Source organism: Puma concolor, chromosome B2 (genome assembly GCF_028749965.1).
Source record: "Puma concolor isolate L17-30 chromosome B2, mPumCon1.1.hap2, whole genome shotgun sequence".
Lineage (NCBI taxonomy): Eukaryota > Metazoa > Chordata > Mammalia > Carnivora > Felidae > Puma > Puma concolor.
The window spans coordinates 123,734,847-123,879,025 of NC_141671.1; the positions used below are offsets into that span (position 1 = coordinate 123,734,847).

Here is a 144,179-nt window from a genome sequence, read left to right on the forward strand (position 1 = left end):
AAAAAAAAAAAATAAAATGTGGTGCTCCACAAAAGACTGGGGTTAATTTTTCGTTTCTTTGAAGATGACATTTTGGGGGGAGATTTGCTTTATTCCCAAGATTTGTTTTAATCTTAGAAAAGTCAACGTTTTGACAGAAAAATGTGGTTGTGATCCCTTTGTGATGTTTTGCACAAAAATGGTGTGCTCTCATCACGTGCAATCTTGGGGTCTCCCTGGCCACCATTTTCAACTATCTGTGTTCTAGGAGTGGCTCCGAAGGAAAACTTACAGGTCATCAAATTTGCAAATTTACAGCTCTGGTCCCACTGTTAAGATGCTCATCAGTGTGGCTCTTCTTACTGGAGGTAGGTGGGTTCTAAAGAATGGTTTTCACTGTTGGTGGGATTTAAAAATGTTGCTAGTTTGGAGGCCAAAAGCTGCCCTCTTGGGTGATTTTGCCAAAGCAAAACCTGCCTCCCTCTCTCCCCACGCCCCCCCCCCCCCCGCTAATTTTTAATTTTGCAGGAGGGAGACTGTGATTTCCAAGTTGAATTACTTAGATTCAACAGAATCATAATGGCTCCCCTCCTCACCTAGTCCCTCTGCATTGTCCTTAAGGTACGTTCTTGCTAGATGCTTCCATATTAATTCTTCAGAGAACCCCCTGGGCTGGGCTGTCAGCCCTAAGAAGACCTGTGCTCCAGGGCTCTCTCCTGTGCCTAGAATATGGCAGGCTCATGTTGAGGAAGGAAGGAAGGAATGTTTTTCCATTCATGTATTTCTATGGGTATTTTAGAGGAAAACTGGAAAGTGATGACCCAGTAATTTTTATTGGGTCTTCTTATCTGGAAGGTTTGTATGTATGTGTTTTCGCCATGTAATCCTGATGAATTCCTACAAATCAGGAATGTGCTGGGGACATTCAAATGACTGTATTTTTACATCTTTTCTTTTCTTTTTTTTTTTTTAAGAGAGAGAAGCAAGAGTAGGGGAGAGGGGCAGAAGGAGAGACAGAGAGGATCCCAAGCAAGCTCCACACTCAGCACAGAGCCTGATGGGAGCTCGATCCCACAACCCCGGGATCACGACCTGAGTTGAAATCAAGAGTTGGAAGGTCAAGCAACTCAGCTACCCAGGTGCCCCTTTACATCATTTATTAAAAGCTACTAATACTTCTATTGAAAAATCTTGATTGCACTATAAAATAAAAAGATCTTGAGTAATGATCAAAACTACATTAAAAAATAGGGGTGCACACACATGCACTCTCTCTAAAAATAAATTTAAAAAAATATGTGCTAGAGGCAGAAAAGAAATGTATCAAAATATTGGCAGCAGCAGTATTTAGGCAATGGAACTATGGGTGAATTTTATTCTTCCCTCCACTTTTCTGTATTTTACAAATTTTATAAAGTGAAAGATTACATTTTAACAACGGTTAAAGTAATTTTTCATCTGCATATCCACAGGAGAAAAAAAAGTCTATGTCTAGAAATTGTTTTCTAAAATACCTCTCAAAATAGAAGGGCTCAAATACTGTCGTAAATAATGAACCTATGGAAAAAACACTAACAAGTCAAAATATGGATCTATCATGTTTTTAAGGCCGGTTATTCTACAGGCAATTGAGCGGTGGAGATTCACAAAGAGCTGAGATCAGAGAACAAAGAAGCCACTTGTGTGCAGAAACAGAGAAACCATAAATAGGAAGAAGAAAAACAGCACGGGAAGCAAAAGTGCCCCCAAATGGATGCACTGTTAGTAGTATGGATGGAAGTTTCAGGGGGAAGATTTCCACCAAAGCCAAGCTTGTGTATGCTTGCTGTTCGTCACTTAACCCCAACCTCCTACTGCCACCACACCTCTCCCACGCTGGGTGGGTCCCCTTAATGTCTCCACCCCCTTAAACAACAATCAATTGTACACATAATGCAAATAAGAAGACTGCACTTTATCACAATTTAAGAAGGGAGAAATAAACACTCATTTCTACTACTGCTGCTACTATTTTTTGATGCTAAACTTTTTTTTTTTTAATGTTTATTTATTTCTGAGACAGAGAGAGACAGAGCATGAGTGGGGGAGGGGCAGAGAGAGAGGGAGACACAGAATCGGAAGCAGGCTCCAGGCTCTGAGCTGTCAGCACAGAGCCCGACGCGGGGCTCGAACTCCCAAGCTGTGACATCATGACCAGAGCCGAAGCCGGACGCTTAACCGACTGCACCACCCAGGCGCCCCGATGCTAAATTCTTAACAGTTAATTCTATCAAGGCCTTATACAACACTGAGTGGACGTCTCTTGTTCTGGCCGCACCCCTGCCCAGTCCCAATCCATTTCTCCTGCCTAAAATCACCCTGAGTTTCCATCCAACCCTCCCAATGATTCTCAGCCACGTGCTGTGCATGATATCCACTTCACACCCAACTACAAGGGTGCCCCAAGCAAAGAAGTTAAACTCAATTATAGTCAGTGATGAGCTGTTTCTAGAACTTCTGGAAAACAAATGCTCTTTAAACCTGACCTTGACCTTGATGAAGGCTCTGCGGATCCAGGTATGGAATTGCTGGGGGTTCTGAACAGAGTCAGAGGGAAAAGCCAACACTGGAGAAGGCGAGTATAGATGAATGAGTCTTTGCTGACATTGAGCTGCTCCATCTAGATGGAGTCAATGTCTGGCTACCGCTAGTCTTTCTTTTTGGTTTACATCACTTTAAGTTAGGTTTTTGCCAGATCTATCTGTTAAATTCCTGATTACTATAATGCATAAATAAAACACTTTCTTAGCTTAGCAAGTTTACACTGGAGTGACAACTACTCAAACACTCTTCAGTAAAGAAATGTACTATATGGGTGTATTCGTGCTGATCATTCACCCAGCAGCACATCTACACTCTGTACATTTTAGCACATGGATGTTATTCTTCCACAGAATAAAAGAAATGTCGTACAAGGTAAGCCACCAATATACAAATCACACTATTTCCCAATAAAAAGGTTTATCATACAGTCCATCAGATCAGAGTCCCAGGCCCAGCTGAGGATGAATTCTACCCTAAAGCGACTTATACTCAGGAAGCAGCACAACAAATACCCATTAACTAAATTTACCTCGGAGTTTACTGTTGCAACTTTAAAGAAAAACATGACTTTACTCACAGGGGGCTTACAGTCTATAAAGTATGCAAGATAAAGTCATCATGTATGTAATTCTAAAATAGAAAACAGGAGAAATAAATTTATGGTTAGAAATGGAGGAGTTGAAATTTAATCTGTTAGGGAAAAAAAAAAAAAAAGGAATTCATGTGAGTCGGGAAACTTAGGTGAAAAAGATCCCATAAAATCCCCAAGTCATTTTTAGCAAGAGTGGTAGAGAACCTCATAAACAGACTCTAAGAAACAAAACACGATCTGCTGTTATGCTCAAACTAACGCAATTTATTAGCTGGCTTTACACCTTAAATAATCTCTTGGTTACCTACAGGTACAGTTCCACTAATTCCAAACCAAGCTTTCAAAAGTTCATTGTTGGAGGAAGAACATTCTTATGCTCAACACAAAATACCTCTTTTATAACTTTCAGCAAATCTTTTCTTAGAGTTAACTAAAAAAAAAATTGCTCAGGTCAAATATTAACTACCTTAACAACCAATTTAGTTTATTTTCCATCAAAATGTGCGCAGGAGAGTTGAAAATCAAAAGAGAACACTGTAAACATTTTGTGGTTTGGCTGGAAGTAGAGTTCATTTCATGATGACTGAACGTCTTCTAATACATATTTCTGATAGTTTCCATAAACCTCAGCAAAGTAAATCCATACACTAACATTTCAAAGGGAAAGTTGTTTTCTTAAATGAAAGTGCAATATTAGCCTTTCTTTGCCATTTGGCAACTTGAAATTTTCGCAGGAGTGCTGATTAATACTTCTTTGTAGTTGATTATATCATTTTAAGTTTCTCTCTCATTTAAAAAAATATCAATTGCACATTGTTCCTTTAACTGAACTGGATTCTTTAAAACAGACGTTAGCTATTTCACTGCATTTGGAAACATGGTAGAAATTCTGACCCATCATTCTTTTATCTGTAAAAGAAAAAAACAAAAAAAGGCGCTATAATTTATTCATTCACATATTAAGAACAATAACAAAAGGAAAATGACAGTGAAATAATCATTATATCAAGATGAAACTTTTCTTTTTTCCTGCAACTTTTCCCCTTCCCCAGTCATGCTATTTCTGAGATTTACTACAATCTCTCCATTATGTTCCACAAGACACTGTGTCTTATTTCTAGAATGCTCTTTTAGAAAGAATGCTTTGATGGATTACGTGTCACGTTGCTGACAGTGCATTAGATAACATTTACTGAATGCCAATTACGGTGCCAAGTGTTTTGTGTAGACCTTCACTTCACGACGCTGGGAGGTAGGTTCCTGTACCCCATTTTTACAGGTGAATAAACTGAAGGAGAAATGTGCTTGTGCTGCTAGGAGTCAGTGGGGTAGTAACAAACTTGGGCAGCTGGACTCCAAAGCCTTTTGCGGGATGCAAGTATAACTGGATTTGGATGCAACATAAAGCCCCATGTTCAAAGCAGACACTCCGTTCGATGAAGTGAATAACTTTCATGCGGAAAACGATCAAATGAAATAATGAAGTTCCCTTTAAAAAAATAATATTCCTAAGATTTACATCAATCATGATTGTGTGGAAGAACATTTAAATTACTGAAGTTCTCTGGTCCACTTCTGGCTATTTTCTCCAAAACTCAACTGCACCTTACATTATACAATAGGTCCCTTTCATTAACATTAATTGAACTTTCTGAATGGATCATTTCAAAGAACACTGAGAACCAGTTATTTAAAGAAAAAACAATAATGATGGCTCTTCTATTAAATGAAATCACTTCCCCCAAATTCACTGGACTCTTAAAGTCTGTATTCTCATAATTTGGATTGCATAGTTTCAAATCTATTTTTCAACAAATTTAATTAAAAAAAATTTTTTTAACATTTATTTTTTTGAGAGACAGTGAAGGAGTAGGAGGGGGGCAGAGATGGGGGGAGACAAAGAATCTGAAGCAGGCTCCAGGCTCTGAGGTGTTAGCAAAGACCCAACGCGGGGCTCAAACTCACAAACAGTGAGATCGTGACCTCAGCCAAAGTCAGATGTTTAATCCACTGAGCCACCCAGGTGCCCCGAATTTACTTTAATTTTTAATAAATGTTTATTTATTTTTGAGACAGAGAGACAGAGAGAGAGCATGTGTAAGCAAGGGAAGGGCAGAGACAGAGGGAGAGAGAGAATCCCAAGCAGGCTCCGTGATGCCGGTGCAGAGCCCCATGTGGGGACTCGATCTTATGAACCCTGGGATCATGACGTGAGCCAAAATCAAGAATTGGACACTGAACCGACTGAGCCAACCCCAGGCGTCCCAAAAGTTACCTTAATTTTGAGGAATATCACTCATGGGGAAGACAGTTTGGAAGTCTCACTGTGAAAAGTTCTAAAACCACACGTTTTCTTGCCATCATGTAAAAAGACTTTAACATAAATTTTAAAATCTTGTTCTAGTACCATAACTGTGTTCCCCTTAAGCCATAAAGTCTCAGTGAGCATTCTCACAAAGCAGGTAAAGAAGAGACGCCACGACAGGTAACCAGCCTCACGGTACCTCGGTGACCACGCCCGCGGCAATGGTGGAGCCGCCGTAGCGCAGCATGAACCTCCCCAGCTCCTTAAAGTCTTTGTACAGCTCCAGCGCCACCGGCCGTTGCGTCTGCAGCTCCACCAAGGCGTTCTGGCCTTTGGTCAACAATCTGTCAGAAAAGGGGGAGCGGGGACGACACGGATATCCCGCAGAGGTGAATAATGCAGTAACAAACCAAAAAATGTATATTTCACATTTGATCAACTTTCAAAAACTTAAAAAGAAAAAGTTTTTAAAATGAAAATATATACCTTTGAATTTTTCTGGGTCAGTTGAAAGAAATGAGAGGAATAATTCTAGATTTAAGAAATATTAGCTACATTTTATATACGTGTGTGTGTGTGTGTGTGTGTGTGTGTGTGTATTTTTTACCAATCTTCCAAATACAGCTCTTGAAGGACCCTATAACCTAAAATGCTCAAGGACCCTCCACCAAAGCCTTCCCTTCATTCCCTCATGCAACTGAGAGGTTCAATATCTAATAAAGAAAGTAAAGAATTTTCATTTTAAAAGAGGAACATAATATAAAATTCTAATTGGGGGGACGAAGTGTTAGGAAGTTATGTATAAAGACGACAAAATCTCCTAGTGCCAATAGACTATTCTAAACCTCTCTCTTTCCTTCCCTCCTCTCTCTTTTCTCACACAGGAATAGTAATTCTTTAACAAGCGTTCAAAATAAAATCACATAAGATTTTTCCATCGTATGATGTCTGTAGGAAACGAACGGGGTGGGGCAGGAGCCTTCATATAAGCAGTTCCATACAAATATAAACAAAAATCCTCATGCAATGGGCCCTCCCAAACTTACAGCAAGAGTAGATCCCAAAAGGGGGCATTTTGAAAACGTTCTCTAATTTAATTTTGATAACATTCTCTAATTTAATTTTGATGTGTTCTAGAAAAAAAACAGCAATTATAAACTCTCCTTCTGGAAGATTAGTTCAGAGACAGAATAAGCCAAAAAAGTTTTTAAAAAAGTATTCCAAAATTCCCAAAAATTGGCTTGGACAATTTCAGTCCAAAGTCCAATTCCTTAGAAAGGAGAGTATCTAATATATTCATAATTTGTACTTAATGTTGTTTCTAGAAAGCTTGATTCCATCCATATGAAGCAATCAAGTCTGTAATTTGCCAGCGGTGGAAAGGAAGGAAAGACCAAATGGCGCTGGTATAAAGTAAGAGAAAGGCTACAAATTAGGTGCCAGGGAAATTAATATGAGAATATACTAGAACCCAGAATCACTGAGCAGGGAGCAGAAGCAGGGAGGGGAAAATTCAGAATTAGATGTGATGAGTCAATTTTAGATTGAGAATTCTCCCAATCACTTGTGTGGGTCAAACAACATGGATCCTGCCAAAAATACTATAATTTATGTGAACCAGCTGACTAGGTTAAATTCCTGGCTCTGCCCCCTTGCTAGCTCTGTGAACTTGAACATGTTATATAACTTCTCTAAACCTCAGCTTCCTTATCTGAAAAATGGGGGAAATCGTACGTGCTTCGTAAGGTTGCTGAGAATATAAACCATGTGAAAGCAGTCCCGAGAGAGCCTAGGAAATAGCGGTCCTTCAGAAATGTTCGCCATTATTTACACTTCTCAGGACATTATGGCATCACGGACTTTAAAGACCCAGGTTAAACCTGAAGAAGTATCAGTGACTACACATACTGTGGTGAGCACTGAATAATGCACAGAACTGTCAAATCACTATGCTGTACACCTGAAACTAACATAACATTGCATGTCAACCATATTTCAATACATTTTTAAAATCCATCTTAAAAAAAAATAAAAAGAACTATTAAGGAACTATCTTCGAAAGAGAGATTAAGTAACTCTTTCTTCCTAACTAATGGAGAAACGGGCATGGGTATAGAGCAGAGTGAAGACTCACTTCCACTTGCACCCTACCTATTAGCCCACTAGCCACCTCTGGGCCTCTTACCCAGGTACGAATGAGGAGGAACACCCAAAGACTGAAAAAAAGGGGATTTTGGGTGGGATTCCCCATAGGGTTGAAACGAGGAAAACCCCAAAGCTAAAGCAGCCAAGCCAAACTGTGGTTAGTTAGCCTTTAGTTGAATTAGGGTAAAAAACTTAAGGTTCTCAGGAAGCACTTCCTTTGAAAAATCCCAACCTTGTCCCGGCCAAAGGGAATTGTCCCCACTGAGGCCTGGATATTAATGATAATCAAGAGGGAAACAACATGGTGGTGATCACCTCAGCTTAAAGCTCCACGTGGATTCTGAACAGAAAGAAAAATTCTGGGTGGGAAAAAAAACTAGAAGCTACAGGGTATGCAATATACTTTTTGCCTGGAGTATTCTGAAAGTATGGAATGCTTCTCATTAAGGAGGTGACAAGAAAGTTAAGAGCAACACTCAGGTGTAATCTGGAACTGGCGGCTAGGCATAATTGAAATTCATTCTTTAAAATGTAGAACTGACTTTTTTAAGTGCCTTTATTTTTACATCATCAGTACCCAGGGCTTGACACATATATGCAAACTTACATTAACATCTTTATTCACAATCCACACCCCACTGCCACCATCCATAACAGAAATTATATCTAGTGGCACTCATACCTAGACGGAAGCTTAAATATATGGTCTGTGTTTATTTTAATCTAGTCTGTGCAAAGAAAGATTTCTGGAACAAGTAAAATTAGATTTAGGTTTCATTTATCACAAAGAGAAATACTATCACAATGAATTAATCAGTAAAAAATTTGCTAAATTTTAATTTTTTTTAAATGTTTATTTATTTTTGAGAGAGACAGAGACAGAGCTTGAGCAGGGGAGGGGCAGAGACAGAGGGAGACACAGAATCCGAAGGAGGCTCCAGGCTCTGAGCTGTCAGCATAGAGCTCAAGGCAGGGCTTGAACCCACGGACAGTGAGATCATGACCTGAGCCAAAGCCGGATGCCCAACCGCCCGAGCCACCCAGGCACCCCTTTGCTAAATTTTAAAATACTCACTTTGGCTTCTTCTTTGTGACTTCACCCGTGCTTTTGTTTAAGACGCTAATCAATCGTTTAATAACGGCAGGCTCACTGACAGTCTGGTAGTGTAACAGCACCTGAAACAAAAAATGGTCCTGTCAAAACACTCTTTACCGTGCACCCGCGGCTGTTTATCCTGGTGTCACATTCCATCATATGAATGCACTCGGCACTCCTGCCGGAAGCTTTCGGGGTCTCCAGCTGCTTCCTAAGTCCTACCATTCCGATCAGGGTGTTCCTTCACTTACTAAGGGAAAAAGGTCACAGGAGCCAGTTTGAGTCTCTCCTCCACTAACTTAACGAACCTTAGTAGATCAGACAACCTTCCTTACAGGGTCGTGATGAGAACTGAACAAGATCAGAGACAGTGCCTGGTATAGATGTTCATCAAATGCAAACTGTTCCATCACAAAAATGAGGGAAGGGGGATCATGTGATATTCAGCAGTAGTTAATGTATTCATTGTTGGATAATGAGAATAAAATATTATATAGGACTTTATTAGACAGTCTTTGAACTCAGGCCTGACTCTACACTTTTCCAAGTGTGTGATATGGGGCAAGTCCTTTTAAAGCCCTTTATCCCCAACACCTCCAGCCTCAGGTTCCTTATCAATGAGAAAAATCAGATAATGTTATTTTGAAGTGGTGAATATTCAGTTAATTGATGATCTTAAATTTTAGCTATTGTTCGTGTTTTATATGTAAGGAAGTTTAATATCAAAAAGGTTAAGCAACTTAATGTAGCCATGGTGATATGTTTCAGAGGTGAATTTTAATTTTTTTTTTAATGTATGTTTATTTTTGAGAGAGACACAGACAGAATGAAAGTGGGTTAGGGGCAGAGACAGAGGGAGACACAGAATCCAAAGCAGGCTCCAGGCTCCGAGCTGTCAGCACAGAGCCCGACACGGGGCTCGAACTCACGAGCTGTGAGATCATGACCTGAGCCGAAGCTGGACGCTCAACCGAATGGGCCACCCAGGCGCCCCTCAGAGGTGAATTTTATATGCTGGGATCAACTAGAGTAAAAGTTACACTGGCTATCCTCATTCAAATAACAAGCACTAAATGCGCAATATGTCTATAGTTGGGTATACTGGGAAGACCAAATACTCAGCAAGTGGCAAAGCTGGCAAGGTTTAAGTGGTCTGACCATTTTATGCTGTTTGCTTGAAAAAACACTGACACTTCTACTATGGAACTTCTTGGCTGGACAGCACATTCAGAAAAGAGAAATACAAGGGGGACTCATGGATGCACAATCCTGGACTCTGTAACTTTCTAAAAACCCAAGTCTTTCAACCAGCACTTTGTTCATTCTGTCTACTTCTCTCCCCAGGACAATGCTGCCCTCAGTCCAGGACAATCCTCTCTCATCTGAATTAAAGTGCAGGCTCCTTCCTGTCTCTCTGCCACCACTCTTGTCCCTCCCTTAGCCAGTCTTCTTAAATCTACCAGACTGATCTTCCAAAAGATAAACTTAACGATACACCCTTGCTTTTTAAAACCATGGAAACTTTAACTCCACTACTAGGCACAAGGCCCTTCTCAACGTGACCCTCACTTCTCCAGCCTCATCTCTCTCCATCGCCTCTTCCATTCTCCTTTCCAGGCATACAGAGCTTCTACTCCCTACATGTACCACGCCCTTTGTAAGCTTTAGGCTTTTGCACACGTGATGCCTCTGGCTAGAACACAGCTTCCACCTGTGCAGCCTCACTGGGCTAACTCCTACTCATGCTACTCCAACCCTCTTAGCGTGATGCATCCCCTCCTGCAAGAAGCCTGACCTCTAGTCTGAGCTAGACACCTTCCTCTGGGTCCCCTAATCTCACGACATAACCTCTCACTTTTATTGTAGCTGCTGTTTTAAGTGTCTGTCATCCCATGTAAATATAAACTCTGTGAGACAAGGAACTATGTATACCAGTACCAGACATTTAACCAGCACTAAGTATTTATGAAATAAATGTAAGAATGAAGGAATAAGAACACCTACAACACATGGAAGAAGAAATCAGTCATGTGGTTTTGTTTCTTTGTTTTTTTTAAAGGCACAACCGAACCTCCATTATTCTACAAAGGCAAATTAGTTTTTGTTTTGTTTTGTTTTTTTATCAATGGCATGTGACCATTATAAACTGGAAACATTCCAGAAAAATTTAATGACCAACTCTTACCAGGGGAAAAAACCTTCCACAACACATGGTAAAGTTACATTTGTGTATCCAACACGGTCAGGGGTCAAAAGGCACCAACGTGTAACGTAAATGTAGTTCTACAAATCTAAGAAACATTTCTTTTGCAACAAACAGGTAAATAAGCAGAAAGCCCATTACTTGGCTCAGGTGTGACTAAGAAATCAATACCAGTCTCCATCCAAGGCTCGCCAAATTTGAAAGAACAGAAGCACACGAACCTACTTAAGTTTCTTCTAACTTCTGTGAGCTGTGTATGGGTTCCACCCAATGAGGTAGATGAATGGATCGTAGCAGTTTGGGGTACAGTGTGTGTGTGTGTGTGTGTGTGTGTGTGTGTGTGTGTGTGTGTGTGTTGTGTGTTTTATGTCCATAGTATCTTACAGGTAGTAGCTCAGGAAAACAAAACAAAAACAAAAACAAAAAAAAACCTTGTGGAACATGAGTGAAAAAATCTACATGCCAAGTAAGTGGAAAGTAATTGTATATTATATTAACATTTAGTTCATATTACATATAACCCAAGTCATCTATAATTCAAACCAGTATGCAGCATAATGTAAAAGGAAAAGGATCTCAAAGTGAAAAGTACTGACTATGAGTCCTGGCTTAATCACTCATTATTCGGACAGTCACCACACCCAAGTCTCCAATTCCTCACCTGTAAGTGCAGACAACACTAACACAAGTCTACGATCTTATCTGCAATTCAAAAATCCAAAAGACTGAAAACCTAAGTTGTTCCTGATTCTGCTATAACCCACTTAAGTAGCAAAAGAGGACTTGAAGTAAGGCAATTTACAGTCCTTATTTATTCTACTTAGCATTAACAAGCTGTGATGCAGAATTACTAGTATGTTTGATTACAGGGTGTTGCCCCATCATCTGTTAGGGGTTTTACATAACATGCATGCATCATATCACCTTTCTATAATCTGAATATTTCTGAACTCTGAAACACACTAGCTTGAAGAGTTTCAGATAAGGGTTGGGACTCTACTTCATGTGGGGTTGTGAAAATAAAATTATGTAGTGTTTTATAAAACTGTAATGAGCTACATAATCTGTTAGGTGGTAAAGTAAGTCAAATTATCATTTTCCTTACACTTCCAGGTGACCTATATTTTAAAACTATCAAGGCATATATGGTCCATTAGTTTACAACAAGAAAGCTAAGACCACTCAATAGGGAAAGGACAGTCCTTACAACAAATGGTGCTGGGAAAACTGGGTAATCCACATGCAAAAGAACGAAGATGAAGCCTTACTTTACCCATGTACAAAAATTAATTCAAAATGGATCAAAGACCCAAACAAAAGAATGAAAACTATGAAACTCATAGAAGAAAACAGAGAGGGAAGTTTCCTTGATGTTGAATCTGGCAATGATTTCTTATATATGACACCAGAAGTATCGGCAACAAAAGATAAATGGGACCTCATCAAAATTAAAAACTGTTGTACATCAAACAGCATTATTAAGAGATTAAAACGACAGCCCACAGAATGGAAGACAATATCTGCAAATCACATATCTAACAAGGGATTAATATCCAAAATACATAAAGTACTGAAAAGATACTCAACATCACTAACCATTATTAGGGGAAATGCAAATCAAAACCACAACGAAATACCACTCACTTCACAACCATTAGTTTGCCTATCAGTTAAAAGCATCCTACTCTTGATTTTTGGCTCAGGTCATGATCTCATGGTTTGTGAGTTCAAGCCCCACATCAGGCTTTGAGCAGACGGCACACAGAGCCTGTTTGGATTCTCTCTCTCAAAATAAAGAAGCTTAAAAAAATCACCCACACCGCCCCCCGCCCCTTACACACACACACTACCAAGTGTTGGTGAGGAAGTGGAGAAAAGAGACCACTTGCACACTGCTAGAAAGAGCATAAAATGGTGCGGCTACTATGAAAAATAGTCTGGCGGTTCTTCAAAAAGTTAAACACAGAATTACCACATGATCCAGCAATTCCACTCTTAGGTACGCACTCAAAAAGACTGAAGAAAAAAAAAAGGGGGGGGGTCAAACAGATACTTGTATGCCAATGTTCAAGGAAGCATTATTCGCAATCACCAAAAGATGGAAACAACCCCAAGGTCCATCAACGGATGAACGGATAAACGATACATGGCATACACATACTATTCAACCTTAAAAAGAAATGAAATTCTGACATGTGCTACAATACTGATGAACTCTGAAAACATTATGCTAAATGAAGTAAGTCAGACACAAAAGGACAAAACCGTATGATTCCACTTATGAGGGACGTAAGATAGGCAAATTCATAAAGAAAGAAAGTAGAATAGCGGTTGCCAAGGGAAAAAGGGAAGGAGTAACAGGGAGTTTTTGTTTAGAGGATACAGAGGTTCAGTAGGGGGTGAGGAAAAAGTTGCGGTGATGGATGGTGTTGTGTTGACGGTCGCACAAAAACGCTGAGTGTACTAAATGCCACTAAACTGTACACTTAAAAACGATTAAAATGGTAAATTTTATGTTATAAAATATTTTACAGTAAAAAAGCATAAGTTTAGTTAAAGTCTAACCCATTCTTCTATTTTTCTTCTTAAATAGAGTTTACCATACAAACTAAGAGACACAAATACTTCATGTAGTGTTAAGAAATGAGTCCCCAAATAGCAAAATTTTAATTGCTTGGGAAGCCTTTTCTCGGTTTAAAAACAAAACAAACCAACAAACAAAAACTGAAGGTTCCTTCCCACAAGGGGCAGATTAAATGACAAAACACGACTGTTTTATTCTGAAACAAATTTCATCCTCGTATTCGTGAATCAATATACGCGGTGTAATTTCATAAAGGAACACGGACAAACTTTCAATTCATACTTATTTTTAAAAAACTACAGTAGACAGGAAGACAGTATTACTATTCAAAGTAACTACTGACCTCTTGACCTCTCTACCTCTCCAATGGCAAAAATTATTGCTGCATGAGTAAAAACACGCCGTAACCAACCTCTCCAGTTTCTCCCCACTGGACATACTGCTTTCTAAGAACGAGTGCCGTTCATTCACAGCAATTAAGCTACAGTTTCTTGCCTGTTAAAGAAGAATTCTGAATATTTAAAAATTAAATATTTTCAACTAGAACAACTATTTTGGAGAAACAATTTTAGTCTTTTTTTAGCATTTGGGAGAAATGGTATATGATTAAAACTAAAATTCTTGAACAGTATCTTATATTTTTTATATGACCAAATTTACATAGAAATAATTACAAAGAGTTATAATCAAAGTGCATGGTTATTTCAAAGGTGTGTAAGTATAAAATGAATTTAAATAAGCTAAATAAATTTATTCCCAACCTCTAAAACATGATCACTAACTAAACTGAGCTTAAAGGTCAATTACTACTACTGTCTTATTTTTATTTCAAAGATGCATTAAATGCTGAAAATGATCTGTTTATATTTTCAAAGGCAAGCCATTTAATTCCACTAAATATTTTATTGTCATCCAAATCTGTACTATATAAGCTGACCAAGAAAGAAAAAAAAAAGTCTAATAAGAAAAACTTCATCTGTTAAGTGGCAAAAGCAAAGTATCAAACTCTAAACACAGGATGGCCCCAAACATCTGAAAAAAAATTACACATAAAAGAAGAAACCCATGCAATGCACAGGCAGTGTATCTTCTGGCCAAGTAATATTAGAGTATAAAAACTCCTCTCCTTCCCATTAAATGTGCATGTTCAGATGATGCTGGTAAATGATAACCTACAAACAAACCTCACAGCCTGCAGGGTCTAAATGTGTTGCTTCGGCCCAATTAAAGTTAACCCTGTGTCAAGCATCCCCAGAACGTATTCATAAATACCAATGGGTGGACAACACGCACACATAAAAATACACTAAATGTAAAGTGTCGAGATATTTATGTAGTATGCAATTACAGAGTATTCTTATCTTTTATGTGTGTGTTTTCCAAAGTTTTCTATAATAATGTATTACTTTTATAATCAGAAACACTATAAATAAGCATATTAAAGCCAGAACAGAAAGACATAATCTAAGATTAGTCAGGTAGCCTGTAGAACACAGTAAAAAACATCAACCATTTTCCCTAAATGAATTTTACTATTATCCTTACTTTGTATCCTGTTGATTACAAAATTTCTTTTTAATGCCTCACTGAAAAAATCGTCAGACTCAAGGACCAAAATGAAAAAATACAAATGACTTTCAAAGTCTAATTTCATGTTTTTCTGGATTAGGGTAGTAAGAGGTTAGTTGAAAATAACTATGATAGCATTCTCGCTTGTAAAGTAAGTTACACTTTTTAAGATGAAGTTACTTTGAATGTATAAAAACAATAACAAACATTTTGAAACTTACAGGAAATCCTTTAGTGATAGGAATTTCAATATTAAAGATGAGGATCCGAGCTCTGAAACGAGTGCAAGCTTTAATGGGTTCTTTGGGGCCACAGAATATGCAGCCAACACTGTAACAGAAAAAAAACAGAGACGGGGTGGGGGGGAGGGGGGAGAGAAGGTACTTGAAGAACAAATAAATACACATCAAATAGGAGTATCTCTAAAACCATTTACAAATAAAACAATCAAGTAAATTGGGGACTTTTCTAAATACTCCCTTCTGGGTTAAGGCAAAGCTTATACCATTATTAACCTTCCACCATTTTCATACGTTACAGCTTTCACTCAAAGAACGTGTTGAGTACACGTGCTGACATGTATTAATTTCAGTTTTAAGCAGATTTTGCTCATCATTTTTACATTTCTACAAGTGCCTATTTTTGGCCAAATGAAATTCGAAATTAATATTCATTCTTTCAGTTCGGTAGGTGAGTTGCAAGATCTATGTTTTGAGGTCCTACATCCAAAATAAGGGTCGCTTAAACTCATTTTCTCACTCACTTGATCTTGATGATATCCATGCCAACCAGCGTAAGACTAACATGATCACCTGCCGCCGCCCAATCAACAGGTTCATCATGCAGAGTGATTCCTGGAAATGAGTAAGAACCAAAGCATACAGTGAAACACCTCAATATCAAACCATAACAACCAAGAGAGCTTGGCTGATTTATGCCTCATCAGTCACTACTCATCATTTTCAATATGAATAGATTGAGAATGAGAAGTGTAACTGTGAGCGTTGAGGAAAACACACTTCCTCTAGACTTGACTCTTCTAGAACACCACCCTAAACATAAAGTGACTTGTATTTGTCCAAAAAAGGCTGATTTCTGCTTATTTAATCAAGGTTTTAAAACTCATTTATACAACTCATTTTATAACTCATTTATACAGCTATTAAACATGCCCCCGTTCAAATAGTTCTCTTATATTAATAGATGCGGGCATAATAATGCAGTTCAAATCACTTAATAACATAAAATATGGGACTAGGGGAGGTGTCCAGTAACCCTTAGGGCATCAGTGCTCAGTCAGATGGTACTCTTGACAGGCCCCTTCACTATTCCTGGCTCAAAAGAAATGCTTCCCAGAAAGAGAGAGAGATCCACAATGCTAACTGGTTATAAGAAAAGTGTAAGGAAATTTAATTTAAAACTGATCCCAGGTGTTGCTATACACCTTTATTACCTAGGGATAATCCTGGAGAACAATTACAAAGGGCATTACTCCACTACCTTATTCAAAAGCTATGAAAAGGTATCTCATATTTTCTGATTCTATGGGGCAAATTAATGGGCTAATAGTAAGTTCCGTTCCACTAGAACTTGAACCTTTTGATGAAGACAGTGCATAGGCCAACCACTGTGAAACAGTTCTTGATGGACATGTTTTTAGTAAATGATAACTCACCCATATCTTTCTCAAAATACTATTTTTTTCCCATGTAGCATACACTTAAGAAACTCTTAACTTTCTTTTAGACTTTTTATGAGTGCAAAGAGAACTTTAAAAGCTCTGAGACAACCTAGAGTTTTATTTGAAATTTTATGTATGTATATACCTGCATTAGTCTAGGAGGAGCCATAACTTTTATCAAGGCATCAAAGAGGTTCTTGAGTCCAAAAACTTAACAATTACAATATTAAGGAATGTTTGTTAAATTTTCAACTACTTTAGTTTTTAAATGTAAACTTATTAAAAATTTTTTTTTTTTAATTTTTTTTTTCAACGTTTATTTATTTTTGGGACAGAGAGAGACAGAGAATGAACGGGGGAGGGGCAGGGAGAGAGGGAGACACAGAATCGGAAACAGGCTCCAGGCTCTGAGCCATCAGCCCAGAGCCTGACGCGGGGCTCGAACTCACGGACCGCGAGATCGTGACCTGGTTGAAGTCGGACGCTTAACCGACTGCGCCACCCAGGCGCCCCAAAAAAATTTTTTTAAAAAGGTGGGGGGGCACCTGGGTGGCTCAGTCGGTTAAGTGTCCGACTTCAGCTCAGGTCATGGTATCATGGTCCATGAGTTTGAGCCCCGCACCGGGCTCTGTGCTGACAGCTCAGAGCCTGGAGCCTGCTTGGGATTCTGTGTCTCCCTCTCTCTCTGACCCTCCCCCGTTCATGCTCTGTCTCTGTCTCAAAAATAAACAAACATTAAAAAAAAATGTTTTTTTTTTTAATGTAAACTTAAAGTGATCATATCTGATTTTTGTTATGAAATGTGGAACTGAAGGCAGGAACTGGCCACTTACAACAAAGATTGCCTTTAGTTTAGGATTTTGAAGAGCTCTCATACTAGAATTTTAATTAGCAATATAAAATTTTGTAGAGGCAATCTATAATCTGATTTTCTCCCTCCAAATATGTTACACTGTCCTATATATGATACTCATCTTCTTAAGGACCTTCTTCATGAGACAGACATCACACAAAGTAGTACTTTTTTAACACTCCAAAAACTCGATGCGTTAATAAAATGAAAACACAATTTAGAATTTCCATTTCTTGGTAGCAGATTTAGTCACTTCTCTCTTTTTAGGAGATGTTACTGGTTAGTGATAGAATTGTTGAGATAGAAGGGTGCACTGAACAATTAAGTAAATCAAGCAAAAGCAACGGAGTTAGAAATTGAGGACTGAGGGGCGCCTGGGTGGTTCAGTCAGTTAAGCACCTGACGTCAGCTCAGGTCATGATTCCCACAGTTCCTGAGTTTGAGCCCTGCATCAAACTCTGTGCTGACAGCTCAGAGCCTGGAGCCTGCTCTGGATTCTGTGTCTCCTACTCTCTCTGGCCCTCCCTTGCTCACACTCTGTCTCTCTCTCAAAAATAAATAAAAATTCCCCCCCCCAAAAAAAGAAAAGAAATTGAGGACTGAGAACCTCCAAGTTGGGTTACAAGAGTAGCCATCAAGGAGTAGGGTATGATCTCAGGTACTTCTTATACAGCTTTCCTTTAAGATTAAAGATAAGTGATTAGAGTTTTTCTGGTGGGGAAGGGACAGGAAGAAGAGAGGGAAAGAATGTGGGACTTACAGATGTAAATTATGATTCTGGAGGTCACAAAAGAGCCAGTCTGTAAGGTCCATGATAATTTTAGGACCATGGTTTTAGTTTTAATTCATGTCTATTGATTATTTTAAAACTTCCTGTCTCAAAAAAGCTCATTAACCTACAAAGAAATTAGTATTTCAAAAGTGTTGTTGCTCTTGATCACTTTAAAAAACAGTAAGAGATCTGAACTTGCAAATAATAGATCAATGGAAAATGATTCTTTTTAAAAAAGCGTGCATTACTTGTCATCTAAATAGAATTTTCATGATCCCTAAACCAGCAGAAAGAAAAAAGCAAAATGGAAATAACTTTGGCTTTCATTCCCCTATTCATCTTTAAATTTGTTCTAAATTGTTACCTAAACAGATATTCATTAATTTCTTAGACTCTAAGAAAACTGCTTTTGAAGTAAGCAAATTAATTGTTAAAAATGTACATTCAAATTTATCATCCAGTCAGGTACAACTCTGGATATAAACTATAATAAGAGTAATAGAGAAAAGTACTGAAATTTAACAACTTTTAACATTCTCAGTATACTGTAATTTAAAATTGTTATAAATTGTTACTTTGAAGTATAAATCAGAATGTCAGGTCTATGTTGAAGTTGGAGGCTTAGCTGGAAACTAGATTAAGTACAGAATTATAAACTTTTAAGCAGAATTCAGAACAACAAGTACACTTGTAAGATCAAAAGATTAGAAAATAGAAACAGTTATTGGTCAGTGTGAAAGGTCATATATTACACGTGGGAAAGCAGTAATTCTGGCACGTTAGGCTCAATTTCTCTTTTTAACATTAGGATTCTCTGCATTTGCATCTTATTTTCTTAGGTCTTTCTGCAAAAAACAATTTTTTTTTTGGTATAAGCATGATTAAACTGTTAACTGATAGTAATTCTGAAATACAAATTTCAAAACAACTAGTTACTGACTGTTTAGTGCCAGGATGGGGTTAAATTTAATTTCTGCTGCTGAATACTATTTTCAATGTATCTGTCAGGTGTCTATACATCTGGTTAGATCCTAACCAGGCTTTTAGAATCAGTGTCAGGAAAAAAAAAAAAAAAAAAGAAATGCTACCACAGTTAGAATGTTCTGTGTACATTTATACACACATAGTCACAACAGAAAAAATCGTTTAATGTTTTCACATTTTTATCTTCAACAGTTAGTATCATTTTGACAGTCAGTTACAATTTCACTAAGAGGTTATTTACTTAGGAGTTAATAACTAAACTACTTTTAAAAATCTGCTGTCTCAACTTAAAGGTTTTCAGCAAAAGAATCTTGCAGAGGAATACCTTTTGCAGTACAAGTTTCATTAGGAGGCATTGCTAGGAGTCGGTCACCGGTCTGGATATAGCCAGCTTCAATTTTACCAGTTACACAAAATCCAGATCCTTGATCTGCAAAATACACCCAAATCTTACAACTCATGTAGCCACGTTATCTAATGATTCAAGCTGTTAGCTACGTTTTGTTCCCTAGTGGGTTATATAAAACTAGTAGCTCAATGAACATTTAGCAATGATCATTTCAGAATTTGTAACATTATCTACTAAATAGGACATACCACATTCTACTCTATATCTTCTTACAAATAAAAATATTCATGTTACAAAAAGGGAGATTCATTCCTCTTTCAAATATTTAGTGAGTGTTTACCAAGTACCAAGCCATGTGCTAGCCTCTAGGAATAAAGAGATGAAAATATAAGTCCCTACCTGTAAAGGGGTTTTACTCTAGGAAGAGAAAGACAAAAACAATTACACTGTCCAGAGACAAGTATAACTTAGGATGTACAATGAAAACAGAAAGAGGTACACCGAAGAATTCATGATGAGGGGGAATGACTGCACGTTAGCCGGGCATTCGGAGAAAGAACAAGAGTTTATAAGGTACTTGTGTATATGGGGAGGGAAAGAAGGAAAACACCAATGACCCAGGATACTATATAAGCAAAGGCAGAGTCATAACCGAATGTGAGATGTACGAAGACCCGTGTGTCACTTATAAGGAATGTTTATGGCACCACATGAGGCAACAGGGGGAGGCAAAGAGCAAACAATAAAGGGACCTCATAAATCATACTCAGGGCTTGAATTTCATCCTCAGTTAAGGAATAGGAAGCCGGTAAAGAAATGTGAACAGAGAAGTGGCATGATGGTATTTCGGTGTCAGAGAGGAGGGGAGACTGACTGCAGACTGGAAGCAAACTCAAGAATTTGGGAATAAGTTATGACAGATTGAAGGTGATGAGGTAGAAGAGGTATAAAGGCAAAAAGGGATGCAAAAAGGTGCATCAAGTGTGAGATAGGAAATTAAGGAACAAGATCCGTTTTAGCCTTGGTGAATCTGAAGTGCCTACCAGACATACAGGTGGAGACAATGCATTCCAGGGGGCACCAATCACATCAAATTCCATGAGAATGGGACCCTGGGAGCACACTCCCTGTGGAGATGTCCAGTAGCCGTTAGCACATGCGCATGTATCCAGAAAGTGAGAACAGGTTTGGGCTGGAGATACTGACTTGGGAAGCATCAAGACACAGGAGGTAGATGAGTCATGGATGTCTGTCTGAAAACAGCACGTCAAGTAAGAAAAAGACTGAGGCAGAACATCAGTTAGGAGTCAGAAAAAGAGGAGCCCACAGAGAAGATACAGAGAGGTCTGAGAAATGGACAGGACAGTAGGAGAAAGTGGGTCACAGAAACCAAGGGAGAAAAGTTTCAAGGCGGATATGGCTACCAGCTTCAGAAGTAATGCCAAATTCAAGTAAGATGAAAGACAGAACTGAAAACTCTGTAGGGACTGTGGCAACCAAAGGGTCATTTGGTAACCTCAGCGGGAACATGCTAAGGGGGAATAGTGTAGGCAGAAGCCAGGAAGCAGCCTGAGAAGAGAGAGAGAATAGCAGGTAAAAAGGTAGAGTTAGCAAACACTGTTATTCAAAACATTATTTTTGTATTCTGTATGTTAAAGAAATAACAGGCATTTTAAAAAGCATTACCGGTATTTCTTCTGCTACTAGAATGTGGAAAGCTAGTAATAATAATGATTCATTTCAATTTCACTGAATGATTTTTTGGGAAGCACCTTCATTTATTAAACAATTATTAAGCATGTATACGTGGGAGGCACTAGTCTGCACTGAGCTAGGTCCTGCAGATAAAGATACAGAAGAGACAGTACTGGCCCTTAAGGACTCCACAATCTAAGTTCAATAAAAAGCACAGAAACAATTATACTACTGACTGAACAATACACTGACAGAAGATACTGAGAACACAGAAGGACACCTTAGGGTACATGATGGGTGAGCCCATCAGTTACCAAATTATTGCTGCTTAGTTCGAAATCCATTCTGCACTGCCTATTCCATGATAATGGCGATCTGGGAGACCACTGACATCTTTACTGTATTGATTATTCCAACAGTTACGTTACACCCTTCCATTTCTTAATATCTTTTATTTCATTTCTATTTTATAGTTTTCGAAATAGGGTTTTGTACACATTAAACTGGATGTACTCTTGGGTATTTATTTAATACAACACGTTCTCCAACATGGCCTTCTAAGTTTGCCCTTCCTTGCATCCTCTTCCTCAGCCCTGTGGTACCATATAGAGTTTCCTTACATCTTATAATCACTCTTTTATCATATTAATAATTCTTTACCTCAAACTTCTCTTTTCAGCTATGGATGGTATCTTTCTCCTGATTGGACCCAGACTCTGCTACAGATAGGTACGAAATGGGCAAGAAAAGAGAAAGACACAGTGGTAACAAAGATTCTGTATTGGTTAAGAAATAGTGAACAATCCAGTTTGGTTGAAGGATACAGAAACTAAAAAGATCTATTGAGAGGGAAAAAAAAACATGAGGCTAGAAAAATAAAGGGCAAGAGATTTCACACCTGGAAGAAGAGTATGAGCTGAGGAAACGATGTAAGCTGAAGTAAACTGAAGATTTTTCTGGGGAGGGGCATTAAATAACTAGAACTATGCACTTCAAGATTTATTGGGCGTTGATCCTTACGCTGGCATAAAGAAGGGGGAATATGAAGACAATGCAATGATTTCATCTAAGAAAAGAGGTCAGGGGAAAAATGGAAAAGCAGGGACCGTACTAAAGAAGAACCAGGGAGGCAGCGCTTACCTTTGAAAACATCAGATACACATAATCTAAAAGGCTTATCAACAGATCTCTGAGGCGGCTTGAAGGAATCTGGAAAAAAATGGTAAAAACCAAGGTTTAATTTAAAAGTAATTCTTGACTCAGGTCTAGTCGGCCCATTGTCATCCCATGTCTCCTAGAAAACAATTTTCTTTTATACTTACTAATAGCAAATTGACTCTCATTCATCTAGTATTTTGTGGTTTATGAAATGTTTTTATATACGTTATCTCATTTAATGTCAACAACCATCTATTGGTTAGGTAGGCACAAACCTCAGTAATTAAATAAGGGAAATGGAGTACTAGTTGAAATACTGCAGAGGATTTCAAAACTACTACTCTAGCTCTTCTGACTATAAAACCTATGCTTTTTCACACACATCACTTGTCTCCCATCCAGAACTCTAAATGACAACATCAAGCTTATAATGTACTAAATTCTTACCAATTTGTTCTAATAAACATAGTCCTTTATACCATTTTGTGAGTTCACTTGATTGAGATCTTGTGATTAGATTTTCACCACTGAGACCACTTGTAGGGATGAAAGCTACATCACTCTCCTATTAAAAAAGATTGAATATATGAAACTTAATACAACACTGTTTTCAAAAGGTAAAAGAACCACCATTACCATGCTGCACCAAGTTTGTAAAAGCAACAACATACTTTTTAAAAAGTAATAGAGGGGCACCTGAGTGGCTCAGTCACTTAAATGTCCTTTGGCTCAAATGATTTTGGCTCAGGTCTTATCTCACAGTTTGTGGGACCAAGCCCCGCGATGGGCTCTGTGCTGACAGTGCACAGCCTGCTTGAGATTCTTTCTCCCCCTCTCTCTCTCTACCCCTCCCCTGCCTGCACTGGCTCTTTCTCACTCAAACATTTACTAATAGAAATCACAGAACTATAGCCTTGAAGTTATCTGATCCAACAGTTTTCAACTTTTTTGATTTTTGTAAGAAACTTACAAATTTGTTCAAAACACTCAAGCACTTTTGTTGGGCAACAGACGCTTGGCTAGAGAAATTCCTCTCTACTAGTTTCCACTGCAGTGGAAGTGTGGTTTCCACTCCTCTGGTACCTCCCTAAACCTATCCACCTAATTTAATAGCTGGAGAAAAGTCTTTTACTTATGTTAAATCCAAGCCAAGTTATAAAATATGTGCAATTTTCTAAGGTAAAGTAATCCTAAGAATGTAAGATATACAAAAGACCAGGCAAAAATAAAAACAAACAGAATTAAACATACTTAATAAGACAAGAACAATCAGTAAGATGAGACTTAAGGTACCAAATAAATTTAAATTTATCTTACCTTAAAACCTGCTTGTTTAAGAAAGTGCCCAAGTTTTCCCGTAATCTCTTGAAACCTTTCTTGTTGCCAATTAACCTGACAAAGATTCAATTTTTAAAACTATGCTTCAGATTATGCTATAAATAAAATTTAAATTTCTGCCACAAAATGTTAAAAAATCAAGACTACAAAATAAAAATATAAAATCTATTAAATATGAAATCTATTAAAATTTAAACTTGGAATATCAGATCTTACTGTTAATATGATCTAAAAATAACTTTCCCTACAACAGAAAACCTAGAAAGAAACTGCAAGACATATAGAATTTTTTGTATATAGCTATAAGTGATTTCAAATTTGGGGAGACAGAGTGAAGGATTTATTAAGTTATGCTCAGACCAACTGCTGATATAAAATAAAATTACTGATGCACCCCCACCGCAAGCCAAATAGACTAAAAACGTATGTTATACGAACTCTATGTAAAAATATGCATGCTGTAGTATTTAGAGGTAAGTGTAACAACGTGTGTAACTTACTTGGAAATTCTTGTCAAAATAAGATGAATTAATAGGTAGACACAGGGGTAGATAAGACAAAGACGAGATCAGTAAGTAGGAGAATCTTAAGTAGTGGGTAGAGTATGGTATTTGTTGTAAAACTCTCTCCACTATTTTTTTCCTAATCTTTACATTTGAAAATTTTCATACTAAAACACTGGGAAAAATAAAATGTGTAATAATAATACTATAAAAGAATCATGTAGAAAATTGTGAGTAAGTATCTGATCCCAAGGTAAGAAAATACCTAAGCATAAAGAATAAAAAAAATATGCTAATAAACTTGACTATATGTCAAAAATAAACCATAAATAAGTTGAAAAGTAAAATAACTGGGAAAAATACCTAAGACAAGATAAAGGATTAATATCTTTAATAAGTAAATTATACTTAAAAACCAGTAAGAAAAAAGTGTTTCAAAAATAAGCAAATTATATAAATAATTCCCAAAATAAAACCATAAATGGTTAATAAATATACAAAGTATATTTAAATATTATTAACATTCACTAAAGAGTAGGTTAAAAAACAAAAAACATGTTTGGCAGTGCCTGGGTGGCTCAGTTGGTTAAGCATCTGACTTCAGCTCAGCTCATGATCTCAAGGTTTGTGGGTTCGAACTCCATGTCAGGCTCTGTGCTGACAGCTCAGAGCCTGGAGGCTGCTTCTGATTCTCTTTCTCCTTCTCTCTCTGCCTGTCCCCTGCTTGTGCTCTCTCAGTCTCTCAAAAATATTAAAAAAAAAAAAAAAGCATTAAAATAAATTTAGGGGCGCCTGGGTGGCTCAGTCAGTTGAGCGTCTGACTTCAGCTCAGGTCATGATCTTGCGGTCCATGAGTTCGGGCCCCGCGTTGGGCTCTGTGCTGACAGCTCAGGGCCTGGAGCCTGCTTAGGATTCTGTGTCTCCCTATCTGTCTGCTCCTCCCCTGCTCATACTGTCTCTCTCTCAAAAATAAATAAAGATTAAATAAATAAACAAACAAATAAATAAATAAATAAATATGTTTGGCATATCAAATTAGAAAATAATCATTTAATAACAGCAGTGTTGATAAGAGTTTGGGAAAATGACTACACCATATGTGCCAAGAGTAAATACCAGAAGATTTCTTGAAGGCATTTTGATCATACATAGCAAGTCTTAAAAATGCATATGCCCGTAGGCCCAAACATTTTCATAAAATAAACAATTTCTAAATACACTACACTACACACACACACACACACACACACACACACACACACACACGGAAATATTCAAAAGTCGGGGATTATATGAATAAGTTATAGTATTTTTTTTAAATAGACTAAAGCTATAAAAACAAGCTCTTTATACAAAAATTACTTAGAAACATGCACAAGAACATTATCAATTTTTTTAAAAAGGAGCTAACAAAAATAACACGATGTTATGAAGAAAAATATTTTCATCTATAAAAATAAACTGGATGGATGCACAAAACAAAAAGTTAAAGGATTTTGGGGAAAAAAAGAGAGTTGGAAATATGGGTTATTTTGGGTTTCTTTACACTAAATTCATTGTGTATTATTTTAAACAAAAACAATTTTAAAAATTTAACTTTTTAAAATTATCTCCGAAAATGAGAAGACATCTTCTTGCTTAAAAATCACTAGTATTTCATTTATTTAATACCAGGATCGTGTATTTTTTTTAACTATGGTAACCAAACTAGTAAGATGTACACTAGCCACATCTTAGGTCATCGATATGGCAGAAGAACATTTTAGTTAACATCTACAATGAATTCTCAGTCGCCTTCAAATACCTGATCCATTTTATTGACTGCAACCGCAAGCTGAGTTACTCCAAGAGAACGAACCAAGAGGCCATGTTCTCGTGTCTGTCCCCCGGTCTCAAATCCAGCTTCAAACTCTCCCCTGCTGGCGTCTACAACTAAAATGGCTACATCCGCCTAAGAAAAAAGAAATAATCAAAATTAGAAATAATGTCACAGCATTTTAATTCAAAGGACAAATTAGTCAATTAGTTGTGGTCAGATTTTATTTATTTTTTTTAATTGTGGTCAGATTTTAATGGCAGACTCTAACCTGACACCAAACCCTAAAGCAAATCAAACGGAAGAATTACATAGATGGATTAAAACTTAAATATTAAAAAAACTAGCATGTGGCCAAAAATAACGATACAAAGAATTTAAAAATTCCCATATTTGATCATATAACAATTAAAATATCTAGACAAAGGAGGAAAAACATAAGCACAATTAAAACGTAAGTAAACTGAGGGGTGCCTGGGTGGCTCAGTCGGTTAAGCCTCCAACTTCAGCTCAGGTCATGATCTCACGGTTTGTGAGTTCAAGCCCCTCATCGGGCTCTGTGATGACAGCTCAGAGCCTGGAGTCTGCTTCGGATTCTGTGTCTCCTTCTCTCTCTGCCCCTCCCTCACTTGTGCTCTGTCTCTATCTGCCTCTCAAAAATAAAATAAATGTAAAAAAAAAATAAATAAACAGGGATAGGTATTGGTAAAAATTATAATCTTAATATGAAGCCTTTACTAAAATAGGAAAAAAAAAAGACATAGCTCTGCAGAGAACTAGATAAAGAATACAAGCAATTTGCTAAAGAAGAAATATAAATGGCCAAGAAACATTAAAAAATTCAAATTCAGGGGCGCCTGGGTGGCTCAGTCAGTTGAGCGTCCGACTTCAGCTCAGGTCATGATCTCAGGGTCTGTGAGTTCAAGCCCTGCGTCGGGCTCTGTGCTGACAGCTCAGCGCCTGGAGCCTGCTTCAGATTCTGTGTCGCCCTCTCTCTCTGCCCCTCCCCTGTTTGCTGGCTTGCTCACTCTCCCTCTCTCAAAAATAAATAAATATTTAAAAAATAATAATTTTTAATTCAGATTCACTATAAACAAACAAACAAAGGGCATTTAAAAATACATCAATATATTCTTTCCTTCCCTATTTCTAGAAATCACATTAGGCCAGATTTATAAGACAGAACAATTTACTGTAGGCCAGGGTGCAATGAGACAGGCATTCCTATGCAGTGCCTGTGTAAGGGTGCAAACGATCTGGAGGGCATTTTCACACTAAGTATCAAGAGCCTTAAAATTATATATATCTTGCTTCCTGCCAGTTCCACTTGTAGGAGATTTATCCTAGAGAAGTAATTATGAATCTACACAAAGATATTTATCAGAGTACTATTTATCATGATGAAAAACTGAATAAACGCATTACCAAAAATAGCATATTCACCCTCTACGGCCAAGAAAAAGAATGTTGACTTAGCACAGTTTCCTAACCTTTCTGGAGTATTTTGGGAATCAGGTCAAAGACATTTTTTCCTCTCATATGCCATTTACACACAAAAAAAGAAGGGAAAAAGCTAACCTCAGCCTTAGCTCCTTTTCCTCTAGCTTTAAATTAACACTAGTTTTACAGGTTCCCACTATTCTTTTGTGTTGATGCTTCTTTCTGTGTCTCCACTTGCATCACGTGGATGCAGTCTCTGAAAATTTGCAGGAAAGTCTGTGCAATCATAGGTGTTCCTCCATATTCATTATCATCAATTATTTCTGTCAATGCATTGTTGGGACATTCTTTAAAGGAACACTCTTTCATTTTTCCCCCTTTGCAGGCTTACCTGTTCTAACAGAGATCTGGTCTTCTCTAATCCAGGACTAACTCTGACAGTACCTCCCTGAGCTACCTCAGACAGGTACTTGATAAGCACTCTCTCGAGGGTCCTCTTACACTCCATCCACATGAAACGCTCTGGCCTTTGGGTCAGAACAGAGTCCACAATAGCATTTCTCTTTGCTGTTTCCTCAATGACACTTTGTTTATGCTACCCAGTTTTTAAAGAATTTCACATGAACTGCCATATAATCCTCACAATGAGAAATAAAATGGTCATAAAGTAAAAAATATATCAGATACTTTGCTCTGAGCAGAACTTTATAATTAAATTAGAAGTACCATCCACATACTTTGGTGGGAGCAATTTACACTATGATTTCTATTCTTTTTCCTTTTATTCCTACCCAACTACTTCTGCTCTTCTTCTCCTCTTAAGTGCAGCATTCATTTCCAATCCTTCATGACTTAAAATACGGACCCATAATTTCTTCAATGAGATCCAGTTCTTTGAACAAGGATTCTTGTTTAAGAGCACAAACCAGAGCAATTCATGTCAAAACCAGCTCTCTCACTCACCTGTACTCACTAACAGGTCTCCCACCTCAGGCAAACATTGTCTAATCTTGTCAAGGGTCAATTTACTTGTATGTAAGTGTTGAATCACGATATTGTACACCTGAAAATAATTTTACACTGCCTGTTAACTAACTGGAATTTAGATAAAAACTTTAAAAAAAGAAAAAAAATCTACTCACGTCACAGAAACACTAAAGGGTAATATATAAAGCACCCAGCCCTGACCTTCCAAATCCTAGGCTCAGTAACTGTAAATCTCTTTCTAATCAGGTTTTGCCACCATCAAGTTTTGTTTTCTTAGGTTAAAATTTGAAATTCATTGAATGGGCATGAAGATATCTAAGGCAGTAAGTATTCTTCCTAATTCACTCTATTACATATCTCCAAAAAATAGGGGGGCAATTTCTCTCTTCATGCAACAGCTTGTTTTGGGGAGCTCACATGCCCCTACGTTTTCAAGGAAGCCCTTCCAGCACTAAAAAGAGATCTTCCCTCGTCACGTATACTGCATATATTCTTCTTGTAGTACATTTGTGTTAGCCTTTTGTCTTTACAAAGTTTACCTTCCTACACTGTGATTTCCTTGAGGACAGGCAGCATACCCCGTATTTTTCTTTGTATCTCTAAAAGCCGACCCCAGTATTTTGCACACTAAGTTACCTAATATTTTGAGTCTATTTCTTCATTTGTCATATAACAGAATTCAATTAGATACTTTCTGAAGTCCTTTCCTATCCTAATTCCATTGGGAGCTTGGAATAAATGATCATTATGATTATTCTGGATTCTAAGATTCTAGGATTCAAAGACACTTTACTGTAACCACTTGTTTTGATGTTTGCCTTTCCCATTAAACTATCAAAATGTGCTTTGCAGTTCATCATATCCCTATATTGCCTACCACAGTGCTTGGCACACAGTAGGCATTCAGTAAGTATGCACTGAAAGAAACACACACACACACACACACACACACACACAATGAAACAAAAAGAAAAATATATTGTATCCTTTAGTAAAGAGAAAAATATATTGTATTCTTTGGTCATGATCTACACTACTTTAAAACAGGGATGGGGTTAACTGGCTGACTCCTGTTGGCAGAGCATACAACTCTTGGTCCCAAGGTTATGGGTTTGAGCACCACGGTGGGTACAGAGATTACTTAAAAATAAAATCTTTAAGGGATGCCTGGGTGGCTCAGTTGGTTAAGCGTCTGACTGGCTCAGGTCATGATCTCACAGTTCGTGAGTTCAAGCCCTGCATCAGGCTCTGTGCTGACAGCTCAGAGCCTAGAGCCTGCTTTGGATTCCGTGTTTCCTGCCCCTCCCCTACTTGCATTCTGTCTCTCTCAAAAATAAACAAACATTAAAAAATTAAATCTTTAAAAATAATAATAAAATAGGGAGGATGTGTACTTTTATTGTAAGGATTAAACTAAATGCATACAAAACACCTAATACAGTGTCTAGCCCATATTTGGTATTCAATCCAGAGTAATAATTATTTTTCAATCTTCATTATCTTGTTCAGTCCATAGACCTTAAATTAATATTCTGAAATTATATCTCAACTTTCAACGTTTTTATTTTTATTTTTGGGACAGAGAGAGACAGAGCATGAACGGGGGAGGGGCAGAGAGAGAGGGAGACACAGAATCGGAAACAGGCTCCAGGCTCTGAGCCATCAGCCCAGAGCCCGACGCAGGGCTCGAACTCACGGACCGCGAGATCGTGACCTGGCTGAAGTCGGACGCCCAACCGACTGCGCCACCCAGGCGCCCCTCAACTTTCTAAACCAGAGTATTTTCTCATTTATCTTCAAATATATTCAAATTTATTCATATAAAATCCTTTTTAGGTTGACGAATGCTCATATTAACATTCCATTTAAATAGCTGTTAAGAACTCAGAAAATGGCCAAATGCTTACCAAGTGACAGGCAAACTTCTGAACTCTTCATATTTTCCAACAATCATCTATCATTAAAAAAAATTGATGTCCTCTATGTGCAGGGCTATTCCCAATGTTTTAATTATTTATTTAAAGATATTACCTTTGATTTTTTTTCAGTATCCTTAAGAACCATGTAATTCTATTAATTGCAATGGTTGTTTAATCCTGTAAAGAAAGTAAATGGGTGCCTGGGTGGCTTAGTCTGTTAACAGTCTGACTTCAACTCGGGTCATAATCTCATGGTTCATGAGTTCAAGCCTCTCATTGGGCTCTCTGCTGTCAGCACAGAGCCCACTTCAGATCCTCTGTCTCCCCGCTCGTTTTCTCTCTCTTTCAAAATAAATAAATAAACTTCAAAAACAAAAATAAATAAATAAACCGCAGGGCAAAACTCCCAAGCTTCAGTACTTCTGCATAAATCAGCTCTTTAAGAAGATACAGGCCTTGACTATAAATACAGTAAAAAGGCAGATACTCAAATATTCACTCCAACTTACTAATATGACATAAAGCTATAACTCATTAAGCACTTTATCATTATTTTTACTATAAGAAATCCACAGCTTTTATACATTTGCTTCTATATCATAATTAGAAAAGGTTTTATATAGTACCAATAAGATCATAAAAATACAGTATGTCTCTATTTTTTCAAATTTTTCCAAAAGTTAAAAATTTTTAATTTACAATATTTTTTGTTTGTTTGTTTTAATTTTAAGTCCTAGTATAGTTAACATACAGGGTTATATTGGTTTCAGGTGTACAATATAGTGACTCAACACTTCTATACATGACCCTACGCGCATCACGGTAAGTGTACTCTTTAATCCCCATCACCTATTTCACCCATCCCCCACCACCTCCCCTCTGATAACCATCAGTTGTTTGCTATATCTAAGAGAGTGTAGAATTATAACCTCAGCATCAGGAAATTTTATATACAATCAGTGTACTATAATTCAGGAAATATCTCGTACCTGGGCTGCTCCTGTAATCATATTTGGAATGAAATCCTTATGGCCTGGAGCATCCATTAGTGTAATAACTTTGGTTGTGGTCTCAAACTTTGTCATACCAACATCCATTGTTACTCCCCTTAAAGAAATCAAAATGGTTAGAATGCATTATAGAAATAATCAGTGCTACTATGGATTAAATTATTTAATAATATAGGCTAAATGACAGTCTAGATTCCTAAGTAACAATGGGAATTTTATTACCTAGTCTATTATTTTGACTAATCAAGGTATCAGTTGGGAGTAGAATTTCTGCTATAATCGAATTACATTTGTATAGCTTGAAAATAAGGTTGTGGACGCAGCAAAGTTTAATCAAAATGCTGGGTATTTCCCATTCCTGCCCCCACCCCCTTTTTGGTAAGAGACAATGCAGACTGTGAACAAAGAAAGATATGTGGGGACATCTCTGGAAAATGAAACAATAAATACTGAACAGGAGAAAAGATAAAGTTAAGAATGACCACTATCAGGAGGTAGTTTTCCTCATCTTCTAATGTAGATGCTTCACTAATTATAAATTTATAAAACTTTCATTTGCAAGGTAGGTAGGTCAGTATGTTACACATTTAGAAAAAAGAAAATATCAAAGGAGATAGCAATTTTTTGAAAAAATCAAGAGAGATAAATAGTTTGTTTCACATCTCATTTCATCCTTCTTGGAAATCAACACGGTGCCTCTTAGCTATAAAACAGTAGGTTCAGATTTTAAGAAAGCCCACGGAGGGTCTATATGGGTACTGAGTCTTTCCAGATGTCAGGAAAGGGAAATCAGGTGGGCAATAAACTGGGTAATCATTCATCTTGGTTTGCCCCAAATAGTTCAGAATAATGAATGAGCACTACCCTACTACCAAGGGTTCTGACGATTATAATAAATTATATGTCCACCCTAGCATAGCAGTAAGGTAACTGTGGGTCTCCTTGATCATATCATTCTAGTCTAATCTGAAACCATGGGCCTGTTGACGTGGTAAAAATGATGCTTAGTTCTCTCTAATAATCCTCAAATAATTGCCTAGAATACTGATGAACCAAGACTTATTCTGAGCTCCTGCCTAGACTTTCAGCAGAATACACTCCTTTGAGCCAGCTCTGGTCTGCATTTGTCACACTAAGGATATAAAATTCATTTATGTTCAACATTAGATCAGAACAGAAGATTTATAAATATTTAACATGGTGGCATAAGTAACACACTGTATTTTTGAAATGCTATTAAGGAACATACAGTAGTGAGTTAAACTCTCATTATGTATCTAGAAGCATCCACTATCTACATATAAAATGAAAGAATACTCTAAAATTGCATCATACTGAGCAGCAGACAACTAAAAAGCCATATATTTTAACAATATGTTTCATAAACTGATAAGTGAAAATTATTTAGTCTTCTAACATTGACATCATACAAAAGTTCCACTGTTTTCAATATTCATTTTCCAATTTTTCTTATTAGGTTGGAAAACAAGCTTATGACCCTATATAGAATAAAAAAGATACCTACCAGAAAAAAAAAAAAAAAAAAACCCACCATGGTATAAAATTCTGTTTATCAAAAGAGCTACGGAATATTGTGACTCCCTTTATTAAGAATTGCCTTATATTATAACGCATACTATTCAAGACTCCAAAAAAATAAATACACACTTTTTTAAAGTATGAAAATCCTAAATATATCCTCTAATATTCAGAAGGAAGATAGGAAACATGCAATAATTTCTTTGTTGATTTAGGACTTTCAGAGGACTTCAAAGTCTTTAGTCATTATTTTGACACAGTCGATAATCTCGCCATTTCACTTAATTATTAGGTGTCCTCTTTCTTTCCTGAAAAAGATGCCACTGCGCCCCCTCATCCCTGACAGTTCTAACATGATAAATATCACTACTCTAAAAAGACTTGTTCAAAAGAAATACTTTGGCCAGAAGTCTATGAGTAGCTGTTCTCTCCTGCAGATTTAGCATTGGGCACAGTAACAGATACAGGAGTAATTGACTAGATTAAACCTATATGGTAGGAGATAGGTTTTTGGTTTTTTATAATATAATTTATTGTCAAATTGGTTTCCGTACAACACCCAGTGCTCATCCCAAGGTAGGAGATAGATTTAATTACTTGTTAACGCTATCTCATAAAAACATAGTACAGAAAGTATAAAGATGAATTAAAGTGATAATTTAAACTTACTGGTCATTTTAATTTGAGACAGAAGACAGTTTACTACAAAAAGTTATCTTTCCTTAAAGTCACTTGATATAAAATTAACAGTTTTATTCATAATTTTAATTCAAAATCAAGTCAACTTGACATATACTGAGGGAAGTGACAACTGAAACTTTTCTCACAGAATAAGTAGCTAAGAGTTCTTACTGCCTTTTTCTGAGTTTGCTTTTTAATTTTTTAATAAACATTCTCTTAAACTATTCTCATAGAATTTGGAAGAGTAGAAAATGTATATAGATACGATGAAAGCTATCATAAAAATATTTCCCTGATAATTAAAAGCTTTTCTCTAAAAATGTTTCTAAAGTATTTCATGTTTTTTTCCACACATATTCAACACATATCGCATACTTATTTAAAAGATTATATATATCATTTGAAACTGAAAATTTTGAAATATAGTGACTACCTTTCCCTTTCTTCGCCAGTCTCATCCAAGACCCATGCATATGCAAACGAAGCTTTGCCAGCCTTTTTAGACTCCTGTTCATACTTATGCATAGTTCTTTTGTTTACATTACCCAGAAGATAAAGCATATGGCCCATCAGAGTACTTTTCCCAGCATCAACATGACCTAAGGAAAATTGATTCAAGATTAATACTAGGTACAATTTCCAGATGTTGTTCACATAGAGGCATTGCAAGAATATGTAATCCGATAGCTCATGTCAGTGTTTAGAGTAGTAAATACCAATTTTTATCAAATGATAGTTAAAATAAATGGAGAAAAAAAAAGAGCATCTCTTTAGAGAGGGGGGGACGTTTCCTTGACTTTTGGAAATTAAACTGTCAATAAGACATGCCACTTTCAAAATGTTCACAAAACGAACATGCCACAAGCCAAGTCTAATGACCTCCTTGGTGATGTGGCGTTATGTCACCCGGGGTGACTAGCAAGCATTACGATGCAATGCCTCCCTGCTTAGGTCCATTTACACCCATACAGAAACTCAGACTGGGAATGAGTCTGCACGCTGCCACCAGAAAGCTGCCGGGCCAAAGCAGAGGTGACCAACCATCCAGAGGAACAAAGGGCATTACCAATGACTACCAAGTTGAGGAGCTGCTTCCCTCCTTGCCGCTTCTCCAGTTCCGCTTTGACGTCTATTTGCTGCCTCAGCTTGCCGGACTTTTTCACTGGTGTTGGTGCTGAACTCTGCTCTTCTGATGTTTGAGTGGTGTGGGATGGAAGAACTGATTTAGAAACAGTGTCAAGAACATCAGAAGGAGCAATGCCGGTTTCTTCACTAAGATGGCCTTTTTGAGGCGTGTGGAAACTATGACCATTTTCTTCAGTTACTCTACAGAAAGCAGAGACAGAAAAAAAGTATTTAAACCAACTCAACTGGCATCCTATAATGTCAGAAGGGCAGAGAGCTGTCTGTTCTTATTTCTTACCTTTGGAGACCAAAAATGATCTCTGCTAAGTGGCCAATCAATGAAGGTGGAAATGATAAGTAGCTAGACCCAAAGCCCACAGACTTGGAAGGTCCCAGGAGAGAAAGAGTCTATCAAAAACTAAGGTAAGAAGAAAATATCCTGTAAAATAACTGAATTCAAGCCCATAGCCTTGGCCATATAATCCTATCAAAACAGATGGCATAAAGGAGATATTTTGTAAAACCTGGCATCAAATGTATTCCTAGAGATAAAGTAGTATTAAAAAAAAATTGGGTTTATCCCTAACTCATTCTTCCAACAGGACAGAGACCATCTGTTTCGCTCAAATACCATCCTTAAAGTAGGTATTTCTGAATGTTTACATTTTCTTAATACTTTCAGCAAAGAAGCTTTTAATTCATTAATTCAACAAGATACCTGATTTTCTAAAAACTACAACTCACAACTGGCATTGATGTTGAAAAGAAAAGATGCAAATAAGAAACTGATCTACTAACCCCAAAAGTTTACCATCTAGTGAGGGACTCAAATACATAAGGTAGAAACAAGGCCATCTGGCATAACTTATTTTCCCTTTGATAATGATGATACCCTCACAAGTAAACACTGATCTTAGTTCATTAGCTCTTTGACCATTATCTACAGAAACTGTATCCAGTGCTATCCCATGGGCATCTAGAAGCAACATGATCTAATCAACAGACTACGCTATACTTAACGTTCCTTTCAATGACATAGATAAAAATTAGGACCAAGAACAAGTTAAATTGCAAGTTATTAAAAATGAAACCAACTCGGGGCGCCTGGGTGGCGCAGTCGGTTAAGCGTCCGACTTCAGCCAGGTCACGATCTCGCGATCCGTTGAGTTCGAGCCCCGCGTCAGGCTCTGGGCTGATGGCTCAGAGCCTGGAGCCTGTTTCCGATTCTGTGTCTCCCTCTCTCTCTGCCCCTCCCCCATTCATGCTCTGTCTCTCTCTGTCCCAAAAATAAATAAACGTTGAAAGAAAAAAAAATTTAAAAATGAAACCAACTCTATCCAATTCACTTTGGAACTGGCAAAGAATTATACACAGTAAGCAGTTTATGTGAGAATAGTAAATCTATTTTCTTCTTGCACGCTGTAACAAAAACGACTCAGGGCAATTTTATATGCTCAACGCTGACCTTTCATCCTAGGCCTCAGGAAAAGAGTCACACAGCTTTACTAAAACCTCGCATCCACTCCTACTTTCTCTTGCTTTTGAAATCTCTACTAACAATTCTGGTGTTCATTTGCTAACACTGCTTAGAAAGATTCGCTTCATCTTGAACCACAGCAAAAAAATTTAAGTTTGTGGAAAAGGTTCCAGTTCTTTGGAAGGATTCCAACAGGCTAAATTAAGTGAAATCTTAAGACTATAATTTGCAAACATCTGAATGACCACAGCTTCTAAAACCAAAACATGACAACTGTGCATCACAATTTCTCGTCTCAAATCTCTGTTTGTAGTTACAGAAGCTTTTCTTCAAAGGAAAGCTTACGTTAACTCCTGTATGGAGAAGAGATCCAAGCAGAATGGCTATGGCTGGCAGAGCTCAGTGGGCCCAGCACAGGAAGAGCTTCACAAAACATGGGTCTGACTTGAACATTTCCTTTACGATTCAGTAACAGAAAGGTTTGCTTTTCTCTTGGTTTCACAAAAACATTCCCTTTCAAGTAAATCCTAGGTAAAATGCAAATCAGGTCACTGAATCGTACAGGGTTAGAAGGAAGTGACCAAAGTAAATAGAAAAGCATCCTAGGTAAGTCTGTGCTCAGGAAAACCGTCTGAAGGTTTATTATCACGAAGTAAAAGTCAGTATTTTTAAGATTTTGAAAAATCTCTAAGATGAGGACTAAAAATGACCATTCTGGATGGCACCTGGGTGGCTCAGTGGGTTAAGCATCCAACTCTTGATCTTGGCTCAGGTCATGATCTCACAGTTGATGGGATTATGCCCTGCTGTTAGCGCAGAACCTGCTTGGAATTCTCTCTCTCCCTCTCTCTCTCTGCCTCTCCCCGCTCATGTTTGCTCTCTCTCTCTCTCTCTCTCTTCCCCTCCTTCTCAAAAATAAATAAATAATTTTTTTTTTAAATGACCAATTTTGTAACTACTGACTGATGAAAGAAAGAGTAAGTTGGCTGAATGTTTTTTCAGGTGCTTTCTGATATAATTTTGTAACCTTATCTATTATTATCATATGATTATTCTGGGTTTTTTTTTTCCCTAAACCATCTTTCCAAAAGTGGGAATATTTCTACATGAATCTAGAGGCTTTCTTTCTCGTTATTTAAATGAGACTAGGAAGCTAATAATTTAGATTTAAGAGTATTTGTCCTCTATGCAAGGTTCAAACCATTTATACTTAAATAAGCTTTGTCTAGAGAGGTATTTACCATCTTTAATATTAGTGAAGAAAAAGTTTGCTATCTCATTTCTTCTAAGCAATGCATTACCCTTTTTTACAAGCCGTCACTGGGAATCACACTGTGTAGATATTTATGCTGCTGAAATCTCGACTCAGAAGTGTTTTTTTATGTTTCTCTGTGCTTTCTCAAGATCAAATCAGAATAACAGCCTAAGTATTATCCCTAACAAGTCCTATATAAGTACTTGAATAAATATAGCTTGGTCTTTAAGCACTATTATGTATTTCTGAGTAACCTGATCTGTACCTACAGACCTTTCATGTTCTGATGATGTCTCTTATAGAGCTATATCAAAGTATTAACTCACAGGCTGTTTTTTCACCTTTACATATTTACATATTTCCAAGTCTGTTTTTAAAATAAACTGTATTTCCCCAAGGACTCTGATCAATGAATATTTAAACAACTATTCTATGAAAGAAATACAATGATGAGCATTAATGGCCCTGCCCTCATGAAGTATATAGTCTGAAAGGCTTGCATCACACTTGTAAAGTAATACAAAGTTAGGTTGTCAATAATTATTTACTTGTATTTACTATTTATCTCTTGATCATTTATTATCCATTATTTCCTCTAATTATTCCCATAGATAACTATGCATTTACTTCTAATGTGAATTGGGGCTTATTTACATGTTGCTTTCTAAGACTTCCAAAACATTCTGCATTAAGATTATAAAATCCTTAGAATAAGAATTGTATATTCTGGGTTTTTTTTCCCCTCTCTCAATGAAAATAATCCCATAATGGGATTAAATGGTTCCTAAGACATAAGGATAAAAAAGAAATTTATGATTTCAACAACCCAACCCCAGTGCAGAGAGAAAAAACATACATTTAGGTTTTGGTAACTAAATCGGGATTCAAAATTATTTTAAGTGACTGAAGTTACCCGAATTAAAATGTAACTTTTTCATTCATCCAATGTCCTAGATATGGAGTTCTTTCCTGCACTGAATTAGAGTAAGTTCATCATTTTAAGATTCTTCACAACTAAGATTCATGAAATTTCCATTAATTTAGATAGAATAATGTTGTAAAGGAAAAAAATTGAGGCTGCTTAGTTTATATTTCTTGAAATTAAAAAAAAAATATTCTTTGTTTACATTTGATAACAGCGAATCTTACCTATCAAAATGGCAGACAAAACATATACAATTTATAAGTAATAGATGTAAGAAAATTTTAAAGAGGCTCTATTAAAGTTAATGTTTTTAAACTGTGCTATTAAGTCTCAAGCAACCAACTTCCCTTCTCTACAAAAACTCCTGGGAGAATCCTAAAGACAGTGATAAATGAGTGCTAATATAGGATTTATCATTTCTCACCAGATTTGAAATTCTAGGTATGTTTCATTTCATATTTTATGCCCTTGTTCTAGTGGCCCACTTTTTAGTCAACCTGAAAATCTAAAAGAGTTTAAATATCATAGTCAGAAAAACTTTTTAAATAATGATTCCATGACATTTAATTCCCAAACACTGCTTACCTACGCCATCTAGTGGCAGAAGGATTCCTTATCTCACAGTGTTAGATTTCACAAAATATGTTTTTTTATGTTAAGTAGCTAAAAAACGTTTAGTTTACATAAGGACACTGACAAGGAGATAGACTAAGTAATATACATAATTTAGAATCAATCCCTTTTCTTTGTACCATGCCATTCTGAGAACGCACGATACTTCAATGTTAATGACACATCATGCAAAATTAAAATAGTTCTCTTACAGTCAAATACAAGACAGTACCAATTTCAAATAAAAAGGTGGGGGAGGGTTAAAAACCTTACCCAGGCACTTCAAATCCCATAGTTTGCTTCTTTCCGGACACGGTCATTTTAGCAACTTTTGGCACAATTTCAGATTCACTGTGAGATGACTGGGAATCTACTGATTTTCCTAATTAGAGAATAAATACACAAGGCTAATTAATTAAAGTTGATTTCTAGAAATATTTGTTACACATTACATATTATATGAATACATCGTATGGTAATTAAGTTTTATGTAATTTATATCTTTAAACATATTCTTTTCTCTAAAAAAATTTAGTGGAACACTGAAATGTTGAAATTCTTTTGTCACCCTACATTCTGGGAAATCCCCTACTACTGGGACTATGCTATGCTTAACCTCTACCAAATCTCTTCCTAATTTTGAAGTGACTCTTAAGTTTCGGTATTAAGAGGTCACAAGGTGGTTTCTGCACTGAGCCTTGCTCTGACAGAACACCTAGACCCTAGATCCCTCTCTCCTACCACACCCTTTCACACTACTAAAATTGTCTGGTCAGTTAGCAGATGGCTAAGCTATTTTTAATCCCATGGTACCTATAAACTGATGAGCAAGTTAAGAGTCTGCTGGATTGTGCTGGAACCTGCATATATTTTACTTGGGCACAATATTAGGCTTAGTAAGATATTTGATCTCTGTCAAGAATATTGGGGAAGATGTCAATAGAGAAACAGTGAAGAACAAAATTAATTATGAGTTAGATCAAAGTAAGGCTTTCATGCATTTGATCCTTTAAAAAATATACAGGTATTTCATAGAATTCTCTGCAATGTATCTTTATAATTTTTAGTAGTATTACCACTAGGATTGGGTCCACTTAAAACTGCAAAGTTGCACATGCTTCACTGGTAAATATACATACATAAATTACTTTTAAAATTAGAGATAAATTAATGTACAGAATGCATATAAAACGTTTGGTATTTGCCTACTAGATGCCAAGCACTATGCTGGAAATATGATGGTGAACAAAAGTTGATGTAATCATTGGGCTGAAACGGCTCACATCTAGTGGAGAAGGTATACTAACTGAACAAAAATAAAACTGTTGTTAGTGTTATAAGCATACATGGTGTCATAAGATATGGTGATAGGGCACACAAATTAGAGGGCCTCCACAGGAAAGTTAAGAGTTGAGCAGTGATGTAAAAATGAGTAGGAATGACCTACCCAGAAGGAAGAGCACTGCAAACAGAGAGAGTAGCTGGTACAGTGACTGCATTGTGGGAGGCAGCACAGTACCTCAGAGGAAGTAAAAGCACAAGGTTAAAGGAACAGAGCTAAATGGAGCTGAAGTAGGGGCAGCGGCCAGGCCATGCAGAGCCTTTAGGCCATGCCAAACATCCTAACAGAACTGGAAGCCACCAAAATGATGTGAGCAAGTAGGGAGAGGAAAGAGACAGGGGAGAAGATAAGAAGTCAAGCTCAAGGAGAGGTCTCCTCTGGAGCATCTATCTGTGATTCATTAGCACAGAATTAGCTGAAGGCACAGACATAAGTGAGATCACAAAACTAGAGAACCGGGGGTGGGAAAAGAAGCGGCACTAGGACAAAGCCTTGCAAGAAACCCAGCCTTTGGTCACAAGATAGAGGATGCTGAGCCTGCAAAAGGGTGACAGGGAAGAGACAGGGAGGGGAGGTGGCTGAGGAAGCCAAGGGAAGTTTGACGGATCTGGCATCACCAGAGTCTGAGGACTGAAGATGTGAAGATGTTCACTAGTCCTCTAGACATGATCTCTTCGGATAAAGGTCATTGGTAGAATTAGCAAGAGCCATTTGAGACAAGGGACAGGAGAAGCCAGGATGGGTTAAAAAAAAAAAAAAAAATGAAGCTAAAAAACAGAGGTGGCAATACCTGTCCACAATCTATTCGTAATTCCAAAACCAAAAGCTCTGAAAAAATAAGGTTTGGTTTTGTTTTAATTTGGAAGCAAAACTTGACCCGGGACACCTGGGTGGCTCAGTCATTAAAGTGTCTGACTCTCAATTTCAGCTCAGGGCATGATCTCACGGTTCCTGAGTTGGAGCCCCATGTCGGGTTCCGCACTGACAGTGCAGTCTGCTTGGGATTCCCTCTCCCCCTCTCTCTGCTCCTCCTCCCACGCTCTTCTCTCTCTCTAAAAATAAGTATACTTAAAAAAAAAAACAAAAACAAAACCTGACCTGGACTAACATGAAACTATTTATAGTCCTTACTTATCCCACTTAAAGTGTAAAGCCATGCATGTCCAGGTCAGAAACAACAAGGTGATGATTACAGGGCGCTGCCCCACATCCCACTGAGATTATCACAACCTTAGGTAGTACGTACATGTCGATGCTTTTCTAAATCCAAAAAAAATCTGATTTCTGAGTCAAATCTTGTCTGAAGGGCTTTAGATGAGAATATATGCAAATGACTCTTGAAAAAGTTTGGCTGGAAAGGGAGGGTTATGGTGGAATGGTAGCAAAAGGGTCAGCTGACAGAAAAGATAAAAGTGAGATGGACTGGCTGACAATATTAGGAAAAGCAAGAACCACATTTAGAGATTTTAGAATTTCTGAGAAGGCAGAAAGGGATGGGATATGAAGCACAGGCAGAATCCAAACTAAGATAGGTAAAAGGCTCTTTTCACTGTAACAGGAGGCAGATACGTATGTTGAGCTGGAAGATGTAAATCCCTAATGGTTAGATTCTATTCTCTCCATAACAAAGCAGCCAGCGACCTAGTGAGACTGAGACTGAACGAGGGAAGTAAAAAAACTGGCGAAGCAAAGAGTTTTCAATAATCATTGCAGTAAGGGAATTGTTGGATAGTACTGAAGACCCACTTAAGATTTGTGATAATAACACCTGAAACTAATGTAACATTATAGGTCAACTATACTCAAATAAAAACTTTTTAAAAAAAGATTCGTGAGGGGGCTGCCTGGGTGGCTCAGTTAGTTGAGCATCCAACTTTGGCTCAGGTCATGATCCCACAGCTCGTGAGTTCAAGCCCCGTGTCATGCTCTGTGCCGACAGCTAAGAGCCCAGAGCTTGCTTTGAATTCTGTGTCTCCATTTCTCTGGCCCTCCCCCACTTGTGCTCTCTTTCCCTCTCAAAAATAGATAAACATCAAAAAAAATTTTTTAAGAATATTAAAAATAAATAAATAAATAAATAAAAAGATTTATGAGGAATGCCTGGATGGCTCAGTCAGTTTAGTTTCTGACTCTTGATCTCAGCTTAGGTCACGACATCAGGGTCGTGAGTTTAAGCCCCGCAATGGGCTCCGCACTGGGCATGAAGTCTACTTTAAAAATAATAAACAAACAAACAAATAAACAAACAAATAAATAAATATGTGATAATACATTTATAGGGGAATCAATTTGCCTTTCTTTGTGACTTTTTCCAGCAATGCTCAGCCATGTATGAACAGACACAGAGAAGACATTAACTGCTTCATTTGGTGTTAACTTTCTATCCAACAGGTGCAAAGAGAAAAAGCAGAGAAACAAGGAAGTTAAAGGTACTGGCAAAAAGGGGGGGGGTAGTTATTGAAATTATAAATCACGAATTCTAAGTGGGATTAAAGAAATAAAATGTAGAAGGAAGACTACCGATACACTGGGAATAAAGGAGAGAGGCCCAAAGGTCAAGAAAAGGTCATGATTTGAGAGGCACAGCTAGGTGGCTCTGGTCAGAATAAGGACTGTGAATGTGTGATTCTGGAGGAAGTGGATTATAGTGAATTGCTGATGAGGTGAAAGTTACTGGAAATCAAGTGGCCAATGAACTCAAAGTCCAGGTGTGGTATTCGTTGGTGTTTTTCCACATGGATGCCCAGGTAAGCTATGATCATTGGAAGCTGAGGGTGAAGAAAACTGTAAACCAACTGCCAGTGAATAAGGAAAAGCAGCCATGAGGTTGCTCACTAAGGACTAACAAACAGGTGGTTTAGGCAAGACAGGAATTTCAAAGGAGCAGAGACATGAGGGAAAAAAAAAAAAGGATGAAGGAATAACGGTGTTGGAAAAGGCAGCAAAGAGAACAAAGCTGACATTCCAGACCCTGAGGTTTGAGAGACTATAAGTGGAGTAAAGCCAAGGAGTGGAAAAACCACTAGGAAAACAGATTGAGGATTACAGAGGCATTTGACTTTTATGGGGGGGGGGGGGGGAGGGAATATTTCCAGATTATAGCAAAGTAGAGAGGAGTGAGAGATGAGAGAGGGATAAGAAAGGAGGAAACTGAGAGCACTGATACTGATGATGATGATGATGGCGGTGGTAGGGTGTGTGTAGGTTGGAAGGTGACCCTAAGACATGGAAAAGAGGCATGGTGAATTTTGGCCTCTGTCAAATGAATAGGGGAAAGACCCATAAAGCACAGAAATGCCTCAATCCGGGCTATACAGGACTAATCCCCACTTCCCATTACAATTCATTTTAATAACTTCCAACTGGTTTGCATGTAAAAAACGTTGACCCCACTTACACATTTAATACACTGAAAAACTGTAATTTTGACTTTTTTTTTTAAGTAGGTGGGTCATAAAATGGCATAGAAAGTCTTAAGCACAAAAATCACAACATGTGATACTATAATATTTCTGCAGATGCAATAAATATATATTCCTTTCATTTCTGGTGATTCTTATCTATCAGACATCAAGCCCAAGATGTAGTATTTGAACAATTCAGTCATTTAAGTGAAAGTCTTTTTTTTTTTTTCTAACAGGAAAATGAGTCCAGTATTATAATTTGATTATCACTCATTAAAGCAGTAGTTCTGAAATCTTTTTATTTAGGTCACATACCCTTTGAAAAAACTCATGAAAACAATGGGACACGCTTGACAGAAAAAAGCACCATACACACAAAATTTTGCATGCGATTTCAAGCGGTTTAATAATTCCAACTCTAGAACCTTCCCCTTGAGAGATAAACTTGACTCAGGCTATTTTGGAAATATGTTAATTTCAATTTGATGTTATCCACAGTCAAAGAAAAAAGATACATTCAGCAAATTTTCCACTGAGCTGTTGTCAACAGCAATGTGATACACTTCCACTTATCCAACCACATTACAAAACTCCCCTCATAATCAGATGGCAGACAAAACCTACTAATAGGTCAGAAGTGAATGAATAACTAAAATAACCAGTTGTGGATCACTAAGAGACATGAGTATTCAAAGGAGTATTCAAATCCATCACAGAAAAGTGTAAAATGTTCACTGTGTTCTCCCATCCTCCCTAACCAACTAGAAATTCGTTCACTATAACAACCTCAAAAAACAGCATTAAATTTTCATAAAGTCCAAAAAAACATCAGCATGGAATGAATTTTCTATTGCATAGAAAAAAAGAAGCTTGGACTCTGGTTCCTGCTCTGCAACTATTCAGCTGTTACCTACCTTCCAGCTTATGCAGCTCCCTAAATCTCGCTAGCTCGTTTCCTCATCTACAGACCTTCCTCCATTTACCACGGGGCTATGTCCTGATAAACCAGCCTAAGCTGAAAAGATCTTAAGCTGAAAATGTATTTGATACACCTAACCTACAGAACGTCATAGCTTAGCCTAGCCTACCTTAAATGTGCTCGGAACATTTACAGTAGCCTACAGTTGGGGAAAAAAATCACCTAACACAAAGCCTACGTTTTAGTCAAGTATTGAGTATCTCATGTAACTTACTGAATACTTTAATGAAAGTAAAAACAGACTATATGGGTACAGAATGGTTGTAAGCATACTGGCTGCTGACTCCTCGATCAGGTTACTGATTGGAAGCTTCAGCTCACTGCCACCATCTAGCATCATGAGACAGGATCACACCACATTACATCCCCAGGGAAAGATCAAAATTCAACATACCGTTTCTACCAAATGCGTATCACTTCCGCACCATTGTAAAATCGAAAAATCTAAGTAGACCCATTGTAAGTGAGGAACCATCTGTACACAATGAAATAAATTAAATGATTTCTAGTTCTGTATATGTCTATGACTCCTAAACCACTAACACGATCTTTAAATCAAATAGCCCACTAGGAAGTAAAAGTAAAATGTGCCATTCTAGAGCAAAAGGATGTCCTCTCTCAAGTCATGTAAAATCCAGCGACCAAATCATGGTTACCAAAAAAATATGCATTCCGAAGATGCACATATTAGTGACCAGTGTTCAGTCTCTAGTAGGGTGGAGGAGAATCGATCATCATTTTGATTTTTCATTCGGATAGAAATGACAGCTATCCAGTTGACCAAGTCTAACCTGCTTGTTTTACAGACCAGAAAAAGAGACAAGAAGTTGAGTGACTTCACGTCAAGTGGCAGGACCAACACTTAATCACCTTACCCTACCTGTCCAATTCACCTTTCTCATACTCCCAGCTGGCTCTCAAGCAAAGCCTCCTTTTTCCCTGCAGTTACTCCTTGATGGGCTGCTTCCTCCAGGGCTCCACTGTTTCCTTTCTTGGCTAAGATCTAAATAGCAGTGTCTAAATTTTCTCTTAAGTACGAAATTATCCAGGCCTTGTCTTGAAGATCTTTTTCAACACGTATGCCTTTGTAAAGGATACACAGCTCAGCTTCCCTAATACCACCCAAGTGTCATTCTCTTGCTGAATTTAATGACAACCTAAGCGTGCATATCCATCCACATGATTCACCCATCTCTGATTCATTTCTTTGGTCTCAAAGCATCTTCAATATTAGACAACTAGCTCTTGGAGCACAGAAACTGCCGTATACATATGTTCACATACTCGACAGCACATGACACAGTGCTCTGCCCACAAGCACTCAATAGAGTTTAGTGATTAACCCCTAAAGGTTTATGTTTTGAAAACATGAGATGATCTCTGGTTTTTGCAAGTTTTCCTCCACCTTTTCTTTGGACAATAACCTCAATTTACTCTCTACCTACTACTTGCACTTAATACCAGCCACCCAATGTTTCTGCTTTTCTAGACAGCCACTTTGGCCTTGCTATGGGAACCTCAGTATGCTCTCCTGGCAGGTGCTTTATAAGCTCTTCTGGCTTTATAACCACCATGTAGAGTAGGTATAATTATACCTACTTTAAGAAAACTGAGGTCCAAATTTGTTGATTTTCCAAAGGCTATACAACCTTGGCCTGTGACATAACTAAATAAAAAAAAAAAAAAAAAAGATATGAATCACATGGTAGCTATTCTCAGAGAGTTTAGATACTATAAACTGAGAGATAATTATAAAAGTGATAGAGATGTTATAGAAACAAGAAGAAAATTCAAAGTATGCATCTATTTAGAAAAAATTTAAATGAAATGAGATCTGACATGACTCTGAAAAAGAAATTAAAATAACATGAGAAAAAACATATTTAAAGGTCAACCAGGCAAAAATTCTGAAAAAAACTGGGCCTAGTCATAGACAGACAGTAACACAAAAGCGTACCCTACTTTTAGCTTGAGCCCAGTTTTTTTTGTTGTTGTCGTTGTCGTTTTATTAATTTGCTTAAGTGTCATGCAAGTAAGTTTCAAGAGTACGTAACAACAACAAAAAGAATGATCTGGCAGTAAAAATCCAGACACTATTTTGGGGAGAAACAAGCCACATTGATGCTGAAGTTCATTTGGAAGAGTAGAAGTGAGAATGACCAATAAAATTTTTAAATTAAGAATAGTAATAGGGGAACCAAACTAGGCGATATCAAGAACTCCTATTAAGTTGGAGTAAACTAAAATGAGAATAGATTGATGAATTAGAATAGAGCATCTGCAAATGAACCAACAGGATGTATTTGTATTTGTTATACATAAGAATTGGGAAGAAAAAGAGTAAGAACTGAGTAATGAAGAAATACATAAGAATACACATACAGTTATAGATAGAAATTCAGTATATACAAAGTGATGCTTCAAATCACCAGGAAAAGCATGGGGTATTCAATACTGTATTGGGAATATTGGCCATTTGAGAGGAAGGTTCTATCCTATGTCTATGGTGTATCACATTCATGTGATATGTATATCACATATACAATAAGGAATGTATAAATTCCTTATTGATCAAGGAAATGAACATAAAGGAGAAACATATAAAAATATATTTACAATCTTCAAGTGAGGAAGTCTGACAAATTTTACATAAAATTTTTAAATTTCTCCCTGATTAAAGATACCACAAGCGAACATCAAGTATCTGGGGAAATATATATATGGGGTTAATCTATATAATAAAAAGAGCTCCTACAGGGGCACCTGGGTGGCTAAGCCTCTGACTCTCAATTTCGGCTCAGGTCATGATCTCATGATTTCGTGCATTCAACCCTATGTTGAGCTCTGTGCTGACGGTGCAGAGCCTGCTTGGAATTCTCTCTCTCCCGCTCTCTCTGCCCCTCCCCCACTCATGCTGTCTCTTTCAAAATAATAAACAAAAAAATTTTAAAAGAGCTCCTACAAACCACTTAAAAGAAAACTCAGAAAGAAAAAGTGAGAGATTAAAAACAACAACAACAACCCAAGTCAAATTACACAAGTCAAAGAAAGGTGTGGCAGAGCACAGGGGAGACGTGAATGGGAGGGGGATATAGGGGAAGGAGGACTAAAAAGGGAGGTGGCGGAAGACGAGGGACAGAGGGGGAGAGCCAGCAGACAAATAGGTAGGAGTACTTCTTTTTTATTAGCAGCTAGTGTTGCCAAGCTAAAGGGGAAAGAGAGTGCCATCTGACATTGTTGGCAAGAGCACAGCCTGGTTCAACTTTTGGTGGGGAGGAATGCGATAAAATGAAAATGCTACGATAAAATGAAAATGCTACATAAGTTATACTTCTGGGAATGTGTTCTACAGAAATATTAACATTACTGTGCAACAGTATACAAACAAGATTCTTTACTGTGGTGCTGCCTATAGGGCAAAAAACAAAAAAACAAAAAAAAATTGTGGGTGGACATCAATAAGGGAATGGTAACAAATCATGATGCATCTAAACAATGGAACAGTTCACGTCAGATATAAAAGTAGTAAACCTACGTGCACGAAAAGGAAACCATTACACATTAAGTGGAAAAAGAAAGCACTGTAATATTATATAGTAAAGGTGCTGTATCACTATATTAATGGCATTAAAAAGTCCACAGGAATGGAAGTGAACTTTTAAAAGTGATTACATCTACAGTGTGCTATTAAGAAAAAAAATAACTTTCAAAATTCATATACTTCTATGCTATATTATTTTTATAATTAAACACGTTTAAGTGAAAAGCATACATATTAAAACAAGCATTTTAAAACACTAAAAACTCCTCTCAACTTTATTCTTGAGATGCTCTTGATTTTTCTTATAAGTTCATAAAGCAAAATCCTACTATTTGACAGTAACACTTAGAATCATCTTACCACAACCCAAACTCTTCCCATCAATGATCTTGAATACCACATACTACTGAAAACATCCACTGAAAAGTTCATGCTTGGAAACAAGAGTGCCAAGTTCATCCAATCAGTCATTCAATGACAACTTTATATTCTGCATGCTCTATGAAGCTGAAAGTAATGCTCTAAAGAGTTTTGGTTTTTGGAATACACAACCCCCTTATTTAAACTCTGAAGCTCCTTGACAGCAAGGGCTGCCATGTGTTGGATTTCTCTATTTTTGCAACCTAAATATTTGATACACTGTACATCGATACATGATTGCTCAATTGAACAAAATAATTTCATGATAGCTCTTTCAATGCTCTAATAAGGGTGAAAACTAAAAGGGAACTATAAATGTGAACTTCTTTGAACAAGGTCATGGCAAAATCCATCCCGCCCGCCTCATATTCTCTAGAGCACGATTTCTCAACCTTGGTACTACTGATGTTTTGAGCAGGATATTTCTCTGTTGCGGGGAGCTGGACTCCCCATCACAGGATGTTTAGCAGCATCCCCAACTGTCTACAGACACAGCCAAGTGTCCTTGTAGCCCCAAATCACCTCCAGTTGAGGACTGCTCTACAGGTATTAGAAAAAGCACTGAATACATATTATATACCCTATAATCACTACCTCAAATGTATAGATCATCTCCTAACTCATCCTCTTGCCCCCAAAATGATCAATTGCCTTTTCTTGTCCAAACATAAAAAATCCCAAAGTCACTGTTTTCTGATTCCCCTTTTCCTCAAAACTTCTATATCCAATTAATACTAACTGTATTTACTATTCCTCATAAACATTCCTCAAATTTGTCCTTTTCTTTCCTTTCCCATCTATTTAGGTCAAGCCCATAGAACCCCATGCCTGATTTACCTTTCAAGACTCATCTCTTCCCTATCATTCCCATAAATGAACTGGAATTCTCTGGCATACACATTCTTGTTTTCTCACATCCGTGGCCATGCTATTTCCATTTCATGAAAATGCCATTATTTTCATGCAAATTATTGATATAAGGAAGCCAAGGCTTCTTGATAATGCATGAATCACAGAGGTCAACTTCAGCACCATATACTATGATCAAAGACTCTTAGATTCATTCTACAAAGATTTACTGAGAGCCTGTGAGGTATAAACACTGGTCCTCCCCACCCCACCCCACCCCCACCCCCCGTGTAACTGGCAACAGAATAAAGAACCTAGAGATACACTTGCATACTTTCATGAACCACTCCATAATCACTCCATGTCAAAATCCTCCAGTTCACCAGAGTTTGGTAAAGTAGGTAAGACCTGGACTCTCCTTCAACATAGCCTTGGTGGAATCCAGGCTCTGCTACTAACTATGTGACTTCAAGTGAATTATTTAACTTCTGTGCTTAGGTTCTTCATCTATAAAATAACAATAAGAGAATCTACCTAACAGGGATGTTAGGAGATTTAAATAAGTCAACACATGTAAAGCACTTAGAGCAACACCTGACATATATTAAATACTCAGTGCTCCACAGTAATGACAGAAAGCGGCATAGTCTGTGAGTCTCTGAGATCACCAAAATACCAACTTCCTTTTCCTCGTTTGACACCAGGGAATCCACAGTTACAAATTACTCTCTGGCAATCACATATTAATTCACGATGGGGAGAAGAAAAATGCCAACTGTGTAACACTGTACTAAGCACTGGGATAAACAGATCAAATAATAAGACATAATTCCTATCAAAAAACAGAAGTCTACTAGAGATAACACACATACTACAATGTGAACTATGATAACACAGACAGGCATCAGAAAGGTACTGACCCACCCACACTGAAAGAATTGGGCAAGGTTTCCTTTAAAATATTTCTAATGAATCTTGGAGGACAAAATAAGGATAAAGGGATTGGGAAATAAGACACAATGCCTGAAACAATACAACCGCCAATAGACTGGCATGGCTGGGACACAAGCAAAGAGGGTAAGTAGGTTAGACATAAGAATAGAAAAGCAGGCAATGCATTTAGGGCCATGTACAACATTAAGACATTTAACTTGATTTTGAAATATAAGAAGAACCACTAACAGAATCAAAGCATTGGAGTAAAATATCAGAGCTTTTAAAACTTACTCTGACCACAGCATGGAAAATAGACTGAAGGCGAGACTGGAGAAAGAGCAGTTAGAAGACTGCTGTCCTGACACGTGTAAGAAATTCTACGGACTGACCTAAGATATGAACGATAGAGACAGAGAAAGGGATATCCAAGCTATTACAGGGTAAAATTAGGAATCCATAATACCTAGATGTATGTAGACAGGTGAGAGAAGTAAAAGTTCCCAGACTTTCCAGCAAAGAAGAATGAGCAGATGGTTAAGTCATTACCAAATAGAAAACACATTCCAGAGAACTAAGAGAAATCTGCTAGTCAGGGTCTTGCTTCTTTGTATGGGTCCTTTCATCAAGTGCACAATTACAGCAGTACATAGACGAGGACTGCCACCTTTTTTTTTTTTTTTACCACTGTTTAGATACAATCTTGGGTCTGTAGGGTTTTGCAAGTTAAATTATAACATGTTCTTGGCACTGGGGACACAAAGATGAATAACAGTCTCTGTTTTCAGACACAGACATAAAGACAGACAAGACTGAAAGAAAATACAGGCAAGGAAATTAAGAGAATTTTGCAGGAGACAGTGCTATGACTACAGATGAGCAAGAACCGTAGCACAGGGAATAAGAGGAAACAGGCAGGAGAGGAAAATACACTCTTACATCATGATGATGAATTAAATGTTACAGAGGCAGAAAACAGAGATCTTAATCCCTAGGACTCTAAATTAGATATGAATATAGAACATATTGGGTCTGAGATTCTTTCAAGGCAAAGAGAGATTGGATAGAAATCTGGATAATCATGTTTGCAGAGGAAAAGAAATGACAGCATCATTAAAACACATGAACTTAAGACCTGGGAATGGATGAGGTAGCTTACCGAAAATGAAGGCTGAGAGGGCAGGCAATGGAGGAACTCAGATTAATAAAGAGACAGGCAGAAAATAAGCATTCACATTCCTTGTAGAGTTCTCACAAGGAATTTAGAGTCATGGAATCATGCAATTTTGTGGGCTGTATTTTTAGAAGTCACTTGGTCCAGTCCTTCATTTTACAGATGAAAATTTCAAGCAGATTTCTAAAGATCACATGCTTAATTAATGGGAACTTTGCTTCTTTTGTCCAGGCTGCTTCCAAGGCACACTCCCCTTTCCACTCTGTTTCCGGCTGCACCTCCTCCAGACTTCATGGGGTTGATTTCCTCAAGATTACTGAACCAGGTTTACTTTGAAGTTAAATGTATATGAAAACTGCTCAATCAAGTGTCTCTATAAAATGTTAATGCTTTGTCAAGATCATGATTTTGTGATTTTTAGTGAGGCTAATCATTAGTACCTATTTGGATACTTCTGGTCACAGTTAAAGTTAAAATCAATAATTATGATTTCTTTTAATATTTGCATTTCAAAATCTCCAAAGAATCTATTTGGTTAGAGCCTAGTAGTTACATCAGTCTCTGCTTACCAAAGAAGTTTCTGTTTGACACAATTTTAATTTCCAATGGGAAATTGGATGGGTAGGCTAAGTTCCCCTAATAACAAACACATAAATACTAACTCCTTAACCTTCTGCTCATGCTGATTTTAGGAGGGGAAAGTGACATTTAGACTCTAAGGCATGCATCATAGCATTAGGCTATCAATTTTAGGTCATAAATGATACTCCCAAATTCTTAACAATGATAACTCCAGACCAAAATGATATGACTTGGAAGTCAAAAACCTTTATTGTATATTCTCATAAAACATATATTGTTTCCTGACTATAATGTAAAATTTCAATATAAAGTATGTGCCTTACCTCTCCATCCAAACTACAAGCGCCAGAAGGGTATTTTTTGTTTTCCAAAACATCCAGTCCAGTGCCTGGTACACACTAGGCACTCAAATATTTTAAAAGATTATATAATTTTATATATGGAAAAATGCCAGTGATTCTCAGCTTGGGAGAAGAGGTAGATGAAAAAAACAAGGCCATCTCTGCCTCTCTTCCTTTGAAAATCCTTGTCAGTGGAGGATACTGATGCTGACAAAGTATTATTATCTTTCAGATGTCCTGAGACAGAAAAATAACTCAAAATAACATATCTGATATAGGGGCGCCTGGGTGGCTCAGTCGGTTAAGCGTCCGACTTCAGCTCAAGTCATGATCTCAGGGTTCATGAGTTTGAACCCTGCGCCAGGCTCTGTGCTGACAGCTCGAAGCCTGGAGCGTGCTTCGGATTCTGTGTCTCCCTCTCTCTCTGCTCTCCTTCTCTATCAAAAATAAATAAACATTAAAAAAAATTTTTTTAATGACGTATCTGGTATAAAAATATTTTTATAAATGAAAGAGTGAAGTTCATCTAAGTTAAACAATTTGACCACCCAGATTAACATTCTTTGCAAATTATAACCTACCTCTTGTTGACTGGTTTCAGGTTCATAACTAAAAAGATGTTTGAAGATCTGCCTCAAGTCAGGAAATTAGTTCAGATGACCTTTTAAGGTTCCTGCCCTCATAATCCTATTTTTAAAAATAACCAGTTAGCCTATTCAGTGAGAATCTCTTCCCCACGTGTATACCATTAATTTCTAAATAACATCAACTATACAATATTTTTTTAACATGTTAATACTATCATCCACATCAAATAGGGTACTAGTTAGTGAAAACTGTTATGAAGGAAATAATACTCTTAAATCCAGTTAAAAATAACTAAGGTGTACTTGGTTTTGCCTATATAAAATTCATAACTAAACATGAGAAATATTATAAGGGGGATGTTCAAAAATATGGGTTTGTTTACTTAATGGCATTAAGTAATTTCAAATTTGAATAATACCTATAAAGATGTAAAAACACTAATATAGAACACTAGTTTTGTTTTAAATTAAAATGCTTTTCACCATCTTTAATCTAGGTTTTTAAAGTATTCTCTGAAACAAACTGGGGTGTAAAAATTGATTCTACATTTAAAACTGTGTGTACAGACAAGTATAAAATATAAAGAAGAAAAATATAGGATACAAAATTGTATGTATAATAATTGTATTAAAAAATCTTGAGATAAAGAATAAATATGCATAGGAAAAAAGTTGAAAAAAACATGGCAAAAAACAAAACTGTTGTCTTTGGGTAAGATAATCATTAATGATTTTCCCCTTCTACATCAAGAATATTACTACTTTGATACTGAAGATAATAGGTTAATAGGTGATTTTAAAGAAAAGGAGAAAATATTTATAAGGTTAAAATAAAAACCTTCAAACTAAATTTACAACAGACTCTTAATGTAAGAAAAATTTACAATTTAAGGTAATTTGGATCAAAACACCTTAAGTTTAAGAAACGTTTAAGGTTATTTAGAAAGAAAGGGGGGGTAGAGGGGAGTTCCAGGTAAGTATACTTTTTGCCATCAATCATCACTGTTCGTAAAAATGTTTCAAATATGCCCAGTACATATAGGTATTCACACACAAAAATAAGATTTTCATAATTTCAAAGAAACCAGTGTTAAATTTTCAATGAAAAACAACTACTTCAAATATGAAACCATTTCAGTGAATCTGACTACATCTTTAAATTCTAGTTACCAGATGTACATTCAAAAAGTACATCAGCTAGGTTACAGAGAATAAACCACTTCCTTCAATATTACAGCTGCACTGACTGTGATTTATTCAGTATGAATTATTTTTTCACTTTAAAACATCCTTTATATAGCATAATTTGCCTCATCAAATCCACCATGCACCACCACTTGCTATGACACAGAAGAAAAAAGTTTTCATTGGAATCAGATTTCAATTTTTATAAACATTACTGAGCCAGAAATCTTTAAAAATTGAAAAACTTCAGATGAACAGATTTCAACCTGTATATTACATTATATACCTTCAAGCAGTATCCACAAAATTTATAATCTAATGTATGTAATGAATTTAAATTATGGTATTATAACTTATTCTATAGCAATTAAACATTCTTGCTATTTCAAGAGTTAAGGAACAAGGGCAAACTACATTACTAATCATGTTCCTTAAGAAAAATCCATTTACATTTTGTTAATATTGCTGGGATAAAAATTTCGTTAGACCAGAAATGGAACAAAACCTTCTTACTTTATAGAATAAAATTATATATATCAAACCCTTCAAAAACTACATTGGTGTCCCTTACCATTCTTCCCTAGATTTCTGTTTCATTTATTCTAAACCCTCCCTGAAGAAATCTCGTCTATATTCCTATCCTTGGGATTATCCACCCTTGGAAACATCCTAACAAATTTTGTTAATACTTCATGTCTTGTTTAGGCATGAATGCGTATTTGAGAAACACCTCCTCAACAACGCAGGATAACCTAAATTTAATGAGTTCCTACTATGTGCCATGAAATGCCATAATGGCTTAACATATAACTTCATTTAACATTATAGGTACCCTAAAAAATAAGAACTATTATTATCTTAATTTTGTGAATAAGGAATTTGTGACACACAATGTGGAGTAATTTGCTAAAGGCACACAGCTAACAGGTGGTTCAACTGGAATATAAATCCAAGCCATCTACACAAGTAACTGTGCTCTTCTCCAAATTACTGTGGGCACTAGCAGTGAGAATCTACTTCTAATCATAAAATCAGAGAAATGCTAAACATTTGGATAGAGAAAAGGCATAGAGGAAAAGGCTCATAGCATGCACATGAGCTGAAGTAAGAAAAAAAGTTTACAAGAACCTTGTTGAAAACTTCAAGAAGGAGTTCCAACTTTAAAAGAGATAAATAAAAATTAAACTGTATTAATAATTTAAAAGGCATTAAGTTTCATTAAGATTCTCATTATCTAGCTGTCATTTACACTTTTATTTTAGTGACTGCAAAATACACACATATGCACACAGACACAGGCCTACATAGGTCAACCTAATCCATATTTCCATCTAGTCCCCAATTTCCTTCCTTAATTCTATCTTTGGGATCTTCAAGAACATGGCCTTAAAGACAGGAAGAGGCTACTGCATTGAATAATCCTAAAAAATAAATAAATAAAATTAAGTTTTAAAAGGACATACAAAATGTCATATACTATCTGCACATATCATCTTGAATTCACATGTGGGACCAAGAGTCATTCCTAAATGATTTAAAAAGACTTGGTAATATTGAACACTATCCATATCCAGAAATAACTCCCTAATAACAAATGTAATGAACTTTAAAGCAATCAGTAAAAAGAAGAAAATAAGGGAAACCAACACGGTTTTAAGAGACTACTATAGCATAAAAGCTGGGTTAAGTAAATCAGAATACACTTTGAAGTAGATAGCATTATTGCCATTTTAAAGAAGAAAAGAAGTCTCAAATCCAGTCACTTTAGCAAGGCCATGCAGGTAACAAATGACAGAGCTAGTTTGCAAAACACTGATCTAATTTGAGAGCTACCACCCCTCTGATCCCACACACTACTGATACATACTGATATGATACATACAAGCCCATGCGTTGAAATTTTTTAAGAAAGTAAAGTTTTACCCTTCTTTACACACTAAAGTAAATTTTAGAAGAATTAAAAGTCAGACATTAAAAAAGCCAGACATTAAAAAAGTCAAACATAAAAAATTCATATAATTCTCTCAAAAGAAAATTTAGAATATGTATAACCTAGAGGTTGAGTTGTTTTGTTTTGTTTTTTACTCCAAGACTTGAACCCAGTAAATTAAAGACAGATAGAGTGAAATTTTTTAAATTTTTCTATAGAAAAAGAGATCATAAAGAAAAAGACTAGGCAAACTATTTACAATGCGTAGAACTAAAAAAATTCTCTCTTAAACACTGGCCTTAGCAACATATTTATAGATATGACTCCTCAGACAAGGTAAACAAAAACAAACTATTGGGACTACACCAAAGTAATAGTGAAGGAAACCATCAACAAAAAGCAATCTACCGAGTGGGAGAAGATATTTACAAACTATATATCCGATAAGGAGTTAATGTCCAAAATATATGAAGAACCCATAACACCAAAAAAAAAAAAAAAAAAAAAAAAAAAAATCTGATTAAAAACACAGAGGACCTGATTGACATTTTCCCAAAGAATACATGCAAATTGCCAACAGACACATGTAAAGATGCTCAACATCACTGATCATCAGGGAAATGCAAATCAAAACCACAATGAGGCATCACTTCACACCTGTCAAAAGGGCTAATATCAAAAAGACAAGATATAACGAGTTGGTGAGGATGTGGAGAAAAGGGAACCCTCGTGCACAGTATTTGGGAATGGAAACTGGTGCAACCACTGTGGAAAACAGTATGGAGGCTCCTCAAAAAATTAAAAATAGAAATACCACATGAGACAGTAATTCCACTACCAGGTATTTACTCAAAGAAAACAAAAACATCAACTTGAAAAGATTTATGCAAAATGATGCTTACTGCACCATTATTTACAACAGCCAAGACATGGAAACAACCCAAGTATCCATCAATAGATGAATGGATAAAGAAGATGTGACATACACACAAATATACACACAAACAGAATAATACTCAACCATAATAAAAGAATGAAATCTTGCTATTTGCAACAATATGGATAGACCTAGAGAATGTTACGCTAAGTGAACGAAGTAGGAGAAAAGACATGTTTTCACTTACGTGTGGAATCTAAAAAACAAATGAACAAACAAAAAAAGACTCTTAAATACAAAGGCTGCCATAGGGAAGGTGGGTGGTGGATAAGTGAAACAGGTGGAGGATGAAGAGGTGCAAACTTCCAGTTATAAAATAAACAAGTCATAGAGATGAAAAGCACAATACAGGGAATAAAGTTACTAATATCACATGGTGACAGATGCTGATGACACTTATCACGGTGAGTACTGAGTAACGTATAGAATTGTCAGTCATTATACTGGACACTTGAAGCTAATACACTGTATGTCCACTATACTTCAATAACCACTTTTAATTGGTATCAATAATATAAAGACTTCAAATTAATAAGGAAAAGACAGCCTAATTAAAAATGGGCAAAGGATACAATTAGCAATCCACAGAACAAGTTCAAATAACAAATGAATATATGAACATACTCGATTTCATTAATGATCACAAAAAATGCAAGTTAAAGTAGCAATGACACATTAGTTTCTCACTTGCCAGACTGTCCAAAATCAAGAAAAGTAGTAATACCTACTGCTGGAGAAGGGATGAACCATAACTTTCATAAAGCACTGGCCATATCTATTTAAAGCAAACAATACGCCTTTCAACACAGTAATCCCATTATAGGAAATCAATCTCATAAATCAAAAGCCCTAGATTGTAAGGATATATATACATAGATGTTCTACAAGCAGTGCTGTTCATAAAAGCAAAAATTGGAAATAAAATGTATGTCCTTTAATATGGTAAATTTTTAATAAATTGTAGTATAACATTATCATGGAATATTACATAAATCACCAAAAGTTGAATAAGTTGAAAATATTCTAGTTGACAATGGATTATAAGAATATGAAATTATAGTATTTTTTAATAAAACATTAATGAAAAACCCCTGTATGAGTGTCTATTTTTATATATTATGTGAAAATAAATAAATATATGGAAGAATCGAATCTAAAAATGGCTAAGTGGGGAGAAGAGCCACGTGGGGCTTACAAGAAAACATCATGAATGACTAAAAAAGGCCTCAGAAAGTCAGGAGTCATTTAATAAGCACCCTAAGGCATTACACTTTAATATAATCATGTTTTAACTGCACCTGTTCCTTAGTAGTAAAAGAGCACTTTATTTCTTTGAACTAAGTTATCACTTGTTGGAGCACTTTCTACGTGCCAGACACTGTGCCAACAGCATCACATACGTTATTTTACTTCTTTATAGAAACTTCTAAGTTAGGTACCATTTTCTCATGAGTAAGTGGTATTTTAGACAATACCAACCTCTGTAACAGCACACACAGTGCAGCACACAGATACAATTTTCAGGAATACGTAGGTGACTGTCACCTCAACAAGCAACCCAAAAATGACATAAAAAAGTCACCACCTTTGACGCTTATCCACTCTATTAATGAATGAAAACTTCAATACAAATATAAAATCCATCACTGAAATATAATTATCCTTTATAAAATGTTACAAATGCTATTATGAATAACAATTAAATGTAAGAGTAAATTAGCACAATCCATCCAATTGCTTTCAAATTGCATTAAAAATGCCCATACCTTTTTAACCAGCTACTCTACCCAATACTACTCTACAAATATCTTTGATCAAATAATTGAAAAAACACACAAATGTACAAAATATTTACTGTAGCATTTTCTGGAATAATCAACTAAAAAACTTAAGTTTGCAAAGTGTCTCATTAAATAACAATATTATGTTAATAATTGCTGGCATACAATAAAGGTCTATGGACAGCTGTTAGGGCAGAGGCAGGGGAAAATGGAGAGGTGTTATGAGTATAGAGTTTCAGTTTTGCAAGATAAAAAGTTCTGGAGATCGGCTGCAAAACACTGTGAATATACTTAACATTACTGAACTATACACTTAAAAAATGGTTAATACAGTTGCTTCCGTATCTTGATTACTGTGAATAATGGTTCCATATCTTGGTTATTGTGAATAAACATGGGAGTGCATATAAACAGTGGTCAATATGGTCAACTTCATGTTATATGTATTTTACCACAATTACGAATAAAATTAAACAAATTTTTAAGAAACTTTTAAAGTACGTAGTACATGACAAAATTACAACAGACTTAAAAAGTGATGTGTGGTCCCATTTAAAAAAAAAAAACTAATATTCTCCATATATATAGAAATAGGTACACAATGTATAAGAAGAAGGACATTGGTATTAGAGGCATCTTATTCTGTATGCTGGTTTCACCATGTACTAGTTTTGTGGCCTAGGACAAGAAGTTTAGCCATTTTTGAGCTTCAGATCCTTCAACTGTAAAACTAGGATAAAAATAATCCCTCCTCTTTATGATTATTGAATATTAAAGGAGATAACAGAGATTAAAGACAATGTTTAGTACAATATCTGGCATATAAGTGTTCATTAATATTGTCTACTATTATTGCTTAAATGCATCAAAATGCTATAGTTCTAAATTCTGAATAATAGGATTAAGGTACATGTTTTTTCTTCCATTGGTTCATTTGAATTTTCTAGTTTTACTCAATAAACACTATTATTTATTTAAGCTTTTGCCTTAAAATGGTACCAAGTTATCAACTATTAAAAAAAAAAAAATTAAATTTTTCAAGACTTAAAACCAAACCGAACTGTTGCTCAAGAAATGGAAGACCACAAAGTAGTTCTAAATTAAATAAACTAGAAAAGGACTTCATTTCTTAGGATTGCTCATTTGCAAGGACTTGGAAATTGATACCAATTCTCTATACATGAAGGCCAAGTCTCTTGCCAAATTAATACTATCAAAAAAAAAAAAAATGATTGAAAGTAATTTTTGAATTCCTCACTAATGATAAAACTGGTTTCCCTGGCAAGGGATTTAATTTTATCCTTAAGATATTTATCAACAAATACCAAACAAGGTTCAATTTTACAATATAAAAGTTTGCTGCAAGTACTATGTAACAATGAAAAGGGCACTGGAGTTCAAAAAAACTCCATTTGAGTTACAATTTACCTCTTAACACCCATGTGAAAGAAGTCAATTTATTTATTTAATATAAGCCTCAGCTTCTTCCACCTAACTCACAGATTCTCCGAACGACTAAATACAATACATACAAAGCCTGAAACACAGTTTACATTTCAATATATTCTATTCCCTATCGTTTCTTGAGAGGTAGCAGCTCCCAGACAGAACACTACATACAGCCAAGAAAAAGAAACAGGTAACATGTTCAGAGGGAAAGCACCTGGCTACATATGGTGTTTCCAGTAAATCATATGTAGCCCTCAGGGGCTACTATAAAGCTCTACAGGAAAGTCTGTGACCTCAATCTAGGTCTCCAATGGCTACCCCATGTTTTTCTGGTAAAAAGTGAGTACGAAATAACTAAAATGAATGCTGTCGTTTGCTTCCACTCTATTCTTTGTTGAACTACTTAACAATGCTTAGTATGTACACAAAGCACTCAAAATATACCAAAAGAACTTATAATTGCCTTGGAATGAAACATGAAAGTATATAGCTATAATCAGATTATAATTTCTATGGTTAAAAAAAAAAAAAGTAATTAAGCCTAAAAGAAAACTCTGTATTTAGCATTCATGCACTTCTTATATGGTACTGGCTCTAGCAAGAAAAAGATAAGCTGTTTTGAGAGGTTAAAGCAAATTATTTTTAAATTAAGCAATTAGTGTTTAAGTTTTTCCAGTGTAGGTGTACATACAAAGAGAATCTTAAGACCCATCTGAGAACGTTCTGAACCAGATGAGTTTTTTCAGTGAAATAAACCACTTCCTTTCAAAAGCCCACATAATTTTAAAGCAGAAAGTCAATGAACTCTGAAGTTTTCTATACAAGTATAAAATACTTCTAATTGCTTGAATAAAATTACTCAGTGATAAATTAGTGAAAAAATTTTTTCAAAGAGAAAGGTATTTTACAGGGGACATCAAAAATATTAAATATGCCGACTTTAAACTCCTTACAAAAAAGGATTAAAGTAAAATGAAATATATTTTAAGCACTTTACTAAAAGTTCATGTTTAGAAGTGTTTAGAAGTGTCCTCATATTAACAATTTTTCACTGTAATATAGATTTTTCAAATTAATACTGGGATTTATTTCCAGGACATGTTAAAATCTCACAACATGCTCTACCTGAGAAGAAAGAAGGGTGGCATCTCCTCCTAAAACTCTCATGTCATTTGCTTTTCCATTTTGTTGGGTGATGTTTAAGAGACAAACAAAACACAATAAAGAAATAGAAATGATCTTGTTGCATTTACAACTCTTACAATTTTATCTTTTTTTCAATTCCCTACACCTTCTCTAATGAACAACCTACCATTAACACTCAAGAATATGAAAATCATTATGTGCATACTTATAATATTTCAGACATTCAAATAGAATACAGATATACTATATCTATGAAGATTGCTTAATTGACTTATTAAGAAAATAAGATACAGAAAATAACTATATCCTCACTATGTACAATTAGAGTTTATTTTCTAAATGAAGGGAAAACAAGATGAAATTCAAAGGGAAAGGAAAATGAATAGATTTCTAAACAGTATGAGCAAGCCAATATTAAGACAAACCTTATCAAAAATAGCTCAACTGTAAAGTATACTATTAGAATATATTTCTCCAAAGTCTCCAAAACTTTTAAACAATCAGTTCTTTTTTTTTTCCAATGTTTATTTTTGAGAGAGAAACACAGAGCACAAGTGGGTAAGGGGAAGAAAGAGAGGAAGACACAGAATCTGAAGCAAGTTCCAGGTTCTGGGTTGTCAGCACAGAGTCTGATGTGGAACTTGAACCCATGCGCTGTGAGATCATGACCTGAGCCAAAGTCGGACACTTAACTGACTGGGCCACCCAGGTCCCCCTAAACAATAAGTTCTTTTAATGATCTGATTAAATAATTATTGGCTACTCTACTTGTAAGGTGACAGCAGTATCAATTTCACGAACTATAAAAAATGTTAAATTTAGATTACATAAGATTCCTTTTCCAGATTTGCAGACCAACTATTTTTCTTAATACTTACTTTTTTTTAGGTCAACTATTTTTCAAGAATCAAAATAAACCCAATGTTAGAAAAAGCCTCCAAAGCAATCAAGAATTAAACCTCACCTCACACAATAATATTCATTGTGTGGGAAATTACTTTCTTCCAAGTTAGGTTGACTATACAATTATAAACATAAATAGTAAGACTTTTTCTGCCAAGAACTTTCCTTTCAAACAATACTACATGTATTTCAATTTCTGGATGTTTTTGTTTAAAAAAAAGAGTCTGTGTTACTCAGTTTGGGGAGTATCTTCTCCTTTGGTAGGTTTAAGTGGCAAGGAAAACACCATCAGAAAACTACAAGATTGTCCCAGGATTTTACTCCCTAAATATATGTTCTTTTAGCAGTCCGCTCATGAATGCATAACAAAAGTACACAATAGCCTGTTCAAAGATTATTTGTATTTGCTATTGATTTTCCATTTTGCATATGCTAACAAAATGAACTAAAATGTTATCTAAATTAAGGAGACACATTGACATTTAATGCATTATTTTAGACATCAGAGTTCTAGTTAATTATGCCATAATAAAAGGCTAATTTTCACAAAGGTATTAAGTTCTCAGTCCAAAATTCCAAAAGTACAAAAACACTGAAAAAATCTTTAAATGAGAAATAGAAGAAATTTCTCTCTACACTGTTCAGTGTTATGTCATGATCAAGTCAGGCTGATATGGATAGTGGAATCATTATACCTAAGCATTTAAACCTTTGCTACAGTCTGCCTTACTGACAAGCCTATCAAATCAGTCTAGTTTTACAGCTGAAAAGAGGGTGTTTAATAGGATCAAATGCTCTAAGGAAAAATTATACACTTTCTACCCTATTTTTCTCCCAAAACACATACACGGGGCGGGTGGGGGGAGGGTAGAAAGAGAACTAAGGACAAAAGAGAAAATGATAAAAACACCAGGAGAAAAAGTTGGAAAGCCAGCAGAACTCCAGAGAAATGCGGGCCGGGGAGTAACACTAGAGAAATAAAAGCCACATCAAAAGCAGCATAATCAGACTAGCTAGCAACATACAATAATAGAGAGCAGCACACCAGTATCTGCAAAGCCCTCCACAAAAGCAAGAGGGACCAAAAACCATGATCTGTCAACTGGTCATGCAAATATAGGCCCACAGAATCCCTTTCAAATATTCAACAACTTGGGAAATATTTCACACATGTATATTTTGCAAGGAGGGGATGGTGAGCGGTCAAACCAGACGTCACAGTCAAATGAGACAAATAGAAGCCTAATCATGAAAATGCTATTTTAAAATGAACTATGGTTGTTTTGAAAGTAAGGAAGCTTTGAGTACAGAATAAAATAAAAATGCTATACATCTTGGCAATAAATAATACGACTAAAAATACAGGACAAAAAGAGAGAGGGGGCAAGTATAAGAAACTGTAACTTTGACGAGCTCGACTTTTAAATCCAGGACTCATTAAATTAACTGTTTAAAGTTAATAGTTCAGTTAATAGAAATGTAAACATAAAAGTTATAAAGGTAAATATTTTAACTAAGAACTTAAAATATCAACAAAAATTATGAGAAATAGGGAGGGGATGAAGTATAAATTAATTTCTTCATCTTCCATAATGAGAGACCAACGTATTTCTTAGTGCTGGCAAATTAAAGTATGTTACTATGTTACAAAGATAGTACAAATCTCCAAGTTACCAAACAGTACACACCAAGTCAAAATACAGACCATGCATCACAGAAGGTATTATACCTAGCCTATCCTTTGACTCTGACAAACGCAATTATATCTACAGGAGGCACAAATAACCAAAGTGACTCAAAACATTGAAAGTAAAGGGATGAACAAGTCCAACTTAGGGAAAGCAATCATGACATTAAACAAACTGAATTTAAGTCAAAAAGCATAAAACAAATCAGAAAGGAACTTTACATTAATGCAAACTTCAAATCCACAGAAAGATCATGTATCTTTACATATCAAAAGGCATAAGGTAAAATCTGTAAGTAATAAGATGAAATAAAATGGAAGGGTATTATATTTTAACTTACCTCTCTCTCAGCCTACAATTAAGGAAACGGATTTTAAGTCAGCCCACTGAACCCTCTAACAATTTAAAAAGTAACTGACAGAAATGTATCATATTTTGTATTCCTCAGACAGAATTCATATTCTTGGCAAGTGCCTAAGAAACCATTCTAAAACTACACTGGGCCTCAAAAAAAAAAAAAAAAAAAAAAACCTCAGTAAACTTCTAAGGGCACAGACCACATTCTCTAACAGTACAGTGAAATCAGTAATCTTAACAAAAATAACGAAACTCCCACAATAACCTGGAAATTTTAAGACTTTCAGATTCTTGGCTTAAAAAGGAAATCAAAATAAAAATTGTGAATTATCCAGAAAATAACAGTAACTCTAAAGGAACCCAGAAAATAACAATGATTCTAAAAGAACTCATGAGCAAATATAGTATCCACAGGAAAAATAGAACTACAGAGACTTAGGTAAATAAGACAGAATGTAAACAATGCGTATCAACTACAAAGCAGTGGGGAGAAATAAGGAAAAGGTGGAGCTAGGACTCCAATCTAACAATTTATTTCTCACAACAGAGAGACAGATCTGCAACTAAATGGTGGGTCCATGAGTATCTGTTATATTATTTTCTTAATTTTTCTGTGTTTGCAATCTCATAAATTAAAATTAACTTCTATAATAAAGAATTGAAAATGCATTTAAGTTAAATTAAATGTTCCACTCAGAAAGGCAGAGAAAAAAATGGAAAACAGATTAGATAATAAACAGATTACTCACAAACTAATGAAAAAATATACCAGTAGAACTAATTATTAATCCAAGAGCCAATCTTTGGAGAATGAAACAAATTAAAAGTAATAAAATCAAGAGAAAACAAAGCTGGCAGAGGGGAAGAAGAAAGTAGAGGGGAGAAAACAAAATAAAAATGGAGGGGCACCTGGGTGACTCAACCAGTTGAGCCTCTGACTTTGGCTCAGGTCCTGATCTCACAGTTCGTGAGTTCGAGGCCTATACTGGGCTCACCGCTGTCCAAGTGGAGCCCGTTTCAGATCCTGTTTCCCTCTCTACCCTTCCCCCACTAGTGCGCTCTCTCTCTCTCTCTCTCAAAAATAAACATTAAAAAAAATTTTTTTAATAAAAAAATAAAAATGGATATTGGGGCACCTGGCTGGTTCAGTCGGAAGAGTATCAACTCTTGATCTTGGGGTCCTAAGTTCCAGCCCCATGTAGGGCATAGAGATTACTTAAATAAAACTAAAAAAAAAAAAAAAAAAAAAAATAAGAATGTAGATTTAACTAAATATAAAAGAATCTAAAAAAATAATGACAATGTTTGCTATAATGCTAAACAAATACACCTGAATGAAATGGATGGTTTTCTAAGAAAAATAAAACATTCAAACTGACTCTAGAACATTTCTCTATTGAAAAAGATAAATCCTTTGATGACACAAATAATTTCAATGCTCTTTAAATTACTTAAGGGTAAAGAAAAACTCTTCTCTATAAAAGCATCACAAAGAGGGACACCTGGGTGGCTCAGTTGGTTAAGCGACTGACTTAGGCTCAAGTCATGATCTCCACTTTTGAGTTTGAGCCCAACATCAGGCTCTGCCGAACCCGCTTTGGATCCTGTTTCCCCTCTCTCTGCCCTCCCCTGCTCATCCTTGCTCTCTCTCAAAAATAAACATTTAAAAAATTAAAAAAAAAAAAAAAACAAAAACGCATCACAAAGAGAAATCAAAACCTGAAAGAACACACACATATACACAAGTGTAAATTAAATTTGTGAACAGATGGAATAACCATCAACAGAATATTAGCAAATAAAATCCATCATATTAAAAGAATAAACTACCATGATCAACTAGGATTGTTCCATATTATAAGTCTACTAGAAAATCTATTAAAATTATGTTTCATGTTTAATAATGTAATGTCCAAAGCCTTCTGCCTTTGATAAAGACAATATATTTTCTCCAAACATTTTTGAAAACATTAAATATCTCAATAAAAATTAGAACTGGATTTTTTTCCCCCAGATAATTTGACCAGCTTGTTTCTAAAGCTCGTGTGGAAAAAAAAAAACCAAGAGAGATAACTCAGGAAAACTACAAAAAAGGAAAGAAGAAACAAGATAGCCTACAAACATTAAAACCAAATCAAAATTGTGTAAAAATTACCACGGTAACTAACGATCTGGTACTGGCATAAAACAAGACAAAGAAATGGAAGAGCACAGAGTCCCAAAATATAGAGAGATAGGAAAGAATTTAGTGTATGTCAAAGATGGCAGGTTCAAATCAGGTTAAAAGAGAAAAGGGACATGTAATTAAACAAAAGGTACTGTGACAAATCCAACTGCTGGAAAGACAAAAGATGCTGGTGAATAAACTGCATTCCTAGCTTCCTCCGTAATGGCAGCTAGATCAAAGAGTAAAAGGTATTAGAAAAGAAAAAGAAAAGAACAGAACAGAAAAGAAAATCTGTCAAATGTATTAGAAAAAACGAATGATTTTTTAAAAAATTATCTTTTGCTGGAACAGAACTTTCAAACAAAAACATTTAAGAGAAAAGACTGACGCATTTCAATACACGAAAATCAAAATTCTATCTTATAAAAACAACAAGCTGGTAATCGGAAAACAGTATTTTCCAGGCATACAACAAAGGACTAATGTTTTTTTTACTTTTAAGTACATGTACACATATATATACAATACATACATTGTATATATACACACACAAAAAGTCATTATGAAAGACAACGAGCAGAAAAATGGGTAAAGATTAAAAGTAGACAGTTCCAAGAAAAAGAAATACAAATAGATTTAAATATACGATAAAGCAGTTAGCCTCACTCTATTAAAAACATATAAATAAATGAAAAAAATATTTTCTAATGATCAGGTTGGTGTAATACCAGAAAGAGTAATAACCATATCTGTGAGAATCTGCACAGAAATACTCAGAAACCTGTGAGAAAGGAAATTAGTACAATCTCTGTTAAAGATAATTAGGCAGCATCTATCAAAAATTTAAAGTATATATTTTTTGGCCCAGAAATTCAACTTCTAAAAATGTAGGGTGTTCATTTTGGGGTCATTAGTGACAGCAACTGAAAACACTTAAAATGTTTATCAACAAGGGCTATTTAATGTACAACCACATTAAGAAATCCTACACAGCTTCTGAAAAGAATGAGATTGATCTCTGTATAAACAGTAAAGTCTGCAAAAGGCTTTGACAACTGGTACAGATATAGAAGTGTTACAGCATCTTCCCATTTGTCTAAATATATACGTGCAGGTTCACATAGTGATATGCAAGTAAAGTTTCTAGAAGAATAATACAAAAAATACAAATAATACAAAAATACAAAACCCATAGAAGCTGCGTGGGGGCCATGAGGAGCAGTAGGGAGACAGGTAATAAAAATAACTGTGTATGCACACACAATGTCAGATGATTTAAGTGCTGTGAGGGACAATTCAACAGGACTACAAGGGAAAGGGACTATATGTACAGAGGGGTATAATTTTACATGGAGAGGTAATAAAAGGAATGCAATGAACTAGGGTGCCTATGAAGGTTCCCCTCCCCAGGACTGGGAGTGAAGTGATATATAAACTACAACATGAAGGATGATCAGCCAGGAGAAATGGGGGTGGTGGTAGGGGCAAAGCACTATACAGAAGCAGAGGAAACTCAGGTAGGTTTGTTCGGCGGGGGGGGGGGGGGCGGGGGGAAGGGAGAGAGGGCGCACAAAACAGAAACAAATTCAGAAAAAGTCTTATAAAATAATTTAAAAGGTTTATACAGAGGACAGAATATTAGAGCTTCATTTTAGAAAAGTTACTCTGGTTGTAATGTAGAAAGTGTTTTGGGCAAAATAAAATGAGAGGTAAAGAAACCAGTTCATTTTTCAGTAATTTTGCTCAAAACTAATGGCCTTTTAAGAGGTAAACTGGCAATAACAATGGAGAACAGTGGGGTCAAAAAATGTACAATGCCTCCTTGTTATTGAAGGTTTCCATATTTGGAAATTCACCTATTCACTAAAGTTTATTGGTAACCTCCAAATCACTATTTATGGCACTTTTGCAATCACTCCCAGACAAATGCAGAGAAGCAAAAAATCTGAGTCACCCAACATGCACATTCCCTGCTGGGTCAAAAGGTGATAGATACCCTGCCTTCTTGTTTTGGCTCTTACACCATAAACAAGTATCCTTTTTATGATCTATTTCGTGTCACATTTTTCACACTGTGATTTTAGTTGGCTACTTTGCTGTTTAAAATGGTCCTCATGAGTAGTGCTAAAGCACTGCCTAGCGTTCCTAAGTACAAGGCAGCTGTGATGTGCCTTATAAATAAAAGCCATGTGTTGGATAAGCTTTGTACAGGCCTGAGTTATAGAGCCACTGGCTGTGAGTTCAATGTTAATGAATTAATGATATGTAAATAATACATTTTAAACAAATGTCTTTTAATAGATACATAAAGTAAGGTTACATACTGACTGTCAAAAATGTTGTGACCAGAAGATGAAAGGAACCTAACCCTGTATTTCCTGTAAGAGCAATGCTTCAGCATTTGAGAAGTCAGTGTTGGCATACTGCACTCAGTGTTCGCTAATTTGTGATTTTATACAATGTAACTACCACAAATAACGACAATCAACTGTATATACACAGATATTTTTACTTATTTGTAAAGCAGGAAAAATAGGACCGGTAATCAATTGTAAGTAAATGAGGGAGAGAAATCAAGGACGATGTTAGCTAGGTTTCTGGGTTAAGCAACTGGAAGACAGAGATACTACTAAGAAAAATAGGAAACAGAGGAGGCAGCAGCTTAGATCAGGAGGGCAAAGATGTCAGCTTTGGAGAGTGTAAAGACGTAACTGCCACACTACAATCAATACAATTATGTGTTTAAGTACCCACAACCCCCCTCCCATCTGAGGTTAACAATCATTGCTTTGCTCACCTTGTGATATCTCTTGCAACTAAAATGATGTGATGTTTTCCTTTCGGTCATATAATATAAACCAGGCACGTCAACATCAGAAATGGGCACTCTGTCAATTCTTTCCCCTTCTACTTCCATCCTTGCAATTACAATATCCATATTCGTTATAACCTATACTTTAATAGGATTTCTATGTTAAGTCCTCAAAAGTAAATACATACGAAATTTTACCTTTTGGAAAGCAAGAATTTGAAATGGCAAATATCTTAGAGGAAATTCTTTACAAACAGGTAGTTCTTTTTTTTTTAATTTGTTTACAGGAACTGGGGCGCCTGGGTGGCGCAGTCGGTTAAGCGTCCGACTTCAGCCAGGTCACGATCTCACGGTCCGTGAGTTCGAGCCCCGCGTCAGGCTCTGGGCTGATGGCTCGGAGCCTGGAGCCTGTTTCCGATTCTGTGTCTCCCTCTCTCTCTGCCCCTCCCCCGTTCATGCTCTGTCTCTCTCTATCCCAAAAATAAATAAACGTTGAAAAAAAAAAAAATTTAATTTGTTTACAGGAACATAAAAGTAGTACCTTCAGCATAAATTATTAAAATTCCATTCTGAGGGCTCAAGCTTACCTAAAAATCCCTATAGATAAACTGTGTTGTTTTCTTACTTGATTTTGGAGAACCTCAGAACTGTAATTTATTTCAACGTCGCTTTTACAAAAATGTATATATACACTCAAAATGACATCTTTTACACCCTAAAAATTAAAAATACAATGTATAATTGCATATACTGAGTCTTATATAATTTTAAAAGAAAACTAGTAAAGAAATTACTATCAATCCTTCCCTGTTTAGTCAACATTCTCTTTGTTCACACAAGTAATAGAAAACAATTTTTAGGCTACTACAAATCTGACTCTATAAGCAAATACATACTTGTAGGAATACAAGACAAAAAAACTTGTTGATACACAGTTTCATGTACAACTGTGCACTTGTTTATTTGTAGTGGTCCACATATAAATTCAGGATCAATTTAAAAGGTAAATAATCACATACAAACCCATTATCTTCTCTTAACTGTGTTTATCTTAACAGTGCTTCCCTTTACATACAAAGAAAAGCACTATACTGGTTTTATCTCTGATGTGAAAATCAGTTGTATGACCTCCCACCGAACACTAAAAACAAAATATAACACACTTGGGCTATTTATTACTACTTATATGAGAAGACAAAAGGATGAAAGGAAAGTTCAAGAAAGAAGAATTAAAAGCCAAAGGAGGGAAGGAGGTTGGAATGGCAATTATTAAACTGGAAATAGGAAAAAGGTAAAACAAAAAAGAAAAGTTAAGCAAAGTGTTCTGTAAGGAAGTGAAACCCTAGTTCTTGCCAATTAATGGAAAGAAGAATCATAACCAAAAGAGCCAACCAAAGACTTGAGAATGCAAAAGGACAAAACATCCATGAACATTAGATCATTTAAGGACAAAAAACGTGACCAAAACTAGTAATTTTAAATATCTTTTGTATTTTGTATCATTTAGAACATAATTACAACATTATATCTATTCCTAAAGTAAAATTTTAATGCACTTGATCATAATGCAAATAAAAATGACTTTGCACTACAAAACTGGTATTAGAATTGGAAAATAAATCAAAACACTTAGCATACCTGAGCTACCAAACAGCAGTCAAAAACGGGCAGTTGGTGCAGAGTACGCATTTAGTGCGAGCAAATCATCGTCACTGAGGTGTATCCATAAACAGGCACTGGTCGCTTTATCAAGGGCCAAAGGCCAAGGGTGGAAAGGGCAAAGGGTCTTCTCGGCTCCGCTCTGAATCTCAGAGACTGACAATTCCTTACTCAACAAAGCCAAGTACATGTCATGTACTTGCCTGATGGACCAGGAGCCATGACAATGGCAGGGAGACCTATTTAAAAATTGTTGCCTTTCCTATCATCCTGCAATATAGGATTTTCCCTAAAGAAATAATCTTATAAATGGTAGTCACAATCCTAATGAGCCAACAAAGGGAAATCTAGTTCACTACAAAATCTACTTTTAATGGCTTAAAAGTATTACATTTCCACTTGAAAATCTGTTATAAAAGATGGTAAAATAATAGTACCACTGTTCAACTTTAATATGAGTTACATAAATATCTGTGGATTCACGTGCAAAGTGGGTACACTTGCATTAACACTTAATCTATCAGGAATTTTGTCAGTTCCAAACTCATAGAATACAATTCACTTCTAAGTTGGAGAGGGCCCATATATAAATCTAGTTGATGAGTCATACACTAATTTTGCAAAAGTACTAAAATGTTTCATCAAGGTATAAGACTAGGAAAACAAAATCAGCAGTTGGGGTAATTTAAACTTTAAAACTGACCATAAAATATAACCTAATTTATATCATCTCGTAAGCATCAGTATGATATACACTGAAATACACAGTTAAAAACAAAACCTGAAGGCATCACAAAAAAAAGTGTTTGGTCAAGAATAAGGAAAACATAATTCTAGCTTAAGATTTCCCACCAAAACAGTGGATATAAAAACATCATACACAGCTAAAAATATTGGAATGTCATTCTGAAAATAAACTGAAACAAGAAATACAAAAAAGAAAAATTATAAAAAGCACTCTGAAGTAGCTGCCAGAGAAAGTAGGTCTTTACTAGGAAAAGGCCAGCTATTTTATTTTCATTAAGAACTAACATTTTAGATCCTATTTTTTTTTGCAAGAAATACTAATGATACAGTATCAGCATCCTCTTATGCAAGACTATAATTCCTAATTAGCAATTTTCCTTGGTATTTCTGATTACGAGAAACTATAAAATACAAATTCACATTGGTCAGGTGCTATCCTTAGCATCAGTAATTCTTTCCATTCTATTGAGTTCTTCCCCCAAGGCAATAGTTCTCAAGTAAAAGTAACACATCACAATCACCTGGGGACTTGTTTAAAAATACACAGTCCCAAAATGTCATCCCTCTGAGACTAACTGACCATGTCTGGATTGAAGCCACGGCATCTGTTCTGAAAAAAATTCCCCTAGCGATTCTGATTGCTAGTTGAGGACCACTGCTTTCAGGGATGAATTACATACTGGTTCTACTGCCTAGAAGAGCTCGGATTTGGTCTGACACTGCTGAAACTTGGTCATGGTAGCACATACACTGTCAGTATCAGAGGAAAACACATTTTATTACTTACATAAGAAAAAGCTAAAGAGATCTGATAAAATTATCTATTCAAACAGCATGCAACCATACTTGAAAACACTTTCTATATATTTATTTCAAAGTGTGCATTTAGGACAAATGGTTTCGAAAATGTATAAAAATAATTTATGTATTAATCCAACTTCAATATGTACATGGTCCCTTAAAGGATTTTCATTTTATTATCATCAAAAATGTACTTCAACAACCTCCACAGTATTCTTAAAAGTCAGGAATTTTAAAATTTTCTAATAGAAAAATTTTATCCACCTACAGAAAAATAATGAATGGGAATGATATCACTAATATTTTAAAATATAATTATGTCTCACCTATGCTATGCCACATATCAGAAGAAAAATCTTTATCTCTAAACTAGAATAATCCCAAGTGGCATTTTCATTTAAGAATGAAGCACAAAAATGTTTTACAAAAGAAAAGGTCTCATTGTAAAAACTTATAAAGTTGAGTGCTTCAAACAAAAATATCTGAGGTTTGATTTCACAATATCAAGTTTCCATATGCATTTTGTAAACATATATACCCACTTTAGGCTATCAACTTAAATAAAGCCCGTTATCACTAAAAGAAAATATAGTAAAAAAAAGTTTTTTTCAGTGCAAAAATACATTATCAACTAAAGTTATCAACTGACTTAAGACAATTTTAATATAAAACCACAACTCTCATCCCATAATATACAGTAATCCTATAAAGATTTTAAATTAAAACAAAAACTCTACAACAGTTATAAAGTTCTCCTGTTACTATTCTCTAGTGAAAGCTTTCTTCTGATTAGCTTTTACAATGTCATCAGGAGATGCTGATTTGAAGTCAAATGGTGTTATTGCTATAAGAGGACTTATTTCTTTGTCCTTTATGTCTTGAACTTGTCTACTATAAAGAAAAGTCTTATAGAGGTCAAGGGTGCGTCGCTTGCAGCTTTTCAATGGGTAACGAAGACACAGTGTAGAAGCAAAAGCTGAAGGTCTAGCAGCAAGAGCCTTGGTCCAAGAGAGAGAAAAAGGTGGGTTCCTAGTCAAAGAGCCTTTATTGGTTCTCTTATTATCCTTAGCAGAATTGAAATTTTTCCCTAACTTCGAATTTAAAACTTTAGTTCCTGATGTTGGAGCAACTGATTGGTCTACTACATGTTTTGGAACAAAATCAGGGGTTTTTATAAGGACACTAAGATCAATATTTGAATCTATTCCAGGTGAACTCATTTCAGATACACTGAGCTTAAAGGAATCCTTCTTAAACTGAGAGTTGTCTACATCAATTGTTTCTGCAATCAAATCAGAAAGTGACAAATTCTCAAGGTCTCTTGTAGGAGAAGCTTTACAAAATGCCAAAGACGACAGAGATCCTGTTAACTCTGATATTCCAGTCGAAGATGGATACCGATTTGCTAGCCTTGACAAGGGAAAAGATCCCAAACTGAGATCTGTGAAACTGGCAGATGACTGGTTACAAAGATCAGATAAAGTAAAGCACTGGCTTGGATTATTTTCTTTGTGTTCCTGAAACAGTTCAGCTAGGGATGGACTTTCACACCCGGCAAACTGCGGACTGTCATCTTTTAAAATGTAATTCTTGGCACTCTGTTCAACTGAAGAAACACTTCCAACTTCAGTCATTTTACTAGTATTTAAATTATCATGAGCTATATTTTCCAATGAGCTAGTTAAGAGCAAAGGACTATTTAAATTTCCTAAGTTGTTTTGTACTGGAATGTTATGGGTAGCAGGAAGTGAATTATTCTGAATACATAAAGAGTTACTAGGCGTTGTGCTCTTTATCATTAAGGATTTTAAATCTGGTATTTCTTTGAATGCAGAATCATCTTTGGAAACACATTCCGATTCATGAGGTCTAAACAGATCAGCACCTAGATTCTTTGAAAACAGACTTTCCAGACCATCCGTGGATGATAATCTGACTGACGGCTGACTTTTACAAGAATCTCTTGGCGCATCATCAATGAGGTCAGCTAGCGAAAGCTCTTTTGTTAACTTACATGATTCTAGTTTCTTTTCACTTTTAGGTCTGTCAGGTTTCTTTTTTTTATGGAGTAAATAGTGACTTGGTACAACTGAGGAATTATGATATAATCCATATTTTGCTAGTGGGCCAGAAAAATCAGAGGGTTTGCTACTACAATCCAAATGGTTTGCGGATTGAGGACAAGAGCTTTGAACATTATCAGCTGAAACTTGAGAGGAAGATAATAAGACTCCTTACCTTACAAAAGCCATTAATTTTCAGATGAATAGGTTGACATATGCAGAAGACAGTCACAGCAACCAAAAGGAAACATGAAATGAGGCATTTAATTACTAAATGTTTCTTCTGATTACAGCATGAATAAAGCGATCAAATATTTGATCATTATTTAATAAGTGAACACTCTAAAAAAAACAGTAATAAAGGAATTTTACCTTCCTTTAACCATCTACAGTGACCTTCATACTTTGTTCACTAATATATACAAATGTAAATATCAAGTTAGTCAATATTCTACTTTTCACAAATTTTATAATGTGAGGTTTTAATGTACTTAAATTATCGTCATGGTTATCTCAAATTCAAAACAATTAAAAGACCAATGAAAAGAACTAGGTTTATCTTCTCCTACATTTTTAATGTGTTAAAAACAAGCAAACAAATAACATCCTGTCATCTCTGGGATAAACTATTAATAAAGATGAAATATTAAAGACTCATTTTCATAGTGTCAGTTACAAGTGCCTCCACATCAAAAATTTTTTTTAATTTAAATAGATAATAAAACCCATCCTTGTTTCATAGTAACAGATTGCATACGACTTTGATGTGGTAAAAAAATCTAGTCCTCAGGTTACAGGAAATACCAGCCCAGTTAATAAATCACCATGGTCATACTGACAGATACCATACCAATTATTACAGAGGTACCTCAGTTCCCTTCTTATGCCAATTAAATTTCCAAGCTTAACCCCATATTCTATAAATTTAAAATTAAAGATCTGGCTTTGAAATGAAACAGTAGTATGATACTTATGATATTTCAATAAAACTAACATATTTATAAATACTATAAAAATAAAGGGATTTCTGTAATTAATCGTCTGGCTATTAATTTCCACCTCCTGACCCATTAGAGTTAGAAAAACAACAATAATTAAAAAGCTCTCTAAGCTACTGACAAGAAGCAACAAGTGGCTTGTTTTTGTCTGATTTTATTTCCCCTATATCCTGCTAGTTACAAAACAAAGGGAAATTATGAAAAAACAAGCTGTAACAGAGGGAAGAAAACAAAGCACTCAGCTTAAAAATTCACAAAGTGGAAAATCAATTGATGAAAATCAGGATTACTGTAACATGCAAAATGTTCCGCCCATATTTCTTAACAGCCTGAGCAAATCAGTGCCTCTTTTAAAACATTAGCTGTAAAACCACTAAAGGAGAACAAGGAAAAGCATACCTTTTGCAGTCTTCCCTGTGGATGCTGCTCCCTCACTCTTGACCTTCAAATTCTGCATTTTATCTTGCTCCAGAACCAGTGACAAGGCCTTCTGCACATCAAACTTGTTCTTCAGAACTGCTTCGACCAATATGTCATCTGGCACGGCATCTCCAAGTGCCTCTCTCATGTGATCAAGGCATGAATAAAGACGAGCTAGAACAGAAAATAATTAAAAGGCTGTACTTAAATGGTGCCATGGAAGAACACTCAATCTTGAAAACTAAAAAAAGGAATTTGAAACTATATTAGGATGTACAACTCTCCTCTTTCCTTGGCAAAAATTATTTATAATGATTATATTTTTATCCACAATATATCTCTTTCCCTATTAGAGCTTATGAAATAATAAATATTGGTACAAGAAAACAAATCACTGAAGTTTCTCTCCTGAAGAGATAAAACAAAGATCTCAGTCAAAAATTCCAGTTAAATAGCCACACAACCAATGTTTCAGCCATACAGTTAAACATACATTCCTCATAAAATATACTTAATAAAATGTAAATTTCCCTTGACGAGACAAGATATATTTGTACCATTCCTTCCCACCATCACTATCATGAACAATCACAATAAAAGTGAAAAATTCTGGTATACCGATTACCAATCATTTTCAAACACGAAGCACGGATAAACTACTTTTTACTATACCTTGATCAATTCCACTTAGCTGATGGTTCAAAAAAGAATTGGAGGACTCTTTCAGATCTTCGTAATCATATTCTTCTACAGGCTCAACAAGTGAAGGTTTGTCACGTCGCGAGTAAATAAACTGAGCAGCTAGAACAGAAAATGATGGAAGAATGCTGTAGCACAGCCACTTTCCAATAGGTCTTTTTTTTTTAAAGTGAAAATAAAAACAAAAGATGCTGACCAACCACCTACAGCCATTTACCCACATTCTGTAGTAATAGCTAAAAACAAAACAGGGACAAAACACACCATACTCCAAATCCTGCTCAGACGTCCTTACTAACTACTCACTGGCCTCTACAATCATCCTCCTTTTTATCTCCAAAACCTTCACCGAGCTGACTCGCCACAGTTTTCAAACACTACCTTTCCTAACACCTCATCCCTGCCTACCACCCCATCTTCCCTGCCATATTCTCTTCTTTGGAACAAATATTTCAAACCACATACCAAACTTGCTTATTTGTACAATTAAGAAAATACTAAAGGGGTGCCTGGGTGGCTCAGTCAGTTAAGCATCCAACTTCAGCCAGGTCATGATCTCACAGCTCGTGGGTTCAAGTCCCGCGTCAGGCTCTGTGCTGATGGCTCAGAACCTGGAGCCTGCTTTGGATTCTGTGTCTCCCTCTCTCTCTGCCCCTCCCCACTCATGCTCTGTCTCTCTCTCTCTCTCTCAACGTTTATTTATTTTTGGGACAGAGAGAGACAGAGCATGAACAGGGGAGGGGCAGAGAGAGAGGGAGACACAGAATCAGAAACAGGCTCCAGGCTCTGAGCCATCAGCCCAGAGCCTGACGCGGGGCTCGAACTCACGGACCGTGAGATCGTGACCTGGCTGAAGTCGGACGCTTAACCGACTGCGCCACCCAGGCGCCCCACTCTCTCTCTCTCAAAAATAAACATTAAAAAAATTTTTTTAATAAAAATTAAAAAAAAAGAAAATACTAAAAACTTAATTTTCACTTTCTGAGAATTGCTAATTTTGTCTGAACCCAACAGCTGATCAAAATCATAGACCTTAATTTTTGAAAACCTCCTTTCAATCACGCATTGTCTACACTGCATAATAGCATCACATACCTAACTCTGACTTTCAGATATCAGCCTGTGCCATTCTATAGCACTCAGTGTCATCCCTCAATGTGTAACTGGTATTGTATATTTCATTAAAAGGAGGAAAGCCAAAGTATGAAAGTGTCAATATATGTCTGCGTATCATCAACCAAATATAAGTGAGCAAAAAAGAAAAATCATCATGAATGCCCCCAGGGCTGACTCTTCCACCTCAGCTGGATGCCCACTGACCTCAATTCCTGCAGCTTGTGTTCAATTGTGAAGAAATATAATTAAAGAATAAGTTAAGAAAGATAGAAAGTTACAAAGACAGAGGGTAGAAATACAGCATTCTACACGCAAAGTGTTCCTAGGGATTTTATAGTATTTAGCTTTCTGGAAGAGCACATAACACTTAAGTCTACTGCTTAGTGTTCCCACATTGAACCTTTGTGCATGTTTTCAGGAAGGCATGACCTATGAAAGAAAGAGAAACTAACCATAAAGTCTATAACCAATGCATATAAATAATGCACATACAAACACTAGATAATGCTATGGCTTATGTGTAATACCCCTACTCAGAGGGCTGTGGCATAAGTGCTATCTATTCATAGACTATATAAACCATGGCCTTAGAGGTTAGTAGTAAAAGCAAAGAAAAAAACGTAACGATGCATTTTAAGAGCCAAATGAGTAGTACAGATGAGTGCTACAGAGGCACAGTCATCGAAGACTGGCGCGATTATACAAAATGAGGTAAGAACATCAGAAAAACTGAGGAGCAGGTGGAAGACACCTGGGACAAAGAGAACAAGTAAGAGAGAGAGTGCGGCTATTCTGCCATACTGCGTGTTTCCTTAACACAACCTACTCACACCAAATGGTAAACAGGAGAACGATGAGGGTAAAACATTCAAGTTGCTTTGGTTATGAGATTTTGCCCCCACTTCGATGTTTTGCATCATCACCTAAAAGCAGCAGGTACAAAGTAACGTCTGCCACAGCTTACACCGTAACTGTGACCGTACCATAAAGCCAGAGCGCGCCACATTCTTCCTCTAGGCTCAGTTTGGAGGACCTGTGACTTGTTTTGTGCATGCCTACTGCTTCTTGACTCTCCGAGATCTGTGAGCATTTTGCCTTTGCAACATGACTTGTTAGTTTAATTATTTCTCACATTTCTGTTAAGCTTTTACCTTTCTTAAAAATTTAAAGTTTTATAGTTACTGGAATATTTCTTTATTAGGAAGTTAAGGTATCTTTTCAAATGTGCAAGCATTTTCATTACTGTTTTTGCAGTACTTTACAGGCTCAGTGATCTGTCACGATCCTATTTTTTCCCAGTTCTGTTATTTTTTGTATGCAATTCTGAAGACCCTAAGGTCTTCATGGTTCCTGGATTCGAGCCCCATGTTGGGCTCTGTGCTGACAGCTCAGAACCTGGAGCCTGTTTCAGATTCTGTGTCTCCCTCTCTCTCTAACCCTCCCCTACTTATGCTCTGTGTGTGTGTGTCTCTCTCTCTCTCTCTCAAAAATAAACATTAAAAAAACCTTTTTATTTAACAATACACATATTATGTTGCATATATACCCCTATTTATCTCCCTCTAGTACAAGGAGAATAGAGCACTGCTATTATAATGAAATGGGGTGGGATGCCTGAGTGGCTCAGCTGGTTAAGCATCCAACTCTTGGTTTTGGCTCAGGTCATGATCTCACAGTCCATGAGTTCAAGCCCCACATCAGGCTCTGCACTGACAGCATGGAGACTGTTGGGGATCCTCTGTCTTCCTCTCTGCCCCTCCCTGACTCTCTCAAAAATAAACATTAAAGTAATTAATTAATTAGTTAATAATAACTGGGGTACTAAAAAATGTAAACTGGACCACTTTGTGCCTGGTAATTTAGAAATTATTTTCCTAGCTGTAATAAACTACTCAGTTTAGCCTAAAAGTAACAAAAAAAAAAAAAAAAAAAATACTTTCCCTAACTTCTTCTCTTATCTTTCAACTGTGAGGAAAACCCTAAGGAAAATCAAAACTTAAGTAAGGAAAAAAATCAGATAATTCCCTCAACAATTTTCACTCAGGAAATAATTGACAGGGAAAAGGAAGTTGTCAATATCCAGGCTGCTACTCAACCTCAGAGGAACTATTTTTTTTCTGGGGGGGGGGGGGGGGAACGGATGGATTCTTATCCCCAATCTACACACAAATCCAACTCAGAAACCTACACTGTGGCTACTGTTTTAGAAATGCTGTTGGCTGGATTTGCTGGGAATTGGGGCGGGAAAGAAGGTAGAAAAAGTCCCCAGGGAAAATAGCTACTAGTGGGGAAAAAACAGTCCAAATCTCTGAAGTTGAAGTGAGAACCCAAAAGGCAAGAAATACAATAAAAAGAGAAAGAAAGAGGAGAGAAAAGGATAAATACAAAATACTATTCTTTTCTAAATTTAAATCACAAACTTTGATGGAAATGCTTTCTGAAAAATTGGAACACCCATAATTACTTTTAAAACTTAAGGCATTTAAACATATATGAAATTTCAAAGAATTCAAAACCTGACTCCTAAACTGCCTCAAATTGTTCCCTAAACACCTTAAATTGAATATCATGTAAGAAGCACTCATTAATGATACAACTGCCTGAGCTTCCTCCTCTGGAGGTTCTGATTCTGTGATGCTGGAAACGGGACCGGAATCTGTATTTTTTTATGTGTTATGTATTTTTGAGAAAGGGAGAGACGAAGTACGAGTGGGCAAAGGGCAGAGAGAGAGAGAGAGAGAGAGAGAGAGAGAGAGAGACAGAATCAGAAGCAGGCTCCAGGCTCCAAGCTGTCAGCACAGAGCCAAAGCAGGGCCTGAACTTGTGAATCGCATGATCATGACCTGAGCCCAAGTCTGACGCTTAACCAACTGAGCCACCCAGGCACCCCCAGGGAATCTGTATTTTTATACTATTCCCAGATGACTGATATCAGGGAAAGTTAGGAAAAACTGGCCTACAAATCCCCCTGTAGTCCACTTTGTATATGGTCATCAGTTCCTTTCCAAAAATATTACCCCTTATTCAAAAACCTCCAATAAGCTGACATGACACACCAAAAATTAAAAACTGCCTTCCAGAATTTGCCTATTTCCGTTCCCAGCCCTCTTTCCTGCTGCAAATGAGTGTTCTCAAATAAGCCTCACATAGAGGCCACTGCTCAAGCACTACTGTTTCCTCTGTCTAAGATGCCATTCTTCCTCCCAAATGTCCCAGTCCTTCCAGAAGCCTTCCCACACCCTTCAAGCAGGACTAATGTTCCACCCACCATACCACTTTGGCACATTTGAAGAGGACATTTAACATACTTCCTTATACCAAATTAATTCATAAATTTATTAGAATTGGGTTTTTCTTACACGTTAATTGATGCTTAATAAAGATTCTGAGTTGGAATGGAATGAATACTACTGTTTAAGCAATCATTTGGAGGCCTTTTGACCGAGTGGCTCCAATGCCTTGCTAACAAATGGAAAACTAAGCCAGAGTCAACTCCTAAGCCTGAGGATCAAGAAGAACAACCAATCAGGGGTACCTCAATGGCTCAGTTGATTAAGCTTCAGACTTAGTTTCAGGTCATGATATCACGACTCAACCTGTGGGTTCAAACCCCAAGTCAGGCTCTGTGCTGACAGCTCAGAGCCCGGAGCCTGCTTCGGATTCTGTGTCTCCATCTCTCTCTGCCCTGCCCCCGCTTGCATTGTCTGTCTGTCTGTCTGTCAAAAATAAATAAACGTTAAAAAAAATTTTTAAAAAGAACCACCAATCACAAAAATCCAACTAGGCTTTCTCAAATAATGCAACCTTTAAGCTATAGTCAATCAAATAATTTCCTTGCTTTGTTTCCTATCTTCTCTATAAAATCCCTGCCCCTTAGTCCAATCTGGTGGGGGGACCATAACCACTTCCAGTTTGGAGCTGCCTGATTCAAACTGGTGTTTGTTCAAATAAATTCTTACTAATTGCAATATGCCTCAGTTTATCCTTTAACACTTCCAATTACAGTAGGCAAAACAAAACCCACAACTGTTCAAATAAAGTTGTATATGTAGGCTCTTTTCGCCATCCTCAATTCCTTGGCTATGTTCAACACGCAATATCAAAGTCAATCTTTCCAAAGGAAAAAAAGCTGTAACATTTAGAAATTCCCTTTCCATCAGGACAACGGTGCCTACCTAGAGTTCAAAAACGTACATGTGCTGATGAATTTTAGAAAAATTCCTATTAATTGATAAAAATCACTCAATTATCAGAATTCATAAGACCATGAATATGATCAGCTCTTCAATGACACTGGTTGCTTCTTTAAGAACAGAGCATCCTTCTAATACTATTCATTTTTCATTGAAAATCACTTGGAAAATATATCACTAAAAAAGAAAAATAAGTTTCTGATCTAACATCACTATTGCATACATGTTTTGAAAAACTAAAAGACCCCAAACCACATGCATTTATTAAAAACACAGTTTGTCACAGAAAAAACTCAAAACCATTTCACTGTACCTCCCACTTCAATAAAGTCACTGACTTCTTGGTGTATAGTACAGAAGTAACTCAAGGAGTAAAACTATCCTGAAAATGAACCACACACAAGACACACCGTCAAGACCTATGAGAGACAAAGGGATAAACTCTGACCTCAAGAAAGCGAGGCCATGAACACACACAAAAAAAACACCCTCTGAATGCCTGACGTGGTATGCCATCAGTTCCTTACATGAGATCAAGAATACGTTATCCAGATAAGCCTAGATAAATGAATGTGTTAACCTGCAAGATTAAGATGTCTTTCAGCAGTCCCTCTCTCTATAAAGGTTTCCACACTGTGCAAGCCAGATTCAACCAACTTCCAGATCCTGTAGCCCTTAATTCCTGTAAGGTATCTCTTGAATCTATCTCCAAATCGAATGCTACCACCCTTGTCCTAAACTTTGATTCTCAAAGCAAACATCAACAGACTATGGAGAGCTTATTAAATAAAAGAGCAGCTGTGCCCCCCTCTGAACAGGGCCAAGAATTACTTTTCTAATAAATTCCCCAGTGATGCTGATGGTACCTGGACCACACTTTGAGAACACTGTCCTCAAATATCCTCATCTCCTCTAGATTAATAAACCCATCTCCAAACTAATCTATGTACATCCCCTAATGTACTACCTTCAATCCAGTCTCTACTATGTAAGAGCTTTTTTAAAAAACTCCCATCTGGGGGCACCTGGGTGGTTCAGTTGGTTGAGTGTCTGACTCTTGATTTCAGCTTAGATCACGATCTTAGGGTCCCAGGACCAAGCCCCTGCTTAAGATTCTCTCTCTCTCTCTCTCTCTCCCTCTGCCCCTCTCCCCTGCTCAGGTGTGCATTCTCGCTCTTGCTCTCTCTCTCTCTAATAAAATAAAATACTCCAATCTAATTATCACACTCACATCATCTTCTCAGTTTCATGAACATGCCATGCTCTCCACTGCACTTAAAATATGAGTGATAAAGTTAATGCTACCAGATATCACTTTATCACCTAGTCAACTGTGACAGTATATCGTAGGAACCCCAAAGGGTTAACCCGTGAAGTTTTTTTAACACTGCAAATGGCAAGTGTCTCAGAGGTACCTTGAAAAAAATGAAATTTCTTTTATCCTTCATCCCTACAAAATGTGGTCTTGAATCCCAGCAAAGGAGCTCTAAAGGCATGATGATTAAGCCATCTCTGAGCTTGTAACCCAGTCTTCTTTACTCTGCTTTGTGATGCTGGGGTTGCAGTCTCTAGGAAGTTCATTTCTTTGACAGCTGGCTCCCTTTTAGGATCAGCCAATGGGGAGATGCTAGAGGGAGACTGGAAGGTCAGAAGAGGAAGACACGTGCTCCTTTCCTTTCTGCTTCTTGTCCATCCCCCATCTGCCCAGCAACACTGCACGCTGCAGTAACAGCAGTTAGTACCAGTTAGCAGTTTTCCCAAAACTCCCAGAACCAGCTTCAATGTGCCCCTGCCCACATCCCTCAGACACCCTGACCAGCCTGCTGACTAGAACTCCCTGTTGAAAAGGCTGAATCCCAGGTTCACAAGGTCCTTTTGCAGGCACCGGTACCAGCCATGCACTGTCCCCCTCCTCAGAGGTCTGAGTCTCCGTTCCACAGCCCCTCCTCTGAACTTCAGAAGCAAAGCAGCACCGTCCTGTCACAGGTCTAAGTTCCAGCTAGAAGCACCTCCAGGAGCTTCTAAAAGGTTGGGTCTGACCTCGCCCACGTGCTCCTCCAGGAACTCAGAACTGTAAATGTTTCCTGAAGTTACCACCTCCCTGACACTTTGCTCGCCCTTTTTGCATTTTTTTGTTCTCTAAAACCTAGCTAACAATTTTTTTGTATTAAATTCTCTCTGGCAGGGGTGCCTGGGTGGCTCAGTCAGTTAAGTGTCTGCCTTCAGCTCAGGTCATGATCTCGAAGTCCATGGGTTCCAGCCCCACGTCGGGCTCTGTGCTGACAGCTCAGAGCCTGGAGCCTGCTTTGCATTCTGTGTCTCCCTCTCTCTCTCTCCCCTCCCCTTGCCTGTGCTCTCTCTCTCTCTCAAAAATAAACAAACATTATAAATAAATAAATAAATAAATACTCTCTGGCAAAATGACTGGTACAATTTCTATCTCCTAACAGGATCCTAAATGGTAAGTGTGTAACACTAGAGGAAGATTGGAAAGGCCCTGATAGTAGTAAGGCTAAATGAGGAAAGCAGAAATCAAGAGCTAGATGCATTTCAGAGCAATAAGGAGAGGTGCTAAGACAAGTTGTGGAGTATCTCTGCTTTATAGGGAAGAGGGATTCTAAAAAGTCAGAAGGGACATATTTGGTCATCAGAGACTGAAAGTGAGATTAAAGCAGGTACAGGTCTACAGGGCAGCTTCAGAGACTAAATGGGATTAAAGATAAAGTGGATTTTGATAGAATGTTAATTATATTAAGCCCTTAATATAGAGCCCTTAAACTTGTAGAGAATGAGTGCTGTGAATTATACTTATGTTGTACCTAACTGTATTTAATTTTACCCTTTCACAGCATAGTAAAATTTAGCAGGGCATTTTAACTAACTGTTTATAGAACAGAATGAAATTTGAAGACAAATATATTATTAGGGAAATTATGAGAAAAGGTCTGGTCGAACATTATGTATTTGCTGAAAAGAATATATGAATGTTTCATGTTTTCTTTATACAGTGACAAAGAACTCTTTCAGCAGGTAGGCAGGAGATACAAACTGATGCCCAGTCCTACCAAAAAATGAACTCTACATGACTCTTTGGCTCCATCAGAAGTCTGAACTACATATATTTGGTTTATTTAACAAACTATATAACAGTAAACTGAAGTACTATATGAAACGTAGTCTATATGTAACACCTCAATGTTTCTAATATTCAAGAGATCCCTGAGTATATAAAATTAATTGCTATCTGCTTTCAAAAGTTTTAGGTTTTCATTATTGACTAAATTACCATTTCAGTAAAATTTAGATTAACTGCATATTACAAAGAATTTTGGAAAAAACATACTTTTCAAAGTTTTCTTCAAATTGTTGTTGAAAGCTAAATGATGAAATCAATACTTTAAATTATTTTCTTAGGTAAAGAAATGATTTTATACACCTTTAAAAGTTAACATACAATTATCTTTTAAACATTACATAATATCATAGCCTTATGGAACACTCTAGTCCTAGAATGACAACGATACTTACTTAACATTTTTAAACCCCCAAATAATGGAAATCAAATACCTGTTGATGGCGAAATACAATAATCATCCTCTACAGACTGGCCATAGAGATCATCATCTTCAAAATCTATAATAAAAACACAAAAGATAAATTTATTTACAAGTTCTTTTTGTATTCTTAGTTATTAACAAGGAAGCATCAGAACTTTCTCCAAACTAAACCATCCCTCAAAATTACAGGAACTTGGAATGTCTGCTTTTCCAAAAAATTCTAAAAATTTTATCCACAAAGTAGGTACTTACTGACTTTATGCATAAAGACATACACAGTTCTGGGCGCCTGGGTGGCTCAGTTGGTTGAGCGACCAACTTCAGCTCAGGTCATGATCTCATGGTTTGTGAGTTCGAGCCCCGCGTCGGGCTCTGTGCTGACAGCTCAGAGCCTGGAGCCTGCTTCAGATTCTCTGTCTCCCTCTCTCTCTGCCCCTCCCCTACTCATGCTCTGTCTCTCTGTGTCTCAGAAATAAACATTAAAAAAAAATTTTTTTTAAAGATATACACAGTTCTTCATTTTTTTAAGCTAACTGGGTTTCATTAAAATTTTTCCAAGTTTTCACTTTATGCAATCAAAAAACGATAACACCACAGGCCACAAATTTGAATTGTCTCTCTGGTGTTAAAACCTGAAATAAGCCATCCATTCATTTTTTTTTTTTTTTTCACCAAGTGCTGTCTATGACCTAAGCATTTATTTCCCATACAATCGACTAGCACAGGGTATACAATCAGACCATGAGAACAGATTTTCTTCACGTCAAGCTAATTTCTATAAAAACCATCTTATCCTAAACTCCCTTGTGCTTTGTTCACGCTAATTGGACTTCTTTTCCTAGTCACCAGAATATGCACTTTGCCCAGATTTCCTAAAGCTGCTTCTTTTTCCTAGTTAAGGTTCCAGCTCAAATGTCACCTGTTTCATACATCTTCCCTGACAACTACCTTCCCTGACCATTCCAGGAGAGCAGCAAGCCCCCTACCACTTTTATTCTCTAGCACACTCCTCCAACTGTCTGTCTTCAAAGCACTATACATCTATGTCATTCCATGAGACTATAAGCTCCTTCTGGGCAAGGCTTTGTCTTAGCCAACTACCTAGCACATGTTTGGAACTAAATCAATTCTTGTTTTATTATAAAGTAATGAATCAAACAATTTAAAACTAAAACCTCCAAGAGACATAAATATATTTACATAAAGGTATTTATTCACATGATAGACTATGCCAAGGACTAATAAAGATATCTGAGGGGCAACAGTGAGTGACAGGAACATTCCCAGATCTATAGGAACCTAAACTCTAACAGGAACCAAACACAAAAAACAGGCAATTAAAAAATTATATGACAAGTGTCTGAGACATGAGAAATATAGACTGATTTGGGAACACACACGTGAACAACAAAAACAGAACTGGAAGTGCGGTGGCTAGAGAAAGATCCCCAGGAAAGTAGTATTGAAACTAACTCCAAAGGATAGGTACCTAGTTTCTCAGGGTATTTATGTATCAGGAACAGCATGTTCAAATGCTGAAACCAAATGTTTATGGCAAAGAAAAATTAGACAAATACAACTATTGGATAAAAATATGTACCAGTGAATAAATTATTAGATCACAATCCTAAGGTAGCAACTTATAAATGAGTCATTTACAAAAAAAAAAAAAAATTAGACATTAAAGGCAAGAATCTTTTTTACCAGGTTAGTTTTCCAACTGAAAGTGACCCTAACAGTGCCACAATATAAAGTTTATTTATTTTTGACAGACAGACAGAGAGAGAGAGAGAGAGAGAGAGAGAGAGAGAATGAGTGGGGGAGGGGCAGAGAGAGAGAGACACAGAATCTGAAGCAGGCTCCAGGCTCTGAGCTGTCAGCACAGAGCCCGACATGGGGTGAGGGCTCGAACCCATGGACTTCAAAATCATGACCTGAGCCAAAGTCGGATGCTCAACCGACCAAGCCACCCAGGCGCCCCAACAGTGCCACAATATAAAAGGATGAAGAGAGAGGCACCTGGGTGGCTCAGTCGGTTGAGCCTGCGACTCTTGATTTTTGATTTCACTTCAGGTCAAGAGATCTCACAGTTGTGAGATGGGGGTGGAACCTGCTTAGGATTCATTCATTCTCTCCCTTTCTCTCTCTCCCTTTCTCTCTCTCTCTCTCTCTCTCTCTCTTTCTCCCCCTCCCTCCCCCCTTCCCCCGCCAGCACTCTGTTTCCCAATAAATAAATAAAGATGAAGAGAATTCTGTCCTAGGATTTTTGTAAAGCGGTTCTTTTCCTTGACAAAATTTTGTAATATTTACTGCACATAAAGCATTTTACCAGCTACTGGAGTAAATGTAACAACAGAGTAAACAGAACAATAAAGAATAGACTATGCCCTCCTGGCACTTTTAAATTAGTAGCTAACTGAGGGGTGCCTGGGTGGCTCAGTCAGTTGAGTGTCTGACTTCGGCTCAGGTCATGATCTCACAGGTCGTGGGTTCGGGCCTGGCACCGGGCTCTGTGCTGATAGCTCGGAGCCTGGAGCCTGCTTTGGATTCTGTGTCTCCCTCTCTTTCTCTGCCCTTCCCCCGCTCATGCTCTGTCTCTCTCTGTCTCTCAAAAAATGAATAAACGTTAAAAAAAATTAAAAATTAGTAGCTAATTGAGCATTAGCTAAAGACAGTCATGTAAGGTACTATCCAAACAACAGAGAAGAACAAAGTGAGAGTTAAATTGAGGAACCAATAGGTTTTAAAGCACATACTCTAATAAAGTTATATTACTTTTGAGAATTTTCAAATTATTATTTGAAAATAATACAAAGGAAACATTAGGGAAAAAAAAAGAAGAATAAACTGGACCCTTAAAATGAGTAGAACTTTTATAAGCAGGAAATAGGGAGGAACCTCCCATGCTACAGGAACAGCTTGTTTATGACATCATCAATTGTTCCAAAGAAACAAGACCAAAAAAACCAACCTGACCTGGGATTGCCCAGGTGAAAAGATATTTAGCACTCACTCCCACAGGACCCGCACCTCTCATCCAGGAAGCCTTCCTTCACACAGAAATCCTGCTTTAAACTCCTCCAACCCACTCGGGAATAAGGTGTTCTCACTTAAGTAGTAGCTCCCACAGCATCTTGGGAGTACTTTTTGTAGCATGTCATACTCGAATCATCGGTTCCTTGTGTATTTCCCCCTCTACAGTCCCTCAAACATCTTACTATTTTTCCCCAAAGCTTGGAGCAGTACTCCAAGCACCCAATTAATGAAGAATAGGCACTCAATTAATGTTGGTTGAAGAGATTATGCATACTTATTGAAGAAATGAGTACATTGCAATTAGGCCTATCCATACTTTTCCTGTCATAACTGCAAAACTATCTCTCGGGCCTAAAGTCATCCCTCAGGTAGCAGCGATCCACATGCAATAAATCCACTGCATACACTTAAAACGACCTCCAATCTGAAGTGAACACCAGGAACCTAACATGTGCCAGGCTGGCGAGGCGAATTTCCAAATGCAGTACAGGGTGTTAGCTACCCTTCACTATGGTTAGGGCATACTGATGTTCTAGAATAATCTGTTGACAGTGCCAATAACAACCACTAACATATTAAGCACACTTAGACTATTAGCACTTTAAAAAGCAACAGGGGGGCGCCTGGGTGGCGCAGTCGGTTAAGCGTCCGACTTCAGCCAGGTCACGATCTCACGGTCCGGGAGTTCGAGCCCCGCGTCAGGCTCTGGGCTGATGGCTCAGAGCCTGGAGCCTGTTTCCGCTTCTGTGTCTCCCTCTCTCTCTGCCCCTCCCCCGTTCATGCTCTGTCTCTCTCTATCCCAAAAATAAATAAACGTTGAAAAAAAAAAAATTAAAAAAAAAAAAAAGCAACAGGTCTTAACTCCTTTTTTGCAGTCCTTCATATTTGTTTATAATTTTAGTTTGTATGATGCTTGGTGATGCCTACATCCTACTACAAGGAGATGATGCACTTATCCTAAACTAATTCTAACTCCTTTTAAACTCCTAGAGAATATTCACATGCACATTTTTTATTTCATTTTTAAAAATCAGTAAGTACTTTCTGGAGCCCCCTTGCTTCTAGTGTTGCTTTTTTTCCCATTCCAAAAAACATTTATATTGAGCATTATCAACCAAGAACGGAGTATACACCTCAAGATCATCTGATCCACTTATTAATTAGGCCGTTTTAATATCTTTTTTATCGTCTCCTAAGTTTCCAATTTAACTTGAAACTCATACAACCTAAGTTCAGTTAGCTCAAGCCAGGTTCTACACAAAATGTATGCATGAACAAACACAGAAGATTCACCATGTATATCTAATAGTTACAGCCTAACAATTGAAGGTAAGCATGAAATCAATCCGTCTTTTACAAGCGAGCATCATTTCGTGGGCATTTTTTAAAGTGGGGTCGGAAGAGAACACCTAGAAGGAGGCAACTGTGTACCCGACCTGGGAGGAAACAATGGGAGGGAGAGGTGACGTGCACAAATATCACCGAATCCCAACCTCCGCAAATGTCCTCCCCATAGGACGACGTGCAGCACTCTCCTGCCCTAAAATAAAACCAATCCCAGAGGGCAGAAATCACGACATAAAACAACGCCACTCGCTGGCATTCAGATGAACTGTTATTTTCTCCAACTGAGCCTGCTGTGAATTCCACCCTGGCACCACTAACGAGAAACTCACAGATCAAAGTGTATGCCAACGGGCTGGAATCCCAGCTGGAACGGCGACAATGAAGTCCCGGCAAGACCCTGCCACATACCTTCATCGTAGTTATAGCCTCGAACATTCCGATGCCGGGCCATGGCGGGAGAACGGGCCTTTGCCACAGCCCCTCACAAAACACACGGCTTAGATACTGATAAGGCGCCAACTGCGGCCTGGACAACACACACACGCCATCTTAGCTTCCGGCAGGCCTCTGCGCTGAGCTCCTGCGCACGCGCTACGTCTTAAGCCGCGCACTGCGCGACAGCAACTTCTCAGGGTCACCCGCCTCCCCGGAGCGCATGCGCAGTTATGCTCACGAAAAAAAAAGCTCTTGGGCGTGCCCCGCCCACAGACAGGTTGACTGACAGGGGCTTCAGGGGGCGGTATCCCAGCGCCTACCTTTTGTCGATTTGGAACAAAAATTTGGAGCGCGAGTTCGTGACCTACGCCAGCGTTCCAGGTTATTTCCCAAACTGGTTTCTGCTAATGAAGCCGACTGTGTGCCCAATAAGAGCAGGAAGCTTGTGTAGCTTTCATCTTTGAGGCCCAGGTAGGGACATGATAGACACTCCCAAACTTGTACATGTTTGGTTTAAGAATTAGTTCAAGATTCAGAAGGCAGAAAAAAGGACTGTTTAAATGAATATATATGGTTAAGTTGAGAACCTGGATACAAGAGGTCACCATATTTTCGTGTGTTATTTACTGTTTCACGTATGTGCTCCGTCCTGCATTAATATCTCTAGTAAACAGCTGTCTGCCCTTAGCGATGCAGAGGATTATAATCAGCATCATGAAGAATTCTGTAAGCATTCATTGAACACGTAATCATGTGTAGCATACTAAGAGTATTAAATACAGCTTTTTAGACATAACATTGGCTTTAGGTATCCTCATCTCCAAGAACACAAAGTAAGGCCATGTAAAAAAACTAACATCATACTGAACAAACTACATTTGTTTTAACCCGTGTTTTTGAAATGCTGTTACTTTACATCAAATTCTAGAAATGAGTTGAAAGCTTACTCAACTTTATTATACATAATAAAAAGATAATAATACCAGTGCAATTCGTATTTGTAAGTGGCTCGAAATATAATTTACACATGCATTTGAGTGTGTCTAACTGCCAAGTGTTTGTTCTTAACTATCACTGATGTTTAATGTAGCTCCAAGACGAAATTATACACAAAAATAGTTGCTAATTTTATATGGCTTAAGGGTTTTCTTTATTTTACACTTGTAGATAATTTTTTATGTTGCAGTCTGTTTCTTCTAAAATGGAGATAGTTAATAGTATCTAACTCACAGAGTTGTAAATAATAAAGTATCTTTTTAAGAGTATTTCACACAGATCTCCGTAGGTGCTTTAAAATATTAGGCATTATTAAAATACAAATGGCAGCTTCTAGTCCACTGTAATTGTCAATTACAAGCTTCAGTGTAACTCACTGAGATATGAAATAGATGAGTTATAAATTGCACTACAGAAGCAATGAGGAAGAAAACATTACTTCTGCCTAAGGAATAGTATATAATTTGCCTTTGGTTCATCAATAATGCACTCTTTTAACATTCTAAATACTTGAGAGCCTTGACTACCTCTCAAGTAATAGGGTTTCTTCAATAGCAAAGCCGTCAGTGACTTCCTCAGAAAGAGTTAGGGATTTTATTCTCTGCCCCCAGAACTGTTTTTTTTTTTTTTAATGTGTATTTATTTTTGACAGAGAGAGACAGAGCACGAGCAGGGGAGGAGCAGAGACAGAGGGAGACACAGAATCTGAAGCAGGCTCCAGGCTCAGAGCTGTCAGCAGAGAGCCGGATGTGGGGCTTGAACTCACAAACTGTGAGATCATGACCTGAACCAAAGTTGGACACTTAACCGACTGAGCCACCCACGTGCCCCCTCCCCAAACTCTTTACCTGTGATTCTTGTATTGTGGTTTGATGGAAAGTACCATAATTTTGGAATCAGTTAAACCTGGATTTCAGGGCCAGTTCTGCCACTTTCCATTAACTTCTTTGGGCTTAATTTATTCATCTGTAAAATGGGTATAAAAAGATATGTCTTCTGTTTTGTGAAAAGTAAATGAAGTGATGGATGTAAAAACAGTAGGTGTTCAATAATAAGTTCTGTAAGGGAGGAAAATTTCTCTACCACCCTTGGGTCTCACTTACGCTGGCATAAGACAAATTAATAGGAGAAAAGCATACACATTTTAAATTCTTACACATGCATGGGAGCCTTCACGAGAGAGTGAATATCTTAAGTGACCAGAGCAGGAAGTTTCGATACCTTTTAAACAAAAAAACAATCAACTTGTCAAGAATTTTTAAGAAAAAAGGGTATGGGCTATGGGTAGTAAATTGTGGGGAAGAAACTAGGAAATGTAGGGTAGGGGCAAAGGGATGCAAAACAAGTGGAAGACAAGGGTTATTTCAGTAAATTCGTACAGATCCATTTCAGCATCAATTTCCAGTCTCTGACGATAAGGATTCTTTCTCTTCCTGGTATAGGGAGGGGACAAATGAATAAACAAACAAAAAGCAGAATCAGATGTGTAAATACAGAGAACAAACTGAGAGTTGCCAGAGGGGAAGAAGGGAGGATGGGCAAATGGGTGAAAGGGAGTGGGACACACAGGCTTCCAGTGAGAGAATGAAAAAGTCACCAGAATTAAAGGCACAGACAGTATGGGGACTACAGTCAGTGATACTCTAATAGTGTTGTAGGGTGACAAATGGTAGCTACGCTCTGTTGGGAGCACAACATAATGTATAGAGAAGTTGAGTCGTTGTGTTGTAAACCTGAAATTAATGTAACACTGTGTCAACTATACTCAAATAAAATAATTTTTTTAAAGCCTCTTGGGGCGGCTGGGTGGCTCTGACAGTTAAGTGTCCTACTCTTGATTGCAGCTTAGGTGGATGAGTTCTACTCTGCATCAGGGCTCTGCACTGGCAGCATGGAGCCTGCTTGGGATTCTCTCTCCCTCTTTCTCTGCTCCTCCCCTGCTCATGTTCTCTGCCCCCACCCTGCCCCTCTCTGTCTGTCTCAAAAATAAATACACATTTTAAAAAATTAAGAAGAAAGTTATAAATGAAAATAGCATTAATATATTACTGAAAAGTTTAACACCTTTATTGAAAAATCCTTGACAAAAATAAACTACATATGTTTAAAGTATACAATTTGACATGTTTTGGCATATGTATTTACCAGTGAACCCATTAACCCAAACAAGATAATGAACATACTTAGATTCACAAAAGTTTCCTCAAGTACTTTCTCTCTCCCCTGACCCTCTGCCTCCTCACCCTAGCCCCAGGCAGCAAGTGACCTCCTTTCTATCATGATAGATTAGTTTGTATTTTCTAAAATGTTATATAAGGAAATAATATAATACGTATTCTTTTTTATAGGTCTTCATTCCCTCAGCATAATAACTTTGAGATTCATCCGTATAGATGCTTTAATCAATAGTTCATTCCTTTTTATTGCAGAGGGGGATTCCATTGTATGGATATACCACAATTTGTTTTTCTGTTCACCAATTGATAGCTATTTGGGTCATTTTCAATTCTGGCTACTAGAGATAGGGCTGCTATGATTATCCATGCACAACTCTTTGGATGGACATAAACTTTGATTTCTCCTAGATTAATAAATACCTAGGAGTGGAATGGCTGGATGATATGACAGGTTCTCTCTAGCTTTTTAAGGAACTGCCACTATTTTCCTAAGTGGTGGTAACATTTTATGTTCCCGCCATCTGGGCAGTTGTATTTTCTCCACATCCTTGCTGGTCACTTGTTATGGTCTAAAGATGTACTTATTTGACATTTCTAAAAAAAAATTTTTTTAACGTTTATTTATTACTGAGAGACAGAGAGAGACAGAGCATAAGCGGAGCAGAGGGAAGGGGAGACACAAAATCCGAAGCAGGCTCCAGGCTCTGAGCTATCAGCACAGAGCCCGCAAACCGCAAGATCATGACCTGAGCCAAAGTCGGACACTTAACTGACTGAGCCACCGAGGTGCCCCTGCTAATTTGACATTTCTATAGCTTCTCTGCTGAAGGATCCGTTTGAATCTTCTCGTCTACCTTTAATGAGGTGTTTGTTTTCTTATTTGTTACTTTAGAGAGTCGTTTTTATGTTCTGGATAGAACTTCTTTATCTGATACAATTTGGAAATATTTCTCCCAGTTTGTAACTGGTCTTTTCATTCTCTTAACAGTCTTTTGAATAGCAGAAGTTTTTAGGTTTGATGAAGCTCAATTCATCAATTTTTTAACTAATGAATTACACTGTGGATGTTGTATCTAAGAAATCTTTGCCTAACCCAAAGTCACAAAACTTTTCTCGTATTTTTTAAATAAGGTTAACAGTGTGGCATTCTACAATTATACTTTTTACCATTTTCAGTTGATTTTTGTGTATGGCGTAAGGTTTGGATCAAAGTTCATTTTTTACATATATATTTTAACTTGTTCCAGCACCATTGTTGAAAAGAAGGTCCTTTCTCCACTGAATTTCATCTGTGTCTTTATCAAAACTCAGTTGTCCATATATGTGTGATCTATTTTTGGATCCTCCATCCTTTTGATCTAGCTTGACATCAATACCATGTTATCATGATAATTGTAGCTTCATAAATCTTAAAATTAGGTAGTGTTAATCCTCCAACTTTCTTCTTACTTTCAGTTTTCTTAGCTAGTCTAGGTCCTTGGCATTTCTACATGATTTTTTTTCATTTTTTGAGCACAAGCAGGGAAGGGGCAGAGAGAGGAGGACAGAGCTGGCTCTGTGCTGACATTAGCTAGCTCGAAGTGGAGCTTGAACCCATGAACTGTGAGATCATGACCTGAGCCGAAGTCAGACACTCAACCAACTAAGCCATCCAGGTGCCCCTACATGAATTTTTAAATGAGGTGATCAGTTACTACAAATATTCCTGCTGGGAGTTTGGCTGATATTTTACTGAATCTACTGATCAGTTTGGGGGCAATTGATATTTTAACATTGCTAAAAATATGTACTCTTTCAACACATGCATGTCATATGTCTCTCCATTTACATAGATCTTTAACTTCCCTCAAATGTTTGCCCTTAAGGGGTGCCTGGGTGGGTCCATCAGTTAAGCATCCAACTCTTGATTTTCAGCTCAGGTCATGATCCATGGTGTTAGATAGAGCCCCATGTTGAACTCCTCTCCACCACCCCCCCACCCTCCCGCATATCAAGCCCTGAGTCAGGCTCCGCTGGGCATTCAGCCTGCTTAAGATTTTCTCTCTAGGGGTGCCTGGGTGGCTCAGTTGGTTGAGCATCCAACTTCAGCTCAGGTCATGATCTCACAGTTTGTGAGTTCAAGCCCTGTGTTGGGCTCTGTTCTGACAGCTCAGAGCCTGGAGCCTGCTTAGGATTCTGTGTCTCCCTCTCTCTCTGCTCCTCCACCACTCACACTCTGTCTCTCTCTCAAAAATAAATAAAACATAGGGGCACTTGGGTGGCTCAGTCGGTTAAGTGTCCGACTTCGGCTCAGGTCGTGATCTCACAGTCCATGAGTTCAAGCCCCGCGTCGGGCTCTGTGCTGACAGCTCAGATCCTGGAGCCTGCTTCAGATTCTGTGTTGCCCTCTCTCTCTGCCCTTCCCCTGCTCATGCTCTGTCTCTCTGTCTCAAAAATAAATTAAAAAAAAAACATTAAAAAAAACAAATTTATAAAAAATAAATAAAACATTAAAAAATATTTTTAAAAAAAGATTTTCTCTCTCCCTCTCCCTCTAGCCCTCCCCTGCTTGCTTGCTCTCTCAAAAAAAGAAAATATAATAATTAAAAAAAAATAATAGTGCTTGCCATTTTGCAGTGACTAGTCTTGCACAATTTTTGATAATTTAATTCTAATTATTCCATGTATATTTATTCTATCAAAGATAATAATTTTAAAAATGTCAAGGAAAAGGTACATAATTACACTATTAAAATTAGGGGCGCCTGGGTGGCCAGTCGGTTAAGCGTCCGACTTCAGCCAGGTCACGATCTCACGGTCCGTGAGTTCGAGCCCCGCGTCAGGCTCTGGGCTGATGGCTCAGAGCCTGGAGCCTGTTTCCGAGTCTGTGTCTCCCTCTCTCTCTGCCCCTCCCCCGTTCATGCTCTGTCTTTCTCTGTCCCAAAAATAAATAAACGTTAAAAAAAATTAATAAGTTAATAATGCCATAGACACACCAAAAACTGTACCTATATGTGATAAGAACAAAGTAGAAAAATAAAAAGTAAAAGTAAATTACATGAGCATAAAAATATCCTCAATACCTATGATAAATATAAGGAAACATGTATAAGGCCTAACCTGAAACAAGAAAACATTGCCTAGAGTAATAAAGGAAATCACATTAAATGGAGAAATATACCATGTCATGTTAACTGGAAGAAATGTCAAATCCCCCCAGATGAATTTATATTCAATATTATCCCAGTTAGATCCTAGCAGTTCTTTGCTGGAAATTCACAATCAGATTCTGTAATTTAAATAGAACTGCAGAGATTCTGGAATAATCAAGACAATCTCAACAAAGAATGTCCTTCTCAAGTTGAAGAACTTGCACTCTCACTAAGACTTGCTTGAACGGTAACAGTAAGGAAGACAGTGTAATATTGGTACAAGGGTAGACAAAGACACCATGGAAACACTTCCAACAGTCTGGAAACAGGCTCACACATGTGATCATCCAATTTACAACTAAGGCACCACTGCAGCTCACAAGGAGAGAGAATGGCCTTGTCAATAAATAGTTTGATCACAATTCTAGGAAAAAAAAAAAAAAAACATAGGAAAATACCTATATGACCATGAGATGGGCAAAGTTTCTCAAGGTACAGAAAACACTCACCACAGAAGAAAATATTCATAAACTGAATTTTTTTTAAATTAAGAACTTCTGTTCGTCAAAAGACACCATCAAGAAAATAAAAAGGCCGGGGGTGTCTAGGTGGCTCAGTTGGTTAAGCGTATGACTTAGTTCATATCATGATCTCATGGTTCGTGAGTTCAAGCCCTGTGTCAGGCTCTGTGCTAACAGCTCAGTCTGGACCCTACTTAAGAGTCTATGTCTCCATCTCTCTCTGCCCCACCCCACTCACACTCTGTCTCTCTCTCTCTCAAAAATAAATAAATATGGGAAAAAAATTTTAAAGAAAAGAAAAAGGCAAGTTGCAGTCTAGGAGGAGATACTTACAGCACATGTGTCTCACTGAGAACTCATGTCTAGAACATGAAGAGAAACCTCTACACCCCTTCAAAATATTTGCTCCTCCCCCAAATTATAAATGGTTAAGTCCCAAATAGACACTTTACAAAAAAGAATAACCATATGGGCATTGAGCATTTGAAAAGGTCCCCAACATTATTAATCATCAAAAACAAATGCGAATAAAATGATAATGAGTATATCCCTACCAGAATGACTAAACTTAATAGTAGGTTTGGCAAGGATATAGAGCAACTCATGAACAACTAGAGCACGTGCAAACTGGGACAACCACTTTGAAAAACGTTTGGCGGTATCACTAAATACCGAACATATATGAGTCCTATAATCCAAAAATTCCCCTCCTAGGTATAGACTCAACAAAAATGAGTGCTTGTGTACAAGAATATTTGTAGTAATTTTCTTCATAATAGTCCAAGAATGTAAACAAACCAAATATTTATGAACAGCAGAATAATCAGTTGTGACATATCCATTTAATAGGAAGCTACACAGCACTGAAAAGCAGCAAGGGAGATTTTATACATGTGTAAATTTTTTGTGCTGTACATTTAAGATTTATGCAGCTTTTATACCTTAATAAAAATAAATAAAAATAGGGGGAAATCCATGGAATTTTTGAGATTGTCTTTGATGTGGAATAAAAGAAAACCTACATAGTTTTCAAGTGTTTCCTTTAAGAAATCTTCACAATGTCCTGTCTTAAGGATATAAATAAAAACTAAGAACTCGTATATATCTGGGTTAGAATTCACTCAGCAATGTATCAGTATTTCCTGGAGTGTAATCTGTTTTCCATTTCCTATTCCAAACTGGGCAATTACCCATCCATTTAGACTAATTTTTTTTTTTTTTTTCCTGCTGAAATAGCACTACTTTTGGCAGCTACTTAACTATTCTGGAGTTTTGGTCAATAAATTATGGTGACGTCTGCGGTCCACAATTCTTAAACAGAAATGAAAGAAATGGGCATAATCATTAAGAAAAGAAGAGGGAGGGGAAAGAGTTGTAATTGTGACATTAGACACAGTATATAAGAAAAGTTCTGGAGTTTTCTAATTAAATGCCTAAGAAAATGTGGCCTATACTACAAACTATAAAATGACACTGATATCTGGAAGGATACTTTTGGGGTCCTTCACAATTCTATGAATGTGATCATAAACTAATAATATAAATTTATTCATCTTGACTATTATTGCCATATACCTGTAACATCTATAAGGAGGTTACTTAATTTTTCTCCTGACCTTCTAAATTAGTTCTAGAACCCCCTGTCTGACTTAATGATATTCTAACCCTCCTCTATGGAATTTCCCCTGACTTCCCTCATATATTATTCTTTCTGTTTTCATTTTTTCTTCTTTTATTTTGAAGGCATAAAGTTAGTTGAGTGAAAATTAGCAAGATCTAGTGAATAGGTACTTCATCAGGACAAAACTTTGCCCCCAGAGAGCTTGAGGCCCTCCCGAGATTCCATGTTTGACAGAAGTATTGAGAGCACAACTAAACAAACAAGGAGGTATTCAGAGAAGCTGAGACAGATCTTCAAAGAAGAGTCAGTGGTTGGTTTTTAATTCCTGTGTGGCATTATGGAGCTTAATGCAGAACATATCAAAACCTTGGAAAGGTAATGGTGGGGTCATGAACTTCATAAGGCAGAATAATTCCCTATGAGAACAAAATAGAAGTCAAAGAACTCTATATTTAGATATGAACTACTAAACGGGGGAATACCAGCAAAACAATAATGCCTGGGCGAAACCTTCTTCCTCCACAGGTAAGTTCTTTCAACCGCCTATCCTGGGCTGTCTGGCTGCCAAGCACTTTACCGTGAAATATAATAATAACTGTGGTTCAAGTGTTCTTCATAACACTTTTTTAAAAGCTCATATTGCTTTAAATATCCTAGTAGTGACTAATCCTCCAGTTTAAAATCTTTGAGTTTCGAGGCACCAAAGCTCAGTTGGTTGAGTCCAACTCTTGATTTCGGTTCAGGTCACGTTCTCACGGTTCGTGAAATCAAGCCCCACGTCTGGCTCTGCTCTGTCAGTGTGGAGCCTGCTTGAGAGTCTCCCTCCTCTCTCTCTCTCTCTTCCCCCCATCCCACTTGCACTCTCTCTCTATTTCGAAATAAATAAACTTAAAAAAAATAAAATCGTGTAGCCACATTACTTACAAAATAAGTCCAGATCCTTAGAAAGATATAGGAATCCATTTGTGATTTCACTGTTGCCTGGTTTCCCACCTTATCTGCCACCCGTCCACCACCCTACCTGAGGTACTCTATACCACATCTCCTACCGTTAGGAGTTCAAGTCCAGCCACGCTCTTCCTGCCCAAAGACACGTACACATGCTATTCCTTCTGCCTAGAATGTCCTTCTGTATTCATGCCTTGTCTCGTATTGTTCAAGGACAGCCTCAATAGCATCACAATTCTGTGATGCCTTCCTTGACTCTAACGGAATAAGCACCCCTACTCTGTGCACTCAAAGTACCTTTTGTAGTCTCAGCTATAAAATATATTAATAATATTCTAATTATCTGTTTGCCTATAACGTCCACCTCCTTAACCAAATATAAATTCCTTAAAAGCAGGACACTCTTTAGTTTATCTTGTATCTTCAACATCCAAACTAGTGGCTAGTACAAAGCTGGAATAAATAAAATATATTTTGTTGAGTGATTGTTGAAAAATTTGTAATATATAAAATATATTTGTAAGGTGGAAGAATTTCATGACTTTGCAGACCTCGTTATCAACAGGATTCTGAAGAAATTGTTTGCAAGGAATGAGAGAAAGGGTGGGTAATATAGAAAGACAGGATGTGCATAGAAATTTCCAGACTATAACGGTCTCTTTTATATAACTCAAAAGAAATGAAACATGTTCACACAAAAATTTGTACACAAATGTTCATAGCAGCGTTATTCATGACAATCAAAAGGTAGGACCAATTGAAATGACCATTAACTGGTAAATGGATGTATAAAATGTGGTATACTCATAAAGTGGAAAATGATTTGACAATAAAAGGAACAAAGTATTGATAATATACTATGACATGGATGAACCTTGAAAACGTTACATTAACTGAAACAAGCCGGTCACACACACACACACAAAACGCATATACTGCATGATTCCATTTATATGAAATGCCAGCATAGATAAACCTATGGAGATAAGGAAGTAGGGGACAAAAGAGGACTGACTGCTAATGGGCAGGGGGTATCTTTTGAGGATGATGGAAATGTCCTAAAATGTATGTGGTAATGGTTACACAACTCTGAGAATATACCAAAACCACTTTTTAAATTATATACTTTAAATGTGTGAATTGTAGGATATGTTAATTATATATCAGTAAGGCTGCTATTAAAACAAAAGAGGTTCTTTGGTGAAATTCTATCTCTTTTAAATAAATATTCAGCCAATTTGAAGGGACAGAGCCCATCTGGCCCTTGAATGCTGTGTTGGTCCCCACTGAGATGGCAATGGTATGGTTTTGTGCCTTGGTGCTGACATCCACCACCAACACTTTTGAACTTTACCACTGCCTCCAATGGTAAGGCCTCCATGAGGCCTTCCCATCCTTACTTCAGTCTTCTTGGTCCATCGGAACTTTTAGTACTTCTGGTCCTTTGGCGGGGCTAATGACTCTTACATGTTTTCTCAGCTCTGTGCTGCAGCAAGTGAGACTCAGTCTGTCTGTCCTCAGTCAAGGCTCTTAGTCCCCATCAAGGTAATACTGCACCACCCGCTACTCAACTTTCAACATTGGGTTCAGAACAATGTCTAGGAGGCCTTCTTGAGGGATTTTCAGCCTCTCCAGACTATCTTCAAAAACAAATCGGAGCACAGCTCCCAATATTACTGAATTTATCCAATCCATCTGGAAATCTTGACTATAAAAGCTCCCACTAAGTTGAAGAGAACAATCCTTGTTGAACATAGGTTTCTGGTTTTAAATTTAAATTTATATTCATTGTTCTTCCAAACTAATTGTCATATGAAAAATTTAGTCAATATCACTATAATAATGTTTAGATTATCTATGTGTATGGACAAAGTTTGAAAGGACACATGAGACCATAAAGTTAGCAAGGAAGTTGGAGGTATTCTGAATGTGTTTTTGTTATATGATAGAATTATTGTTTTAATTATCAGTGAAATAAAGATAGCTGACATTTATTTAACACCTGCCATATTTTAGGCATTGCAACATGTGCTTTAAAAGCACAATTTACCAGGGCACCTGGGTGGCTCAGTCGGTTGAGCATCCAACTTTGGCTCAGGTCATGATCTCGAAGTCCATGGGTTCGAGCTCCCCCGCCCCATGTCGGGCTCTGTGCTGACAGCTCAGAGCCTGGTGCCTGCTTCGGATTCTCTGTCTCCCTCTCTCTCTGCCCCTCTCCCACTTGCTCTCTCTCTCTCTCTCTCTCTCTCTCTCTCTCTCTCAAATAAACATTAATTTTTTTTTTTAAATCACCATTTACCTAGGAAAAAACATAGGCAGTAAGCTCCTTGACATCAGTCTTGGTGATGATTTTGGATTCGATACCAAGCAAAGGCAGCATAAGCAAAAATTTTAAAAGACTACATCAAACTAAAAACTTCTGCCCAGCAAAGGAAACCATCAACCAAATGAAAAGACAACCTACCAATGGGAGACAATATTTGCAAAATTATATACCACTTTCCTCTGCTATCCCAAAGTAGAGCGTTCCTATGAAAACTTTTGTAAGCCAAAATGCCATTCATTTATATGGAAAAGTTTTTGAACATTTTCATACCCAAAAACCTCTCTTAGGCTTTTCTGATACCTTAGGACACATCTTGCTAATGGATACACAAAATAAATTAAGATAAAGCACAGATATTCACACACATAATTCAAAATTATGGCGGCTTGGTGCTAAGATGGTGAGCATAGTTCCTGGGGAAGCAGCATGGCGGTGTCACTCTTACTGCTGGACGAGTGCTCTGCCTCTCTAGTGGCTTGTTGCAGAACAAACACTGATCACTATTTTTGCATTTCACCTTTTTCATGAAAACGAAAATCCTCTTCTTATTTCTTTCAGTTAATGAAACAGGTACTAATGTAGGTCTTTCATGAAAGTGGCATAAAAAGAAACTTCCAAAAAGTGGGCATATCTGTATCTGATAGAGGACTAATATCCAAAATAAATAAAGAACTCATATAACTTATGAGCAAAAAAAAGAAAAAAAAAAAAGATTAGAAATGGGCAGAAGATCTGCATAGACATTTTTCCAAACAAGACATGTAGATGGTACATGAAAAGGCACTCATCATCACTAATCAGCAGGGAAATGCAAATCAACACCCCAATGAGATATTACCCCACATCTATTAGAGTGACTATTATCAAAAAGACAAGATATAACAAGTGTTACTGAGAACGTGGAGATAAGGGAACCCTTGTGCACTATTGGCGGGAAGGTAAATTGTGCAGCCACTATAGAAAATAGGTTGGAGTCTCCCAGAAAGATTTAACACGGAACTACTATATGAGCCAGCAATTCCACTCTTGGGTATTTACCCAAAGGAAATGAAAATACTAACTCCAATAGATATATGCATCCCCGTGTTCATTGCAACATTATTTATGGTTGCCAAGACGTGGAAGCAACCTAATTGTCCATCAACAAATGATGATTTAAAAAATGTGGTATATTTATACATTAGAATATTATTCAGCCACAAAAAAAAGAATGAAATCTTGCCATTTGCAGCAACATGGATAGACCCTGAGGGCACTATATTATGTGAAATAAGTCAGAGAAAGACAAATACCGTATGATGTCACTTACATGCAGAATCATTGAAAGAAAAAGAAACCAAGCTCATAGGGACAGAGAACACATTGGTGGTTGCAGAGGGAAGAGGGGGTGGAATGAATGAAGGTGGTTGAAATGTGCAAACTTCCACTTATAAAATATAAAGGTTTTGGGATGTGATGCACAGCATGGTGACTATAGTTAATAATAACTGTATTGCATATTTGAAAGTTGCTAAAAGAATAGATATTAAAAGTTGTCACCACAGAAAATAAATTTTGTAACAATGTGTGGTGACCAAGGTTAACCAGGCTTATTGTAGTGATCATTTCACATTATACACAAATATAGAATAATTATAAAATAATTATATTGCTCATCTGGAAATAATGTGCACACAAGTTTAAACTGCATGGGTCCACCTAAATGTGGATTTTTTTTCAGTAAATACAGTACAGTACTATAAATGTATTTTCTCTTCCTTATGGTTTTTCTTTTTTTTTTAATGTTTTAATTTATTTTTGAGAGAGAGAGAGAGAGAACAAACATGAACACAAACACAGGAGGGGCAGAGAGAGAGACACACACAGAATCCAAAGCAAGCTCCAGGCTCTGAGCTATCAGCACAGAGCCCTACACAGGGCTCAAACTCATGAACCACAAGATTGTGACCCGAACCGAAGTCGGAAGCGTAACCAATTGAGCCACCCAGGCTCCCCTTCCTTATGATTTCTTAATAAAACTTTCCTTTCTCTAGCTTACTTTATGGTAAGCATACAGTGTATAATACATATAAACACACAAAATATGTGTTAATCAACTGTTTATGTCATTGACAAGGCTTCCAGTCAAGGCAAGGCCATTAGTAACTAAGTTCTGGGGGAGTCAAGAGTTATATATGAATTTTCAGCTGTGTGGGGTATCAGCACCCCTTACCCCCACATTGTTCAAGGCTCAACTGTGATGTTGTATATCAATTATTCCTCAGAAAATTATTCCTCAGAAAAAAATAGTTCCTTTACCTGTCTTCCATTCACTGCTTTTCTATACAATGTCATTGGTTTAGCTCGTGTTCAGATTTAATAAACCACATTGGAGACATTTAAAACCACATAGTAACACACTGCTGCTAGAAGTTGTTCCTTCTCTAGAAGTGATAGACTCTTGAGCAAGTAACTTGATTTCCGAGGACTCCAATTTCTTCAAATGCATAACAGGCCCTGATAAACTTGTCTCTGCAGTATATTGTTTGTTTCCCATCATCCTCAACCCTTTTCTTCGGTCCATGCCTGTAACTTCCCTTACAACAACTCCAAGACTTTTTTCCTATATAAATTCACTTTCCAATGGTATTTGCTTAGTATTTAAATGCATTTTACACAAAATTATTTTGTACTTGTATTCAATAGTTAATACGTGTATTTCACTGGCTTATGACAGGGGGGATGCATTTAATCAGACCTGTGGGATTCCACTATGAAGCACAAATGCATTTGAAGGACACATGTTGAGGGATGCCTGGGTGGCTCAGTCGGTGGAGCTCCCAACTCTTGATTTCAGCTCAGGTCATGATCTCGCAGTTTGTGCGTTCAAGCCCCACATCGGGCTCTGCGCTGACATTGCAGAGCCTGCTTGGGATTCTCTCTCTCCCTCTCTCTGCCCCTCACCCGCTTGTGCTCCCTCCCCTCTCAAAATAAATAAATAAAAACTTTAAAAAAAAAAAAGAAAGATGCATGCTGAAAGAATCCTGAAAATGCCAACAAATCAAGATTTAAAGTAGGTTTTGAAGAAGTCTGAACACACCCAAGCTACAAATTCATATTTGTGTTCCATGATGCCAGGCACCTTATAGACTTTTTAAAATATTTACTGAAAAAAAATCCTACAAGTATTAGAAGAGGAACAGAGGTGGGTTTACCATGAAACCAGTAAGATGAAGCTTCAGAAGCCCTAACTTCTATGAACTCCTCCCTTGAGGCCATGGGAGGGGCCCCATGAGCTTGTTCACACAGCTGTGGCATTCTGTGAAATTTCAAAACTAACATGTACACTCACACTTGGGGTCTCTGTGTCTCTTCACTTCAATTTTCCTTGCAACACAACTCCTCTCATGTTAGGTGTCAATGATGTGGCCACACACATTTTTAGGTTCTGGCTAAGGGAAAATTGAGACGGGGATAGCTTTACTGGAGTTTCGTGAAACGTATTTATTTTGTTCACACTCACCTCTACTTTACGAGGAGGACTCGATAAGGTGATGAATTGTATCATCACTTCAAAGGATATTGAAGATCAGTCAAGAAGTCACAAAATGCACTGAAACCTTTCGGCTTATGCATGAAAGTAACCTGAGTTCAATTTTCCCAGATTTTACTTAGTCCTAAACTTTCCATGATGTTGCCAGTGCCATGGAGCATCATGTGACATTGCCACTATGCAATGTGAAACTGAAAGAAACTTTTCTGGATCTTCAACAAAAAAACTAAAAAGAGAAAATTCAGTCAGCTTATGCTTATTGAATTACCTTTCTATTCCTTCTACAGAAAATTATAAAATCATTGTCTGGGGAAGGAGAGATCAAATTATAGCAGGTCAAAATGTAGGGAAAAATATTACAGAAGCATGATAGACCATTAATTCCTAAATATGTTATTTTTATTTTTATGGATTTTTATTATATTCATGATATGTATCAGCTTTTTTTTTTTTTTTAATTTTTTTTTTCAACGTTTATTTATTTTTGGGACAGAGAGAGACAGAGCATGAACGGGGGAGGGGCAGAGAGAGAGGGAGACACAGAATCGGAAACAGGCTCCAGGCTCTGAGCCATCAGCCCAGAGCCTGATGCGGGGCTCGAACTCACGGACCGTGAGATCGTGACCTGGCTGAAGTCGGACGCTTAACCGACTGCGCCACCCAGGCGCCCCGATATGTATCAGCTTTTAATATAAATCTATAAATTTTTTGAGAGTCTTTTCTTCAATCTAAATACATACTTACTTTTTGAAATAATTTTGGAATAATTTCATGTTTCTTTTCTTAAAGAAGGACCCCCAAATTAAGTAAGGTACAGACTCCACCAAAGCTGAATCTACTTTAGTGAGAAAAGTCACAGGTAAATAATCTGAAATAACACGCCAGTTTCCTCCCCTTCAACATCAGTCAGCAGCTACAGTTTAAAAGGATGCAGTTTCTTACACAAGGAATAATGTGGAAGTAGTAGGGGATCTACCAAATCAAAAAAAGGGAAATGGTACTCGATTGTTGTCTTTTTGGAAGAAGCATGACCGAGGGAAATGTAGTCGTTTGGATTGGAGCGTTGAAGAACGTTGGAAAAGAAAAAAAAATGTTGGGTGGGAATATTTCAGTGAAAATATGCAATGTGGATTTGTCCATCCTGGTTTAAATCCAGGCTTGCTGGACATACTTGTTCGTGTATACACAACTTCCTGTAGGATCTATACACTGTCCATTTCTGTGTATCATTTTGAATGCTGCCTGTGTTTTTTTTTAACTTAGGGATACACATGGCTCCTTAGCCATGGGAAAGAGATGGATCCATGATACAAAATGCTCCAAGGCATCAATGGAATATTAATAACAAATCAAAGGGCAAAGCATTTTAAATGCCAAGGGAAAATTCAAAGCAAAGAAAATTTGCAAATCAAATTTAAAGGAGAAAAAAGCTTAAACATAAAAGGTAGGGTTTGACAAGGTAAAATAGGTTCTCATTAGAAGTCATTTAGAGCAGTGAACTGCTTGAGGAATTTCCCTTCCTTGACCTGTCATACTATGTTTTCTTCGGAAAAGCAGAAGATGGGATATATTGTTTAGGAACCTAAATCTGGAAAAACTCTGAGAAGACAAGATTAAAACAATATAAATCCAAACCATTTAAACTACTTGGGATAGTTCTTCTTAGAATTCTGTAAGAGGGGAAAGGTGGAAAATGAGGAAAATAGAAGGGAAGCTTTTCTCTCTTCCTCATTTCCTTATAGATGTAGGGCTGGAGGCATTGGTCATCTTGGAAAATAGGATATGGGGCAATCACACAACAATGTTGCCAGTATTTTGGACCACAAATTTTGTAGACTATCCCATAAAATTTGTTGGCAGTTCTGAAAAATATCACACTGAGAGAGGACCCTTAATATTGATTACTTTTGTGCAACTTGACCTAAGGTCATTTAGAAGACTTTTGGCTCCTAAATGGCTCCTAGGGAAAACATTCAATGTGATTGGTTATTTTTAAACATTTTTCTTATATACTGATTTATGATTTTCAGATATGATTTAAGTAAGCAAGACTTCCTTTGACTTTGGTTGAGATCTACATAATCACATTGGTATGACTACAGGACTTATACCCATATTTGCATTTACATAAACAGCATAAGCATTAGTCCTTTCCAGGTAGAACATTGAGTAACAATTAGTTCTCATGAGTTCTCATCACCATTGTGGTAGGTTATATTTTCCTAAGATGTCCACATCAGTATTCCACATCCAACATGCTTTGCTTACCATGTGATGCTGGCACTCCTTCATTGAAAGATGAGGGTCTATATTTCCCTGCTTAAAACTGGATGGATCTGTGACTACAGTGGAAGCCATATTCTGTGTCTTCCCAAGCTAAGTCATAAAAGGTCATAAGGCTTCCACCTGTTCCTCTTGAGATGCTCACCCTGGGAACCCAGCCACCATTTTGTTAAGAAGCCAGCCACATGGGAAAGCCACGTGTAGGTAGGTGTTCCAGCATTAGCCTGAGATGAGATTCCAGATGACAGCCCACATCCACAACCGTGAAGCTTCAGATGATGGCAGTCCCCAGCTTTTCCATTACCCCAACTAATGCTGAGTGAAATAGAAAAAACTTGTCCTCACTAATCCTACTCACATTGCAGAGTTATGAACAAAAATATATGTCTTTGTTTAAGCCAATGAGTTTTGGAGTGATTTGTTATGTAGCAATAGATAGCCAGAATAATTATCACCCCAAAAATAGTTCAGTAGGAGACATCAATAAATATCTCCAAGTTTTTTTAAAAGAGCTCCATGCCTAGGAACTCTCATAATTTATAAAAATGCTAATGGTGTTTAAATAAAATTAATGATAAACACTATTGATTATGATCATTTCTATGACAAAGAATAAAAGTTTAGAAAGTTTGCTTTAAGTGAGTTTTTTTTTTTATTTTTGTCACTAGTCACAATTATGAAAGCTGCCTCCTAGGTATACCATGAATAATCACAAAAGATTGTTTTATTCCATTCTGTTGATAATTTATACTAAAATTATTTAGGAAGGCTAGTGTAACAAGGACTTGATTTTCTAACTGGAAAATTTATGTTATGAAATTCTGTAGTTTCCACTCTTTAACATGTTACCCAACACATTAATTGCCTGAAAAGCTTTAAGGAACAAATATTTTATTCAAAGGTTTATGCTTTTTTAAAAAACCACAACTCGACAAAGAAACTTTTGACAAAATGTCTTCTTCTCAAGTAATATTAACGTGGGTCATTCATGATTTTTTAAACAATATTTCTACAGTATCATTACATTTTGATTGTGTTAATAATTGATTCAGATTTATCTCAAGGACTGTTTGTTCCTTAAGTCAGTTTTTGATTCGTGAATGAGAAGAATGGCAGGAAATTAAGCAGCATACAATTAACCACATCTCCAAGAGAGTCTTAATAAAATTCAATACACAATATTCTCTGTAAGACTATTTTTAATCCTTCAAGATGCTTAAGAATTAATTGTCCCCTGGGGCACCTGGGTGGCTCAATCGGTTAAGCGTCCGACTTCAGCTCAGGTCATGATCTCATGGTCTGTGGGTCGAGCCCCTCATCAGGCTCTATGCTGACAGCTCAGAGCCTGGAGCCTGCTTTGTATTCTGTGTCTGCCTCACTCTTTGCCCCTCCCCTGCTTGAACTCTGTCTCTCTCTTTCTCAAAAATAAGTAAACATTAAAAAAAGTTAAAAAAAAAAAAAAAAGAATTAATTGTCCCCTTCCAGGTGTTTTAGATTAGGCAGAAAGTGAGACCATGTTTTTCCCACACTCAGAACATATTAGTATACAGACATTTGTTTTAATGTATAGGTAAATATAGGTAAATCATAGCCTGATAACAGTCAATGAAAAAAAAGAGAAAAGCAATAAAAAGCATAAGAGGAAAATGATGTTGAAATTATGATTTTTAAAACAATTTGGCCAACAAGCCCAACAGAAAGGGCCAAATACTGGCTAATCTTTACATTGGCCTCTCTGTCTTCTTCTTCTCAGCATTGGACCCAGGGGTATTGGCTTGTTAAATTTTGAGTTTGTATAGAGATTTTGCCTCTGGCTGGCTCCTTCTGCTTTAGGAAAAAAACATTTTGGGAGCGAACAGATGTTTAAGAAAGAGAGATATCTAGAAATAGTTTATGTGCCTTCCTATTGGGACTCTAGAGTAGGTGATAAATGGGGGATTTAGAAAGAAACTAGATTATCCTGCACTGTGGTAGAACTGAATTCTGGAGTCCTTTACATTGTAGCAGATTCCCAGTATTTAGCATGGGTCTTAGGGGACATACGTACAGTACTTATCAATATACTTATACTTATCAATATGTTATACTTATCAATATAAGCAGTGACTAGAGAAAACTTTGTCAAGAAGAAATGCATGGGAAGACTCCTTTGTTGCTCCTATTAAGCTCCTATTAAGGAGCAACTTGGTGCAAAGAAAGAATAACTTACCATCCTTTAGGAGCTTTTGTCCCAGTAATTACTCAAAGGTCACTGTGCATCTTAGGTAACCCACTTTACCCTCCCTTGTTTATTTGTGTTTAAGTAGGTTTTATGACATGACCTCTAAGTTTGTTTCCAGTTTAACATTTCTACGATTTTTCAATAACAGCAACAACAACTTCTGACATCTCTGAGTGTAAAACAAGCATATATATAGTGTTCCTCACTAGATCTGAACAGAAGAGCAAGTTTCTAGCTTTAATGCTTAATCCTGGTATGACCTGATAACTCTATGAGGACATCCTTATGGATTACAGCAAATAATAATGCACTGATTTCCACGTATAAAAAGCTGTTTGAAATGTCTCATCTTGATTATCCATCTTGATAATGATTTTAGAATTGAAAAATTTGCCCATTTCTGTCTTTTAATATACGCTATACAAATGAAATGTAAAAAAACAGTATAGTCCCTGTTCTACAATTGGTCATAGGCAATACATACAAATTAGAACATGAGTAAAACACAAAAATTATGTTAAACAACCAAATAAATATTAAATTTATTCAATATCAAAATTCAATATCAAATAATATTGAAATAAGTGCTTTCTGGGAAATTGATGAAAGGGAAACATGGGGATCACAGGATTATACATAGGGGCCATGAAGACTGAGAGACAGTTGGGGACTAAATACAAGAATGTGAATACTATGCTTTGGAAAAAAATGATTGAATGGCTTGAAGCTATCTAGCCTAGACAAAGGAGACCAAAGGAAGATATGACTGCTATTTTCAAATATGTTAAGAAATGCCCTGTAGGTTACAGATCAACATATTTTGTGTTGCCCTAGAAGGGTGGGATTTACAAAGAGGAAAGTTTCAGTTGAGTATAAGTACAATTTAAACAATGTTTTCCAACCATGGAATGGTGTGTCTTCAGAGACAGTGAATTTCCCATTATGGAAAATGTCTTGTTGGGAAATTTTTAAGAATATTTCTTCATTTGGGAAGAGATTGGACTACATGTCCTTGCACGAGCTAATGTATCTCTAGTCTGTGATTCTATTTTTAATTGAATAGTAAACAAAGGCAAGAAAACATTTTCAGCAAAAACAAAAAACAAAAAAAAATAGACACTGAAAAAAACCTTGGTTTTGGGAAAGTAATAGGTTTCTAAATGGAGAATTATGCAAAGAAAACAGAGTATGGAATAAGAAAAGACAAGATGAGTAAATAGATTTAGCCAGGCATAACATTGACCTTCAGGGTGAGGGTTGGGGCCTAGATCCAAAATGCAACCAGAAGTTGACAGATTAATAAGAAGAGAAAGGAAACAAATCATAAAGTCAATTTGATGCCATAGAAAAGGGTAGATAATAACTGTTATGCCATGCCCAGTGCTAAAATTAGGTCAGGCATCCAATGATTTTAGGATTGTAGCAATTTAGATAGGAAAAGACCAGGACATGGGCTAAATCCTTGACCATGTATTTTTGCATAATTTAGGCCAATGAGATATAATGGAGGAGAAACATGAAGATGAGAAGTTGGGAAAAATATATCGAAAGGGAGATGTGAGTTTAGTGAGTGAAGGTTAAGGAGAGAGCTTTACAAAGGACCTGCAGAATTTACATGCAATTCTTTTTTTTTTTTTTTTTTAACTTCTCCATCAACCAAAAGGGAATTCTCTTCCAGAAAATAAGTAAAATTTGAGCTCTTTGCACATTTGTATTTATTAAAGATTACACACTACTTCAAGAAGAATGTATGCTAATATCCCCACAACCTGGTCAAATTCCAAGTCAAATAATTTCATTCTCCCTACCTAAATCCTCTGCTGTTTGAGGGAAATCATACTTCATTTTACTTCCTTAAAAGCTAATAAAACTTGTCTGGAGTTGTTCACACTATTACACTATGTGGTATCATGGGATTCTTGGATTTTTGAAAGTCCACAAACTCTTTATATCCCTCAAAAGGACTCTTTAAGTGGAAGTTGCTAGCATTTTGCCTAACACTAACATTTTAGATCTTCCATTATGTTATTAATATATGTTTACAGAGCATCCTAATTAGGGAATATAGTTTAATATGATCGTTTTTATATAGCAACGTGTTATCTTGCCTAAAATTACACGCATGATAGAAAACAACGTCTAGCTTTCCTTGTATTTTTACACAGTTCTCTTTGGAATGCTTTTTGGGCTCACCATAGTAATCCAAGAAAACATCAGCTTCTGCTTGCTTCTTCATTTCATCTCTCAGCTGTCACTTTTTCTAAATTCTCCTTTGTATTAGGGCAAGACCTAACTTGACTTGGTTGTTGGAAAATCCTGGCATCATAGGAGGGTGGAAACTTGGCCCTAATCCAATGAACTTTCATGATAACACTCTTTCAGCTTCATTTTGGTGGTTTAATCTGATAACCAGAAAGAAAGGAACTACTTAACAATATGTCAGCTTACTATCTAGTTTGCTTTACAGGCCTAAAGTATGAAATTCTATTACCCATTGCTAGGATAAATGTCATATCTTGCAAAGACTAATCTTGTTCAATGGATGCACTTTTAAAATGTATAAATCTACTTGAAAACCAATCTGATAACAAGAACATGCCAGCAGAAAGATGATTCAGTTGTATCAATGTACTTGTCACTCAGACCTCAACCAAAATTAAATAATAATGTGATGGGGTTGGGTGGGTGTTAAAAGCATGCAAAGTCTTGACAATAGGAAAACATTAGCCACGAGATGAAAAGAAGAAATTTTAAGTTCCAGGCAAAATACTGTCTAATAAGGTTTTTAGACTTTATTACATGAGTATAAAGAGACAAAGTGTCAATTTGCTTGAAAAATTAGTGAATCTTAAGAGACGTTTTACTTACTTTGGCCATTATCATTATTTTAAAATTCAGATTATGCATATTGTCCTGACTTATTCTCAAATGGTATGTTTGAAATTGGGAATATAATTTTTCTATGCTTCAAACGTTGTATTTAATTTCATATGCTAGTGAGGAGAAGGGCTTTCTCTTAACTTCATTTGCAGAAAACACGTTCTAACTCCCCACCATTTCCCAGTTTCCCAATTTTCTTGCTCCAGTCTTTTTTTTTTTTTCAGTTATTTGTGAATATATTGTAATATGATTTTACTTGTAGAAAATATTGGCCAAGTTCAATAGACTATACCTGAAAATGAAGGTTGTCCTCTGTGCATTCTTTAATACTTTAACAGAGCACTTTAATTTAACTGTGTCCAATTTCACATGAGAAACTGTTTCTCTGAAAACAATTTAAACAATTCAATGATAGGACCATTTTTTTAATATTTGCAAAGTCCAGCTCTAAAAAGCTACATCTTCCTAATTATTTCAACCAGCCCCTCCCTACCACAGAAACCAGAGCCATGAGTACATAGTCACACAAAAATATTATAATTTAATATGTTGGATACCCTAGTATTCCCAGGGACTTAAATTTTTTTAAGTATAGCAAATTAGGATCTCTATCCTTACTTTGTAAATGGATAATGAATTGCTCTTTAAGTGAACTTTTCTCACTTCTACCTGACCTTGACTTGACTTTACTATTTTATTATGACTCTAGTGGCAGGAATAGAAGTTATCCTTCCTTCTTTCCTTCCTTCCTTCCTTCCTTCCTTCCTTCCTTCCTTCCTTCCCTGCTTCTTGTTACTTACTCTAATTAAAAGGTTAGGAATTTAACTAAAGCACCTGTTTTGGTTTTCTTTTTAATACTCTTTGGTTGGTTATTGTGTATTTGTGCTTATTTGTTTAGTTAGAAATTTGATTATATAGACCTGTGAAAGAACTCATATGTTATTTTTATTATTATATTCATAGAACAACATTTCACTTCTCACATCTTTAAGAATTTTATCGGGGCACCTGGGTGGCTCAGTCAGTTAAGTGTCCGACTTTGGCTCAGGTCACCATCTCACAGTCCTTGAGTTCGAGCCCTGTGTCGGGCTCTGTGCTGACGGCTCAGCGCCTGAAGCCTGCTTTGGATTCTGTGTCTCCCCCTCTCTCTGCCCCTCCCATGCTCATGCTCTGTCTCTCTCTGTCTCTCAATAATAAACGTTTAAAAAAAAAGAATTTTATTAGAGGAATGACTGGGTGGCTCAGTCGGTTAAGCATCTGACTCTTGATCTCAGCTCAGGTCTTGCTTTCAGGGTTTTAGATTCAAGCCCCATGTTGGGCTCCATGCTAGGCATGAAGCCCACTTAAAAAAAAAAAGAATTTCATTAGAAAACTTCACATACAGACTAATAAATAGTTTTCTATTCCTATGTTCATTTAAATGTGAACATAAAAAATATTAAATGAATTAGATGCAATGTTTTCTAATTCCATTTTAAAGAACTGAGCAAATATTATTGATATTTTATATTTGAGTGTTTTAGGCAGAGCTAAAATATGACAATACCTGCTTTCCTATTTGAGGTCCTGAACCTCTAGTGCCTCCATGAACTCTCAAATGCTAGTATCATTTCAAAATTTTCTATTATTGCCTGAATATGACCCAATATATTATTTCTTCTTAGGAGTGGGATCTTTGGACTTTAAATTGGGCTTCCCCAAACCAAAATGCCTAAACCTAGAGGGATAAGTGCCTAGTAGTCGGCACCTTGGTCACTAGAAAAATCAGTGAGGTTCTATACTTTGGGAAAAGGGAAGACACATTCATGCACACATTTTCAATCATTTATTGAACACCTACTATATGACAAACATTTCATTAGAAACCAGACATACAAATTGAAAAGAAGAAAAATAACATAAAACTGTAAGGAGAATACAGTCTAGAGAAAGCGACATTGTCGTTGAATATGAAGTGTTCTCTACTTAGCGGTTTTTTTTTTTTTTTTAATTTATTTTTGGGACAGAGAGAGACAGAGCATGAACAGGGGAGGGGCAGAGAGAAAGAGGGAGACACAGAATCGGAAACAGGCTCCAGGCTCTGAGCCATCAGCCCAGAGCCTGACGCGGGGCTCGAACTCACGGACCGCGAGATCGTGACCTGGCTGAAGTCGGACGCCCAACCGACTGCGCCACCCAGGCGCCCCTGAAGTGTTCTCTACTTAGAATACTCTTCCCATTCTCCTTGCTCTTGACTCCTTCCCAGTGCAACTTTACTCACACTGCCCCACATCCTTCCTTCCCCTCCCCCCTCCCCATCACCTGTTCAACTTCTATTCCTTCTTCAAGTTTCAACCTAATTATCACTCCTTCAGGAAGACCTTCTCCAACTCCATAGACTTGGTGAGGTACACCAGCTATGGACTTGCAATTTTTCCTTATAATGAATTCCAACCATTTTATTATATTACTTGCTTGATGTCTATCTTGGGAAATTTAACACAGAAACATGTTTGTTTGTTGTTTTTTGCTACTATATTCCTATTATAGAGCACATTTCCAGGCTCATACTAAATGCTCAATAAATACTTTCCGAATTAGCAAATGAATGAATAGATGCAGTTCAACATGTGTAAATAAAAAGGTGTATTTATTGGGGCACCTGGGTGGCTCAGTCGGTTAAGCCATAAAGCATCCTACTTTGGCTCAGGTCATGATCTCAAGGTTCATGAGTTTGAGCCCCGCGTGCACTCTGTGCTGACAGCTCAGAGCCTGCAGCCTGCTTCATATTCTGTGTCTCCCTCTTGCTCTGCCCCTCCCCCACTCACCCTCTCTCTCTCTCTCTCTCTCTCTTTCAAAAATAAATAAATTGTAAAAAAAAGTTTTTTTTACGGTTTATTTATTTAATAAACAGGGTGAGTAAAATAACAAATATTTTTTAAAGGAAAGATGAAGACATGATAGGATCATGACTCCAATGTTATAACTCGCTCCCTGCTATTGGACTCCACACACACTTTCAAGTCTTTCCACAATGTGTTATTACAGCTAAGTTTAAGTTTTACAACTCTATCTTTGTCACTTTCTGATTCCTAGTTTTAGATTATCTTGGAAAGTATGGGCACACACTCACTTTTTTTTTTTTTTTTTTTTTTTTTTTTACTAAATGGAAGTTGTTAGTAATGAAATAAAAATGTACATTTCTATATATTTATTCAAGACAAAAAAAATTAATGCTGTGTATATTGTGGAATGCCTCTCTTCCTAATGCCTAACACAGTACATTGACTCTCTAACATTTGTCAAAAGTCCAGTTGAGATCACTAATGTTGGAAAGCAATGGTCAAAACTACGCGCACTGATTAAGTGATTATCTCAGCTCTAAACCCTGTTTTGAGATGCTGGGGCTGAGACTCAGTGAAGCACATTTCTCTTTTGCCATCTGCCTCCCAGCTAGGCTCAGCCAATGGAAGATACTAGAGGGAAACGGGGAGGCTGGAGCTGAAGAAAAGACTTGCTCCTTCCTGTTTGCTTTCTGGTTAGCGTTGCCTCAGCCAAGGTCTCTCGTCCAGAGAGGCCAAGAGGCAGAGGCCAAGTTTCTTGTGTCCTGTAAACCTCACAGTGCGCCCCCCCCCCCCACACACACACACTGTTACCACTAGGGTCTGGTCAGAAAAACAGAAACTACAATGAAAGACTGTACGAGTGTTAAAGAACTGAAAAGCAAAAGGGGCCACTGAGGTAAAACAGAGCTAAGCAACCCCAGGAAGCAGCTACCACCCAAAGGCAAAAAGGAAGATGTGGGAGTTATCAGAACCTAGAGACCTACAGGAAGGACTCAGCAGGGCCTCTGAGGAGGGGCTGTGCCTGGCTGGTGCTGGTGCCCCAGGAGTTAAGAGGAGGAAGTTCACCGAGCTGGGACCCAGACCTTCAAGTGGGGTGCTGTCTGGCTGGTATAGCATGTAGAGAAGGAATCTTCAGTTTTGAGCCAGCTTATGTCCACTGCTGTGATTCATGAATATCTAAATATATTTGCTTGTTTGTTTTGGTTCAAAGAGGAGGAAATAAGTTTTAGTGACCAAGTGCCTGAAGAGATTGGTGAATGAAGAACACAGCATGGCATTTAATTTCTAGCTTGATCTCTGACAAAATCAGAATCTTATAGAGGGAGAGAGAGACTGTAATCAGGCTTAAGAGATCATTTCCTTGAAAGTCTTTGAAAAACACAAGGAATGTCTCTTAGATTTCCACATGATAAAGTATATCACGAACTGTAAGAAATGAGTGCTCTGTCCCCCAGTTTCTGGGAACTCACTGTCATTTGACATGATAAAAGCTGAATTGCATATGGCGGTGCTCAGCACAGAGTGCTACCACTGTCATGGTGAAAACCAGAAAAATGCAAGTGTTCGATAGGGAACAGTTAAAGATGCAACTCAGAAGTTCTTCCACAAATGCTAGATTCTTCTTTCATAGTTGCCTACTGTACAAATGGATTTTGAAGTAACATTTTGATGTCTTGGTGAGGTGTTCATTGAATAGCTATTGATATTTTCAGCTCAAAGCACAAAATTGGGGTGAGATTCAGAAATATTGTACATTCCATTGATAACACATATCCCTGCCATGAAATTTTGATTCAGTTAAAACATGTGTGAATTAAGTTAGGTATTACTAATTATGTGAAATATGGGTACCACATGTCACAAACATTGAGGGTAATTTAATATCACACCTCTTTTTACCATTCCCCATGTAGTCTCTCACATAGGGAACCAAAAAAGCCAGCAACTTCCATGCACTGAGCATTTATTTCACTATAAAAAGTGTGTGCTAACATGTCCAAAAAGAAACACAGAAGCTGTGCCATCAAATTCTAACCATGAGTTCCCCTTAAAATAGTTTATTTATTTTTTTCCTAATTTTTAAATATTTATTAGTTATTTCTGAGAGAGAAAGAGAGAGAGAGAGAGTAGGGGAGAGGCAGAGAGAGAGGGAGACACAGAATTCGAAGTTGTCAGCATAGAGCCTGACATGGGGCCCAAACCCACAAACCACAAGATCATGACCTGGGCTAAAGTCAGACACTTAACCAACTGAGCTACCCAGGCTCCCCCCTTAAAATCTTTGAATCTTAAATTAGAGGAAGTAAGCCTTTATGGATTCAGAATTTTTATTAATTTAAAGAACATTAAATGTCTAATCATGCTTTGGGGTGGACATAAAAAGACGTCAAATGTAACAGAACATTTAAAAACGTTCTGAAACATTGCCGCTCAATATGCTGGAGGGCATATTGCAATATTGCAATAATTGTTGGAAGCATGGTTTCACTGTAACACGTTTTATACTAACAATGATATTTAAGCAGACAATCTGTTCAAGACTTCTGCCTGCTCAATTATTTACAGTCTAAGTCTAATGTATGCCCCACACATTTATTTCTGTGAACAGCAAGTATTTTGCTGTAGAAAGAAGGTGTTTGTAAGCATTGCCACATGGTCCTTGGGATATCTGAGCACAGGAAGACAGTCATTTCTTTTTAAATTAGAAAACAAAGGCAAACCATAGTCTACAGAGAAGCAGTGTTGAATGTTGTTCATTTGAAATGTTTCATGGATTTTTACATTGCTTTTAACTGAAGATACTGAAGGTATATGGTATAAAAACAATTTCTTTTTTATATAATAAAGACTGTCTCCCTAAGAGTTGAAAGTGTGCCTCAACAGACATATGTACATACAGGCACACACACACACACACACACACACACAACAGAGTCCCTCAGCAAAGGGTAGAATATTTACTAGTTGAAAGCGTTTTAGGAAATCTCTGACCAGTCACTAGCTGACCACTAAGCTAACAGAGCAAAGACTTTAACAGCCACACACTGCAAAATATACAGAGTTTATATAATTCGTTTGAAAAGTCACCAAATAAACGAACAATATAAGCAACAACAAACCCTTGGGTTTCAAATTTCCACAGTTTGCCACATTATATTATTTTAAATGTCCAATTTCTAATACAAAAAATTAAAAGACACACAAAGAATCAGAAAAGTATGGCTCACACACAGGAGAACGATAGTCAGAAAAAAAATTGTCTCTGAGGAAGCACAGACCTTGGATTGCTTAGACAAAGACTTTAAACCAGTTTAGGGAAGTAAAGCAAACCATGCTAAAGAATTAAGGAAAGTATGAGAGTGGTGTCTCATTATAAAAGCATACCAATAAGTTAGTAAAAATTATTTTAAAAAATGAATCAAATGGAAAATCTGGAGTTGAAAAGTACAATAACTGAAATGAAAATATTACTAGAAGGGCTTGGTATCACATTTCAACTGACAGAAGAAAGCATCCATGCACTTGAAGATAAATCAACTGAGATTATCCAGTTTAAGGAACATGGAGGAAAAAAAGAAGGAAGAGAAATAAACAGAGCTCTAGAGACCTGTGAGACAACATCAATGATACCAAGATAAATATAATGGAAATCCCAGAAGGAAAGGAGACAGAGAAAGGAGCAGAAGGAATATTTGAAAAAGCAATTATTTAAAACTTTCCTACTTTATCTTTTTAAATGTTTATATATTTATTTTGAGAAAGAGAGAGAGAGAGCACAAGCAGGGAAGGGGCAGAGAGAGAGGAAGAGAAAGAACCCTAAGCAGCCTCCATGCTGTCAGTGCAGAGCCCAAGGTGGGGCTCGATCCCACCAACCTGTGAGATCATGATGTGATCTGAGATCAAGAGTCAGACGCTTAACTGACTGAGCCACTCAGGCTCCCCCAAAATGTCCTAATTTAATGAAAAACATTAATCTGCACATTCAAGAAACTCAATAAATGCTAAGTGGGATAAACTCAAAGAAATTAAGACTTGGGCAAATCATTGTCAAACTGTTGGAAGACAAAGATAAACAAAGAATCTTGAAAGCAAGCACAACAGAAAAGTGAACATGTACAAGGGATCTTCAGTAGCAGTAATACTCTGACTTCTAATCAGAACCCTTGAAGGCCAGAAAGCAGTGTAATAACACAGTCCAAATGCTGAAAGAGAAAGACTGTCAACCAAGAATTCTATATCCAGCAAAACTACCCTACAACAATGAAGAAATTAAGGCATTACAAAATAAACAAAATACTAAAAATACTAAAGGCAGGCTTTCAAGTTGAAAGAACACTAGACAGTAATTTGAATCCACAGGAAACAATCAAAGCACCAGTAGAAAAAATGTATAAGTGAATAGAATAGACAGAATACATGCATTTGTTTAATAACTTTTTTCTTCTCCTATTTGATTTAAAGGGCAATTGTATAAATAATAATCATGTAACTGTGTTGATAGGCTTTTAATGGCACAATGGAAGGGGTGGGGGATGATGACCATATAATTTATTATCAAAATCAAAGTAGTTTTGAGAGTGCCAGAGGACATTATTAATAATTATGTCAGGACAAAAGGCATAAGTCAGAAATGTCTTTTGCTACAGGATGTAGGATCACCCTGCTTTTCAGAGAAATGTTTAGATATCTTGAACAATTTAGTTTGTTTTATATATTTGACTATTATCTCCTAGGACAAATTAGGCACTATATTTTAACATTTTGGTACAATCTGATTGTGAGAAATTACTTTTAACATTATAATATAGCCACTACCACCAAGTAAATATTTTGTTTGGGATTGTATTGGGTCTAGAGACCAATTTGAGGAGAATTATCTTGTGGTTTTCATTATACAGATTTTGTGTATATATTATTAAATGTATCCCAAAGTAGTTCATGCTTTTATGCTATTGTAATCTTATGTGTTCAATTTGTTTATTGCTAATATAAATACAGAACTGATATTTGTATATTGACCTTATATTCTACAACTTTGATAAGTTTCACTAATTTTTTGTAGATTTCATTTTATACCTGTGATACAAGACTAATATTTTAAAATATCAATGCTTACTGACTGAGGTGAGTAAACAGGGAATTTGTATTTGGAAATATAAATTATTAACATCATTTTGGAAAGCATTTTGATTGCATCTATTAAATTTTAAATTAAAATATACATATATTTTTAGCTCAGCAATCTCACTGATGAGAATATATATTTGCTGAAACTCTTCTAAAGATGTATTACTGTTCAGTAAAACAGTATTTATTCTTTATTCTTTCTAAAGCTTTGTCTTGCTCAGAGAATAGGTATCTATAGTCTGGAAAACAGGTATTTATTCCTTTTGAATTTACATAATAGACACGCAGCTACCTAATTTTTTATTGAATTGCCAAAGAATTTTCATAATTTATTCAAAAAATGTACTCAAATACAGCAATATATTTACTTAACCTACTTTTTTTTTTTTAACTCTGGCTTCTATCTCTCCTTCATTATCACTTTCTTCAATAGAAAAACAAACAAAAATAAAGAAGACTTAATTCTGATGTGATGAGATTACCATGATTTTCACATATTTCTCTGTCTACATTCATGCATACCTTTAGTGTTGGATGCAATCAGAAACTATTCATTATATCACTCTATATCATATTAAATGTCTATTTTTTTTCTATATAGACTTTTTTACCCTTTGCAGAAATACACAAATACTTTTCTCATAAAAGTAAAAGTAAAGGGGCGCCTGGGTGGCGCAGTCGGTTAGGCGTCCGACTTCAGCCAGGTCACGATCTCGCGGTCCGTGAGTTCGAGCCCCGCGTCAGGCTCTGGGCTGATGGCTCAGAGCCTGGAGCCTGTTTCCGATTCTGTGTCTCCCTCTCTCTCTGCCCCTCCCCCGTTCATGCTCTGTCTCTCTCTGTCCCAAAAATAAATAAAACGTTGAAAAAAAAATTAAAAAAAAAAATAATAATAAAAAAATAAAAAAATAAAAAAAAAGTAAAAGTAAAGAAGCGAAGAGATGTTATGATCAGATCTTCTTCAAGGACATCTGGAGGGTAGCAGGGTTATCTTTTTAAGGCTTGACATACAAGAGGGTTGATTTATAACAGATTCTTGGAACAACTACTATCTGCAGGACCTAGCAGACAGAAAAAATGCAAAGACATAAAGAAACTCAAAAGAAGCCACTTGTGCATAGTCATTAACTGCAGAGAATATGGTCTATGCTCTTATAAAGAAATCATTTGAAATATCGCATGAAGAGAGGGAGTCAGAAGCAGTGACAAATCCTTCAAATGGGGGCTCCAAGCCTGGCCTTGTCAGGCTTAGAGAGGGACAAACAGCATGGACTGGGGGAAACATGCTGATTATTCCTTTTTCTATTTTTTGAAAAGCTATAGTGTTAACAAAATCTTGTTTTCCTTTTTTCTTTATCTAATACCCTCTTGCCTGAAATGTCTTTATTCTGCTATAGCGTCTTAAATTACTATGATTGTTTCAGATCTCAGAATATTACATTTCCTCGTCTTTTTCCAGGAACCAAAGATTTCATGTAAGAATAAACTGAAAATTCATGGTAGGCACATTCTTCGGAGATAAATAACTCTCCTTCAGCAATCCTAGGCTACAAGGTGTTCTTGTGGGTGCACAAAATTCTTAGAATTCTATACTGGGCTAATAATACATGAGGTGGCCTTTTAGTCTAATTACCAAAGATGTTATCTTGTTTCCTGCTGTGAAAGAAATATATAATAGTAATCTTATTGAGTGTTCTCATACATTTGATTAGTATAACCAGCTAATTTCAATAAGTGTGTTGGCTTAAAATGAACATTTCCTTCAGTATTTTGAAGGTTTTATTTATAGCTGCTCAACCCTTCATCTATTCCAAAGAAGAGCCTAACAAATATTTACTGAATATCAATACATTTTATCTACAATGGTGTAGCCATAAAAACATTAGAAATAGTGTTTACGGTGTCAGTCAAATATAGGAAACCATAATTTGGTGAAGAATATTAAGAAGGAAGGGAGGAAGGAAGGAAGGAAAGGAGGAAGGAATAAATAGAAATTTCTGAAATTCAGCCTTGACTCTACCTAATCTGTTGAGAAGGAAATATATGATACAAATTTAAAGCATGGTCTTCAAGAAAAGATCAAAATTAGTGAAAAATCTCATAAACATAGTGAAGATGCTATAATGATCAAAATAAGTGGGAGTAAAAAGGGGTGCCTGGGTGGCTCAGTCGGTTAAGCGGCGGACTTCAGCTCAAGTCATGATTTCGCCGTCCGTGAGTTCGAGCCCTGCATCGGGCTCTGTGCTGACAGCTCAGAGCCTGGCGCCTGTTTCAGATTCTGTGTCTCCCTCTCTCTGACCCTCCCCCATTCATGCTCTGTCTCTCTCTGTCTCAAAAATAAATAAACGTTAAAAGAATTTTTTTTTTTAATTATATAGGAAATTTCACCAAGAAAACCCTAAAAAAGAACAAGAATCTGTGCAATTGACCCTGAGTTGTCAGAGCAAAGATTATCCAGGATAAACAGGAGGTAGAGGCTGGTGATAACAACCCATTTTCAAAATGGCAACACTGGTATATGACTTTGAGTCAAACTGGGAAGCCTCCCTCCTCTACAAATAGACAAGCCAGGCTTTAAAATTACTTTCAACCAGGGCACCTGGGTGGCTCAGTCGGTTAAGTGTCTGACTTTGGCTCAGGTCATGATCTCATGGTCCGTGAGCTCGAGCCCCGCATCAGGCTCTGTGCTGACAGCTCAGAGCCTGGAGCCTGTTTCAGGTTCTGTGTCTCCCTCTCTCTCTGACCCTCCCCCATTCATGCTCTGTCTCTCTCTGTCTCAAAAATAAATAAACATTAAAAAACAATTAAAATTACTTTCAACTAATGTAAGAATTGAATCAAATTGCCTTTGAATGTAAGCTCCAGAGGAATTTTTTTTTTTTTTTTTTTTTTTTTTGGTGGATGATCCATATAAAAAGAAATGCACCTTTCTACAGTCAAATACTGGAGGAAAAATACAATATACATTGTTAGTATATACACAACTTTATTCATTTAATGGGCTAATGTTCATTTAAATGTCCTGAATACTTTAGGGGTGCCTGGGTGGCTCAGTCGGTTGAGCTTCCGACTTCGGCTCAGGTCATGATCTCATGGTCCGTGAGTTCAAGCCCCGCTTCAGGCTCTGTGCTGACAGCTCAGAGCCTGGAGCCTGTTTCGGATTCTGTGTCTCCCTCTCTCTCTGACCCTCCCCCGTTCATGCTGTCTCTCTCTGTCTCAAAAATAAATAAGCATTAAAAAAATTTTTACAAAGTGTCCTGAATACTTTAAAAATTAACCTCTTGGCTTAGGTCTGAGAGTTCCTAGCCAACTTCAGAAGATTTACTTTACGTTTCCTTGGGGCCAGCAGGGGAGCCCCTCAGCAGGGGGCAGTTGGGATGGCACGTGTTGATTTATCATTTCCCCTTACCTACCCCAGTACATTTCTTGCAGGCATTATCCATGGCTGCAGACAGACAGAAGGATGTGCTTCACGGACTCTCTCTAGGGATACTCCGATTCAGTTCACCTAATTGAGACCAATGCTTTAATGTGTTTCTGTGTATGCAGTCATACTCTAGAAAGACAAATTCAACTGCTTTCACGCAAGGTAGTTCTCCTAATGCTTTCTCTCTCTCTCTTTTTTTTAATATAAGAATTTTCTCTAGATTGACTGGGTTCTAAATTCATTATGAATCCAGTAAACGCTCTGAAATTTGTGCTTCTATATTATACACCTTGTGTCTGTTACTAGCTGTTGTGGCTCTGTGTTCTGGATTGTCAAGCCTCAAAGATAATCACAGTGTCAGTACCAGTGTCTCTGTTTAGAATTTTCCATCAGCAGGAAGTCAGCACAGATAAGGTTCACTTGAATATCCCAGCTTTCAGAAACCCTTAAAGATCTTTATGTTCAAATGCTGTGTTAAAAAAAAAAAAAAATGACACCTACTTGTATTTCACTTCAGCCACATCTGGAAGAAGATAAGAAAATTTATTCTGAACTCCATCACTTCAATATTATTATGGTTACTTCATTGTTGAAACTAAGGAAAATGAGTCTGAGATCTGGAAAGAGCCACTAAATAATTTGTTCCAGATTCTTGTCCATGATGACCAGACTAGGGGGGAAAAAGGACAAAAACCAGAGTAACAAAAATGCTGTTTTGGAATAATAAACAAAAGCACAGGCTTTAGAGCTGCACATAGACACACATCCCTGGGTAAGTGCATTTTGTTAAGCTGGTGACATCATTACACTTCAGTTTCTTCGATAAGATGGAAATGGCAACTCCTTCGTGGAATTGCTATGGGGATTACAGCATTATGGGTGAACTCTCAGCCTCGGCACCCAGGACGCACTTTATATATTGGTGCTGTTAGTACTAGAAAAGTCTCTTCCTGCTCATGATATTGACAGACGTTAAGAACTAAACCAGGGTAGAAAGACTTTGACTTCTCTGGTGATTGTCATGGTCATAGGAATTCAGACAAAAACTTATGTATCCATTTGAGACTCGATGAAAATGAAAGAGCTGGGGCTGCTGAGGGCTACACATCAGAAAAGCCATGGTTGAATGAACACAGCTGGACCAGATGCTTGAGGACAACTCTCTCCTTCCACTTCCCAACCCATAAAGCCCAGAACAAAAATGCCTTTTTGTGAGAACTTTGTGCCTTCATGTATGAGGGAAGCAAGGATCTCCCCAAACAGGTCCCAGTTAGCATGTTACCAATGTTTTTCACCAAATCCTTTCCATGCCTTACTGACCTTTCACCATCAAAAAAGAAACACCTTTGATCTATATTATGACTATGTTTTATTTTTTTTAAGCAAAAGACATTCGACTGACATTCCACTTACAAATGGATTCAAAACCTAAGTCCCACTACTTTAAAAATGATCGTGTGATTGTGGTTTTTTTTTTTCCTTGAGGGAGTTTAACCTTTGTGAACCATATGGCAAAGGGACAGGACAGAACATGAGTCACAGTACACATGGGAACAAACAGCCAAACAGCCAGACACGAAGACAGACAGCGTCACAACAACTCCATAGGCTGGCAGTTTCTAAAGTAGAATTTTTTTTTTTTGTACTAGGCAAACCACAGTTACTTGTGTGGTTCGCGTGTAGCTAAAGGCCATGGCTCTCCTATCACATGATCTCAAACAGAGCTGGCATTCTTCCAGTGAACAGGTGCTAACGGTCCCTGAAAACCAGTTTTTAAAAGAGACTACAGAGGGGTCAAAAAGACATCATCAGCTGTCATCCTGGGGTGATATGCTTTGAAATGGAAAGAAAACCAGGTTTCCCAGAAAATTGCCATCGAAGTTGAACAGAGATTTCAGTACATGAGCAGGACACAATTTACCCATCGTTTTTCTTTACTGACTACCTACTGTGTGCATTTCCTTAGTTTTGTCTATTTAAATCTTGCTGTTCTTTAAAAGCTTTGCGAATCATCATTTACAAAAGCCTTTCCTTCCTTCCCTGACTAGGTCAAATCCTTTTCGACAGGCTGGTAATACTACGTATCTCTCCTTCACAGCACTTACAACATCTGAATTTTTCATTTATTTATTTTCTTCTTTGATTAACATTAGCCAAGAATGAATGAATGAATGAATGAATGAATGAATGAATGAATAGCAGTTTTTGGCACAGGTAGGTACTCAAAAAGCTTCCATTTAATTAACTATAACTTAAATTTATGAAACAAGACCTCTGTTAAAAAATCTTAAGGTTGAGAACATTTATAATAGGCACAAGATTGAGGCAGTAAATGGGGGCAGATATGACAATAGAGTCTTTGATGTTGATAGAAAGGCAAGCTGGAAAATATTCACCCTTCAGAAGCTCAAGTCCACCCACACTGGAAATTGTCACTAACGTACTCTCACCTAGGAATAACACGTACCCTGACTTGTGAAGCTTGTCTCGTTCTTTTACTCTTATATAGAAAGGGGTCAAGGGGCAAAGAGAGGATGACATGGTTCTATATAGTTCAATATATTCTATATATGTATATATGTAAAATCAACATAGTTTAAATATATTAGAACTTAACTGGGCAAAAAATGCTGAGCTGATTTAGGCACTAAAACAGTGAGAAGTTACGTGGCTCAGATTTTAAACAGTCTATTATACCTCTGATATTGCAAGTATCTAATCAGGAAAGCCTCTTGGCTTTGAAATATTTCATATTCATTCTGAGGGACTGGGCAATTTTTCCTTCATCTGGTTGGCTTGTAATAAAATCTGTATTATTTCTCAATAGCAAAATACAACAGCTGCATCTACTTTGCAATAACTTCCTTTTTGGGGTCTCATTAAATATTGGTTGCTGCTTTGCCAGAAAATAGGGAGCTATGGTCATTTCTCAAAAGATGAATTTTTCTTTACCAATGCAGTAAGCAGAATAATGGCCTCCACAGATGTCCAAATCCTAATCCCTGGAATCTGTGAGTATGTTAGTTTGCAGGGAAAGGGGGGACTTTACAGGTGCAAAGACATAAAGATTAAGGTTAAGGACCTTGAGATAGGAAGATTATCTAGGTAGATCCAACATAATCACATGAGTCTTTACAAGCAGGAAACTTTCCCAGCTAAGATTAGTGTCAGAGGGAGATGTATGGAATACTGAAGAGAGAGAAATGTGATTTGAGGAGCGAACCCCCTGTTGCTAGTGTTGAAGATGAAAGAAGACAGCTATGAGCTAAGGAATGTGAGTAGCCCCTGGAAACTGGCAACGGATTCTCTCCTAGAGTCTCCAAAAAGGAGGATAGCCCTACAGACACCTCAATGTTAGCCCAATAAACCCTGCATCAGACTTCTGATCTACAGAACTGTAAGGTCATTAATTTGCGCTGTTTGAAACCACTAAGGTCGTGTAAACTTGTTAGGGAAGCAATAGAAAACAAATGTAGCTAATATCAAACATATGCCCCCCTGTTTTGTTTACATGCCTTTTTGGGGGTACCTACTTACCTTTACTTTCAGTGACAAATAACAGCATACGTTTTTAAAAGATTATATGACCATTTGAATCAACACAGGTAGTATCAGTAATGCATGTAATTAAATCGAATCAGCCATAATACAAACAGCTATGACCAAGTTCATTCATGCACAGGCAATGACAACTGTATTACAACTGCCCTCTCACTGACAGTGGCAGAATTGTAAGATGCACTGCAGTTTCGGAAATGTTCTAATGGGAACAAAGAGAAGCTATGAAATGTGGAGGGGAGGGATTGTGCTCTTCAGTTCTTCACGATCCCTACCATTCCTCACTACCAACCCGTATGCTCACTGGCATTATTTGCCTGGCCTTTGAGGTCCTGGTGTAACCTTTCAAGGTCTTCTTTTACAGACTGGAAAAATGGCTCTAAACCTAACTGCTGTTTCTCTTCTCCTTAAGTCAGTTTTATAAACAAGCACACGGCCAATTTTTCAAAAAAACAAAAACAAAACCAAATAAACCAAAGTCATATCTATGTCTGTCTTTCTTGACAGGCAACTTCAAACTTTTCATGGTTCTAAATTTTGACCGAAAAAGCATAAACCCTTTACTGTGGCATCCAAGGCCCAAAACACATGTAAACTCAGTATGTATATACCAAAAGCATTCTTTTGGTCTCACTTTCCTCCTCTACGCATATCTGAGTGATAAGATTTTGTTAGAATTGAGCTGAACATTCAGCTACTCCATGAGAACCTTATCAACCAACCCAGTCGTTGATCACCCCCTCTGACCCTTGTATCAAGTGTCTAAGGCCCCCAAATTTTCTGACGTGTCTAGCACCATGCCCTAAGTCACATCAAATGTCAGTTGTTAATGATTATGAAAATGTTCCCAAACTTTTTATTGTCCCTTGACTCTGTTTTGCTTATGTCTACATTGGCAATTTACTGATGCGTTTTACTTTGCCTGAAACACCTTTTTCTTACCTAGAACCATCCCAAATCCTACTCCCCTTCAAGGGCCAACTCAAGCGTTCTACCTTGCCTTAGAACTTAACCACTCTAGCGCATGCCATCTGCACCTTTTGAATTGTTAATTAGGACAAGTGAGTCTGTTCTGTGCTCTATTTCTATCCAGTGGTGTGTGTAACTCACAGTTTTTCCTCAAACAAAATTCTAAACTCCTTAAGACAAGAACCTTTATCATACTTTTTGGATATTAGAATTCTACCCCTGGCACATACTTGTGGTGTGGCTTTGGGAAAGTCACTCAATTTCTAAAAGCCTCAATTTCTTCATTTGCCAAATAGAGCAAATGTGTAAGAAGGAACCTACTGAAGTTCCTGGCATGTAGTAAGTCCTCATTAAATGTTTATTGTTTGCATAATATTAGTTTATAAGCTTCTATCCCATCTCGTTCCCCGCCACTGTGTCCACATTTACATAAAGGCTACTCTTTAGACTAATTATTTCATCCCTAAGCTGGTGTAATTCTAATCTTTGGAATGGTTTGCTGCTTACCACAATGACCACAACTAATGATATGCTATCCAGAGGACAGACACTCCCAGAGGTTGGTGCTTTGTTAGTGAGATATTGAAGGAAAACACTGTCATCTTTGATCCTGAACCTTATATTTTCCACCTATAATAACATCTGCCTCCTTAACAAGAGTTTTGGGAAGCTCAAATGAGATAAGTTATGTGAAAGTGTTTTATACGCTTTATAAAGTACCATTAACATAGGTTATTATTATTCCAGTGTCTTTATTTACGATTTTGTTTCAATTAAATCACTTTCCCAAATACGATAAAAGAGGCTACAAACTCTCCTCAAAGACTACTCTTTTATCCATTCATTCTGTCAACAAATATCTATTAATGTTCTATTACAGGCAGAGTAACTATGCTAGCCACAAAGGGGGATACAAACATGTAATACATCCGCCCTTTAAAAAGTTCGTATTATCCTTTTTTCCTTCTCACCTTTCACCTTACGCCATCCTGTTTATCAACTGAACGCTTTATGCGTCTGCACATGCGACAGGAGGGGGTGGAGAAAGGACCTGAGTAGGTGACACTGAGGGGGACTCATCTGTAAGAACGACTCTGTTGTACCATGTGAACCACAAGAACCGTATTTATAGTGTAGTGAATCTTCTAGAGATGAAAACTGTCAGCCCCAGAAAGCAATGCCAAATTATGAAAAATCTGGAGGCAGAAGAAAACCACCAAAGGGTATTCTTAAAAAAAAAAAAAAAAAAAAAAGTATACCTACTAAAGACTCTGACCACATATCATTATGAGTCATAGTAAAATGGTCTTTGGTGATTCACTGCTACTTATTTTTTTTGAGCATGATAATTATCTTTACTGCTTAAATTAGGTTTTCTTATTTCCAAAAACAATTTTTTAAAACCTTTGAGCCTTTGTTGGATTTTTATTCCATTGTTTAATGTAAATAAGATTAAATACTCTAGACCTTTCAAGTCTAACATGAGACTTGGTTACACTTTTGTAATACAGGATGTATTTGAGTTTCCATTCTAGATCATTTTTTGAAAGAATAAAAAGGGTTTTTTTTTAAATTGTAAGTTAGCTATAAAGTAGAATTTTAAAACAAAGATTATAAAAATGCTATTTCATTGTATTCAAACACTGAGCACTTAAAGATAAACAAAGGAAGAGAGAGAGGGAAAAAATCTTTGAGATATTTTTACTGCCTATACTTAAACAAGCATTAACCTATTTCAAAACCAATATCAGTTTCATAGTAAATGAGTTTGGACATGTGCATGATTATGGTTACATTTTAAGTGAAAATGGCCTGGCCTGAGGCCGAAAATCTTCAGAGATACTAACCACTTCAAGATATTCTTACTACATTTGTTCATTAATGAGTGAATTCGTCTGACGGGTGGATCAGATGCAACTGAGCTCTCCATTAAGTAATTGAATTTATATATATTTTAAATGCCTGATAATTTATGAATGAGGAAATAACCTGAAATGCTTGAAAGAATAGCAAAAGTATGTTCTCCAAAGACCACTTTACCTCCCAAGCTCGGTCCTTGTTTTCTTTTGCACATCTCCACATCTTCCATGATACTTGGCACGTCATAATTTGTTGTTTGATATATATATATGTGTGTGTGTGTGTGTGTGTGTGCGTGTGTGTATACATATATATGTATATATTGCAATGAATTCATAGAAAAACAAACTACATTGAGAGAGGACGTGTGCATTTCTACATATGTATTTCAGCAATCTATCTGACTTAGTGGGCACAAACACTACTTTGCCAAGAATTTCATTATTTAATCAATTAGCCCTGCTACTACTTTGCACCATGTGCTTAACCAAGTCACTTACTCCTTGTTTCCTCATGTTGGTTTGTTTAAGAATTGCTTCATCATTCGTGAAATAGGACTGTCTTTCTGACTTTGTAAATGTATATTTGTACCTCCCAACCCAGGCAGGGATACATAATCCGAACTTTGTATGTTGTCACAAACTCATTAAAAGGCTAGTGTCCAAGCTTATTAAAATACTAAAACAAGATGTACACCAACACCTACCCACAGAATCCTGTCAAATTTTAGGAAAGCATATATTCATATTGTCTCGTGAAATATCTGAAGCATATTTAAGAGGCACAGCGTCTCAGACATTAACTATCACGTTATGAGAGTGAATTCTATATCTGACCCTAATTATGATTTTTAGTTCTTTAGTTGTCTCTTTAACCTCTGTATTTAAAGAAAGCTCCTGAGAAAGACAACTGACTGATCCATACTAGTCATAAATACATATTTGTAGTGCAAAATCTTTTCAAATATCTTCAACCTCGCCAATGAACCGATGGCTTTGCTAGTATTACTGATATTATTTTTTCGATTCTGTAGTCAAGAAGAGGACGGCATGCTAGTTCGGTGTATGCACAGGAACATTGCTCAAGAGAAATGGGTGTAACTAGAGGGAATGACATTACACACAAAATTCAAAGAAGTAGGCAAGCAATTCTACCACTGAGTACCATTAACATTACATAATTAGGCACCAGACTGCTTCTTTATTAATTCTTCAATAAATACATATTCGTACTTTAAAAGGTACCAAACACTATTCCAAGCATATCACTTGTAACTCTCTTCGTCCTCCTAAGACGTTTTGAGTCAGGTATTCTTATTGTTGTCATTTCATAGATGAAGAAGCTGGGATACACAGAAGTCAAAGCCCGAGGCTAGCAAAGCCCAAAGCCTTACAGCTAAGTAAGTGAAGGGCCTGGGATCCAAACACAGCACTCTGGATGTTGAGCTTCTACAGAGCGAGGACCACTTCCTGCCATACTTAACAGGGTATGTTGTATGGAGAAGCATTTATTCAGTATTTGCTGGATAGAATCACGACAGCAGTGGCAGGTTTTTGTCCGTATCGTTTGCTGAGCTTTTCTGTGCAAGCCACTGCACCAAAGTAAACCAAAGCCGCTGCTTCTAGTGGATGTTTATTGGGGCAATAGGGCGTTAGTGAATGAAATAAACTGGAGGTATCATCCCAGTTTTGCTCTGCAACTTAGAAGTTGGGTAACAGTCAGCAAGCCTGCTCTCAGAACCTCCGCTGCTCTCTTCATCAGGAAAATGGGGATACTTCACACCCTGAGAAAGAAGCTATGAGAATTGGAGATAGATAGTACAGTAAAGTGCTGCAGAAAGCGATCTATGGTAATCAAGGGCTTAATAATAATAATGTTTGTAATTATTATTATTATCTCGTTAGTTCGAAAGCACACCTCAAGCTGGTGGAACCAACGGAACTAGAACCTGGGTCTTCAGATTTCCAATCCGGCCTGTCCAAACACTCACTCTTATTCTTCTCCTTTATGGTTATTTAGGGTTGTTTAGGGTTATATTAAATTAAATAACTGACACGCATCGAATACCACCATCGTACTTCCAACGCACCCCATTTTTAAGTTCTGTTTTTAAGCCCAATTGTGGAAATAATTTTGCAATGCTGCAGGAGAACAAAGCAATTTGGTCTTTCTGATTAAGGAACACTACTGACACGACATCAGGATGAAACTCACTCTGGAAAGCAGATGTTATTATATCAAAACCACAAAATGTTATCAGGGCGGTTCCCTCAGGAGACGCTTACTGGCAAAAACTTCTGACACCATCAAAAAATATAACATTTTTCTCTATATAAGAGTTTATGGTAGAAAATTTAGAAAGTACACAGGCAAAGAAAAAGAATAAAAAAAAAAAAAACTCCAGAAATTCCTTCACTGAGAAAAGCCCAGGCCTGTGGGAAAAAATGGAGCTGTTCTAAAGTGTATGCAATAGGGGTGCCTGGGTGGCTCAGTCAGTTAAGCTTCTGACTCCCGGCTCAGGTCATGATCTTGCAGTCCATGGGTTCAAGCCCAACCGCCCCCCCCCACCCCCCACTGTCAGGCTCTGCGCTGACAGCTGGGAGCCTAGAGCCTGCTTCAGATTCTGTGTCTCCCTCTCTCTCTCTGCCCCTCCCCCACTCGTGCTCTGTCTCTCTCTCTCTTTCAAAAATAAATAAACGTTAAACAATTAAAAAAAATAAAGTGTATGCAATATTTGTAATTTGCATTTTACTTCCATAATAGAACAGTCTTTCATGTCATTAAATACCCTTATATAACATCACCTTAAAAGGCTATGTGGGATTTTATTTTATGGATACAAAATAACTTACTTTACTGAACAAGTGCGTGTTTACAATTTCTTTACTATTATGAGTAATATTGCTATGAAGATTCCTGTGATACAGTTTAATTGTTAAGATAGAATTCTGGAAGTGGAATCCTTGGTCAAGGTTTTAAACATTTTTAATGCTTGCCAAAGTGCTTCTGGCAGTGAGTGAACCTTATCAACAATAAATATTATCATTAAAAACAATCTTTGGGGCGCCTGGGTGGCTCAGGCAACTATCACGATTTCATAGCTCATGAGTTCAAGTCCCACATCGCGCCCTGTGCTGACAACTCAGAGCCTGGGGCCTGCTTCAGATTCTGTGTCTCCCCCTCTCTCTGCCTGCCCCCACTTGTGCTCTGTCTCTCTCTGTCTCTCAAAAATGAAAAAACATGAAAAAAATTGTTTTAAACAATCTTTATACATTTGTTGTTGTTTTTCTTTAAATAACATCTTGCTAGCCTTTTAAAACCTTATATTTCTTTGCTTACTAATGATACCCTAATTTAAAAATATATTTGTCTTTCATTTTATATTCTCTTCGTGTGAAATGCGTATTTATGCATGTAATCATTTTTACACTGAACGATTTTTATTATTTATTTCTGTGTACTCTTTATGTAATAGTCCTTTACTATAAAAACAGCTGTATTTTCCTTAGTCTCTTTTCTTTGATTTTTAATTTTTAATGTTTTTACCAAAAAAAAAAACTAATGTTTTCATTTTTATGTAATTTAATCTGCTATCTTTGGCACGAAACTTAGAAATTTTCACTCTAGCCAGAGATTGTAAAGATATTAACAGTTATTCTCTAGCACTTAAAGGTTTTAGTTTTAACATTTAAAAACATATTGTTTTTGGACCTTGAGGTAGGTATATACACATACACAGAGACTTCTGTATAAAAGGATATTAATAGTACACATTTTATATTTTCTCCCTCAAATAGCCATTTATTGAATGACTATCCTTTCCCCCTTTGACTTGAAATCCCATTTTGTTCACATACTATATCCTCATTTCCAGTTGTAGTTATGGACTTTTCAAACTATTGCTCTGTCTGATCATTTCTATACCAATTCCACACTATTTTAATTAAAGTGGGCTTATATTACTTCTTAAAAACTCATAGGACACATGTCTCCCTTTGCTTTTCATTTTCTTTCTTTTCTTTTTTTTTTTTTTAATGTTTTATTTATTTTTGAGAGTCAGAGAGAGACTGAGCACAAGTGGGGACAGGGGAAGAGAGAAGGGAGACACAGAATCCAAAGCAGAATCCGAAGCTGTCAGCACAGAACCTTACAGGGGGCTTGAACTCACCAACCGTGAGATCATGACCTGAGTCAAAGTCGACGCTTAACTGACTGAACCACCCAGGTGCCCCTGCTTTTCATTTTCTAAAATTTCTTAGCAGGCGTAACTCAGATTTTCTTCCAAATAAATGTAAAATTTATTTTGACATATTTTTACAGCTGAGGGTCCACTTTTTCTCTATTAGTGACCTAGTAAGACATTATTCTTCCACAAGATGCTTAAAATTGCAATACTTTTGACTAGTAGAAGAAAGCAAGGTTGTAGATAACAGAACACAACACTGGTGAAAGCTGTGAATTATTTCTCCATGACTTTAATTCTAAGGTAGCCCTTAGATGAAGATAAACATGCAAATGAGCTGTTGGACCAATTTCTACTTAATAATAAAACCTTTGTGATTCAGGCCCAGAATCATGGTATGTTTAAAATAGTGCAGTCTGAAGCTAAGAATAATTTTCTTTTTATTTAAAAATTATGAAAGGGACATATGAGTCTATGCTTCCTTTAAGATTCAGGTCACATTCGCGTTCTTACAGGAAGACTTCGCCATTCTCTCCAGACCTTGGAGTCCTCTCTTTACTGAGAACTGCTACCAGACTATCTCCTGATATGTACTGCCTTTTATTGTTGTGGGGGGATGTGTGTGCACATGTGTGTGTGCATGTGTGTGTGTGTGTGTGTGTGTGTGTGTGTATGCATGGTGCCAGATGTATCCAATCTCTACAGCAGATTGCAAACTCTCTATCAGCCCAGTGTCCCACAGACAATACAGTCAAAATGTATCCTTTGAGGGCCATTTCTAATCCTGTGATTCCATGTTTTTGTTTTGATTTCCTCAAGATTATGCTACCAACTTAATTGTAGTCATAATTTCATCATAATTTGGCACTGGCATTTGAGTTTTATGATACTTATTTGATCTAAAAGATCATAGCTTTTATAATTAGCCTACAATCATTGGCATTGTGTTGGTGTATAGATCATATAGGAATTTTTACTGTAAATATTTTTTTAAAGGACTTCTGGGGGGGGGAATTATGGAACAAAGCAGGATTGCAGAATTTCCCTTCCAAACATACTAGGAAAAGCAAATAAAATTGAACTATAAAGTTAGGAAAGGGGTGAGTAGGAGGACAAACATTTTTGATGGAGCACAATTGGCATTGCATAGCTTCTAATTCTTCCATGGACATAACCAGCAAGGAATAAAAAAGATGAACTAAAAGTCTTTCAGAGTAGGGCTAGGGTGCCTACTAGTAGCTGTGGGAAAAGTCAAGAGAAATTCCTCAAAAGTAGAAGCACCTAAAATTATCTTAGAAGCCTGACTGAGGCAGAAGGCTATCAGAACTTATCACCCTATGGGGTGCTGTGCTATCTTAGGGTAGTAAGCCAAAACTCATAAATGGAATATGTTTCTGGCTAACTGGACTGGGTTATAGGACATTTCACATCCTAAAAGACCCTGCAGAATAAGATTTCCCAGCAAGGACTGTATAAGCCCAAATTAAGTTCACCCTCTTTCTTTTCCCTCACCTCTTTGTTGTTATGCAACAGAAAAAGTGGCTTGAAAGAATAAAACTACCCTCAAATATTAGCCCAGAGGGAAAATAATAAATAGGTCTCAGCAGTAAGTGGGAAGAAAATTAGGGAGAACACACCCACACTATATTACAAAGGGCAGAGTGTTTGAACTAAGTCATCTGAATAAAACAGGAACAGGAGGGAAAGAACATCATGGCAACTAGACAAACACAGAAAGAAAGAAAGAAAGAAAGAAAGAAAGAAAGAAAGAAAGAAAGAAAGAAAGAAAGAGGAGGGAGGAAGGAAGGAAGGAAGGAAAAGAAAGGACACAAAGGAGAAGAGGGAGGGAGACTGAGAGGAAGGAAAAGTATATTAGCAGCAAAATTATGTGAAGAACTTTGTTGAAAAAAAATAACAAAGAGACAGATTTCTCAAGCACTTTATTACATAAAATAATATGCAAATGTATAGATTTAATATAAAGAACAGAAGATCGAGCTAATAAACCACAGAATGAGATGATAAAGTGATTCTAAGAGCAAGGATCTACAAACTACAGTTATTTTTGTATGGCCTGTGCCTGCAATTTAAGATTGGTTTTTACATTTGCAAAGGATTGTAAAAACAAAAAATGAAGAATATGCGACAGAAATATATGTGGCTCACAAGCCTAAAGTATTTACTCTCTGATACTTTACGGAAAAAGATTGAGCTGCTCTCAAGCAATGAAATAAACTAAGAATAAAAATTATACTGTTATAGATTTTAATGTCTATAGGCCACAACAAACAGAATATATTTAAATAGGTATGCATGGCTATCCATATGAATTTGAGTTACCTGGTATTTGAATGAAAGGTGCTTGAAATATTCCTTGTGGATCCAAAAGATAAAGAAAGAAATTAAAATAACAGGGAAATAGAGGACAAAGAGAATTAGGTAAATTGAATACAGAAATAATTTATCCAACATACAGATAATTTGGTCTTTGAAATAGCATCTCAACAAACTTAATGAATAAAGTTTGTTTGTTTGTTTGTTTGTTTGTTTAATTTAAAGAGAGAGCACGAATGGGGAAGAGGGGCAGAGGGAGAGAGAAAATCTCAAGGAGGCTGTGTGCTCAGCGCCGAGCCCAACGCAGAGCTTGATCACATGACATTTCTTTACCTGCATGGAGTCAGCTCACATGTTGTCTGAAATTAAGGCATGTAGCTTTAAAAAAATGTTTGATCTGGGCGCCTGGGTGGCGCAGTCGGTTAAGCGTCCGACTTCAGCCAGGTCACGATCTCACGGTCCGGTCCGTGAGTTCGAGCCCCGCGTCAGGCTCTGGGCTGATGGCTCAGAGCCTGGAGCCTGTTTCCGATTCTGTGTCTCCCTCTCTCTCTGCCCCTCCCCCGTTCATGCTCTGTCTCTCTCTGTCCCAAAAATAAATAAACGTTGAAAAAAAAAATTAAAAAAAAAAAAATGTTTGATCTAGGGGCGCCTGGGTGGCTCGGTCGGTTAAGCTTCTGACTTCAGCTCAGGTCATGATCTCACAGTTCGTGAGTTCGAGCCCCGCGTTGGGCTCTGTGCTGACAGCTTGGAGCCTGTTTCGGATTCTGTGTCTCCCTCTCTCTCTGCCCCTCCCCTGTTCATGCTCTGTCTCTCTCTGTCTCAAAAATAAATAAACGTTAAAAAAAAAATTTTTTTAAATGTTTGATCTAATCTAAATTGGAACCAGTCTTAACCACCTTCTTTCGGAAAAAACAAAACAAAACAAAACTCTGAATTTCAGTAATTCATTCAGCTATTTAGTTTTATTTTAGTTTTTATCCTTGTGCTATATTTAGGTCAAATTAAATATAACATCTCTATTTCTAAAATAGTATGTATACTATGATCTCATTCTTATTAAATTACTTATGCTCTGTATCTCAGCCCATGCAACTGCCAGTTCATTTATTCATTCATTCAACCCTCTTAAAGAAATGCAAAGAGAGATGTCTAAAAACATATTCACCATGATGCCAGGCCATTAGAAAACCTGTTGCTTTCCACTTGGTAATTTTCTCTTTTGCCTAAAATTCATATGCATGTTATCGTTTTTTAAAAAAAAACTAATACCACCTGAAGCTAATGTGATAATGTATATCAACTCAACTTCAATCAAAACTATTCTTTCCAACTTTTAACAAAATTTTTAAAAATCATCATCTTTTTCTGGCCGATTGACGGATTTCTTTTCTTTTTTAAAATTGTGAGAAAGTGCACATAGTGTAAAACTTAGAGTTTTAATCATACTTAAGTGTCCACATCTGTGGCATTAAGTATGTCCACAGTGTTGGGCAACCATCAATGTGATACATCTCCAGAACTTTTTCCTCATCCTAAACAGAAACTCCGTACGTTTAAAAAATAACTGCCCATTTCCCTCTTCTCCGGCCCCTAGTAACAACTATTCTACTTCTGTCTCTATGAATTTGCCTATTCTAGGTCCCTCTTTTAAATGGAATCAATCACACAATTTTTGTTCTTTTGTGTCTGACTTGTTTCACTTGGCATATTTTCAAGGTTCATCCATATTGTAGCATGTGTCAATTTCATTGCTTTTTAAGACTGAATAATGTTCCATTGCATAAAAATATAATGTTTCATTTACCCATTTATCTGTGTATGGGCATTTGGGGTTTTTCCACCTTTTGGCTATTGTGAATAATGCAATTATGAACATTGGTGTACAAGTATCTGTTAGACTCCCTGCGTTCAATTTCTGTGAGTGTATACCTAGAAGTGGAATTGGTGGGTCACATAATAATTTACTTAACATTTTACCATAGTGTTTTCCACAGTGTGATATCATTTTACATTCCCACCAGCAATGCACGATTCCAATTTGTCCACTTCTTTGGCAACAGTTTTTGTTCTTGGTTTTTGATAGAAGCCACATTAATGGGTATGAAGTGATATCTCTTTGTGGTTTTGATTCGCATTTCCCTAATGATGAGTTACGCTGATTATCTTTTTAAGTGTTTTGGGAACATTTGTATATACTCTTTGGAGAACAGTCTATTCAAGTCCTTTGCCCAGTTTGAACAGTTTATTTCTTGTTGTTGGTAAGTTGGAGGAGTTCTTTATATATTCTGGACATTAATCCCTTATCAGATATATGATTTGCAAATGTTTTCTGTACTCTGTGGGTTGTCTTCTCACTCTGTTGTGTTCTTTGATGCATAAAACTTTTTAATTTTGGTGAAGTCCATTTTATCTATTTTGTCTTTTGTAGCTTATTCTTTGGGTGTTCTATATAAGGAATCATTGCCGCATCCAATGTCATGGAGCTTTCCCCCCTCCATTTTCTTCTACGAGTTTTATAGTTTTGATCTCTTATGTTTAAGTCTTCCATCCATTTTGAGTTCATTTTTGTATATGATGTAAATTAAGGGTCCACCTTCATTCTTTCACATGTGAAGTCATTACTTTTTAATAAATGTTATTACCCAGCAATTTGACCTCTGACATTGAAGACTTACCCAGGAGAAAGTGCAATGAACATCTAAGCGCCCTGATGCATCTTTGTGACACAGTGACGGAAAGCTGCCACTGAGCCAGTCTTCCCAGTGCTCCCACTCATCACTTCCTGAAGGCTGCTGTAGACTGGTACAAGAGCCTCTTTTTCTTTTTTGAACATCTACAGGCACCTGTTCTTTGAAGTGGGTGTCAGCTGCAGATGTAACACCCATCATCACATGACATCTGTTTTTAGTTAGTGGAAAACACTACAATACTTGACTTACTTGCCACCCGGCTTGAAAATCCACAAACCAAAATTTCTCACAAGGGATAGTTGTTTTTTTCTCAAGTAACTTCTTTATATCAAAAGACTTTTTTTAGTATTTAAATGTACCATTTAAAATATTCACCATTTTATTTTTTTTTTTAATGTTCATTTGTTTTTGAGAGAGAGAGAGAGAGAGAGAGAGCACGAGTGGAGAAGGGGCTGAGAGAGAGAGGGAAATAGAGAATCCAAAGCAGACTCCGTGCTGTCAGCGTAGAGCCAGATATGGGGCTCGAACTCACAGACCATGAGACCGTGACCCGAGCTGAAGTCTGAGCCTCAACTGACTGAGCCACCCAGCCACCTCTAAAATATTCACTGTTTTAAGGGGAAAGAAACAAAATGGCATATTTTAAAAATAGTATCTTACGTGCCAATTGTCAGACTGGAAATATCAAAAACTTGGCAGCCTTCCAACTGGAAAGTCAGGTGAATGATCAATTAAAAAGTCAGCAACAAATAGAACACACACCACACAAACAAAATATTACAGGTGAATTAAGATGACAAATATGACCTTTTTGTAAGTATTCCATCATAGTTTGTCTAATTAGTATCAATTGTATTTTTCTCTGTATAAATCGAACTGTAAGTAGTAATGTATATTACGTCCATCCAGAAATGTTTTAATGACTTATACTAAGTATTAGTATCATGAAATATTGCTAGATCATCTATGTCTACTTTCAAGACTGCTACAATGATCTGAAATAAGAAAGGAGCACTCCTAATGAAAGCAGCCTATGAAAAGATCCTTAGAATTTCTTAGGACCTACCACCTAGCTCTATAAAATCTATTTCTCTCATTCTAAACCCTTGATATTCTATTCCTCTTCCTCAACTATAATGAGAAACTATGGTGTGTACCTTGGGTTGGCTACATAATTTGTGAGGCCCGGCGCAAAATGAAAGTGCAGAGCTCCTTGTCAATAAAAAAAAAAAAAAAAAAAACCCTATTAAGAATTTGAAGATGGCAAGAGCAGAGCTTCAAACCAAGTACAGGGTCATCTGAGCATGGAGCCCTGTGCAACCACATAGGGTTCACACCTGTGAAGTCAACATTATGTATATTTGTTTCTGTGTTCAACCTTATAGGTTTCTGAGGCAGATGCTAATTCTCAGATGCTGCCACGAATTCGTTTTCTTTCCTTTTCTTTCTTTCTTTCTTTATTTCTTCTTTCTTTTTTTGTAATATTGTCTCCTCCCTAGGATGTGGTAGCCCCATCTTTTGGTTGCTGAGCTAACCTTCCACCTTCCATGAAACTCTGCTGCAGCTGTCCCCTCTCCAGTCTTGTTTCTAAACATGTATGTAGAACCCCCTGTGAATAATTCATTCAACGATAACAAATATCTGTCATCTTGGCTTGGGTCACTCCAAACAGACCCTGAGACAAGAATTTGAGGGTAAATATTTACTTGAGTGGTGCGAGCTGGTAGGGGAGCCGGAAAGTGATACTGGGAAGGGAAGGTAGCCAATAAAACAGTGTGCTGTTACGAAGGGGGGGAAGGTCCTTCCCCCATCCCCTAACCCCCACCCCTCCTCCACTGAAAGACAAGGGAGCTGTAATATTTGTACAGCAAATGCTGAGAATTATCGATTGAGGGATGCTCTTTGGCGGGGGTGAAGTTGTATAGCCTCAAGCCTGATGCCTAGGCAAAATGGCCTTCTGCAGTTTCTGGAAAGCATCCTCTGACTTGAAGATGCAGATATTCACAGCTGGAGTTTGGCTTAAACGGTACAAGGGAGGACACTGATAACATCTGCTTTGTTTGAGTGCCTGCTTTTCCCCAAGTACTGTTCTTAGTATTGGGAATAGAGGCCAAAAACAAAATCCAAACTCATGAAGTTTTCTATTCTGATTGAGGAGAGAGACAATAAACATATAACCAAAGACGGTAATCACTACAAAAAAATAAAACTTATTATGGTAATAGGAAAGGGGAACTAGTTTAGAAAGGGTGGTTGGGGAAAGTCTCTCTGTAAGGTCATGTTTGAGCAGTGATCTGAGCAAGTGAGGGAAAAAGTCTAGTGCCTATTGGGGGCAGGGAGATCCAAGCTGAAGGAGGAGTCAGTGCAAAGGTCCTGAGATAAGAGTGTACTAGCATGTTCAGGAAAGAGCAAGGAGGCTAATGTGGCTGGCTAGGTTGTAGGGAGAAAGGAGAGAGTGGTAGAGTCAGAATAGTAAGTAGAAGTGAAATCATGTGGGGCTTTGTAGACCACACAAAGGATTTAGTATTTCATTTTGTTTTGTTGTGTTGTGTTCTGAGATGGAAAGAAAGTGGAGGCTTGTAAGTAGAGAAATGATTTGGTCTGTCATGCCACCAATCAGAATTGATAGTTGCCATATTGTTTCTGTTTTTCACCCTATAATAGCAGTTAGTAACAGACATCTGTTGGCCAAAGACTGCCTAACTTTTTTATGCTGCCTGTAATCTAACTTGAGAAACAAAACATTAAAAATAGTAAGGTAAACACATGATCACCCATCCATTCATCCATATGTTGAGAAAACCTTTCAAAGTTGAGTAATTCCTGCTCCTGGACCCCCACTTGCCATCTGGGACAAGCCGCCGTGGGGAAGTGGAAACAGGGAGACACCACCTATTAAGAAGCATAAGGCAGAATGAAAAACAAAGCCAAAGATATTGGCCAACCTCATGATTGCTGCTTCTCATTTTTCCTTTACATTTCTCCCCCTGTTCTTTTCTTTTCTTTGGATATCTACCATAAAGCATTCCAATAAAACTTACACCACAGTTCTTGACACAAGAAAATGTTTAATGAATATTGATGAACTATAAAAATCTGTGCTAATTTTTTTAAAGTAATTACACATTTTTATTTTTCAAATAAAAAAAATTTTAAAGTATAAAATGCACATTAGCATAAGCAGCAGACTATGTACCAGCCCACTCCCCAAAAAATCACATGAGGGGCTTGCTTGTGCCCTAGGAGACTAAGGCTACTGGCCAGGGACCATCATGGTGGAAAAATCAATCTCCCTCTTTCTAGAAGGCTGAACTATTGTGATTGTTGAAAATGGGTGTGAGGAATCAGGAGAGAGAATCAGGGCTCCTACGGTTGAGTTGAAAGTTGTCTGTGAAACGTTGCTTCGTCTCATGGAGCAAGCAGGGGATCAGGAAGAACAAGAATCACTTCTGCCAGGACATCTGCATCCTGGCTCTCTCACATTGTCATGGGGCAAAATGGGAGAAATGGAAAAAACTGACTTCAGCCCTCTGTTCCAACTGTGAGAAGGCAACAGGTAAGTTTAAAGTGTATGCCCTTGAGACAAAGGTTCGTTTTTGTTTTGTTTTGCTTTCTGATTTTTAGCATTCTACCAAAGGCAGAAATGCAGAGGAGTCATCTCTGCATCACTGAAAGAGAGTATCTGTTATGGCCAGGACCAGTTTTTTTCATAACAAAGATGGCAGTGGGGACAGCAGTTCTGGTGAAGGATAAAGAAGAAGCTCCAGAGAGTGTCAAGATAATGTTGCATCTGTGATGCTGGGTGGCTGTCGTGGCCAGA

General features: G+C 37.0%; 1 protein-coding gene and 2 long non-coding RNA genes across 6 annotated transcripts; 1 reads left to right on the forward strand and 2 right to left on the reverse strand.

Moving 5' to 3' along the window:
* Positions 1 to 3,397: 3,397 nt before the first annotated feature.
* HBS1L (HBS1 like translational GTPase) lies at positions 3,398 to 90,959 on the reverse strand. 4 transcript variants are annotated; one of them, XM_086707923.1, is made up of 18 exons: positions 90,727 to 90,924; positions 85,946 to 86,011; positions 77,043 to 77,171; positions 76,350 to 76,544; positions 39,449 to 39,557; positions 34,848 to 35,107; positions 34,215 to 34,380; positions 31,541 to 31,658; positions 26,194 to 26,340; positions 23,866 to 23,940; positions 22,996 to 23,113; positions 22,531 to 22,599; positions 19,672 to 19,776; positions 15,820 to 15,910; positions 15,278 to 15,386; positions 8,680 to 8,780; positions 5,659 to 5,803; positions 3,398 to 4,063 (listed from the first exon to the last, which is right to left on the reverse strand). In XM_086707923.1, exons 1-18 carry the CDS (start codon positions 90,767 to 90,769, stop codon positions 4,052 to 4,054), a joined length of 2,058 nt encoding a protein of 685 aa, XP_086564049.1. In that variant the 5' UTR covers positions 90,770 to 90,924; the 3' UTR covers positions 3,398 to 4,051. The 4 variants fall into 4 exon arrangements, with proteins under 4 accessions (XP_086564049.1, XP_086564050.1, XP_086564051.1 ...); XM_086707924.1 differs by lacking the exons at positions 76,350 to 76,544; positions 77,043 to 77,171; positions 85,946 to 86,011; positions 90,727 to 90,924 and adding an exon at positions 75,128 to 75,239; XM_086707925.1 differs by lacking the exons at positions 76,350 to 76,544; positions 77,043 to 77,171; positions 85,946 to 86,011; positions 90,727 to 90,924 and adding an exon at positions 74,904 to 74,924.
* LOC147581229 (uncharacterized) lies at positions 10,604 to 15,271 on the reverse strand. The gene is made up of 2 exons (XR_015251560.1): positions 13,504 to 15,271; positions 10,604 to 11,143 (listed from the first exon to the last, which is right to left on the reverse strand). It is a non-coding gene; the product is annotated as an uncharacterized LOC147581229 (long non-coding RNA).
* A 101-nt stretch (positions 90,960 to 91,060) lies between the features above and the next one.
* LOC147581230 (uncharacterized) lies at positions 91,061 to 93,542 on the forward strand. The gene is made up of 2 exons (XR_015250876.1): positions 91,061 to 91,224; positions 92,402 to 93,542. It is a non-coding gene; the product is annotated as an uncharacterized LOC147581230 (long non-coding RNA).
* Positions 93,543 to 144,179: the final 50,637 nt, after the last annotated feature.

Bases quoted from the DNA above. Each gene is read 5' to 3' on its own strand.
- HBS1L (XM_086707923.1), bottom strand. From the start codon at position 90,769: ATGGCCCGGCATCGGAATGTTCGAGGCTATAACTACGATGAAG. The intron at 8,781-15,277 runs GTAAGTTTCAAA...TTTTTGTTTCAG, and splicing joins CTATCACTAAAGGATTTCCT to GTGCTGTTACACTACCAGAC. The intron at 5,804-8,679 runs GTGAGTATTTTA...CTTTTCTGACAG, and splicing joins GTCACAAAGAAGAAGCCAAA to ATTGTTGACCAAAGGCCAGA.